Source organism: Bombus pascuorum, chromosome 10 (assembly GCF_905332965.1).
Source record: "Bombus pascuorum chromosome 10, iyBomPasc1.1, whole genome shotgun sequence".
NCBI lineage: Eukaryota > Metazoa > Arthropoda > Insecta > Hymenoptera > Apidae > Bombus > Bombus pascuorum.
Window position 1 is genome coordinate 8317191 of NC_083497.1, and position 144179 is coordinate 8461369.

The 144179-nt window shown below is 37.5% G+C and overlaps 1 protein-coding gene across 1 annotated transcript; it reads right to left on the bottom strand.

Moving 5' to 3' along the window:
- Positions 1–8463: 8463 nt before the first annotated feature.
- LOC132911283 (uncharacterized) lies at positions 8464–95604 on the bottom strand. The gene is made up of 7 exons (XM_060967847.1): positions 95453–95604; positions 49300–49410; positions 45287–45400; positions 27213–27283; positions 14905–15174; positions 9686–12601; positions 8464–9628 (listed from the first exon to the last, which is right to left on the bottom strand). Exons 3-6 carry the CDS (start codon positions 45354–45356, stop codon positions 12485–12487), a joined length of 528 nt encoding a protein of 175 aa, XP_060823830.1. The 5' UTR covers positions 45357–45400; positions 49300–49410; positions 95453–95604; the 3' UTR covers positions 8464–9628; positions 9686–12484.
- Between the last annotated feature and the right edge of the window lie 48575 nt (positions 95605–144179).

Here is a 144179-nt window from a genome sequence, read left to right on the forward strand (position 1 = left end):
GCAAGAACAGGTTGCACGCAGGAAACCTCCGAAAAATGGTACTTCAATTACAACGAGCATACGGAGAATCCTGTTCTGTACATTTTCGGACTTTTCCAGCCAGCTTCGGCTTTTTCGTCCCTTCATAACGCGCCATATAGCAGGATATCATGATGTGTAAGAATTCTTTTCACGCTGCGAACCCCTGAAAAATGGTACTTTCAAAACAACTAGCATACGAAGACTATTGTTCTGTACATTTTCCGCTTTTCCTGGCCAGTTTTGGGCTTTTTCGTTTTTTTTTTTTCAGGCCGGGCCGTATAGCAGGATATTATAATGTGTAAGAACTCGTAGCACGCTGCAAACCCCCGAAAAATGGTACTACCATTATAACGAGAATACGGAGAATCCTGTCCTGTACATTTTCGGCCTTTTTCGGCCAGTTTCGGCTGTCATCGTTCTTTCAGAATGGGCCATATAGCAGGACATCATGATGTGTAAGAACCCCCGAAAAATGGTACTTTCAATACAACTAGCATACGAAGACTCTTGTTCTTTACATTTTCGGCATTTTCCGGCCAGTTTCGGCTTTTTCTTTCTTTCAGAACGGGCCTTATGGCAGGAGATTATGATGTGTAAGAACAGATTTCATGCAGGAACCCTCAGCAAAATGGTACTTGCTGCAGTAAGGGAATACGAATAATCTTGATGTGTACATTTTCCGTCCAATGTAGGCTGTTTCGTCCCTTCTGATCTGGTTTAAGAGTAGGAAATTATGATGTGTAAGAATCTGTTTCAGGCAGGATTCGTCCGAAAAATGGTACCTCCGATACTACGGCATACGAAGAATCTTGGTGTGTACATTTTCCGGCCAGTATCGGCTGTTTCCGTCTTTCGGACCTGTCCGTATAGCAGGATATTTTATACGTAAGAACAGGTTTCTCTCAGAAACGCCCCTAAAAATGGAACCTCTCAAACGACGCGCATGCGAAGAATCTCGTTCTGTACATTTTCCGGCTAGTGTAAGCTCTTTCTTTCTTTCAAAACGGACTGTATAACAGGATATTATGATATGTAAGATCAGTTTTCGTGCAGAAACTGTCCGCAAAATGGTATATCGTATACAACGAGTATACGAAGAGTTTTGTTCTGCACATTATCCGGCAAGTATCGGCTCTAGTGTTCTTTTTGATCCGGTTTAAGGATAGGAAATTATGATATGCAGGAACAGGTTTTTTACTCCGGAACCTTCCGAAAATTGGTACTTGCCATAGAAAGGGCATACGTTGAATCTTGATGTGTACATTTTCCGGCCAGTATCGGCTTTTTCCATCTGACTGAACAGGCCTTCTAGTAGGAAATTATGTTATATATCAACAGTTTTCATGCAGAAACCTTCCTCAAAATGGTACTTGCCATAGAAAGGGCATGAGAAGAATCTTACTTTGTACATTTTCCGTCCAGGGTCGTTCGTTTCGTTCTTTCTGGTCTGGTTTAAGAATAGGAAATTATGATGTGTAAGAACAATGTTACGTCGGCCATCTCTTTGTCTACGACCAGGATACACGTCGCAGGCAGGATTGTAACCAAATGTCCGCACGGTATATCCTCAATAGCCTTAAGGACCCATCATAAATCTTAGGAAACTCTAACTAAGGTCCTTCATACCGAACAAACATCTCTTTAGTAATTCGTTTTCTAACAGTTTATTGTTTAGTATAAGTAAGATTCGGGGAAGTTAGTTTCTCTCACGTTCAGTGTCTTCCGTTAGCGACTTTCTCTCGAGGGCGGCTAAGACCCTTCCTAGTCCACCAGCCGTCTATTATCCAATCAGAAGCAATGTCTATTGCCCTCACTTTTCTAGTCAAAATTGTGACCAACAAGTCCGATGGTTCCGTGCGCTAGACACATCCATCCCTAGCTTTCCTACGCCATAGCATCGTCACCGAACATCACTGTTTTTGCATCTTTCGAACGGTCAACACCTTTTGACCGGGTTTTTACCTTTAGATCAGTCACCTACTTCACTTATACATACGCACCAGTGTAATTATATTCATTACAAAGTTGTTGAAATAAACTGTAACTTATAATTTGTTATATCAGTGTCATATTCAATTTTACTACCTCTATTATCCTAACCGAAATAGGGGATCGATCATTTCGCAGCGTCGATTGTCTAATCGTAACGGGAATTTACGACTCCCGTTAACATGCTTCCTCACGATAGTGTCTCTCCGCGAGTGAACGAAACAAACAGGTTTCACGCAGAAATCCTCCGAAAAATGGTACTTCCGATACGATAGCATACGAAGAATTTTGATGTGTACATTTTCCGGCCAGAATCGGCTTTTTCGTTCTTTCAGAACGGGCCATATGGCTGGAAATTATAATTTGTAAGAACAGGTTTCAGGCTGCGAATCCCCGAAAAATGGTACTTCCAATACGAGCAGCGTACAAAGAATATTGTTCTGTACATTTTCCGGCCAGTATCGGATCTATCGTTTTTTCTATTCTGGTGTAAGTGTAGGAAATTATGATGTGTCAGTACAGGTTTCACGCTGAAACCGCCGAAAAATGGTACTTCCCATACGACACGCATACGAAGAATCCTGTTCTGTACATTTTCCTTCCAGTGTCGGCTTTTTCGTACTTCTGAACAGGCAATAAAGCAGGAAATTATGATATGTAAGAACTGGTTTCACGTTGGGACCCTCCGAAAAACGGTTCCTCGTATACGACACGTTATTTGAAGAATCTCGGTGTAGTTGTTTCTAAGTCGGGCCTTGTATCACTAGAACATATTGTGAAGGAAGATTACAAAAGAGCTTCGTCAGGCGTTGGATTTGGTATGATATTTTTTCGCAATGTACAATTTGATATTAGGAGAATGTGATCTGTAGGAGAATGCTACGCGAATTTATTTACCTTTATTTCATTTCCTTTCCTGTTTTGATCTTCTTATTTTCCTTTCTTTACCTGCTTTGGTCTTATTTGCCTTTCCGTATTATTCGTAGTGATTCTTTATGTTCTGTAAATCTTATGTACATATTTACCTGTGGGATAGAACTTGAAATAGAAACGTGGATTTAATCTCTTTCACATTTTATTTAAATTGATTTCGAGCAGCATCGTTATGGATTAGTTTAGTACACGTACGAATATTTCACATGTAAATAGAATAGTGAAAACAACAGTTGCTTCAACGAAATCCCATTTTTCACGAAATGGACATAATCCTGCTTACGTTCGAGGATTTTCTCGTCAGTCAAGCGGTTGTACTTCGTTGCCAATTAAAAAACGTCAATTCGTAATTATTACGTGTGTTATGTTGTTCGAGCGTACAGTTAATGGAATTTTTGAGGAGGAGATTACACCTCGCGTTTTATCCAATTTGTCCTATTGCATGGCACGCGCTAATTCCACGCTTGCTTTTTCCTGTACGCTCTGACATCCTGTAACTTTCTTCTACCTATACATTCTGGCTTCTATTTTTCCATATTATATCATTACAAATGCAAGTATTTTTTTGTAATTTTATATTTTTATGAATATGATTTAGAAGTTAAATCGATGTATATATTTATTTTGTTCGGTAAATATTATTATCAACTTGTGAATTTTTATTATACAAAATTGTCAATTTGTACTGCTCGTTATAATGTTTGAAATAGATTTATTCTTAGATGCAATTTCTGTACTTATATTCGTAAAAATACGTATTTATATAAAAGATCGAAATTTATTCATATGATTTCTAAAAATGTCCACACACTGTCATAAACCTGTATATTTTTATATATTATTTGCATACTATACATTCTGCATCATTTAATCTTCTATAAAATCCGCAATTTACCTACAAGGAATAAAAGAGTTCCGTTTTGACGAAGTCGAAGCATAGTCACTGCGACAGCCTGTCAGTAGTCCGTTCCATTTGTCAGTATACTTTTCTAATAACGACCAGAACCTCTCTGTTGGTTCGACAGACTTTAAACAAATAGCCCTGCAACAGGGAACGAAGAATAAAATAAATGGTAGTCCGCTTTCGCAAAGGAGAAAGGGGCATGTCGCACGTCTCGACGCGATCCATCAGGCGTCTTCGCTTCGACTGACTCAATAGACTCCAAGATCGATCGAATTCTTACCTGGCTCGGCTTGAATTTAAACATCGAACACTCTTGCCTCTTTTCAACCACCATCCACGTTCCTTGACTCTCGATTAAGACGTGCCAATAAATAATTCTACCCCATATCGAAGCTCCGTTTTATTTGTGAGTGCTATTCTTCATGAAACTGGGAGGATGAAACTAAAAGTATTTTTAAATTCTTATCTTGATTCTGATGATGTTGATGGAATGGTTATGAAATTCTGTTTATAAATCTTGCAGTTTATATGTTTATTGACCAATTGAATGATTCAATGGTAAAGCGCGTTTTATGTAAAGTGGTGATGAATGTGTGAAATGATACATGATAGCACACGGATATTCATCTAAAAAATTTTATTATAAATCTTTTGATGAATTTTATAATGAATTCGTTTAAAGTATTTTAATGTCTAAAAGCGTACAAATTTCTGTGACCTTACTCACCGTTTCCTCAAATTAAAGATTTTCTCACTTGTACTATTTTTCTTTCGAGTCACACAGGTGTAACTGGTCTACAATGTGTAATTTTATCTCAATTTAAAAATAGAAAATCTCAAGGAAATCTCTAAATTAAATCAAAGATAGGCATTTTTATGTATTTGCTTTTAGATATATGCGATATTCTTTATGTGTATAACATATATTATTTCTAATTTTAAAAAATCCAAGAGATTCTCTTTTCCCCCTAGAATCATTAATAATTGGCCTACCTGAAAATATTTAAGTTCTAAAAAATACAATATTTTTTAAATAACTAAAACATACCATTGTTAATAGTTATTATGTTAATAAGGGACGCTTCAACTTGTAATAACATGAACTCGTATCACCTACACAGATACAAGAAAAGATCGCATAAAATGCTTCAGAAATAGCATTTTTAGAAGAAAAATTGTTTCAAAAATCGTTGTCACGTTCGGAGGTCCCCAAGGAATGGCGTGGAACCAGTAAAACAACCGAGGAATAGGTCTACCTATAGATGCCGGAATACGTAGGCGATGACGACATTCCCAAGAGAGCTCGATTCATTACCGATCTTGAATAAATGATCACGCGGTGGTATGGACGATTGGCAACGTACAGGAGGATACTTTTGGAAAAGTGATTATTCGTTCGACGATGTCCTGTTCACCAGGACGAAATCGACCCCTGAGGACGAGCATCGTGACTGCCTGTGTCGCCATGTATCTCCTTTAACTGCATCATTGATGATCGAACTGGTCCATTTGAGAGTCTTCAGGACTCTTTTCTATATTTTCACGTCGATACTATTTAACTTCGTCCTTGTGTGATTAATCCATCTGTACACGCGATTCTAACTGAGCGTTAGAACTGATCATAAATTTTTGGGGATTCATGAAGAATTGCTGTGAAAGCAATTCAGAGGCCCAGTGGGAAAATAATTTTTAATTTGAAGAAACTGTGGTTACATTTCAACATAAAAATCTGTATGTCTCCAAACATTAAGACACACCGCCATGTATACTCGTAATGAGCTGAAAATTCATGATAATATTTTCAACTTTTTTTGAATAAAAATAGACTTGTACCACTTTTTGAATGTTATTAATTTTATGGCCAATTTTGATTAATAAACTGAAGAGATTAAACGGAGGGAAGAGAAAAAATATAGAACGCCACGGAATATCTTTATTGAAAAAATACTTAGGTAATATTTTGAAACCTATTAATAAGGAAAGAGGGTTCAATGAATTTAAAATTATATTTTGTAATATGAAAATTATACTCTGATTAAGTGAGTCTTACAGTAAGGATAAGCAAAGAGATTTGCTGTTCAAATAGCAATAGCTTTGTAAAATCAATAAAAATGGATATTCCTAATCTTAAATCACTAAAAATAAATATTATCTCGAGTTTCTAACATTAAGATAAATCAGTCCCAACAGACGACAAATTTCCGCTAAGACAATAATGTTGCAATTTTAACTTCTTCGTTTTTTTTTTTTTTTTTTTTGTAATTCCAACCCCTAAGCTTAATGTAACATAGCAGTTCAGCAAAAGTAAGAAACCATATACCCAAGATATCCTTTTGCTGCATCAGAGCCATGTTCCCGAATACCGTGTTCCGCGGCAGGGAAAATTCAAATGGAATCAGCCAGCCCTCTCTGTCCCTGTGCATAATTTCGCGGACGTCCTCGCGGACGTATCGACGCCTACCTGGACCACGTAGCAGCCGTAACTCAGTTTCGAAATGGATTGCCTCCGAGGAATACTTTATGCGTGCTACACGTCATTCCAGCCGGCTGCTCGATCCATGGCTGTTCAATGGCACGAGATACGAGGACAAGGATCTTAGGTATTCTACGTATCGTGCAGAACGACTGCATCGAGGTGCTACGCATACTATCGAACCTGTTTCGCGATAGACAAAGATCGAGACGAGGTGAGAGACGAAAGGAAGAAAAGTCCAACCCCTGTTTCACGACCCACCGGAAGAAACTGCGAGCAGCAGGTCTACGGATAATCATATAAGGATGACTAGAGCTGTTGAAGGTGACTGGGTATCAACTTTTGATCCTACAGTATCTTGTACGACCACCCCCTTTCCAACGAAAGCGACTCGGTATTCAAACGGATCTAACTCGATATAAGCGGTGCTCCCTAAGGTACCCTTCTACAACGACGAAGAGGACACCGATCCATCCACCTACACCGTTTCCTCAACCACTCGCACTCGGTACTTCCAAGAAATAAGAGTATCCTCTCGCTCGATCGACGAATTCAATTTGCATCCTGGCTTCTATTTACCGCCTGCCTTTAGTGTCGTTTACTATCGGTGTCTCTCCATTGGATTGAGTGGTCTTCGAGTTGAGCATAAAATGCTTACCGATACGCTTTGAGATAGATAGAATATGATGGGGACGTAGTGGAAGGGAATAAATTGTTATAGTTATAGGAAAACATCTTTTTCCGATAAGAGTTGTAGGATGATTATTAGATATGCATGTAGGTAATTACATTCTTGTAGAATGACAGACATATAATAGAATGTAGGATATTCATGATGAATTTCAGAGTAAAAATTGGTATTATATATACAAGTTAATTTTGTGGTATTATTATGTAGTATGAGAGAAGAGACCATAATACACTTTAAGTTTAAAGATTAAGTGTAATGCGATTCTTATAAGAACACTCTGCCTCATCATTCGAGGATTATCATTCATAAAGGAAGATTCCTTCTTAAACGTCGGTTCAATAGGAAACTATTTTAATTACAGATTCCTACTTTAATAAGAAAGGGTAACATTCTATAATCTGTAAGGTTCTATTAAAAACTATTCATCATTGACCAAGGATAGGATACACACGAATTAAAGACTGGACTTTGTGTTCCAGGTTCTGAAATATCATCCTGCCAAAGAATCAGAGTTTTTCTTATGTCATCTGCGATTTTCTACGACGAACATGGAAATTATAGCAGATAATTCATTGGTGATTATATCACCGATAAGCTGTAGAATGGACGTGACATTTATGATCTACCGACGTCTTGCTGTTTTACCGACATTATTACTAAGAACTTTTATATCTACTGCTTCTCCGTATTTGATATCCGAGATTCAAGTATGTGAACGCGAGTTCTGTTGTCACCTCTGATATCAGCAGCCATCAAAGGTAAAATTGCATCTCTATATAAACCAGCCTCTCCTTTACGGTAATAAATAGGTTATGAAACGGCCTGTATCAATGGGCCTTGCGCCCTCATTTTTTCATTGCGAAATCTCTCGTGCGTTACTATTTCCATTGCGTTATTAATTCTTAGAAATTTTGTATGCTACGAGATATACTAACATAATACGATGATAATGCTAAAAATTGGTTTACAGTAGTTATTTACATCCTTTATTATTGAATATAAGGTATTGAATGTAAGTATCGTTATGCTTATTATAGAGAAAGTAGAATTTCTAGAGACAACCGTTGCCTCAGAATTTTACTCGTCCTTGAATTTTGCATAGACGGTCCGGCATGCGACATAAATCTTAAGTGACGCCAAACGCTATTCTATTTTTGTACCTCCTGCGTTTATCTTATCGGTAGATGGTATCATCATTTGTAAGTTTAAAATATGTTGCTATCTGCTGGCATAGGAAATTGCATCTACAACAACCGATGGTACAACAGCTACTGGTGTCAAAAAATTATTTATCTTTTAAAGACATTTGTTAAAATTAAAATTGCAACTAGTGAGATTCATAGATCTATCCAGTGTGTTATACTAGAATTATGAGTATGTTATAAGCAAATTTTATACTATGTATTAGACTTTAGAAATTACATTATAAATTTAATGAAGGAATGTGGTAAATAAAATGAGCATGATTTATATTTTATCGTATTTTAATAGTAGTCATATCCAAGAGTACGCCGCTGCGTGTTGCAAGAATCATTTTTCTCGTCTTAATTACGGCTTACATTACTATAAAACGATTAGAAGCCACGTATTATTTTCCCCCATCTTTTTATTTTTAAGATCGTTACATCATTTGCAAGGATTTCACGCATTTCTCTCAAATATTCTTGGGAAAAAGATTGCTTAATTGCTCTTTTACTTTCGTCGATGAGAGAAGGCCAATTCGACGATCGCGCAAAACGAACGACCTAGAATGTCGATTGGCTGTTTGAATTCAACTGGAAGAGAGGCGGAAATGCGAGGTTTCTCAAGTAACAAGAACGACTTTGAAAAAAGTGGAACAGATCTCAACAACTTTGAATTACTAACTGCTTTAACAAGTAACGATACTTGTGAATTAAATTTACAACAAATCTGTCATTTCTTCGACGCTCTTCCGTTCGTAACTAGTTGATCAAAAATCGTTTAATTCCCTTCTATCTACACGTAACAACGTCGTGATAATATTTCTGATTATACAAACGTGACTCTACAACTATCTTCTTCGAGTAGACAAAATGAACTCGTATTACGAACGAAAAATTATCTTAAAAGTCTTCTTCTTTTCGTGAACAATACACGAAACAATTCGACGAAAAAATGGCAGCGATAAAAAAGTTGAAAGCTCTCCACAAACGTAGCGGGATCATGGATCAGTAAAATGTGACAGGCTTTCATCTCTACGACAGCTTGTCTCGTTGTAAAAAAGAAAGCAATCGTGGCTGAAACTTTTTCATTTCAGCCCATCCTCGTTTACGGTAACGTAATAAAACACGTAGAAGCTTAGGACTCGTCGCTGGAGCTGTATAAAACTTGATCAAATTGTTTCAAGTTCACTGAGATATTTTTACGATTAATGTATATCAGGTCATTTTATAAGCAATACGTTCTTTTTTAAATTTTCGTGTATGAGCAGCGTCAAAATTAGGATAACATATGAATGTATAATGTTTAACTCAAAAACAATTATACATAGAATATTATTTATGTAATAATATAATTATATCTGAAAGAAAAAGAAGTAAATTTCAAATGCTTCTCCAATGCAATGTTAATATGATTTTGATATATCTTGTGTTAGCTCAGTCGGTAACAAATCAGTCATGTATCTCCCGTCACTTTTGTCATTCTCAGATACTTGCAATCTTTCTTTTAAGTTTTCTATTCCCCTTTTATAAAACTTTCATGGCGAGTTCTATTATATTAAACTCGACTCTTAGGAAGACCACATTACTTATAAAATGGTCGAATATATCATCTTCTTTTTATTGAATCTATTTTTATTTTATCGAAGATTCGACATGCCTCTTCCTTTCCCTCTAAAAGAGGAAGCACGATGCGTTTAACATGTTTAAAGATTTGTAAAGTTTGGTAAAATTTGCGAATATTCAGCCCTATCATGTCGTTTCTTCCCTTAACTCGTAATCTATCGGATAATTTAAGAAGAGATTTCGATAGCGAACCACTAAGCTTACGAGCGTCGCACGATTAAATTTTAATTTGGCACTTGCATTCTTAAACATGATTTTTTCTCTCATTTTGTTTCACTCATCTTTTACGCGGATTTAGATATACGTAAGTAAATACATGTTCTTGTTTCCTTTCTTCTTTCTCTTATAAAGAAGCACTCAAGAAAGTGTCCAGCCCTTTTTACAATATCTCTCCTTTCGTATATTTGTTCTTTTTGATTTCTTTCAGTCCATCTACGATTTTACATAACTCAGGCCTAGCTTCGTTTATCGTTACGTCGCTTATACATAGTCATGATTCTCGTGTGTTACGTCGACTGTCGCAAATAAAACTTTGCCTCTTTTCTTCTTACTTTACAATTGAAATTTCGAACGAAACCTTGGCAGGAAATTGTAAACACTCTTTATATTATTTAATTCGTAATTACACATGCCCGAAAGTTACATGTCACGTTGTAGGAAATAGACGTGAGTTTTTTAATAACGTTCACGATACTACAGGCAGACAGAATAAACCGTAATTTTGTTAGCTGAACGGCGAAGTTTGAAGAAGAAACTTCTGAACGTCATTAAAATTAACGATGCTCTCTCATCGGCGAGAATCGCAAACGGCAGTCGACGTGTTTAAATAACTTAAACGCGGAACACTTAACGAAAAGCATCGGTTTCAGAAAACTTATTCACACAGATATATATGTTCGACGCATACGTATCGATCTTTGCACGTATATAAATTCTAAGTATCAACGCGTTACGCTTCTTCCTTTAGTATTATTTTTCCTTCTATTTCTGGTTTTCATTTTTCTCTTTAATCATCTTTTAGCTTTTCCTTAGTTTGGCTTGTTTGCGAGCTCATAAACGTTCAACAACCCTATATACCCTACTAGACTTAATCGAATAAGTATAATAATAAAACGTGTAGTAAATATAATGTGTATGTATACACGTATATGTGTATAATATATATATATATATTTATATATTATATATTACATATATATATATAATCCTCATATATCGTGTACGTCGACAAACGATTTAAATGTTACCTAATAAACGTCTCAATCACGTTACACCTTCCGACTAGATCGAAATTTATTATTAATATTAGTATTATTATTAGGGTTATCGTTCATTAAATATTAATTATTATTATTTATTTTTAGTATCGTTATCGCTAATTAATATAGAAATTTGGCGCATTTTTTTTATATCATTTGGCATGTGTATCGTTTCGCGACGATAAATAAATTCGTCGAATTTGAGCCAGACGAGCATATTGTATTTTTTCGATATATACCATTTATTATATATTTTATTTCTCTTTCCTCCGTACGCGCGCACAGAAATTTTTGCTCGAAATTTAAGGTCGCGTTAGATATTTTTATTCGGTATCGATGACAATATATATAGAAATATTTAATAATAAAAACGTGAAACGATGAATTTCGATTTTTTAGATTTATCTCTTTTTTTGTATGTTTGTTTGTTATCTCGATATTTGTTTCCATCAATTTTTAGCAGCCAGGAGCGATTACCGGCAAACTGTTGTACATTCAGGGGGCATATTTTGTACATAGATATTCCTAGATACGTAATAACGTAAGCCTGCGTTATTATCTTTTTCTTCGTTTCATATAAAAAGAGGAGAAACAATCGGAGCAGTGACTTATTCCGTTACGATGTATTGTCCACAAATTATATATTTATCATTCGCGATTGTTGTGTCTCGTTTTCTTTTTTTTCTTTTTTTCTTTTTTTTTAATTATCGTTATAATTAATATCGTGTTCCATCGAGAGGAGAACGATGATCGAATGAATCACATGAGATCGCGTTTTCCAAGTCGGAAACCCCTGCTCTTCGCTTGTGTTAAGTACGATCGAAACTTCGTGTCTGTTACTAGCAAGTAAATTCTTAACGATTTTACAATTGAACGCAATTGAAACATACAAAATCTTAGGGTTATTAACACGTCGTTTCATCATATAATATAATATAACGTTAGCGTTTCCTGTACACGTACATACATACAATCGATTACAATCTATTATATCGCCGAAGAACTTAATGAACGCAATATCAGACGTTGGAAGAAGACGCGTGAACATTTTCAGAAGCATATCGATGAGAATCAAGACCTTGGTGCAGATTTTCGGCGCGTTGAAAGTTTTTCGTCTTCCTTTTACAAAATTATTTAACGAAATTATTGAAAAACCAGTATTTAAGATTCAGCTCTTTATATACTCGTTTCTATTTTCTAATTCACGCGATCTTCTCGTTTTGAGAGTTTTCAGAGATCAAAGTACAGGCGTTAAACGTACACGCTGTACACGTTCAAGTACACGCGTTCCCACTTTGCTCTGAATTCAGCGTTCCCGATGGATCCTCGACACCTCGATGATTTCCGTTTCGTCAGATGGCAGAACAGGCGGATGTAAAGTCGTACTCGAAACGCGATATTCAGCTGCTACTGTATGGAACACGTCAATGGATGTGACAAAGCGTGGTCCAGCAGGATGGGCGTGCCTGCAGCCAATTCCGTTCTCGCATCGCCGAAATCTTCGTCGCAGTCGAAATAATTACTCTGAAAAAGAGACGAATAATGTTTCATCGTGATAAAAAAATTGATATTTTTTAGTGGATTATGTTCTTTGAATTTAGTTGGAAAACGTGTGTTTACAAGTGACGGAGTAATTTGTAAAAGAAAAAAAGAAAAAAAAAAGGAAGAACAAAAAATAGAAGAGGAAGAATTTTGGCGATGAGAAATTTTTGGTACAACGAGATCTTCATTATTCGCATTATTTAGTTACAAACAGAATAGCTGAATTTCTTGGACAATGTTATTTAGTAAATCTAAAATATAGATAACCAGATAAAAAATGATTTGAATTGATGAAAATTTATTGGATTGTTAAATATTATCTGAAACATTAAGTATTATCGCTTAGATAAGATATGCTTGGATAATAAGTCTTCTTACTGTATTGAACTTCCGAGGTCAAAGCTTCTTGCCATTAAATTTCCGAGGCTAAAGCTCTTCGACGTTAAATTTCCGAGGTTCGATCTTTGCGACATTCAATTTCCCAGGTCAAAGTTTTTTCAACTTTTAGCCTATAAGTTCAAAGCTTTTCGTTATCGAGTAATTCGAGGTGGCGAGCTTTCCGACATTAAGCTCTCTAACCAAAAGGGCTTTAATTGTGTAGTTAAGCTAACCATTAAAAGGTCGAAGGGTCTACCCTCGGAGGTGCACGCAAAAGAAAATATTTAACCTTGGAAGTTCAATGCCAACCAGCGTCGGCCTTGGAAAGCAAACTCAATGTGAAAATTCTCTGACCGTAAATTCTCGAAAATACACAGTTTTCTTTGTCACGGGCTGAGAAATAGGTGAACTAAAAAAAAGCTAACAGTCTCATTAACGTCTCCGCATATGTATATTCTATCGCGAGTAAAAATAGAGGAAGAGATCTTTCTCGTTAGTTATTCCGAGATTCCATAAACAAGCTCGCACACCGTGCGAAATTTCCGGTGGAAAGAAAATTGTAGTAGGTTAACCGATACGCAATAAAATTTTTAATTAAATTCAGACGCCAAGTTTCTACGTTGCATTTTCTTTCATTGGTTTTCCGAAACGAGAACACCAGCTGATCGCGGTCGCGCAAGCGGAAAACTGGGGCAAAGAAATATTTACGCGTTTGGTCGAGAAAATGGCTAATCAATGGGAACCACCTCGCCTCGGCTATAATTGGCACACCGGGAGCTTTAGGCAATTAGTTCTAAAATCGAGACAATATCCTCTTAATTTCCAAGATTATACTCTCTGACTCGCGCTAATTGCACGCGTCGCGTGAGTGAGTTCGTGAATGGATGCAATTACGTGTTGTAATTTCCGCCATTTCGAAAAAAGAACTAGAAGAAACTGAACTTTTATTTGGAATGTTTTTAACTTGAAGAGATACCATCACATTATACAAGTTTTTATATCAACGAATAAAATGAATAATAACTTGTAACAAATTAAAGGAAATTTCTACGTTTTCATTTTTTCCTTTCACTTTCTTCATTATGTACATAAAAGATATAACTTAGAAAACACGAAGCTGGCACCCCGCTGGGGGTAGCCACCCACATGCTATATTTATTTTATTTTATTTTTTCGTTATTTACCAATGAGATATAACACTTTACCAAATGTCCTTCAGGACAAATTGTAAAAACCAAAATAAAATAAAAAAAAAAACTTTCTTCATTACGTGATATATTGTACTTTAATAAATTGTTACCTAACTAAACAATAAATGTATCTATTTCCAATGAAACCGGTCTCGAATTTTAGTGCATTGTATCTTCTTTACAAAACCCTACAAGAGGATATTTTCCTATTGTTAACTATTAATACAAAAGACATATTTTATGACTATGAAAGAAGTTAATCCTGAAAAGGTTAAAGAAATATAAATTCATGTACAATGGAAAAATATCGTCGAATTTATATAGCAATTTGGAGTATCACTTTTATTACGAAAGAGTGTTATAGTGACCCTAAAACTGACCGCTGTAATGGAGCACGTACGAACATTAGTTCAGAGTTAAAATATTTTACTACCGTCTAAATGTACTTTAGGAGATATATGTAATCTTCACATAAATGCTTTAATCAAATAGTGTAATTTTTATCATTATAACTAGAACGATACCTCGTTATAATTACATTTGTGGAATCTAAAAATTAAGTAAAGTTGGATTCCTTAAAAAAAAAAGTTCTATAAAATTTTCTGACCTCCACATACGAGATAATTGTTATTGTTTGATTTGTAAATTTCATAACTTTGTCACGTTATGGATACACATTTTATTATATTAAATCATGTAGAACATATGTGTATTTACCTGACAATCGATGCATGGGCAGCTATCGGTCAACGAACAGGTAAGACCAAGAATCTCGACAGCTTCTTTGTACAGTTCCGCGCTCGATTTCCGTTGCCTTGGTGGTGTGGTCGGCGCACTGACTGTACCCGATGGTCTTCTGCCTCTCTTCAGCCTCGAAGAGGACTCTCGAGACAAGGAGGAGGTCGACGTCGATCCTCTCCGCCGATTGTCACTGGTGAGCAACGCTCGTCCCGCCGGCGAGGCGAACAGTTGCAGCATGTCCATGTCCTGCAGTCAAATATTATCAATTAGTCCTACAAATGAAATATTCTAATCGTTGAAGATATGAAAGTTGATTTTAAGACGATAGAAGAGTCATGAATTTTCAAAGAATCTTTTTAGGAGTTTTATAACCACAGTTACCACATCAGCATAGGAAATGTGTATATATGAGATCGTGAATAAATTCGTGAAGAATAAAAATTTTCTGCAGAGCAATTTTTCTCCTGAAGCATTATTTTCTCATATAAAGTCGCCCATGTACTCCGGCGCGTTTATTGTCGTAGTTACGAGTAGGGACACAGAAAAGTACTTTTCGATACCAAGATATATCGGAATTTCTATATGCATCTACATATACGTTTCATGTTACCAACATAAATTTCGAATATACTACTATTTTATCTCTTCAAAATTTTATTCACATTATCCTTCTTTATATATATTTCTGCATCGAAGCGCGTATAAAATAAATATCGTTTGTATGAAAGTTTCGTGCTCTATATCGCCATTTTTTCCACAAGAATGTATCTCAATTTTCTTTATTTTGGAATCGTTAAGAACATGTAAGTAATTTTGACAATATTAATATTGTATCTTATCGAAACCGAAATATGGTTTTCGTCAAACTCCTTTGATCCAATATTTTTTAAGTATTGTTACACTATTTTATTTGCAAAATCTTACTCGTAATGTTTTTCTCTGTACATTTGTTTATATTGAACCAAGTATAAAATAAATATCTTTTTACAACTATTTGCTGATTTATTTTACCCGATTTCTTACATTTGAACCGTTTAAGCAAGCAGTTAAACAGGTAAATTGGTCGTTCGCTAAAGCCTTGACAAAATCCTTAATCATTGTTGAGTATTCTTAACTTCAAAGGGTCGCATCAATAAACTCGAAGGGGTTGATTGGCTTTTGTTAAGGGTGGTCGTGCTCCTTTTTGCTCGTCTGCATCGTTGACTCTCGTTAGTCTACCGCGATGGAAGTTGTTCGGTTGCCCCGGAAGGGCATTATTCTCTTAACGAGGTAAGACGTACCCGCAAGTACCTCCTCCTCTTTTCTGCTGTCTCGTTCGTTTCATATTGGCAAGAAACTCTTTGAGACTTTTCCACCCGCGAACACGCCCCACGGGCGAAAGGGATTTTTCTAACGATGCCACGACGAGCGTCGTCACGCCGAAAGTTCCGTGTCCCTTTTCCCCTTTTTTCTACCCGACACTGGGAGAAAGAAGCGCCCGAAAGAAATTCTCTGCCTCTCCGGTGGATTATCAAAGAGGAATGTGACAAGCTCTCCGTGAGTATTCCTGTCCTTTTGAATTCTTTGACGCATTGGATGGTTCGAGGCGATTAGTTTTACGAGAAAATGTACGAAAGATATTTCTTTAAGAAATTAGAATAAATGTGGGAGATATTTTAAGTCTTGGATTTGCGTTGTACATCGAAAAATTTGCAATATTCACTATTTACCTATTTGTTGTAAATTATTTGGTCCCTCTGAGGTAGGTCCGTCAAATAAATCCGTTAAATAAATGTTAGATTTAAAACGAGACACTGAATCGCCAAAAAGATTTAAGGTGTCAGTGAACTTGTTAGCTACATTAGATAATCTAGTGACACCAGTTGCCCAAACAAGGAGGTATATGGTTGATATTATGGACGTTAACATATGTATAATATATTAGTATTAGCAAGAATCGTTAGACATATCCATCAAGTATCCCGTGAAAGTAAATCAAATCAGTGGTAGTCCTCCTATGATCCAAGCTTCATATTTATTGCAGTATTCGTACAGTATTAAAATGTTTATAGTAGGTTTTTTATTATTATTATTTAATTTGAACTTTATAATTTGTCCAGCTGGATATGTTATAGTAAATGGTAGAAATTATTTGACCAAATTTGTAGGCAGTTTGTCCGTTTGCATCGTTGCACTGTTTTAAGCTATCTCTTGGTATTCGGCCCGTGGAAAATCTTACCAGGAAGCCTAAAGCTTTCTTTGCTGATCATATTTCTCGAGTCGTATGATCGGAAAAGGATAATGACGAATCATTTTGTTACCCCATAGGGCGCCCCATACCGTGTCCAAGATGACTGCCAGATATCTAAACACTTTTATTACGGACCCTCAATGACCTTAAAGTCCTATCATGAATCTTCGCATTTTCATCGTTACGGTCCTTCAGACCAAAAAAGTATGTTTTTAGTTGAAGTATTCTTGAGATTTATTGTCCATTCCCAGAAAACACGGGAAAAACGGTTTTCCTATGTACAATACCACCCACGGGCAAGCTTTGATTGGAAGTGACCAGAACCCATCCTTACCCACCAGCCTTTTTCTTATCCAACTAGAAGCAATGACCGTTACCCTCAGTTTCCCAGCCAAAATTACTATCAACGAATCCGATGGTCCCCTGCGTTAGACACACCCATCAATAGCTTTTCTTCGCGACAACATCGTCACCGAACTTCATTGGTTTTTCATTCGCTGACCAGTCAATCTCTTGACTGGTTTTTCGTATTTAGATCAGTCACCATCTCTTGAATGGTTTTCCGTACTATTTACACTTCGCTGAGAGTACATCTACACGTACCACACGTAACTATTTATATCTACAAAGTTGTTGGAATAAAGTGCATATTTTAAATTGTTAACCAAGTGTTATCATCAGTTCAACCACCTCTATTATCCTAACCGAAATAGGGGATCGACCAATTCGTGGCGTCGATTATCAAACCGTAACGGGAATTTACGACTCTCGTTGGCGCGCTTCTTTGCGATCGCGTCTCTCCGCAAACGGTCGAACACATTTAGATCACCAATAGAATTAATAAAAAACGGTGAGTGTCCAGAAGGAAATAGTACAGAGTTGTAAGAGAGAAATGTATGACATTGCATTTTTTAATATTGAGGAAAGATTAATTCTGTTTAAATGTTCTTGACTTTGAATGACTTTAAATGTTTATAAGAATTTTTTTCACAATTTTTAAAATGACAGAATTCTTATCTTTTTTCTGAAATATTCATGAGTGATGTTATACTTTTTTTTTCTATCGTGAAAATTTTTATACATAATCGATTCGATGGTTGCTACTTCGCCCTTAAGGAAAATCAGCTCTGAAATATAAAGCAGCTACGATAAGTCAGCTCAAGAAAGGGTAACGTGAGCCCCGGCTTCTGTTCAATTCGTTAATTAGCGTCGGTCCAGAGGTGCTCGCGTAGTTCTTCCACTAATTTCCACCTCGAGCTTCCATTGAAATTAGGAATTACAGCCACTTTAAACCGTTTTGACGCCAAATGAAAAGAATCTGTGCAATTTTCTGCGCAAAGAACGGCATCGAAAAATTCGACTCGCGGTTTATAACACGCTGAAAACCGTAGTAACACCTTGCAGAGTTTAAGCCTTTGTTCTCGATAAACGTGCAGGCTGGTTGATTGGAATTTTGCGACGAGAGGCAAGCGTGCTTAATTATCGACGGCAGATCATTAAAAATCCACCTCCTGGTTGCCGCAACGCGGCACTGTACAAACGATCGTGAGTCACGGCACTACAACGCGAATGCAGGAGCCGTTTCACTGGAAGAAAATAATTGGAATGATCCTGACCTCATGTGCGAAGGAATTCGTCGAGGAAGACGCGGTGGTACTTCTATGCGTCGCGGTAATTTGAAGGACCCGTTAGGAAAATTCAGTGACTCATGAAAATATTACTCACCTAAACTAAAAGTACTCCTCCTTTTTCGTTTCATGGAAATTTCTTACGATTTTTAGAAAATTTCGAAATAAAAGATAATATAAAATTGATGAAATTTTACATTCTAATAATTAAGAAAAATTTATTAAGTATGATAAAATAGTGCGCCTTTAGGGTGATACGTATGTTTGAGATTTGGAGTGGCCGTCAGTTTATGGCTCGAACAGCACATCTCTCCTTTTTGGGAAAGTCTGAAGTGCCTGACGCGGACATCATTAAGAGACTAAAAAACACCGTAAGTGCCGATGGGTCAAGACATAAGCAAACAACTGGCAATACCAGAGGATATGAACCACCGAGAGTACAGGTAAACCAAAGAAAACCCAGGGACGGAAAGTCAGGATGTACGGACGAGACGGAGTTGTTGGTGGAGGGAACAGCTACAACAGTCTTCATCAAAGCGTCGTACCGTTCGTTTGAGACTCCACCATATTCAGTCTCAACAAGATCGTACAACCGTCGTGATCAGAACGTCAAACACTTCGTGTATACTGAAAGTGCAAATAAAGTATCAAACGATACTAACACTCGATATATTCATTTTATCTCTACCTTGTGTGTTAACTCATTGAAAGTCCGCAATATCAACCGATCGGTTGAACCTGACCTATCGCTATTTAGTTGAGAATTCGCAAGAGCATATAAAATTTTATTTTGGCGCACAATACACAAAATAACGAAATTAAATAAGCTTGCGTTAAATTAGATGAAAGCCATTTTAATTAAATGTACAAAAATTCAGGTATATTCAGTTAACAGCAAAACTCCATTTATCTGAATAGATATATGTATAATGGAATGTACATATAAGAGGACTTCGCCAATTTTCTTCACTACCTATTATTTCTCGTTCACATAATAAGAGCTCACATTCAAATAAGTGGATTCATGCAGCAAAAGCTCAATTGATAGAGGATTAAATAAAATTTCGTTTGAATAAATGGAATTCAGATAAATGGAGTTCTAACATACTTCAAAAATATGTGTATACAACCTTGTATATATGAACGTATATTTTCACGAATAATATAATATTTTGATAACATTGTAATGTGAATAGTATTCAAAATCAGATAATTCGCTCTGCTAACGAGAGATCTTCATTAATGTAAAAAAAAGCAATCAATAACCGACTGCTAATTAATTCAATGTACATCCATCTGAATGTTACATCATTAAACAGCTAGTTACACATAACAATTTCTATACGAATCCATCATATGCAATTATGCGATCGTGTTGGTATGAGGTTTGAGATGCGATCATCTCTCGCGGAATCGCGAAATCTCAACGGAATCATGCAATCGAAGAGGGCATGGAAAATACACGTCGGTTAAAAGGCTTTTCGCCCCGGGGGTACGAGACTTTCCAACTATTACCAACCATAAACGTTCGTGAAAAGGAGGATGCGCTTTTAGAGCTTGGTTTACCAGCGTAGAATCTTCGTTGGAAACGATTCCGCTGCTTCTCCACGAAAGGGTTTTAATGCATTCTCCGCTGTTTGCTTGTGAAAGAATCGAGGAATCGTAAAAGCAATTCAACGGTTAAGAAGTTTTCGGTGATCTCGTGTCGATTTCTCGTAGAATTTTAGCAGATATTTTGCGAAGGAATTAACCCAATTGCGTCGGATATTTACTTTTCTAAGTCTGCCCGTACGTATCCTTTTTACAGCAAAAACTAAGCTTCAACAATATAAATTTTCATCTTTACTTGAAATCGAATGAAGGTTGTAATGTATAGTAATGATGAGAGGGATTTTAGAGAAGACGATAAAATTCTTCTGAGATACGTAACACTCTGATATAATCTGATACATATAGTACTATTAAACATTATTTACGCTTATACCAAAATTCATATTTAATCATTTTCCAAAGCATTTGCCTACGTAAACTAAAAAAGAAAAGGTTTATCAAATTTTGGAATAGAGAAGGAGATACATAGATATAGATATTGGAATTTGAGCAACTTGGATTCTATTAGTCATTCATTCGGTTTGGAAATATTGTTTCAAGCTTTTAGGCTTGCTCTCATTAGACAAGTTATTTGCCTTGAAGTCGTTTAAACTCAAATGACCTAGAAGTTGCTTGAGTTCAGGCGATTTGGAACGACTTGACTGATCTAAAGGAAGCTTAACTCATTATGAAGAGGCATTGAAGTACTAATCGACTTATTACTTTCACTTGCTTTCTAGATCAAAGGACACCGAATGTAAATTTAAGTTCCACGGTCTATTCTGTATCTCTAATTTCACGTAGAATAAATGATTTTAATATTTCACGGCGATAAGCCTTGATTAAAAGATTTTTGCATTGAAAATTTGCGTAAACTTCAACTTATATGTATAAGATTGCTCATGGTATTTGGAATCCTAACAATGACTCCGGCGGAAAGTTTCTCTTCATCAAGATGGAGGAGCGAAATTCTTCTTTAGCCTGCGGTGCAAAGAGTTAATATTTGGCTGGCTGGTCAAAGTTTAAGTCGTCCTGGGGCGAACTCGCCGTACATTTAAGTTTTATAAGCGCGATTCTACGACGTTGGGGAGCAGACTCGATTAGAGTTGAAGCTCTTGAAAATACATCGCGAGGGAAAGACGTGTACGAAAAGTGGCAGTTTGTACGGTGTCAGGGATAACGAAACTTTACGAACTTGCAAAAAATTCTGACACCGAGCTGTCCTTCTATATTCTTGAAAAAGATCTTAGAATATTCGTGAGATTAAATCGTTCGACTATCAGCAAAGACTGTCTATGTCAAGCTTTTAATTAAAAATTCATTTAACGAAGACACATTCCCGGACGAAGACGTATTTCCTTCGTTTAATAATAAAATTCCTTTCAAATTACTTAGTAATATGGAAAAATCAAAAAAATTTAATGAAGCAGCGTAACATTTGAACTTCCCTGAACTGAACTAAACTAATCAACTCCACTTTTCCTAAATTTCTTAATTTTACTATATGGCTACATGATTAGTGTTTAATTCCCCTATATACGATAAAAACTCCCATAAGATTTAATTATTGCTAAAATATGGTACAAAGATGATAAATTTTAAAAAATTTTTAAAATCGTGATATTGCTTTCCTCTGTTTTCCAATTTACGAAATTGCTCGGTTTAGTTTCTAAAGACTTACTGAAAGCTTGTTGAAGACCTTTGATTTCAATCAATAACGGAGCAATTCATCCTAAGTAACTAATATAGGAATCCAGAAAATTTAATCAGACAGAAAAATTAAGGAGGCAACAGTCGTTGAATGAGAGAAACAGCGTAAAATGGCCATGTCAGGGGATTGTATCATCCGATGAAAGGGACCTTTCTCCTCTTCGACCAATTGACCGAATCTTTATTTCTACCGCGACTAAGGAAGCCCCGAAGGAAACGTCGTCTCCAGAATCCAGGGACAAAAGAGTGAGCAGGAAATGGCAAAGAGATCAAATGCCGGGAGATAACAAGTAGAAAGCTGATTCGATGTACCTACACCATGTGCCTGGCCAGACAGAGACTCCAACGATATTCCCCGGGGAGACATATCCAAGCTCCTCGTCTCGTATTTCCTCGAAACGTGCACGCGAACTTTCCTCCAGTCCTTCGACGCTGATAAATAGCTCGCTGGAAAGGACAAGTTAACGCCAACCGGCTCCTTTTTCCACGGAATTCCTGTAGCGTGATCTACGCGGCCGGAATTGCGATCGAACACCTTGAAATTCACTAGAACGTTTGATGGAAGTTTCGTGTTCACGCGGAAAATCAGATATTCCACCAGTAAAACGCTATAACGTTTCGTTTCGATCAGATCGACAGAAAGATCAGATTACGTGACGTTTAAACGCCATCGTGGATCGAGATTTCCGTATGGTTTCCCGCCTTGGAACGTCGAAAAGGGGGTGCACGTTTCTTCCAGGTTGACGATGTCGAACGTTTCTTCGTGTCTTCCTTTTTCTTTCACAGAAATAAGACGATTTAACGGCCTCTTTTACTCAAGGCACGATCGTAAAGTCCGTCGTTGACTCGTTTCTATAACGTTACCTAACTGCGCCAAGATGTTTATCAAGACGCGTATTCCGGAATGAACTTACTTCTGCCAAGTTTCCAGCTGAAGCTCTCCGATGGCAAAAGTTTCTCTATACGCCAGTGAACACTGTCAATAGGGTTTCGTGTTTGTAAAAGTCTTTCTGTAAATATTCCCAACGATCCCAGCTACTGATAACGCGATAAACATTAAGCCGTTCCATTCTCTTCCGTTAATCTTTAACTGGATATAAAAATATTTTCCGTTCGATCTTTTTAACAAGATTAAAACTGTACTGTACGAATGTCTTAAACCATCTGGAAAACGGAAACTAAGAATGAAGAGCACTCATGTTCAGAAATAATAACTGGCACAAAAGATATTGATTAAATAGTTTAAAGTAATTTTTATTTCAAGAGATTCTCTGTTATCTCGACAAGAATAATTCTTCAACAATTTTTCTAATTTTGTTATTCTCCATTCAATCTTTCATAAAAGTAATTTTCATCGATGAATTTCTTCTTAATAATTTCTGTCCTAATTTATTGAAAATGACCTTAATTTTATAACAGTTAGGATGTCGCGCAGAAGTGGATCAAATACTATTTCATTATATCTTAATATTTTCAAATTGTACTTATTTTAACATTTTCAAAACAATTGTGAATTAAGGCAAGCCATAAATGGATAATACTATAAAGTTTGTTTCTATACAATAGCACGTGAAAACGTTTGCTACAAGAATATTCACTTGTCATTATAAAACCACTAAAACAGATGTGTATGTTATTGTGCAAGTACTTGAACAAAGTGTTGACACGAGGAAATTGGCAAGCAACCAGCAATCTGTTTTAAATATCGTAATATACCAAGACACGAAACAACGGAATAAATAACCTTTACAGGCTTCCGGCGTTAATTTCTCGCGACTCGACTGCAGGTAAAATATTTTTCGGACGTCAAACCAGCTAGCGTAATTACCTAGAAATGAATTTATACGAAGCAAGGCGTCGCCGCGCGAAATATAAACGCACCACCCGGATTAAACGACACGATAAACACTTTATGCTACAAGCTAATTAACGTGAATGTGACTGATTGATCGATTCAATACACCACGGCGAGATGCCGGAAATTCAATGTCCTATGTCACCGCGCGGGATCCAGATCCCGCCCCCTGCGAGATTCCTGCAAATTACATTCAGTCTTGTGTACACGGTACACGAAACATCGTGTACACGGATAGCCAATATACACGCAAATAGACGAACACACCAGCTCTCCCAATTTCTGACGGTGTATGTACCTACTTACGCGTGTACCTTTACTCATCGACGAATATATGTGAATACAAATATAATGTATATCAATTATTTCATAAAATTGTGACGAGCTTTAGAAGTATGTAGTTTCCATTAAAACACGTAAGAAAGCATCGATTCATACAAGATCGAATTATAAATCAAAAATAATTTCTCAGGAATTGAAATTCCAAGGTGCCAGTGATGCTGATTGTGGAGTATTCATTTTTCTTGTTCGTTTAGAAGTAATTATTATCATTATTATTTATTATAAACAGAGAAATAAGCTTTCATTAGTGTAGGGAGATAGGAACCTAATAACGGGCAGTTGAAATATATTACATAAAAATTATACGTAATGTTACTGTTACCTCAATTTTATGGTTATTGATTTCTTCGACTCATTTTTCGATACTGACTGATAGAGATAACACGAATTCCTTCATATGATACACACGGTATGTCGTCGGTTAGATTGAAGCACTAGATGCATATTGTAAACTACCCTTGCATAAAGATACCGACAATTATCGTGGCAAAATGAGCGACAAACCACAGACGGTTAATGAAGACAACGATCGAAGCAAGAATAAAGCTTTCTGATCGCTTTTGTCCCATCTTCAGCGACGATAGCTCCAGCAAAAAGAGACAATGCCACGATTACAGACTACCGACCCTTCTAGCTAATTTCGGTCGCACGTGGCTTCTAATAAAGATCTTCTATCAATTTTCTACCCCTAATTGTGTCCCTGGTAACAGTACCCTTTGATGAATTACCTAAATTCCGACAACAAATTCAAATTTTTCTGATAAAAATCACCACCAGACAAATTATTCTACTGCGATTTCTGATGAATTTTCGGAGAATGAATGTCTTAGGACACGTTTCACTTTTAATAAAATTTCAATATTTAACGTAGATTAGAACTTAGAAAAAGAATCATGGTTTTTATAGTATAAATTTTAATACACTAGCTACTTTTAGTATTTAAAGTGAATTAATTAAAAAAAATTTAGTATTTAATTATGAACTTTAAATATTATATGAATTTTATGACAAAAATTTTAATACAATAGCATTTTATACGTTAAATATTTTTTTAACATGTAAAATATTAATTCACGTACTTTACTTTTTAACTGTTTCTAGTTTTAAAGTAAACGTAACAACTGGTTTTTGGCTGGGTATGTATGCACCACTATCCATTAATTCAACTTGTAACCTTACCGTTGCGCCAGAAACCAAAACTGACTACTGTTAACGAGCAGGCTTCATTTGTTCGACAACTAATTAACTTAATTCATATACGAGCCGCGTTTCGTTTCTACGATTTCCCTATTCTTCGTAGCCCGTAACGTTGTGGATAATTGAGTGGAGTGGTTCGTTCGAAGGACAATGATATGCACACACCATACGTGGTTTAACCAATGATTAATTCGAAAGGTAAAATAGATCGCGTTACGCGAACCGAGCTGCGCATGAAACTGACACGTGCCCATTTTTATTGCCAGTACACTTTTTACGAGTCTGCGCTTTCTATAAGCTTCCGCAGCGTTTCGTCATTTTTTGACTACGGATGTGAAATATTTTACGAAGTTTATATTTATAGCTAAATATTATCTATTAAATTTGATTTTATTGTCGATTGATATTAATCATATTAAAAAAGAATTTATGATGCTAATATGATTATTAATAAAAAATCTTTGTATTTTTCGATTTATTGATAAATGCAATAATGTATAATGTGGATGTAAAAATTGACCAAAATAGTGGTCCAGAGACACGACAAATTAATGAGATTATTATTATAACATTAAATGTGTATAGTCTAACTTTTGAAATGAGATCATTTTTGAACATTTTAATAATTGGTTCTTCGAGTTTTCTTAAGTTTTTTTTAGTATCTCCCTAATACATATAAATAAGAGTGTACATGTATGCAGCCAAAATTTTATTTGAGGAAACGATATCTCACATGTCTCCAAACTAATGAAAATTCGTTTTTCTTCCCTCTTGTTTCGTTAGTTAGAACCAGGAAGATAACAGCAATTCATTCAAAAATTGGAATGCATGTGGTGCACGTGGTATATGCTTGTTTCAGTTCCGGTATAGTTCGCACCTTGTTATTGCGACAACACGTATCGATTCAATTTATCCACAAAATTTACGCGTCCCGGGGAATTGTCCCGAGAAATTCCTGGTTACCTCTTTCGTGTACACGTGTTCATTATTAAATTTTACTGTTAATCAAAATACGCAACTGCGAGTTTTAATTGGAAACAAAGTCGAACGATACACCATCGTTGAATTTAATTAAATTCGCATCGAATCGGCCGGAGTCCGATTATTTTCTGATCGTGACGAACGTGAATCGAAGACAAGCTACATTGTTCCTGCTATTGTGTCGTAGAAACTATCTTCTTTTGTATCATTAAACTCAAGGAACAACTTTTATAATCTTCGATAACTCGTTTAAGTCGCATAAAAGATTCGTACTTCGATCTAATAATTTTATAAATTTGCACTTCTCATACTTTCACTGACTTCGATTCGAGGAACATGAAATTATTCCCAATGTGAATTTGTTATGTAATTGACTTGAAGTATAAAAATAATTGTAAAAGTACAGTAAAAAAGCAAATAAGATAAAAATTAAAAAATCAACAGAAATAGATTTATTTACCGTACAGTCCTCATATGAAAAATAAAAAATGTGACTTACCACGTCTCTCTTCTATGATCTTCATATTCAAAGCCATTTTTACTTAATCCATCAATCGGTAATGTTTCCTCTAACTAGTTCTAGTTTCAATTTAAAATGGTGGTCGTCGTATAAGTTTAACAATCATATTAATTTAGTGACCGTGGCATGCAATTATGATCCGTGCAATCGACTTAAACGAGCGAACAGAAGGGTGGAGCAGGGCGGGCAGTAACAGCCGTGACTAACTGGCTTGTTCGGAATTGTACTCACCGGCAGCGATTCAGGAGTGTGGTCCAGCACATATATGTTGTTCGTGTATCCATATAACATCGTGTCCAGATCTGAAATCCAAGGAGCGAGCAGAACATTAAATTGGATCCAACCATTGACGACTGCGACTTGCGGAATACTAACGTTATGCATAGTTAGCCAGCTGCGCTACGCCCAATGTTCCAATTACGCCCGAGAGCTACCTAGAAGCTTCTTATCAAACGCGTCGTATCCCATTCCTATTCGATTCGATACAACCGAGGAAATTGAATGGTGCGATCATAAAATTGCCTGGCACGTAGGTATTGTTCCATGATTTTCCTATTTGAACGCCATAGCGATGTATCGAATGGTGATTGCGCTACGATACCGATCCGTAGAATAAATGAAAATATCATACAGGGCGTTAAAAAGAAGTGGAAGATATTTATAAAATGCGAGTCGAGATATTTGAACGAGATATTTGGAAAGTCATTTGAACCTCATCTTTCCAAATTATGCAGAACTTAATTTTATTTTAGAATACATCAGTAGATATGTAGATCAATGAACTGTAAACTTAACTTCTGAATTCAAATTATGTATATATTACCCACTTTTTTAACATTCTATATATATAGAGACTATATATAAATATAGTATAAATATATATACTAATATATATATTATTTATAATATTATATATAATATTTCTTTTATCGGTGCAGCAGAAGGTAAAAAAGATGTTCGATTGATTTAAAACGCAGGTAAATTGGCAAGCTGTTAAGTTTGGTCGTTGCATAACGAAGATGAAACTAATTTCACGTTTGCCGCGGCGGTTAGTTATGCAGGGTCTTAACTCCAACATTAATACGACTTTTTTAAAGACTTTAACGAACTTTCTTGCCGTAGTCGCTTAGGCAGCAGAAACGTTTATTGATGGGAAAATGATTAGGTGTGGACCTCGGGTTTTGATAAAACTTCGGCGAGATAGATCGAGCTTGAAATGCCATTTTAAAAAATTAGTCTACGAGTCTGGCGATAAAAGCTGAAAAAATATTTAAGAACATTTAATTTAATATGTAATATTTCAGAACAAATATTTAGAATAGCTAATTTATTTATATTCAAGTTATTTGAAATCACTTTATACAATTTTATTTGACTTGAAATATGCTCTACTCTTAAACTCCGAGTAAAACTGCGATCCTTCAACTGTGATTTGAATAAAATAATAATTACCGAATAATGTAGCTTTATTGATATTTCTGTGAATATTGGTATTGATTGTCTGATTCGTATTAATTTTTAGCACATACCATATTGGATATGACGTGGAGTTTTCCACTAGAATCCATTTGTTTTTCATTGTATCTGAAGTTTAATTTCTTAACTTCGAGAGATCGAATGGGTCTTCAAGAATTCAATTAAGATATGAAGTATAGAATCAAAGACACCATAGACTCTAAAGAAATAAAAGAATAAATATATATCTTAAATCATAAGTAACAGAAAAGAGAAAAATTATTCAGTATCAACTAAACTTGAATGAACACAAACATGAAATCCTGTTACTTGAATTTGCTAGAGACGACTTAAACGAGGCTTAAGAAATTCGTTTAAAACACGAAACATAAATCGATGGTACGATAGACATTAAAAAGGAAAGTACATATATATATATTGTAAAGTACGTCAAGCAATCTAGAACGCGAAAGCTATTCTGTATCAATACTTGGAGAATATACGATCCTAATGCCTCTTAGGGAATACTTGCAAACACCGATATATCACATGGAATCCAGAAACGAGGGCGATTTATGCGTTAAAATCTCAGACTGAGCTCAGAGAACGGAACAATTTTTCAGAATTATTACCCAGGCTATGCGGCTGTCTGTCGATGAACGAGAGCCACTTCGGCCTCGATCCCGATTCATTTCCATGCGAAAGATTTTTCGTCCCACTCGTCCCGACCGCGTTATACTCTGTCACGCAGACGTCGGGATAGATATTCGTTGGAGGAATCAATCGGATTCGAAGGCCGCACGGCCATCGCCGGTATATCGGCCGATATTTCGTTCATTGTTCACGCTTAGAAGAGACACGCGGTTTTCATTGTGGCACGCCGGTCATTTGCCACGAGCATCGGGACTTTTCTGAACGAGAAGGTCGTATTTTACAACGTCACGGTTGATGGCTTTTATGGATGTTCGATGGATATGAATTCGATTCAAAATCTATCACGTTTAATAAAAATAGTTACAAAATTCGTTGATATTTCGTTGAAGGGACACGGTGCAGCACTTGTTAAGTATGGTTTTATATATTAGTTTAATAATATTTCTAAATCGTAGTCCTAATAACGTTATTTAAATGGTACTCCAGTTGTCTGATCAGGTATTGCGTTGTTCTACCTGCGCGGTGAATTATAATATACAAACTGTCTTGATAAATAACACGATTTTGATCTGTTTGAAGAGTCGCAGTCCTATTTCACTTCCGCTATCATATGTCATATATATCGTAATGAAACTACAATATTTAATGACAGTTAATTCATGAATCGTTATTAACTTAAATTTCACCAATCTCTCACGAATATTATCAATTAAGATATAATATGAGAACATTAACAAATATTTACGATCATATAATACATTTGCTAAATTACATTATTAACCTGAACTACTATCAATTGGAACAAAAATTGATATACATATATATGTGATTAATAAACATTTACAATTTCTCATTATCTTCACTCGCTAACAAGCATAAGTTCCATCAATTGTTTATAATTGCGACTAATTAACGGAAGAATTAATATGACATCAATAATAAACATTGACGATCTAATTCCTGCATCGTCATACTCTCTCCCATTTGTCCTCGTTTCACAGTATGACGTCAGTAAGATGCGATTAATCAACAATTCACCATCAGAAATTTTCACGCATCGGTGAATCACGATGTTTCTAAATTTCCATTAATCAAATCGCTCAAATAGCGCATGGCACAGCGAGTCGCGTTTTGAGAAAAGGAAAATACAGAGGCCGGGTAATTATTGTTGCTGTTTTCCACGATTAAACGAACGATTCCCGCGGTACAATTGAAATTTTTCGGTGGCACGGTTCACGTTTCGGAGGACCAGTTTCCGGTTAGCTAATTCCGGCTGTAGCTTTTGACCAAATCTGGGACAATCGAGTCGGAAATAACGAATGAATTTATCCTGGCGACTGTTCTGCGCCAATGGCCGCCGCCGAATGCACGCGTACACACTACGTAACGTTATTACTCATCTCCTCTCTTTTTCTCTTTCTCCTTTTATGGTTTGCGTGTGTAGCATCCGTTTCATCTGCATGACGAACGTTAATTATCGTTCGGATCCTGGTGGTTTTCGTTTTAATTTCGTTCTTGAAACGCTGCAACCACTATCCAAACTCGATATGATACATCGCCAAACGAGGTAGTCGAGTGTGGGATTTCTGTGAACGAAATTTTCGACAAAGTCGAAATCTCTGATCGAACGCGTAACCGATAAGAAATTTTGAAGAAAATTGGAGTTGATTTTGAAGATTGTATGATTATCACTGACTGTGAGAGAGTTTGGTTTCTTTGAACTTTTCAAATAAGATTTCAAATAAGACCTTAAATAAAATTACGGTTTCTGATTCATGTGTAGTTTATAAAGAAGATCGAAGAAGATTGACACTATTTTGTAAATTTAATGATAGTCATTGGCAATGAAAAACAAATTTGAAAGTTACTTTAAATTTTGCAAACTTTAAACAAAATTTGAGTATGTGGTCAATAAGAAACTTGGAATAAGACTGAGCATAAATTTTGAAGATGGAATAATAATCATTGACAATGAATAACATAGTCATTGGTCTTGAGAAAATTAAAGCGAAAATGATAGCGAAAATGTGCAAAGCTGGTGAAGTTTGAAACGGGCGAAAATGATCATTGAACTGCAAGAGATAGAAAATTCGAAGAGTAATTTAATATAAATGTGGAGGTATCCAGTGCAAATCATGTGTGATCGTCGTATAAAGAATGTTCCTTTCACTGATCCGACTTAATGAAGAAGATAGCGACAGAAAATATTTTTCAATGATGCGTGATGATACACTGAGTAGTTTCTTTTGATATAGAGCGTACCGTTCGACCAAAAGGATTTGTGGACCCAGAAAACCAACGATGATAGATGTAACATTCGAGTTCAGTCACCGAACGAGCCAGTACGGTATGCGAATGCATCGCAGGAACTTGTAGCGATGCTGAGCCAAGCTTGATATATCTTCCCGTAGTAGAGGACGAATATATTCGGGCAAAGTCTTCCCTCTATTCAGCTGTACGTGTTAGACGTTATTTTATCTAACGCAAACATATATTCCCTGCTAAGAAATCGGCTTTAAACGATATAATACAGCCAATACAAATCCTCTTTTATATTTTCCGTTCGATAACCGAGGCTTTATTTCACGTTATATCTTCCATTTTGATTCGGAATTTTACGGAGATAAAAAATATAAAATGTTCTACTACTATTGGTAAAAAAGCTACCTTTAGTCATTAATTCACGAAATATTATTGAATCTTTTGATTAAGATAAAAGGAATGTGATTAGAAGAGATAATCTGTCTGTGTAAAAATGTAAGTGATAATCGTCAATTAGACATGGCTACTTATTGTTATATTTTTATTGCATCGATATTTTTTAATAATAATTGAAATTTATTTCGGCTAATAAACCTATGCTACCATGAATGCGAAAGCTTACGTTAAATATAAATTAAGAATACACATTAAATCTTTGAATGAAATCTAAAGAAACATCCAGAATTTCAGAAGCAAATCTTCAGTAGAAGAGAATACCATTAGCCATACGTTATTCTACGTATTTATTCAGCATTGTATTTTCGTTACTATAGTTTTTTAATAACATTTTAAGCAGAAAACATACTGATATCTTTCGTCTCGTAAAGATACACACATATCGCGTTGAGATAGTCATAAAAAATTTCACCGCATACCGATGTGTCACGATTTTTCTTCTCACGTGCTCCACGTATTATTTCTTAGTTTTCCTTTTTATTTGTCTCACCTTCTCCGTGAACATTCATCTTCGTCGGTGTGTTTCACGTTCCAACGGAAGCCGTACTATGCGTTATCCAGCGGCGCATAAAGAAAACGTGTACTCACTCTACGAGGATTTATTGCTAATTACTTTTCTATGCTGACCTATTCGCCTCATCCTCCATCTTCCGTTCCGGTGGATTTATGGCCATTATTTTTCCCCCTCTCTGACGACCGTCGCGGCGAAAATGTATGCGGGCGTTCGAACAATCGCGATATGACGCGAAAATGAGATTTATTGTCTGGAATCGTTACACGCTGGGACATTTATGCTTTTGTAAGAGCGTGATAAAAGGTATGAACGATACAGTGAAGCGTGCAAAATGAGTTACCGCAACAAATCTGTCCTATCGGTTTACTATCAATACACATGATCAAATTCAGAATTCTGTCATTTAGTTTCATAATCAAATTCTTATTCATTTTCGTTGATATTATAGGAATTTTTATTTATAGCATTATTACAAGGACGAAAAGATAGAGATATGAATATTCAATACCAATATGAATATTCAAATTTCATTACTGAAATAAAATAAAATTGGTTAGTTATTTATATACTTTCAGCAAAGTTCATTTAATTTATTGCATAAATCATCTTCTAAGGATACGTCGGTATACCACGATTCTTCATCCCCTCCTTTTTCAACTCCAGTCTTCGAGCTTCTTCAAAATTCTTTTTAGTATTGTTACTGACATGAACAATTTCGTTCCCATTTTATGCACTTCTGATGAAAGAGAGACTTCTGATACACGAAGATAGAGTAACGTATAGGTACTGCAATTAGCAAACATAATCATCAGTAAATGGATTTTCGAAGCCACGGTAATTGGCCACGTGGTTACGTCTTGATTGCAAGCCAATTACGATGTATCAAGCCCCGTAAATTGTTCGAAGACGCGATCCAAGAGGAGACGATTTAATATTATAACAACGTCCCCGATGTGAAGTATTCGGCCACGATGATGGAACGTCGTGGAACCCGTTTAATGCCTCGCAAGCATCCGCTCCACTGATCCGCAAATTCGTCCAATTATTCGCGGTTCTAACAGTAACGAACCGCTGGCCATAATTGCAAGCCTTGTCGTCGCACCTTGCTAATAGCAATCACACTGCTCGTTCGTGGATAATTTATCGCCGTTGGTACGTACTGACGACCACTAAAACCCCGTTCGATTTTCCCTGTGTTCGTGCGAAAACTTCGTTCGACAGCGGTCTCAACGAACCTGGAAACGGACCACATTTCGTTCATCGATAGGTTGAAACGTTTACTTGTTCCATTTCATTTTTGGTCCATGAGAAAGTTTGTTTCGATGCTTTGAAATGGCGTTGGTAGATCGTTAGAATCGCGTAAACGGCATATGGAGAATTCATCGAACTGCAGAGACTGCTTACGTCATTCGTGCAAACAATACATGCGTTTACTTTGTGAGCCGGTAGTTTCGGAACCCGCTTGTAATTCCCCGTGTAGATGCAAATTTTATGCATTTGTCAGAGTTCCTTAAGTTTCGCGTCTGCATGTTAATTGGTTTTGCTTCATCCGGCTGCAGAGAACTTCGCGGCGGCATTCGGGAACGTTGAAACTTTTTTCTTGTTTCTGGCCACTGGCTTTCTTTCTTTCTTTTTTTCGAACTAGCCGCCGTCACTCGAACAGGACAAACAAACTTCTTAATGCGATTCATGGACGAAAGATTTTAGGAAGCGTCGGAGATAATTGGCTTTTCTTCACTTTTTTCCGTGTACGCGCGTCAAGTTTAGAACTTCCTGACGTTTCCGCTTACTACGGTCTTTTCCTTACTCGTAGAGGAGACTCGCGACAAAAAGCTCGTAAACTGTTGTTCGCGTTAAAAGAAATTTGTTTCCTCCTTTAGTGGGAGTTTATGCGAGCAGGAAGTTCTTATTACAGTAGGTTTCATCAGTTGTACCTTGATAAAATCTTTTACATCCGCCTCCTGCCTGCTTTATTAGAACGTTAACGCGGTTGGTTAATTAACGTTAACTAACGATAACCTGAACGCTATCAACGAAATTAATCAATCTGGAAATTGGCTGTCGCCTATCTGCCCTTTCTAGTCACTGCGTTTCACGTAGATTACCGCATTTTCCCAGAGTAGGAATATAGACAAACAAAGACCATAAACAAACAAGTTGTGAATGTAAATAAACGAAGAGTATAAATAGAAGATATGAGTTACAACTTCGTTGTAAAATACAAGTTTTCAGTTTTAATTATGAAATACACGAGTATGTGATTCAATGTATACGTGTACGTATACACACGTATGTACATTTTTAACTTATTTACCATTCATCTTTAAAATTTCCCAGATTTGATTGAATATCTTCTATTAATCAATTATCGTTATCAGAACAAAATGTCAAATAATCAGGCCCAACTTTCTTTGGCTCAAACTCATTTTAAATTAATACTTTCCGTTTCGTCGCTTACAATGATAATTGCATCGCTGTCACAGTTATCACCATCAACATCGTCAATTTTGTTTGAAACTCTGTTCCTTTTTTTATATATTATCTTTATATCTCCATCATTACTTGGTACTTCAAATAAATCGCTCGCTAATATTCCTGTAATATCGCTAATCCTCGTATCACGAATTACTCGTATGAAGATCACAAGAGAAAAACATGGTACATTTATTTTTATCGATTTTTGGATTTTAATGTTATTTTACAATTAAGCAGGAGGATTTTAATGTGACATAATTAAAAACGAAAACAATCTGTTAATTCCGAAGATGTACACTTTTTTTTAAATATTTGATAATTGATCATGCTAAATTAGACGAACAGATGAAAAGATGCCATCTTTAAAAACATACGACCCATCTAAATCTGTACCAAATTTATAGAATACAAACGGAATTAAAAAACGTATATCAAGACATTTAGCATTAAATTGCAACTGTTCTCAATTGCCAAGCACAAAATACAAAATATCACGTCAACACCCTCCCCTTTCTCATTATCTCTCTATAAAGCGTTAACGCCCATACATTTTCTCATAAGAGATGCAAGATACGTCGAATATACGGAGTACAATACACGTAAACATCGGATGGTCCACAGTTAGCGTGACTCGCATTCTAACGAAGCGTTGGTCGAGGAAATCAGGCTTGTCATTGATGCGTACGTCGCCTAGTCGACGCAATTTCCATGCAATCAAATGGCAAACAGTGCAACGCCACGACGTCACCGTGGTTCGTACGTTGGCGGGTCGTTTCCGCGAGCCGTGTAGTTCCATATGCAAATTGCACGCTACGACCTAGCACGTCGTGGCAGTGAAATCGAATCAATATTGCATTAGGAAGGTCGGATCTTGCCACGATCCGAGCATGGTCACCCATTGAATAAATTATGTCGAAACACAGGTCACAGGTCCCAGCTCTCGATAAACGCGGCTCGAGCATAATGTCGTCAGACAGGTTAGCCTAAAATTTTTTATGATTTTGCCCCTACCGTTCACCACGAATATTTCATCCGAGCAACTTGGACGACGTGCTACTCTCCTCATCCTGGATTTAAAAGACGTAATCTCTTGCCGCGAAACTTGATATTCATTTAAGAGCACAAGATATTGATTTTCGGTAAATTGGAAGATTAATCTGTGGCACGATGATGGATATTAATCGACGTTTAGATGAATAAGTGATTCTGAAAAGCTTCTTCAGAGTTTCGCGAAACTTGTTACAGCTTAACGTCTGTTAATGCGCTCGATATTGGGAATATTTAATCACTAAATCCTCATGTACATATAAGGATCATTTTATATTTATACTTTCGCATCTATATTTTATGTTAGATAATATGTTATTAATATCTTCGTTGTTCACAGTATTAAGTTCTATCGTAAAATTGATATATATAATTTTTAGTCGATCGCATTTGTTACTTTCAAATTAGTTGATATTCCATTACGTACGACCATTTGGCATTCGAAACGACGAAGATCAGTTTCCTAAAACTAAAAATATTGAAGGACTTGAACATCTTCGTGTTTTATGCAAGGAATATTAATAATAACTTATGTCTAGTAGATTATATTATGTCTACTGCTAGATGACAGAAAATGTTTTGTCGAGTTAATAGGAAGTATCCAAATAGGGACAAACGTCATTTTCCTAAGCAGACATAACTTTCCACAAGTTTGCCCGATTTCCTGTTTACAGACACCTGCTAGTTTGTTGAGTTAAGAACACGCAGAACTTTCGTTCTATCTAAATAATTATCCATTTCTAGCTATAATCCTGGAGTTCCATCCTGATTCAACCGAAGATAGTTCTATTTCAATTTATTCGCCGCAAGGGAAATATCAAAGCCGCTGGCAACCGCGTAGTTATTCGCTCGAGTAAATCATATACGCTTCGTGTTCATGCGATAAACACAATTTCATAGTTGGAGTACTGATTACAAAAAGGTGAATGAAGCATAATGTTCTAGCTACAGTTTACAAAATTTCTTTACATATACCACCACGCAGAACTAGGTAAATATATAGACACCTATTTATGCTTGTAGAATTATGTCCGTAAAATATTATGACATAATACAATTCATTTTTGGAAATTAGTATACAACAGAAACATTGGTATCAGTAAGTGTCGTATATTATAGGCATTTTCGCTATTTAGGAAGTTCATTATCTTCAGCTCATTTGACTGTCAAATTAGTAGGAAGCTAACATTTTAGCGAATTTTATATGACATATCGTTGGTTTCGCAACATTTAGCATAGTAGATATATAGCATACGCGTAGCGCAAACATAGCCATTAATTTTTATATTTTATTAATATTCATGTATTGTTAATACAAACTGATTAAAGTATCAATATATTTACAAGTAGCAATATAAATACTAAGTAATTTGTAACAAGAGAAATTACACTCTAATTCTTGTCAAATATATTAATCTCCATTCGAATATTTATTATCAAAGATTTTGACAGACGAACAAGAAAAATGAAAAATATATGAGGAGTACAAAGACTCGTCTTCATGGTCCATTATACGATCGTAACTCAAAAGTGAGCTTCAGAGTCTGAGATTGATTTTGTCGGGGGCAACAGAGCGTGGCAAGTTGTGGCGTTTGATATCGAGGGAAAGGATAGGTCAAGGGGTGACGTCACCAAAGATTTTTCGATAGTTTGAAACGTAGATGCACATTATACCTGATATTCCCGATATTAAAAGATACAGAATAGTTCCTAGTTTCCCCTTCATACCTCATGCAAACTATGATCCGGATGAGCATTAACGCTTTGGAGATCGTGATCTTTTAATAATGAATGCAATACACATATAACAATACAAATTTTAATGTACTTGAATTTATAATAGCATTCTATGTTCCAATAACGATAACAGAAAAATGATAAAAACTTAGCAGTCGTTCTAAAAAGTTACATATTTCTGCCACATTCGTGCTTAATCTTTGAAAGAAAAAATTCTTCTTGTAAAATTTTTAGAATGACACCTAGATTTCCTTCTATTCAACTACCGATCAAGGTTAAAAATTAAATCTTCCTCATCTATTCTCCATGCTGTCCATCAAAGAATGTTCTGCCTAATTTTCTCTTCAATTTAGATCGACCCTGTCCCTCATCCATCACTCTGACAGCACATTGAGATAAATTATTCCTAACGTTAAAACGATCAAACTAGTCGAATAATAGGCGTTCAAGGATCGAGTAATAACTCGAACTAGCGTTGCAGCTCCCGATCGTTCCGAACTTGGTTGAATGAATGAAGCCAGTTACGCCATTTCACACTGATAGAAGCGATGGATTAGGGTCGGTGAAATCAAGCGAGCTTCTCGAATGGCACGAAGCTCGTTTCGGTTTGAGGGCAAATACACGGAGGGCCACTTGACTAACGCTAAATAATTCATAGAACACTGCTCGAATCGTCTATATATGCCGACACGGTGGCAGTAGCCATTGGACCGTTCATCAGCGACTATTGATTGAGTTTTGAGCTTTCCCTTCCCGATTTCCTTCTCGCGCTTACTCTCGCAACTTCCTCGATGCAATTAGTTCGACGTATGACATTTACCAATCACAAACGGAAGCCTCTAGGATTTCTCTGCTGGCGAAGTACCGCAGGACGCAGACGTGGTTAGCATATCCTGATGAATCATTCATAGTTTACTCGATGTCGTCCTACTCTCCTTCTGTGGATCTTCAGAAACATACCACCAGAATCGTTTCTGGTCTCACTTGAACGTTCCTCCTGGATAAGGCGAATCGGTTTCGTATAAAAGAAGATAAATATCAAGCACTTCTTTCTTCAAACTCCGAGTACACCTATATTTTGGTACTTATTCCGTATTCCTGCGGTATCATGGTTCTTAACATGGCAAGATTTATATCTTTGCCTTGGTACGCATTTATCAAACCGGATAAAATATGTACCACGTGGCAAGTTTACGAAAATTTCCGAGGGAGAAACGAACGATCCCCAGGCTTTTTCCCTAAGAGTACAAGCTACCAAAGTTGTACACACCCCCGTGTATCTGTCAGAAGCTACAAGAAGCGCATTATTCGCTGGGTAGCGCGCCGAGTGAACGTTCTCTCTGGATCAACTCGAACGCTACTCCAGTTATTAGAATGCGTGCTATAAATCTCCGTCCGCAATAAGGCTGGCAGTTGACGTAATAAGCTCTTAAGCGGCGCAATTGTACTTCCCCGTGGTCGATCTTTCATTAATGAGGTCAACATTCCAGTCCTTTCTCCCCGAACGCTGCGCAACCGCGTGTTCTCCTAACTTCTCTCTTTTCATTGGATTCTCCTCGTGGTTTTCATCTTTCGCTGACGTCTGTCAAGCAATAATGGCCAGATAATGACGAAAATTAGGAAAAAGCAGAAAATGTAAGAAACGAGAAATTGTGTCTCTTTGTTATTCCTTTCTTGATGATGGACACGACATTGTTGGTTTCAAACCGCGAAACAAGGCGAAAGTTCAAGAAGTAGTCCTTAGAAAGCTGCCGGCGTGCTCTTAACAAAGCGGCCTCGCTTTCTTGTTGCAAGCTTCATGAGTCATCCAAGTGTCGCCTAATTGGATTCTGTTATCGCGTTCTTTTGCTCCCTGGGAAATGTGGTCTTTTCGCATTAACATGAAAATCAATAACACGTGATAAATCACGTTTTGATAATGTCTCCTTACCTGGCTCTAATTTAAGAGGATTTTATCAGATTTACAGAGATCCTTTCGTTTATACATCTTCTTAATTTTGATGCTAATATTTGGTAGGTCTTGACGTAAGAATAGTCATAGTTTTCTTTAAATTATTATATCGAGAATATTGGAACTATCCGTAAGCAAAGTTAGACTAATTAAGTTGTCCAACCAGCTTCACTTTCGAATCTTTTCGTGCAGAACATCGTTCCGGCCCTTAACTAAATTTATGGATCGATGACCGCCGACATAGTCCAAAATTGGGAAACTTACCCTGCGGCTCTCGAGCTGAAGGGTGTGTGAGTTTAGTCACGTTTCAAGAGATGACACACATCACCAATAGGATTATTTAATTAATTATAAGTTAGATCGGCTTTACTTTTAATATAGGCTTTATAGAAATTTTAATTATTTTTTCATTTTCGTCCAAATATGTAATGCCTAAATTATTTTACTCCTTAATTAAAGCTATCTTTATTGAACACGTTAATGGAGGATTGACTCAATCTCATTTAGTAAATTTCATTCTTATTAGTTTACCTTTATATAACGGCGTAATACTATCCACATGGGGACAATAAATCAATTTTTATAGGATATAATATGAACATACTGTAGAATTGATTATTTTCCATGAAATATTACGAGCAATAAAAGGATTATGTGTAATACTTTTCATGAAATATTTCATATAATAAAAATATTTTTCTCCTTCTCAGGAGAAGAAGCAAGTAAAATTTTGTATCGATCAAAGATGTCACCATATCTTTTTTAACATTCTTCAGCGTTGTCATACATTCTGACAGAGGAAAAAGATCGGATATCCATTCGATGCCGTTTGAACCGCGCCCAAAAACCAGGTTACCCCCATGGGGCCCGACCTGGGTTCTAACGCGAGATTTCCATTTTCCAGCCATAAATCAAAATGTCTTCGATTCGAGCGAACAGTAGCCTACTTTTTCCAACCATTCTCGATCCCTCTATGTTAACCGAACCTCCGTTAGATCGTCTTCCTCGTTCGTGGAAAAGTAAATAACGATCGTTCGGTAAAAGGCTGGCGCGTTCATGGCTGACTTTGCAAATAAAAAACCTTCGATCTTAAAAACTTTCCAGCAGCTTTCGTTCCTTTCTCGCTGTTCCCATTCTTACTTAACGTCGTCTCCGAATCCATGCCCGCAGGCTATGGCAAAAACTTAGGCAATTACACGGAATTAAACTCCTTAAAATTTACAAGGACAGTCTGGTTTGACACAATTTTCTTGAAACTCGGACAGACGACGAGACATTCTTTGTTTGTTGCTCGGTAATGAGCCACCGTAATTGTTAGTTAAGGAATAATTGATTGATATTGCTTAATAAAAGGAGCAAGTGCTGATGGATCGTAACAACTCGCAATATTTCTCATTTTACGTAATCGTATTTTGAAACAAAATAGCCCCTTTATTTCTCGCCACGACTACTTTCGTAACTTGTATTATGTCGACGAACTTTTCTAATATCTTGAGTGGGGACAGCGGCAGTCTCTAAAGAAAATTACGGTGTCAGTTAGCCGAAAGTTGTCGCTTTTATTTGAAGGATACTTCAATTTCCGCTTCGTTGGTACAGCAACATGCATCCACAGTGGAATAATTTACGCGGTCGTTTTTTCAAACCGAGCAGTCTGATGATCGATATCATATCGGAAGGAAGATGAAGATAAATTTCCCGATAGCAGACACAAATCAACGTTAGAGATCGTTTTACGACTGATCCTGCCAATGCATCGATGGTAACGAGGGTATGAAAGTGAACCATCAGTACATGCATAAGCTGCAACGCGTTAATATGTAAACCGACCGGGCAAAATCTTTGAAGCTCATGAAACAGCCAATAGAAACCCCGTGTAATATGTAGCTTCTGATCGTCGAAATTAATAATACAACAGTCACATGGTAGGATCTTTTAAACGAGATAGCCTCCACTGGCTGACTATCGATTATCGATTATCGTGCAAACTTTTTCCTGTGTATCCGGGTAAAATCCCTGGCGAGCGCAATCTAGAGTTTTCTTCTATCAATGGAAAGAATATATGACAGGATAAATAAAATTTACGGATACTTGAATTTGCATACGGTATTTTCGAAAGCTCCGAGCTGGCAGAGAAAATCGATTGCCCACGTCGAGTTAAGGTGTGTAATCGATTGCGATACATATGAAAGCATCGAGGTATAGAAGTTGTCCTTTTAAAAATATTCATTCATCGACGTCAGCTCATCACTGTTAATATGTATCAGCTATGGTTTATCGGTAATAATGGAGAAATCGGATTATCTTGGTAACGTTCGTGCTGCTCCTTTACAGGAATAACCTGTGTATTGATTACAGAAGTGTAATGAACCACTCGTTTCAATTATGCTAACTTGTGTAAACCTACAGAGAGAGAGAGAGAAAAGAATCAATCCTCGCCCCCGGACAAATGTTTGCAAGCAGAGGAAATGGCCACGCTTTGTCATGTGGGAACCATCGCGTTAAGGTAGCCAGGACAAATGATAATTGCTCTCGATAACCACTGCGCAGTTTGGTATTAAGCTATTCGAGGAATATTTCGACGATATATGGCGCGATATTGTTACCACCAACGCTTTGACGTTGCACAATAAAATGATATGAATGGGTATAATTTAACTCTCGGACAACAGCAGTCAACTTTGATTTATACCGATATTTTATGTATACGTATTATTACTTTATCAAACTATATACATATGTATTTTTAAGTAAATCTTATTGTCTTTATACATTTTATAAAACAAGTATTCCATGCCGGTGACAAAAATGATCCAGCCATAAGAGTTAAATTTACATGTTAGCTTCGAGATATCGAAAGGAAACATAATTTATATAACTTTCAAAAATTTCTGACTTCAAATCCTTCGTTTTAACCTGATTTTGATGTTTTGTATTCTTTTGTACAAAAACATGCTAGATCTACAAATGGCAGAGTGTCTAATTGCAAATATTTCTGAATTCAACGACTAAAAATAGCATCGTGCGGAGAAAGATCGAAAGTTGAATCATCAATGACAATGCTTCATGCGTACGCAACGTTGTTACACGCTGATCGAAGTTTCTCCGCCAAGGATTCCAGGAAAGGGAAACGACAAGATCGAAAGGTGTGAGGGGACGATGGTTCAGGCTATTTCAGGAAGCCGTAGTGATTACGCTTCGGTCGCCAATGAGAGCTTATCGCACCGCCTTGTAAAGAAGTGTCTATATATACGTAGCCATTACCAGCAGCTCTGGAAGCAAGCACCCCTCCACAACCAGCTTTCACAGCGTGCCACGCCGCGGCGACTAAACGCCGTCAAGCTTGCTAAGTTATTACGTCGTGAAAATAAGGAGAAAATTGGAAAGCGGTTTAGCCGTGAAAGTGGTGTCAATTACCGTCTCGATACCCTAAGTCTAAGATAGCTATCTTTCAAACAGCTTCGACCAAAGTCGATCAAAAGATTTCACAACATGTTCGGTTTTTTGGCTTCTCGCATACGTCTTTCAATTTATGAACCAGGTTACCACGTGACGAGAGGACCGCAACGTTCGTATAATTAATGGTCGTCGACGCGAGACAGAGAAAGAGTGTCAAGAGAGCGAATGTCGTGGATGGTAGCTTTCACACTCTCTTCGGTACCACGACGAAAATAATCATTTTCAACGCGTTGATAAATCATCAAGGGTTTATCAAACTTTCAGCGACGTGTCGCGAAATTGATGTTTCTTGCTATAAATAACGGCACAACCTCGCGCAAGAACGGGTTCGGCCTGTCTGACTCGCGCCGTCCCTTTCTACTGCGAGACCAAAGTTGGTTACGTGTCGAACGCGTCGCTTCCATCGCGTCCCCTGTAACTTCTAAAATTACTAGGGAAAGGTTGCTTTATTTTTAGATCCTTCGCGAGTGTCCTTGAATCTAATAATATGTCCTTAAAACTGTAGGTGCTTTTCTAGTCCATCCAGACTGTTCCCTTTTATTCCATTCTTCTTTATTTATATCGCGGTATTGTCCCATTCTGTCTGTTTCATTCTATCGATGAATTGTGTTAATCTAAACGAGAAAGTTAACCAGCGACCGCAGGGAACCTAAAACTGGCCGTTCGGTGAGTCGATAAAAAGCATCTGTCTCACAGCTGACACAGCACGAAGTCAGACCGTCAATCATCACGATACACCGACCCTCTATCCAGATAAAAAGAATCGCCCATTGGCTCTCTGTTACGTTGCAGGCCCGCGGCGATAATGATGCTAGCAGGAAGTATGGGAATCATCGATCCAAACCCCTGTTCTTCCTTCATTCAGCTTTATTGTCAGACTTTTATCAAGCAAAGGAAACGGGGCACGGGTAAAGCCGAACAGAAGCGTGAAACTATAATAGAACGATTTCCAGTGATTGGATCACGATGATCGACGCAATTTCTATAGGTAATTCGGCTTCTGGCAGTCGTGAATAGACAGAGAATACAGATGAAAGCGCAGGGAATGATGAAAAGGACAGGTAACAATGCAATCCTAAAAATGTCCGCGTGCAATATCGGCACCTGTTGTCCCATGAAATAACCGAATGCTATTCACGAAGATCCTGTCTCCTTTTCGGACGTCGAACAATCGCGGTTTGAACTCGATTGATTCGTCAATCTTATTCACCGGAAGATTCGAGGTCTCGTTTTCCTACTTTCGTCTCTGCTTTCATTTAGCAAATGGTCGGTTCGTTTCTCATTTCGAGATTGCTCGTTAGGAATTGAAAAGGAAATGTATCATGAATAATTAATTGTTCCACGGTAAGCTAATCCCCTCCTCCTGCTCCAGTAGTTTGATGGCATTTAATTCCCTGGAAATTTTTTGAAAATGAAATCGCCGTCTCATCTTTACGAGTACTCGCCGGTTTTTATTGTTCCAAGAAATAAACGCGTTTCCACGTAAACGCATGACTCTAAAAAGCTACGAGGAGAAGGAGAAAATGCGTGCGATAGAACGTAGGTGGCAGTAAACAACGCTGCAAAAATATTTCGGGGGTAAGAGAGTATTTCCGCTAGGGTATCAGGGGCTGCACATTGTTTTTGCACTCAGATGTACAAGCGGCCTAAACTTTAATTACGGTATGAGAACTAGGTTAATCACTCGCAATTCGGGACGTTTTAGGTGCGGTTAGCCACGCACCGAACATTTTTTCCCCAGTCCTAACCAACATTTCCAACGACAGCTGTACGTTTTAACGATCGGCGAAACGAGTCGAAGTTGAAATTACTATGCACCCTCCTAGTAAAGATTGAAATTTACCGACTCAATGTGAAAACTACGAACTCCGTAATCCACAGAATTGATACGAATGGAAATGTACTCCGGGCAATAACTCCGGGGAACTATGCCAACGGTGTCGTACTATTTTCACCATTTCCATTATCTATCCGTGGAATTTACGGGTTGAGTCAAAACTTCTAGATGCCCGCGCGAGTGTCCATTTAAACTTTATGATAAACACAAGCTTGATATTTCATCCTGGAACGTTCAACCAGTTCGTTTGTGTACTGAAATTGAACGTTTAGATATGATAATTCATCTCCTTTATCTTTCTGAAAATTTTAACTCAGGTTTCTATTCTGACACATACGCGGTACTACCTCGTTATAGTTATTTATTTAGTTGATTTATGAGATGTTCCCGTGGGAATTGTTACGTTTGAGAATGTTGTAAATTTTCATTTAAAGTTCGCGGTAAATCGTGGAATGACTAACCTGTGGGTGTGCATGGTGTTCGTGCTGCCTCCACGAGGTCCTCCCGACTTCCGGGCGGTGCTTCCAGCATCGTGCCGCTGCCGGAGAATTTCTTTACACATAGCAGGCTCAACGCTGAAACAGAATGAAAACATTGTCAGAAATAACAGACATTTGAAATAAAGATTACATTAATATAAATATTCGATGAGGTTTTTGTGCATGTATTCCCGACTCAATTTACATTTGATTATTAAAGAATAAATTTTATGTATTTTTACATGGAGAACAGACCCGTTAATTATGTAGAAGTTAATGTTTAATCGAGTTCAACGTCTGTGTTCTATCGATATTTCTACAATTAATGACGCAATTTTCGGAAATTATGACAACTGAATTTGATTTCAGTTAATAAATTACGTCTTTTCCTGGTTACACCTCGTTACCTCATCTTAAATGAATTACGAGTATATTCCTAAATATGAAACATTTACGTCAATGGTAATCCATTTTTCAAAATAATCCATCAAGAATACAAAGTAATTAATTATTTTATTAATTTAGATGTTTTAATATTTACATATTTTATATTTATAATATTTATATAATATAACAATATAATACTTATATTATTTATATATTTCATTATATAAGCTCGAGTATGATTTATGGGCGATGAATAAATTCTCCTATTATAGGAACTATTATAGAAACGCCTTGAGAAACTCCAACATATAGAAACTATTGACATTTCAGGAGATTAACAATTTCTGATAACATCCAGCTCCTCTTTACTAGACTAACAATAAGTAGAACGCGATGTCTGATCCAATATCGTCATATTCTACTTAACGTTCAATAGCTTCGTATTCTGCGCAGAATATCAAATATCTGAAATGAAATGCGAAGTGTTTGAAGTATTCTTGTGTAAAAATATTCCAACAAACATTTTCAATAAATAGCTTTTGTTAAGCAGTTCCCCGTTGCCAAACTAATTAGTACAACACGCTGTCTGACCCAACATTATCCTATTCTATTCAATATTGAATTACTTCATACTTTGTATATAATATTAAACATTCAAAATGAAATTTATATTGTTTTAGGTATTCTCAAGTAAAAATCTCCTAGCATTCACTTTCTCGGAATAAACAGCTCTTGATAATATCCACTTCCTCTCTACGAAAATAATACGAAGAATAGGGTGACTGACCTAACGCGTACTATTCTACTTAACGTTCAATTCCTTCGTATTCTGCGCACGATATGAAACATTTAAAATAAAATTTTCATTGAAGCATCCTCGTGTATAACTTTTCCAGCAGACGTATACTTTAAATAATTATGCGTCATTTTCTCTAAAAAAATGTTCTCGCTACAGTGAAAATAAAAGAGACATGAGCACAGTCCAGCCAAAACTGTCTTCTCATTCACAAAATGTTCTTCAACATTCGCATAATTCTTTTCCCCGCAATTTACCATTGGGCCAAGGCAAAAGAAGAACACTCATCACCACGAGATCTCGTCGGCAACACACGTTATTCGTGCAAGACTCGCGTGTATGGTCGAGACACGTTTTAATTAAATTTTCATAACCACAGCGCCGCGAGGAATGCTCCGTTGTATGTAATAACATATGTGTCTCGTGGCACACACCCTGACACTACGCTATACTTACGATCGTATGTACAAATAGGATACAAACACTGGTATTGGAAGGGTTATACGAGTCGGATAATAATGTTTAGCCTTTGTGCTTGGTCGTAAGCCAGGAAGAAAGTATTAACAGTGCCGTTGCGTCGGTTCGTGACACTGACGTTCAAGGAACGCTTTGCATGATTAATTTTGAGGTTGCGTCTGAAACATCAGGTGCCTACTAGCCGTGTCAGGATTCGTTCCTTTTCTCATCTTTCGTCCTGTCACTGAGAATCTCTCGTGTAGCTCTAGATGAAAATTATATGGCTGCCCTTGTGAATGTTTTGGTTGGTCGAATTACAATTTATGAAATTGATTATTCTTTCTGAAGAAGGAAGTTACTTAGGATACCCTAAAGTAGTTTTCATTACGCCATTCTCCTATCGGACAACGAAAACCTTCCTCATCACACTTTCGATCATTTCTACTGGCATTCTACCATAAATAGAATCTATCAAAAGTATATCCTGTAATCGTTTAGTTCATTAAGCCGAAACAAAATCTTTACATGATTGAATCATGAACATTCAATGATAAATTAGACAAAATTTCTAGATTGTAAGGTTTAAATTTAATTCAATACCTGTTCCACTGAACTCCTTTTATTTTCCACGGCTTAGGATGTCATTTCAACGTTGACAATTTTTTCGAAGACCAATATCGGATTTTTCATTCCTCCGATTTTCTTCCCTTGCCACGAAAATTCTTCCCTTTCATGGCGGAAAAACTCGACGAACGGGGCGGCCGGAACTTTTCACAATCTCGGTGTACGGTACAGCTTCCTGCGGTTCAATTTTCATCCTTTGACGATAGTCGAAAGGCAAGAAGCTTCAAGCATTGAAAATCGGTGGCGGTGGCGGCAGCTACCGAATCATCCTCTTTGTCTCTTCCTATTTTCCAATAGTCCTTACCATTTTCTTCCTCCTTCCTTCTCGATTCCTTCTTTCCCTTGCCTTTCCCTTTCTCCTTCTTTTCGTCTCTGAATCCTTTTGTGCCGGCCAGATCGAGGAGACCGCTTTTTCCAAGCCACGGCAGCTCTAATCTTGCACGATCGTTCGCTCTGTCGCCTCTCTGTCGACGAGTTTGCGGATACTTTGAAAGCAAATTCACGAGCCACAATTCCAGATAAAATTGCGCCTTTCACCGGCTGACTCACGAAAGAATTCCGAATTGTATTTCAGCCCGCGTGCATTGTCGCGCCGCACGGTTTCCCCCTTTCCTGTGTCTGGAACCCGACAAAATTGAATCACAACGGGGAGAAAAATGCTTTCCTTCCACCGATCATTTCCGAACTTTCTTCCCCTTTCCTCGGCTCTGTCGATCTTCGTTTTCCTCTCTGTTTAGTTGTATCTCTCGTTTCTCTGACAAAGAAGATTTGTTTTATCGTTGCTTAATATTTGTTTCAAATTTCCTATATGTCCTTCAATTCCAGGGAATTCGGTTGAGGAAAAAGAAAGAGGTACCGAATTATTTTGAAAATTTATTGCCTGATAGATTCGAATGTGAGGCAGGACGCATCGGTTAGCCAGGAATCCCACGATACAACTCGCCGTACAAATTATTCACATTCTGCACAACAAACAGATTCCACATACCACGCGACCGTTTCCGTCGTTCCAAACGTAACGAATTTCAGGAATAATCGGGGCAGCTCTATCTTGTTTTCCTTTGTTTTTTTCGTCCTTTTATATGCAGACGGTTGAATATCGGTCCTATTTCTTCTGGTTCTTCCAACAGTTTGATCTTTCGGGAACAATTATTCGTCAAACGTAGTTTTTCGGTTGCTATGGTTTCTATTCTTTATCCAGAATCCACAGGGTTACTTTGTTAAGATACGTGAGCCGAAATTCAACGAAACACGCACGCGGTCAGCTCGAACGAGAAAATTCCAGCCTCGGCGAAACAGCAGGGGGAATTTTATTTATCCGAATACCAGGTCGTTTATCTCCAGTCTCTCGAGCTTCCACAACCGAGCCGCCGGCCAACTTTCGTTTCAGAATCCAATTTTTTTTTCGCGGACAAGCCATGAAGCTGGCTAATGTACTGTCTAAGATGTATGTTGGCAGAATCTGGACATTATACTTTATATTTTTTAAGCTCTCAAAGATTAACCAAGAAGACAGTTATCATGTTTGATTTTCATTTTTCTTCCTCGAAGAGCGATACAATTTTTCTGTCAGATGTTTATTCGTCTAATTATGTAAGCAATCATTATGTGAGTAAATTATGTGGGGAACGAAGGAGAATTGCAATGAAACAGAGTAATCTTTTATTAAAATAAAAGTCAATGAACCACATTTTCAAAAAAATATTTATATAAAATTTATGAAAAAGCTCACCCCGCTTCACGTCCCGCCACGTGTTCGTGATTTCGTCGAATCTTCCTTGCCCGTTTGGTGTTCACCCATATATTCCTCTCACATCGTTCTGATACCTAACGTTCTACGAATCTGAAACATAGCAAAACAATATGGTTAAGGGATTTATCCCATATTTCCGGCCATTGCTTTCCTATTATCTATTACGGTTGTGCAACGTGACTCCAATTATAATACTACTATAATGTAATATTGTTTTTAACAGTGTATGACAATCAATAGCTGCAATGTTGAACCGATATGCAATTTCTGTATTCAAATAAGGATAAAGTAATTGTTTTAAAGCAAGAAGAGAGCTTTTATATTCACTGATATCAAATCTCAGGCGAATACTTTTCGATCTCTTGATCCCAAGAATCCAGGTTTATTCGGTTTCTAGATTGCCCCATTCCCAAACCTCGAATATCCATATCCATCCTATTCCCAGACAACCATTCCCTATGCTTATTCTACTGTTAAGTTTCAAATATCTTCTCTTGGTTTACTTTTTAGCCTGCAGCAAATATCTCATAACTTACTAATATAACCACGTCCATAGTCATTCATGTTTAATTGCAGCGTTAATAAAATTTTCTCTGGTAAGTGCTCGAACACTATCGTGAGTCATTGTATAAATTTATAAATTTTTAACGCTGTCCATCGTGTTTAGTGCTCTTTTTAATTCGATCAGAGATTCTGACGTTATAAAATATTTCTATGACGAGAATTGAAATACTTTCTTAAGTCAGTGTATTAATTTCTGAATTTTTTAACATTGTTTAATCTTTTCTCTCGGTCAATTAAAGATTCTATCATGAGTTTAGAACAGAGCACACATGCGACAAATGCATAATGCTATCCCGGGGCTGCATAATATGAGGCTGGTGGCTGTGTGCACGTGTACCTATTGGTGCGGGCGCATGTGGCGAGATGTATGCACCGCAAACCACGCAAGAGCAAATAGGAGATACGAGTGTGCGCGGCTTATGTAAAATGTCGGCTACAAACTGAAATCGTAAAATTCCTGTGCCCCATAACTTTTATCTTTCCGCCGTGTTCCGTTAAAGCACGTTTTATCGTTTTAATTCGTTTAATACGCAACCGTTTTAATCAATCAAACGATTCGAAATGTTTACTGGGAAACGGAATTGCCATCCAGATATGATATTTATTTCGATAGTTCCCCCTCCTATGGTCCGATTTTCTGTGTTCTTTAAAATTTAATATTCCTCTTTGTCGTTTGACTCGATAAATTGTTGCAAATATCAAATTTCGTAATCCAAATTGTAACCTTTTATTATTCGTTTTTAGCATCCCACTTTTGAGAAATTTTTTCATGCTCGATATATTACATTGTAATATGCGAAATATCGAATTTTTAAACATTCATAAATGGATTTTGAACAGCGTTATTTGTATGTAAATGTTAAAAGAGAAACTCGGTTATGAAAGAGGAAATCCCCAGTTTCGAAATGACATACAATGGTACATTTACGAAAATAAAAGTATTTATGGTAAAAAAGGTTTAGAAAATTCGAACAACGAAAACTATAATCTAACAACATGATATTCCAAAAATCTTTGAAAATCTCCTACGGAAGGTATTAACCTGACTAATATTCCACTGAAACGAGGGAAAACGCGTAGAGTAAGTATCCATAAATACTGTTCCGAAAACGAGATTGCTCGTAAATTCCGTTACTTTTATCTCTTAACGTTCGTTTCCCGGTTCCCGTTAGACGACTGGTTACAGGATAGGGAATGCTCAGCCCTTTCTTAATTTCCGCTCCATCACTTCATTCGACTGAGCTTTTGTCCGTTTCTTTATCCTCTTTACTATTCACCTGAATTCCCTTCGTCCTTCTAAAAACTTTAATCATTAGCAAAAGCATTTAACAAAATTCGAAATCCTCAACGTTACAACAAACGAAGGGGATACACAATAGACTTGCTCGAGGCTCGAAAGCTGACAACGAAATGAATTTAGTCGAAAATCCTCGGGAGAATAATTAATGGAACAATTTCGTTTCGTTATCGTAGGTTCTCCGTTACTTAGCTCTTTGCTCGTCGAGCAGCTCGAAAAGACGGGCTCCAGGTGCTGTTCTCGCCAGATAATGGCGCAGCTATCTGCATACCCGCTAATTCACGATGGAAATTCGCGATGGAAACTCGCGAGAGAACACCGAGAAAATCCTGACAGGAGTTTCGGTTATCGCTCGAGTGGTCACCGGTTGGCCAGTCGTGGTCATACCAGCGGCACCAGGGATCTGATAATTGGTGTCTGGAAGCTGTTTTCAGCCGGAAACCAATCGTCATCTTCTCTTCGGTGAAAGTTTCACAGCTACTAGTAGAGTTTCCTTGCTGTGAACTGTCCAACCCGCGTGCTGGTGTAACCAATCGTTGAAATAGTGTCACCCAGCAAACCAAGAGAAGAAAAATTGCGGTCAGCGAAGCGCGAAAACTGTGCAGGAACACATGGAAAAGTTCGTGTCCGTGTGCGGCTAGCGTGTAACCACACCACTTCACCGATCGCCAATATCACGCGGAGAGGTGGAAAACGAGAGAACCTTTCACCCCGATCGAACTGAAAAGTATTGCGGCTTCGCACAGAAATTCCTTGAAATCAATCGCTCCTAATTAATATCGTTCGACATTTCTGGATTCCATTGTTGATTGTTGTTATAAGTTAAATTTAAATACAGATCTGATTTTCTGTATCTGTATTTCCTGATTAAATAAAGGATTTGATAATTCGTATTGTTAATGAAATCGATGTTTCGAAGAGTATCGAATTCCTTTGGAAATAAATTTAATTAAAAGTGTTTTTGGTATAGATGTTTGAAAATTCGGACGTTCGTTTTCTTTTCCCATATGTATTCCAATTATGGTGATTGGAGAGACTCGTTCCTTGGTTCACTTGATAAGTCCACGTGAATTTTCCATCCATAGAAGAGGAATAGCGAAGGGGATGGTGAAAGAGAGTCGAGTGAAATAGCGCTGAAAAACGCTTCTCCGGGCGCGAACGAGGTTGCCGTTATTTCCGATATCACGCAGGCGATGATACTTTCATGTGCCTACTATATTGAAGTTATTGGTCTGCGGTTTTCGGGTTATCTGTAGTTTCTATGTGAACTTCGAACACTATGCACTCTATTTTTTCTACTCCGACCGACCTTACTTTTTTTCAAAATAACGGTGTTAAATGAAAATTACGTTATTACAATTATAACGATATAAATATATATTACTACAATAAATGGAATATTATTGCAGATGATACACTTAATTTCTAAAGGGTTTCTCGAAACAAGTGACATTGTCAAGATGATCCACGGAAACATAAGAAAATCGTGACGAAGACAAGCGATCCGCACATATGAACCTTTATTCGTGTATTATGTAAGGATCAAGATCCCAGCTTTAGTGCACCGTCCAGCCCAGTTCCCTACATACACCTACATGCTACATTCGCGAGCTAACTCCCAGGAGTCATATAGTTGGTGACTAGTAATTAGCTAGACGAGTGACACTATCTCCGTTATCACTCCCAGGATACAACGAACACGCAATATCCAGACTCATGGTCGTATCATGCATTCGTTTCTGTCCCTCTATAATTCCATGCACGTAATTCTCCGTTATCAGATCAATCGCGGCTCTATTTCGCCGAATAATCAACTTTCAAGATAATCGAATAACTTCCATGGGAAGTATTATATCATCTTCTCATTTACTTGAAAATCATGTGAAATCAGATTCAAAGGGAACCTTTTGTTCGAGTCGAATGAACCTTCCTTATTCATAACCATTTCTCTCATTTTTCATTCTTCATTTCCCCTGTTGAAAGATCTGATTACAAGAGACGTATGCGGAAAGGAGGAACTCGCGGTTGTACGCGAATTGCCTTTCCAATGCAATTCTTTCCTTTACCGTGTTTTCCTATTTTTATCAACCACTATATCTCCAGCCATTCTTCCCTTTATCTTTGCTCATCCCCGTACACTTTGTTATATTTGTATATATATTTTCGACTTCTATCTTTCCGTTTCTCTTCGAGTACTCGATTTGTTCTTCTGGTTCTCAGTCTCCCGCGTGTCTTTTCCCGCTGCCGCTTACCAAGCTACCGTTGCGCGTCTATCTGCATGCTCCTCAGCTACATACACATCTGGAAGACGTTTTCCACGGGAAAAAGAACGACTTCATAACCAGGAATGCAGACGAGAATATAAAGCAGACAGTACAGTGGAACGATCTCATAACCTTTTCCAGGCGTTGCGCCCTTAACATTTTTCTCTGCTCTGTTGCTTTCTCTTTCAACCCTACTCTCGCACATCCGACTCTTTTGCTGTGACCACCGTTCGCTATTTCGGTGTGCCGGACGACCGGGTAATTTTCGTGCCTTGCGTAAGTTTGCGGAACGACCTTCGGATATCCGAATGCAAATGAGATCTCGCGGAAACTAAACAGCGGTTGATGAAAAAGTCCCGTATTAAAGTTTACATAGATTAGCACTCTTAAGGGGAAAATTATATGTCCAGATTAATGGTACACATTCTGATTAAAATCGGTTAATGGTTTGCAATCGCACAAATGTCAGATTACAATATATAAAATATACAATTTCGTTGTATATATATATATATATATATATATATATATATATATATACATATTACTGCATTTACTAATATAAATTAAAGTTATTACTGAAGTACTAAATAACTAATATATATAATATTTTCCCTTTCATTTTTTTTTTAAATTTTTTAAAAGTTACAACTAGGCGCTTCATTATTACAGTTGCTTAATAAGGACAAGTGTGGTAATTTTTTAAGATTACGAATAAGAAAGAATTATAAGTATTTCTCTAAAAACAAGTACCTAATATGACAATGGTCTTTAAATATTAACAGACCATAAGTAACTTGGTAATACTTAATGCAATAAAATAACTGTGTGACTGAATATAGTAGTAAAATAGCTGTAATATGTTAAGAGGGTAAACGATTCTGAGCAGACTTCGATAAACTGAGGAAGATTTCAGAACGCCGCGTCGGAAATCTATTTATGAAGAACTAACTTAAGGAAGTCTACGATAACGACGTTTCACGCCGTCTTTAATCTTCTTTCAGTTGGTGATTCCATAAAGGAACTGGCAAGTATTATAGCCTGGCGCACGTTGCCGAATAATTTATCACAGACAGCGGGAATTTCCTGTTTTCCGAGCTGGATGGCTACGTTTTCTGACTATTAGTACTCTGTTTCATAAATATCAGTTCCCCTCTAACACAACCTAGCATCGAAATACGTTTAGTCTCTCGAATTTCGATCGTATACAATAAATGACTAATCACGTGGAACGTGATTAATTAAACGAACTCTTCGTCAACCAGCGTATATTCATTACGTGGATGAATGTTTTAACGGGTTTGCTTCGATTTAATTAACATCAATCAACGGTAGGTTTAAAAATGAATACTACTTCCAATCCCTTTGAAACTTTCAGCCTAATTAAACTTCGACTCATTCGAACGAAACGTGGAAATGAAAATCATGGATCGTTTGGCAAATTATTGTATCTTTGTCGGTGATTAAACTACGACAAAGGATGATGGAAACAATGAAACCGGTGGATCTGGATTTTATGAACACTGTGTATTGTATTATGTAACAGATCCCTTATGTCAGGACATCATGCTTAGTTCCTACCCTTTAGTGACGTCCTTACGACGAAGGGATGCTGTAAACTTAGTATATCCTTCGCGTAAGACCTCGGTCATAATTTATAGAACAGATTGCTCCATTTTGCTACACTGTTATTGTGATTAACATGGCAAACGTGTTAACTGTGTTTCTGAAACGTCGTCGATCAATTTTCTCCTATCGTGATTCGCAGTTCAAGCGAAGAGAGATTTCTAACTCGAAAATGAAGCAAAGTAAGACAATAAATTATTTCGTAAAGAGCTTATTTAAAAGCTTATTTAAAAGCTTTCCCTAGAGTCCGATTAAAACACGGCACTTCGAAGATTTCGATATAAATCAGTGCTTATGAATATTAACAAGATTAAGTTTCGCTGACTGTCGTTCTTGCGCTTTTAGAGGTTTCAGGTTCTTGTCTAGGACATAAAACTTCGTTTATCGTGGCAGAGTATTTTCTACTTAACACAGAGGAAACTGTTAGAGTACGCGTAAAATGGTCAATTTCATAGACGTGTAAAACAATTTAGGATATAAACGCGCTGTTAAATAACTAATAGAAATTAACAGGCAGCAGATACGAATAGTATTAACTAGTAATTTGTTATAACATATAGAAATATCTTACTAGAGTCTTTTCGACAACAGAGAGGCATATGAACGTTCACACACTTGGATTGATAAATGTTTTTATTAACCTAGAGCTCTCAGTATTTAAGTCTGAGCTTAAATTTTGAAGATTTTATTAGACAATTAATTAATAAAAGCTACAAATTTCATTGTCGTAATTTTCACGAATTATCATGCAATAGAGTAGACTTTCTTTCTTTGAATTATGTATAATTTATTCGTGTGCTTTGAATTTAAATGATTTTGGATAAATCGATCGATTATATCGCATCGAATGCATCAGCGCGAGACCCAATTACCATTTCGTGTTGGGCCACGTAATGGCTCTGTATTATTTATGTGTGGCTGAAACTGCTTCTCAGCGACATTTATACTCTTCCTAGGTCGGGGAACGGAACATTAGATAACGCGCTGTACACGCGAAATGCCCGATGCAATTAAACTGCATTATGAGTCCGCTGACTCCGAGTCTCGCTGGCGAACTTCGCTCACTGACAATAACGGGAAATGGATGTGCATTAACACTGTTTTCACGTGTTCATTCCGCGTCAAGTGGCTTAGCCTCAATAGCCCAATGAGTTCACTATCCTGATGAAAACTCGTTTCCATTTGTTACACTCGATAAAACATAGATACCTTTTTCAATGGATCCAGTTTTTCAAACGCGTGTACACGTTTTCTAGTATGCTATCTCGTTCAAAAAAATTGCGAGTGCTTAGATTTATATGAAGTATGTGAATTTTTTGTATCGTTGCGACACAATTATCCTCCTCTTTGAATTGTTATTCCCAAAATTATCTAATTACCTATTTGATATTCAATTATAAATTTCTATAATCTATCGGATCGTCCATTTATAATATTGGCATAAGAGGGATGAAAATATTGAAGTATTTTCAGAAATATCATTGATTTTCAATTCGCACTGTCATTTTAAACGTGTGATACAACGACAATATTAAATATTTAAAATTTTGCATAACTCATGTCAATACACGAATGAAACTAGGTAACTTTCTATAAGTACATTCCAACGATTCTTCAACTTTTGTATATGTAAACGGATAGTACTTACTGAACGACGCTCGTATAAAGCTGAATTAATTCATTCCATCTACCTGAAAAGTTATATGGAGAAGAAGGAGATACTTGTTTTCAAACGACGAGTTAATGTTCTACCATCTTCGCCGCGAGATATAAAGGCGCAAGGAAACACGGAGGGTATTATTTTTTCAAATAAACACCGCGACTGCTGTAATTCCGCGAGATACGATCTCTTCGTACAATGGAGCAGCGCGGCGGCCAATTCAGCCTGGATAAATCAAAGCGGCGGGTACGATAAAACCTCGGAGACTTTTCTTCCTAGACAGGGATAAACTCGAGCAAGTTTTCCAGGCCGAGGCAATAACCGCGAGACCTCGCGACACCCCCGCAATCATATTCATTCCACTGGTTCTTTTATTTCTTTCTCTCTTTCTTTTTCCTTATCCAACCTTTTCCCTGTTTTCAGTTGACTTAATTAACCACACACCTCGACACCAACTGCAGCACACAGCTAATACGAAAACGTCATGCTCGTTTGTCTTCGACTTTGTTTCCTCGACTGTTTGTCATCCCAAGCAGACTACCGAAAGAGAAACTTTTCTTCGCCCCTTCTTTTCCTCTTATTCGGTTAAAATGAAACAATGACGCTGACGTCGTCACGTAGGGGCTTTACACAATGTCTGTGTGTATCGTTTTATCTTTTTTGTTTCACGTTCCAAGTATTCTCTCCCCGTTTTTCCTTGTCCTTCGAGCGAGCTCTCTCGGCAGGTCCCCTCGTGGCTGCCCTCGAGCGTCTCGAGAGTGGTTTCGTTTTCCCCGAAGTGACGTGCTTCGAGGCTGACTGAAGGGGCTTCTACGAGGCCCAACGCCTAGATGTAATGGGCTTGATGCATCCTGAGGGGTGGATAACCTTCGAGAACAGTGGCTGCTTCGAATCTTTTATCGGAAATTCGCGCTCTCCTATTCGTACCTTCGTCTGGAGAATTCTTTTAATCGTTGTATCGAGACTGCTGTTGAAATCGAGACAGCATTTTACTGTTACATCGTACGTTGCATTCTAATATTTAAATTTTGTAATAAAAATCTATACACTGTGTAAAAATTGTAATAAAGATGTTACGATTTATTTATTATCTGGTTACTTTACGCCATTCAAAATTTAATTAATTTGTTCGGTATTTTAATGATTTATAAAAATTGAAGCAATTAATTAATGCTGACAATTAAGCAGTATAGCAATTAATGTATGTATTAATTATGTCTCTCGAAATTAATAAAACGATACCTCCTATAGATACATTTAGAACGATTGCTGGATTATTATAATCACTCTGACATCGCACCGAAAACTGTTGCAATATATTTTACGTTAGAAATCACATTCAGTTTGTTTTATAGTTCGTGTTATGATACTATTATATTCATTACAGAAAGGCAAATCTATTTCAAAAGGAATTGGAACCGAAATTAATAAATCAAAATCTTTATCCAGCCATAAATCAATTCGTAAAATTCCAAATCTTTGAACACCCATAAAATCCAACTGTCCACTTCAATAATAGCAGTAATCCAGCGTATGATACATGTCAGAGTATAACGTTTCCATCTAGAGATTTATTAAGAACGATTCTCCGTACGAACCACGGCGGAAGCTAGCGATTACTATCGTTCGTACGCGCGGTATGCAGCATATTCTATTCTGAAACATTAGTACGTAGAATCGAGACACGGTCTGGATATTCTGGCGCAGCTTAAATCGCTGGTATTACGAGTTTACGCCGCGAAAGCTCTCGGTGGAAAGCCCACAGTACGCTTAAGTGCACAGATAATTGGTTCTGACAAGAAAGTTTAGTCCGTGTTACGGGCCGAACACTCCGTTCCAGAAAATTTCCCAACACTTCCAGCTTTCCACGTGGTTTGACCACAACAGTATCCCAACAGAAGAGTAACGAATTTACTTCGCGTTGGATCACTCACAGAGTGAGTGTTTCGTATTACATGGAACTAGAAAATCAGGTCAGTCCGCTCTGAAACGAGGCATCGATTTACCGATGAATTCTAATTAGACGAGATGGAGAGGTTGCATTTAAAAAAAAAAAAAAAAAAAGAAGATACCCGGTACTCTCTCAATGGCACCAGTCGACACGTTCTCGCTCAAAGGTTCGCGTTTATTGTTCCTACGCCGGTAAAAAGGTGTATTCACTTCGCGTAGAGCAGCGGATGTACGTGCACGTGAATAAGTAGTAGTGATAATGGATCACGCAGACGAGGAACGTGTATTCTTCGGCCTTCGGTTGTAATCTGAATGAAGAGATTAAATTCCTTCGTAGTATGCTACTTGGAATTTCCTCGGATATAAACGATATTATAATCCTGCAGACGTACAAATATATCGCTCGCATTGGTATAGTCACGAGAATTATTTGTATGGGATAACGCAAGTAATTGGAACCGCATCGATTAGTTGATTTACGTAATAAAAATATACGATTCCATTAAAGGAACAGTTTGACCTTCGTATACAAAGACTAACTTCATAGTATTTCCTCGTAAATCACTTTCTGCTTAAATCATGTTAATATGTATTTTTCTAGAACAACTTACAATTAGTAAAATTGTTTTGTAAGTTAAAGTATATGCTGTGGAGTTTTATCCTCTTAAAATATTGTATCTTGACAACATTGTAGCATGTCCGCTTTGTTCGTAAAGAATCCTCGCATCAGACAAAAATTTTTGATAACCGTTATATTCTTTCACGTTCACTTATAAAGAAAAGTAATCACAGCAGATTATACCTTCTTTGGAACCACTCAACTTTTGTCTGAAGCTCTTTTCACTGAAATCATTACAGAGTAATCGAAGTGATTCCAATTTTATGCTCTACCTTATATAATTTTCCGGATCATGTCAGGAACATTGGCATAATATTATATATCACGTCACGATTCCTAACACAGCTGTCTAGATTTAATATAGCACGACTAAATATCACGTAATATCTGATATAATGTAATGTAAATTGGATTATAATCTAAAACATGCATCCATAATTCATAGACTAAATTATTTCAAGAACCATGTTTCAACCAATCCTTACTTAGAGAACTTCTACGATTTCATAATGATTATAATACAAAGTCATGAGTCAAAGATTGCAATAGCGACGAACAAGATTAGAAAGATTTATCTGAAAAATTCGCCACGTAATTTCTTTGGAACAGCAGTGAATCAGTTTTCACGCTTGCAGCTCGATGTTTTCCTTCAGCTTGTCGTACAGCCAACCAAGCTTAAGCTGCTTAGAACTTCGTAACCCCCTGAATGTGGCCGTTCCCGATGTACACAGCCTCGTTCCTTCACACCTACGCGACAATGGTTGGATACGAATTTGAAGCAATGGCACCATTGGTGCCGGCGTAACTCTGATGTATCGGCGGATTAGGCAACCGACCACGTCGTTCCATTTGGATTTTCCTTCGATCTCGATACAGGAAACCTTCCTATTTAGCAAGTAGAATTCCGTCGAAGATACGCTCGTAAAACACCAACCAATTTGCGGCATAATCTCTATATCGTTCCACGGTTATGCTGTTGACTTATTCATAGCTTCCTCGCCATTACTATAATTAGTATTTCTAGTTCGTATTACTATTCGCTATTAATAATTTTCTTATCCACGATGATGCGGTTTTCTTGTAGCTCAAATAAGAGATTTTTTCAAACTTCTCTTCCAACAGTTCTCAGACTTTTTGATTCTGTTAAGAGATACGATTCTTTAAATTTAATAATAATCGAATTAAAGTGCGACAATTAATCCGATGGAAGCCTGTGTATTATAACATATAAATTGCAAATGTAGAAGAATTTACTATGATTTAAAAAAGTATATAGCTTATTATAGTATACCAGAGACGCTTTAGTTTCTTTAAATTTCATAGAATTACAGGATTTAGACAGAAGACGAAATAGCGGTGAAAGGATATCGAGCAACTCCTCAGAATCCCCTTTCATAATCACAGTATTAGAAAATCTAATTCAATATAAATGTAAATTGACTAAAAAATATTATGAAATGTAGCGTTAACGCAATATCATTAATATTCCATTAATGAACAAATGCAATCGTTGGAGAAAAAGATTTTCATACAGGGGGCTAGAGATATTCTTAAATTCTTTTGTGTCTATTTCGAAAGCAGTCAGGCACAGTGTTCGTCGTTTCTTGTTCGCCCTTAATAAACGTGCCGATCCTACTAGGGAGAAGGGATGCGATATAATGGTGCAGGAGTGGTTGCCCATTGTGGCGAACACAATGAATCTCTCGTTTAAGCATTCCTAAGGAGAATGTCTCTGGCAGTTCGACGTGGTTCAGGTATAAATGCCGCGAAGCATCGTTGTCAAACAGCTTTACCACAGACCTCCATTGTCCATCACGATTCGTGCTAATCTGCCTAAACTGAACTCGTTTGTTCTTAATTTTATCGACAGTATCGCAATTTTGCACGAGTGCATGAAATATTTCGACAGAGAGACTCCATCTATCTCTGTGAACGCAATTTCCACATGACAATAAAATATCAGATTTAAATTCAAATATCGAGACATCGAAAATTGTGCGAAATTTAATATACGCGTGTTATAGCAGACATAAAGGCAAACATGTAATCGCCCCATTTTTCAGGAAAACTCATTGGACGGGCCGAAATAAAATTCTCTCTGGTATTTCGATTAACTCACGTGCCCGACAATATATTCATTTACCATTCTTGTTCCAATGGGACGACGAAATATCACAGATCGATCGGGTTATAGCATTTGGCGCCGAAGGAAATACACCATCGGAACAATGGAGCTCGTTTCAGTTTATATCCCTGAATCGTAAATTCCCTAGTGGCGCGTCACCATCTTACATCCTCGAATATTCATCGTTATTCGCTGCTTTCTTACTTCTGTGTCCATCCATCCGTATTGTTCCGATCTGAAGTACAAAGAGAGTTTCAGATAACACGAGGTCGCGACACGTTGTTTCCGAGATACCCGCTCGTTGCCGGTGTTACGTCGTCCGAGGACATTGTTAGCCCATCGTGCCTGTGCCAGGCGATAAATTGAACGACTTCCGTCTGCGAGAGATCGTACAATCTGCGAGCTGGTTCATGCTAGCCGAAACTTCTCACACACTCCTCCAAGATAGGCTCTAATGGGCAAAGTTTCTTTGACGAAACATAACAACCGGATCTAAGAAAGATTTAATATACATGTGTATGTGCATATATCGATGGTTTCGAAATGCATAATTAGGAACTGGAACGTATTAATCGGAATATTTTGATAGGAGGTAATTTGATAATCCAACTTGAATCAATCATTAGAAAGTTGTCAATAATCAAACCAACCTCCTGTCGCTTATTTAATACTTTTGCAGTGAATTTTGAGGAATAAATGAGATTGAATGATTGACAAAGATTTTGGAGGATTTAGTACAGGGCGATAAGAAACATTTTACTTTGCAATAACTCGAAAATAGTTTCCGATAGCTATTTCTATGACATTAATCTCATTTCTCGATTTGTCACGAAATTTCAACTGGCGCACACTGCCCGAATAAAATATAATTCGTGTTACACCGCGGGCAAATTTACCAGCAAATTTTCCATCAATCTACGAAGTAATATATGTATATGTATAAAGAACACAATACACGCAACCGTTGCCTCCATTGTGTCTCGGTAAATGGTGGTAGCGCTGGAAAGAGAAAGGAAAAATAAAATAAAAAAGGACCACGCAAGCTTCTCATCAACGGACCGGAAATAACTCATATCTCATGTCAATGTTGCTCTATTTTGTCGCATGTTATTAATTCCTTGGTATTCGTAGCCGCATCGACGCTTTCAAATCTTTCCGCCGATCCAACGAATTCGTTTGTGCCAAAGATGAAACTGTGCCGGTCCCATCACCTCCCCCATTTACGATCGCGTTCATCCATCCCCGAAATTGTCACGGTCGAAGGTTAAATTGGAATCGCGGGCATACCATATAGGCTGAATCTCAATTCTTTCTCTCTGCCTCTCTCTCTCTCTCGTGCTGCGTATTATCAAAGTCTGCTAGTGAAACGATTCGATGCTATTCTGGTTCTGTTCTGGTTGCTTTATTTAGCGGTTAAACGGTCGGCGCTCTGCGATACAAAGAAGACTGAATCAAATATATCTTCCAAGCATTAAAAATGTATTTGAGTTTGTAGATACCGAGTTATATCTATGACTTGGATATAAGATCCGAGATGTAATTTGCTGATCCGATTTACAAAGTTTCAGTTTGAAATTGGTACTGTCACTCAAAAGTACGCGGATACGTTTATTTTTGATCGACAAGATGTTATTTAATTACACGATTAACTGAAACGATAAATTGAACGATGTGGCTATTTATAATTGTTTTGGAAACGTATAGCGGAATATTTTTAATTCCTTGTTAGAAGTTAATATGCAATGGTAAGACTGAAATTTGTAATTAGAAATCCTTGTAAATTTATCTTTTGTCCTTTAAATCACGAATCAAATTAAGGACTCTGTGAGATGATGGAAAGGCTTCTAACATTAATAGAAGTAATCATACTTAAGTAGTAAATGTGTCTAGTAAATATTTCTACTGAGGTATTACAAAGTGTTTCAATGGATAATCTCAATTATTCCGCTAAATCCATAAAAAATTGTAAGTACTACTTTCAGCCATTAATTTGCTATTCATTCATGCCATTTGTTAAAATTCACGTCTGCTGTCACCGTGGCCACTCATGTAGAAATTATCGCAACAGTAAGAAAAATTGAATTGCTTTATAAGAGAATAAAACGATTAGAAATTTAATTTAAGACATTCTCTATTTTCGTTAATTACTCGAGCTTTCAACTTCGAACGTGAATAATAATTTCTATAGAGAATTAATAGCATGCGGCAACTTTGTTCGTGTATCGACATTGTCATTTCATTCAGAGATTCGCATCATGCTAAATGAGATGTAAACATGTATACCCATACAGTATGATCCCCTTTATGATGGTAATTTGTGTTTCAGCTAATTCACTGTGCAAATGACCGAGAAAGCTATCAGACTACAGCAATACTAGGTATCTCATAGCATACGAATGTAACTTAGGATGATACTAGCAGGGAATAAATTAAATAAATACGTTAATCGTTCGAATTACACTCTTCTTTCGAGTTAATCGCCTGGGTAACGTTCCCGTTCGTGAATTTACGCGCAAAATTCTCTTTCTCGCTCTCTTGGTGTTTTAACAACTTTTCCCACTCTAACGATATAAAGAGAGCAAGAGCGTGTAAACACGAGTTGTTTTAAAGCCCAGATATCGTCAGCAAGAAACAAAGAACAGCGAGACGTGGAAGAGAAAGGAAATTTCAAGAGGATTCGTGGAATAAAATAAGAGGGAAGGAAACCGGAAGCTCTCGTACGAAAGTAAGGCTCGAGAGTAAAGACAGAGAGGAGAAGCAGGTGGAAAAACCGCGAAGAAATTCGAAACACAAATAAGAGGGGACTCGTAGCAGAGAAATCGGCCTAGTCAAGTTTCGCCGAGTGCATACATCTATATGCAGCGTTGCCCTTAACTCCTAAAGCAAACTTTCACAGAGGAGCACCAAAGCAAAGTACTAGCATTAAGCTTTTGCGTTGAACAGGAACCGCTACAACATCGACTTTTCGGCAAATCAAAATTTCCTCGGCTATTCACGACGCAATGATAACATCAGGTTACGAAGATCAAACGTTTCACCATAACGTTTCCAACGTTTCCTATATTTTTACAAGCGCTTTAAATAAATACGACGATTGATCCACTCGATGTCGCGTCAATCCACGTTGGAGTCTGGTATACCTCGTTATTGTTTGACGCATAATTAATTCCAACTTTCCTCTGATATCGAATTTAATGAACGACATTATGCTTCGTCACACGACTGTTGTACGAGCACTTGGGTTCCCAGCACCATTGTTTGCCGCGGGTATTATTAATTAAACAACGTCTGAATTATATCGTTCGACAAGGATCTCGAATAACGGAAAGAATATTATTATGGATTAAAATTACGAGGAAAATGTTGTGCTGTCAAGCAGAAAATAAGATATTTAATTCTCATTTTGTTAAATTAATTTTTCCCTTGATTTTATATTGACGTAATCGTAAAGAAATGAGCATACGATGATAAGATAAATGGCTAAATCTGTAAATTCTTTTATTGAAAATAAAGTAAATTGAATTTTGTATCACGGCACAGTGCCATGTTTTACATTTATCAGAATAAATCAAATGTCCACGTGTCAATAAGAATGTTTTCTGACTTTTGCTATATTCTTAAAAATCTTACAGTACTTTATTTGCCAAGTATGTAGGTCAAAATAATAGCTGTCAGCAGTTTTCAAGGATTGTTTTTTATAGGTCTTCATTGAAAACTAGCGCAAGAAGTCGTACTTTTTCTTCGGAGAGTAGAGACCTCCACCTAGGAGGAAGAGTTATTTGGACGATAACTGATTTGTAGCCGTGTACCGATTCAATCGCATAAATCTTCTTCCCACCCCTTTCTCTCGGTTCTTTCTCTCGAGCTTGGCTTCGTTTACACTCACGTAGAATGACCCGTGTACGTGTGTTACCCACACCCTTTCCCTAACGGGCAAGTTCGAGTTCGCTCGTGCGCGTTTCCTACGTTTCCACTATCTGACATCCGACTACTGTCACAATAATATCCTTGCTCCTTCGCCACCCCTGTGATTTATCCTTCCAAATGTGCTCTACAATACGAGGGAATTAAGTCACGAAAAGCGTGCAGGTTTGCCTAATTATACAGCCATTTGTTACTCCTTTGTGATCTAGAGAAAGCTAGTTTATAAATAATTATAAATTTGTAAATTTCATATGAGTTCGTATCTCAAAATATATAAAATCGGAAATATAGCGACTGGTTTGAAAGTATCTAATATTCGGTAGATTAAAATTTACCGATAAGAAGTTGTAAATAGTTTGATACTTAATTAACTTACAGGCTAATATTGTGGAAGCTATGTAGATATTTAATTAACAGTAGAAGGGTGTAGACCATTATTAAATAATATTAAATAACTTTTGGGATACTTGTTATTTTACGGATACAATTTGTTGGTCAGAAAGTTAGAAATGATTTTATAACAAATTAAATCATCTAGCAGAATTCATAAAATAATTATTAACTTTATATACTAATGGGTAAAATTGAAACACTCGATATTGCCAGAAATTCTCCCACGTTTTTCTTTCTGAGAGTCTCGGTTTCTCGAAATTCGCAAAAAATATAATTCATAAAATAAAATTCAAAATAAAATAAAATAATGAAACCATGTAAAAAGATACTGAATTCCACTGAATCACCTCTAACAGAAAAAAGGAGACTTTTGGATCAATACATACCCAAAAAATAAGAATACTAAAATGTTAAAAAAATTTCGCGTTGAATCGAGTCTGAAATTTTCATCTGTAATAAAAATCACACGAAACTCAATATAAAAAAGGTATCAGAAAAAATACCACGAAAATACTCCATCTAGTTCCTCATAATTTATGATATAAAAGACATCGTAAGCGAAGAGAAGAACAAATATAAAAGAACATGTATCCTCCGTAATTAGTTATGACGATTTTCGACGTATTTCCACAATCACATTATACTGACAAATCATCCTATTTTCGTTCAGACTCCTGTTTCGCATTTGCCCACAACACCGTCAGTTTCTATCATAACAAACACAGCATAGTGCTCCCTTTCTCACCCTTCAACCTCTATGATTTATACTCACGGGTGTCACATTGTGTACCGCTGCGTGCGTTGTGCTAACAATATCTACGTGTAGATACGATTATGCAGCGGCGTCGTTACGCGTTTCCACACCCTCTCGTGCAGCCGTATGTTCCATGCGCACCCAACTAGTTTTCCACGGTGTATACACTCGTCCTGTATTTGTCGGTTCGTTTGTCTGTTCGCGCTAAGCACGAATCTCGTTCAAAAATCCCACATCCCGGTCACTAAATTCTGCCGCGTTGCAGATAACGTAAAACTTATATCATCACACATGCTGGCTTTGTTTCGCCCACGAAATGCAGCTGTCCTTTCGTAGATAGTCTTTTTTCCATTCTCTTCGTCGCACGGTATAGAGTTCGTGATTAGAGCGACGAAAAAAATATTTCAGTTGCGTAACGTTGGAATATCGATGTAACGTAGATCCCATGATCATTTGCATTTGATATTTTCGAGAAGGGATTGAAATTTTTAAAGCTCATATAAACTATGTGAAGTGTAATGCTTTCTACGATATAATAATTGATAGGTGAAACAATTTTCTACCGAGGTTCTATTTTTTTAACTATATTCTCAAAAATATAAATTTGCATAGGAATTCGCAGTTTATTTATCGCAGAACAATTTCAAGTATATATTATGTGTGTTTTGTAAAAACATTTTGAAATTTTATTACTACATTGAAATGGAATACGATTGTGATGATTAGATTGGTATTTGAAAGCAATTTGGAAACGCGTATAAATTACAAAATTCTTACTGCAATTAACTTAATGTTCAAAAATTTAATTTATAGAGATAATATCAGTCAGTCAGTCAAATGAGGTCCATTACGTTGTTATTTATTCAATCCAAAACGCAGACGAAATGAACGGTACCTATGGCGAGCTTTTATGAGATGAAAGTATCAAATTACTCGGCCTAAAAGCCACTTTTTATGAGCAACATGCATACAGCCCAAAGTGCTCGCTAATAAAACGTACAATTAACTGCAATCAACGGCCCTGAAAGTTCGATAATCGAGTTCCCATATAATTGGCTCTGATTCCGTAACAACGCGGCCTGTATTAACGTGCGTAAGTTCATTTTGCAATTGGAGCTCGTCTCGTCAAGTGGATCATTCAAAATCGACTAGCGAATATCCTCTCATTATCGAAAATTTTATCCCTCCCAGCTTAATTGTCTTCGATAAAATGTAAAAAAGATTACATGCAAGAATTGATGCCCTGTTAGTTTGGTAGAAAATTGGTAGAAAAATTATATTTATTGTTCCGAATGATTGATGTCGTTAGAAAATAATAACAATAAAAAATGAAAAAGAATTAACCATTCCTCATATTTTTCACTTGACTATCTTCTCTTATTCTCTTATTTCCCTTTTTCTTTTCTTCCTTCGCTTTCCTTCGTTCTCTTCGTTTTCTCTCCGTTCTATTCTATCTTATATATCTATATTTCCACTTCTTTCTTTTTCATGCTTCCTGTTCCATGTCCTTCTCCTATATTTCTAAACGTCTCCAGTATTATCTTTTCTTTCTTTTTTTACCCGCATCACTCCTTTCTTATCTTTTTATCCTTTCCATACATCTCCCATTCTCACTACTACTTTTTTATCTCTCATCCTACTCTTCCTTACTACCCTTTTCTTTTTCTTCTTCTTTTATCTTTCCATGTTCTTCGTATCTCATTCTTCTCCTCTCTCCTCCAGTATTCCACTGAAAAATAGCGAAACACATTTTCAAGCAAGTGTTGATATTTATAAAATATAGCTCGTTTGTTTCGAAAATGGAAAGTAGCTTCTAAAATCGTAGCGTAGGGAATAGCATTCAAGGCAAAAAGAGTGTTCGCCAATGAATCATCCTATTAATACTAATCGTCAGGCGCTGCATGACCTAAATTCCAGGCTCGAATTCCACCGCAATTACCAGGCGATTCTCCAAACGAAAGGAATTGCCGTGCGTGTACGCACTTACTGATTAATGTTGCGCGATGCTTATTATCAGGTCACAGTGTGATTATACGCGAATGACACCGTGGCTCATCTGATTGTAATTGGACGTTAATTATAATGTCCGTAACAGTCAATGCGAATAAACAAGCTAATGGAATTACCGAGTGATTGATCGGGATACCGACAATTGAATATCAAGATGGATATTGATAAGCATTTTAACTACAAGAAACTTTGGTAAACAAAAAATTTCACTTATAGCAAACGAGGCGACAAAACGAGTCCTTTTTTGAGAAAAATTCTCGCAGTGCAGTGGATTAAAACGCGAATTGAGCATCGTCGCACGACCGATGCGTTGTATAGAATTCTAACTACGTCAAGCTCGTAGAACACACGTTATAGCCGAGAATACAAAACGTTTCCGTCTCGCATACGTTTTTTCTCTCTCTCTCTCTCTCTCTTTCTCTTATTCCGGTGTATTCTTTTTATTCCCTTTAGTCGCCATCAAGAATATCGCGTTGCTAGTTACCAGTAGTTGGATGTTCCCCTTCGCAAGACCGTCGATAAAGTGCGATTGTCGATAACGGGGCGGAATTTAGAAATGGGTCGGCGTTCAGCCAATCAAGAGAAACAAAGGGAAGTTTCATCAGGCGAGTGAGAGGAAATTTGTTTCTCGAATGTTCTCAAGTTTTTTCATAGGTTATACGTTGCTCGATATTCGCGTTGCAACGATACTACACGCCCGTACTTTTCGCGATAAGGGAGGAACTTCGCAGGCCGGGTAAAATGAGAGTTTTCGTTTGCTGACTAGCTACTGTGTTATATCAACTTCTCATAAATATTCCGCTGAATTTGCCGATATTTTACCAAGTTTTCTTTTTCGGGTCTCGAATAGGATATCTGACAATTGCGAATAAAAAATGACGTTTAACAAAAGTTTTATGGTGGCTGAGATAAATTTGAAATTCTCTTCCTCGTCCCCGAACTTTATCTCTTCATGTATTATGGGATATTATACTATTTTATAAGAAATAAAAAATTAACGTTAAGAAAATTTGTGCTCTGAATATATTCTTTCCTTCCCTTTTTTCGTTAGTCTCTAATTGACCTCGTTGCAGTATTATTTTATTACTTAAGTTTGTATTCTATATTTTATGCGACAAACATCACGGATAATATTTATCGCTCGATAAAAATACAAAGTAAAATAATACAAGCTAATTTGTCTTAAACTGTCGCGGACATGAATGATCCAATAGTAAAAATTAGTCCAATTTTACTAAAAAATTTTCGCACTGGTTTGTTCATAAATTAATTATATTTGCCAATGAATTTCACGAATAATTGTTAAACCGCGCATGAGGAAATAGAGAAAAGAATTTCTATAGATATGGATTCCGATCAGACAGAAGAATCTCCTCAACTTCCAAGCGAACCGCGGTCTGAACCTCTAGCCAATAATTAGATTACCCTCGACACCATTCTGTTATCTCTACACATCGAAATGAAGTGGATCGCGGATGGAACTGCTGTGAAACATCTATGAAACTACTTCAACTACTAATGACCCTAATCACTCGATGTCCTTCGGCTTTACAATGATTGGTCTTCAATTAACGTCCTTGCCTTCATTCTTCAATTAGTCAGATGTAACTAAAAATTTCACAGATCGATTCGAACCACTTGGATCTTTCACAAAATAAAACGAATCGAAAACCAAGTACTTTTTCCTCTTGATCTTTGAAGATTCTTTTAGTCCAAGCTTCAACCTTATTTTACAGTAAAACAAGCGGTTCAAATCGAATTAACTGGCTAATACGTTCCGAGCGCAGGTTCCAACTGATAGGATTACCGGAAACGTTCAATGAACATTGACCTGGTGATTCGAATTTAGTTCAGAGAAACGAGCACGAACGAGGAGCACTAGAGACCGAAAACGAGATTTTTCAACGAAAACGATTACTGCGGCAATTTTCTGGAGAATGCGAAGTCTTTATCTAAACAAAGTATACTGTAGGTTTCAGTTACAATTATGTGTATTGTCTGCATAAAAATTACACCATAAAAATTACACGTATCTATACCGATACATCGCGACAAATTGTACATTTACACATATATCTTTATTTAAGAATAGTATTAGAACATCTACTGATATTCATGTGATAAGTGTGAATCATATAAAATACGATTAATACAGAGCATTATCAAAATGATTAATCAGTTAGAATTTTATATTCATCTAAGATTAAAATCTGAAATATTTAGGAAAAATTTTGTGAAATCTATATGTAACAATTAATTGTATAATAAATGTAAAAGTGAACGTAGAAGCTAACAGGGAAAATAATGACTTTCGTGTGTTGACTTTTGTAACCCCTGATCTAAATGCCAAGGAAAAAGTGCTATATTAAACAGGATACTTTAAATAGTTTTCCCGATCAAATAATAAATATAATGGAAAATCTAATAATACGAATATCAAAATTTATTAAAGCAATGATTAAGAGACAGAGACGCATATATATAAATGAGTTTAATTCTACACAAAATTAATATTAGTTTCATTCCAATATTAAATATATGGATTTCTGAATGCGAATACACCAACAATTTAAAGACTTAAACAATAATTCTTTACTTTCCTAAATAATTCTTCAGATGTATCTCATTTTCCCTTAAGTGTCCCACGGAACGAAGGTGCGCGTTAATAAAAAGGGAAAGAGACAGATCTAGGCAATACTTAACGTCTCTCACAGTAACCAAACCCACGACAGATGGCCTTGAAAAGGCGCGAATTATTCACTAGGATTCCTCGATGATCCTAAAAGCACCGTTTTTTTCCGTTAGCCTGAATACTCCATTTGGCTAGCCGCAGGCGTTAATTACTCTCCTCCAATAGAAAATATTCAATCAGACGAGGAAACGCTGCGTGCATCGATCGATACTCTCCTCCGCGGCATTGTTTCGCATAGTGCATCCATTAAGCATGGAGCACGATAATTATTCGTTTTGAGACGGGAACGCTGAACATTTCAGTTGGTTCCGATGGAACTTGTGCCCTTGGCTACGAATTAGTTGAACTTCTTTTAATTTTCACCGGGCACAATTCGTTGAATATAAAATGGAACTTTTAACGAGCTTAATTTCAATAGAAACTGAAACATAAATCGCGTCAGAAACGATTTTCGAAGGTTCACAGCGAAGGTAGCTATTATCAAAATTACCGCCAACTAATAGGGGGCTTCTTAACCCCAAATGCGTCGACTTTATGGCATGAAGAAAATCGAGGGATACCATTGCTCTTTAAACTCGCCCCTATTCTTTTCGCCCTCCTTAATTTCCTCGTTTAATTTCTATTTCTCTCCCTCGCGAGAACGGAGGTTTTACGAGCGAACAGTAGCCCCTACTGTTGATGCGATGCCTGACCAGCTGTTTTAGACATTTTCAGGACGGATCGTGTAATCTTGATGGAACTTAGAGAGCGTTTAAAATAAATTTTATTGTGTATGTGCGTAAAACTAGTTACTCTTTGATGAGACTATTCAAGTAGGTTAATGTATTGTGTGGCTATCGCATTGATACTGATTGAACAGATAAAAATCATCTTCTAAATGTTGCTAACGTTTCAACAAAGTTTATTCATATCAAGTTTTTCAAAGTATTCGATTGCATCGTTAAAAATTCTATTTGCTCGGGCACGAAGCAATCCAAATTCGATGATGCTTGAGGCAGTGCTATCACGCAGCGTTTAGAGCCGCTCGAGGAATAGCGACGTTTATTTCGACGGTTCGAGCGTTTAAATTTTAACGAGGAACCGTGGCAAAAAGCGGTGCTACCAACTTGTAACAGTGGCATGCAAAAACTTCATAGACTAGTCGCTGTAAAGTCTGCTGTTCCAGAGTGCCTGAAGATCATCTAGCCGTAGCAGCGCACTATTTATTCAGAAGAAAGTCCTGTGAAAAAAAGTCAGCCTGCAAACGACGTAATTCGTGCCGACATACGGCGAGAGAACTCGAGAAGAATTTTTCTCGCGAACAGCTATGTACAAGGTTTCATCCCTGGCGCCTGACGTCAAAAATATTTTCGTCACTTCGACTGATGCGTGAATTTTTCCTCGGCTCTTTTATCTTTTTATCGACGTAATTAAATTTGTCGGAGAATTTCGACGCGTTCCCCAAAGTCCACCGCATGTTATTTTCCTTTTGCCTGCGTTGATTTAGCCGGCAGATATGAATATTTCGCAACGACAGGTCGACCAATTTGAAAAATTTCCAGCTGAGAAAAAGGCAGCACGCGCTTACTAAAAATAAGGTTACTAGAAGAAGAGCTTTTGTACGAAACCGCTACCAAGTTACGACGATATACATAGCAAGGAAAATTTTTGTAACGTTCTCGAATTTTCAGGATCTACATACTAGTATGTACTTGTAACGAGAGAATCTAAAATTATGGTAGACTTTCACGATATTGATCCCAGGATATTTTCGTATCTATATTTTCTTCAAAATAACGAGACTTGGAAGAGAAACGTGCACAAACGGAAATAAAGTCGGAGATATCGAAGAAAAGAGCAACCAACCTGAGAATCACCCACGAGGAGAATCGAAATCTCGAAGATGTGGTTGCGCCAAGAAGAATTTTATGCCAGAAATTCTCAGACAAACAGATTCCTATCTACGCGACAAAATTCAGAATCTTTCGCCTCTTACTAAGATTCTTCGCATCCCTTTTGTGGCTCCAAAACACGATACATCGTCTGCACGAGATAAGATTCTCGAGAAGTTGCGACCAAAAAATTCTTTTCGTTTGATTAAACGATCAATAAATTACCCAAATACGTAAATACGAGTACTTCGTTCGCGAGGAATCATCAACCCAACTAATATTTCATTCGAGGGGAAATATACTTGAGAGAAACGCGTTAAACGAATGAAAACATGCAACGAGAAGAACGAACACACTAGTCTCGATGTAATCGTGGTGAATGCAAGCAAGACAGATGTGGATATTTCTTTTACGAGCCAATTCTTTATCGTGCGATGCGCTCGGGCTGAATGCTCCAGTAAAAAATTAAGGTGCATTAACTATAAAATGGACGAAGATCATCGAGAATGAAGGAGAAAGTGTTGGTTAAAATGAAACGGTGCTCTCCAAGCTTTATACCCGCCATCCTCAAACTAATTTCGACTCCTCCAGGATAGAACCATAGCCGAGTATAAAAGAATGAAAAGATTATTCTAGCAAAATTTAGGGGAGATTCATACGATAATCCAGTTTCGCGCGACTGCCGGTCATTCTTCATTTTCTCTGGATGAATTTTTCATAAAATTCTTGGCGTGCGTGTTGAGAATGGGGAAAGTTTCGTCACGTGGGTTCCTGCTCCATTGTTCGAAAACGAGTTTCAAAATTTTATCGTGAGAATCGATAATATGTTCGCCACTTTGAAATCATTTTATTCCTCGATAATACCCATATCGACTCTCTGGCTCAACTTCTTTATTCCTAATTCTCTGTACGCGACCAATGCCCGTATACCGTGTATCAATTTCCCATAAATCACACGCACATGCCACGAAATCACGTCCAACTACAACCCACGTGCGCGCTTCTACGCGTATGGCATCGAATTAAACCGAAGTTGGCAGGCTAATCAGAACGTACCGGCTTACAATATATCGAGCGCGATTCGCCGTAATTAAAATGATCCCCTGGTCGCGTTTTATCGGCGAGTATGGCGATTCGTATAGCTTAATAGCGGCAGAGCCAATCGCAGCGTCGAATCGAACACGATCACGCCGCGAGGGAGATTAAATCAGCTCGCGTTGCAAATTAAATTCGAATGATGCGCCACCCGTTTATCTTGTTACCGATTGGTACAGCCTAATAATTGAAATTTCGCGAGGGTCAAACCGATCACGAACGACAGTCAAAAGCTTCGTGCATTGTCTTTTGCATGTATGCGGACGAAATATATTGCGAATGGAATATGTAGGTGAGCATGTACAAGTATGCATGTGTGGAATTGTGAACATGAATGGGCCTTATTCGATAATTCCGCTGGAATATGGAGGCAACGATCCACACTTGCGGTTGTCCAAATCGTTAAGTAGCGATTGGACGGTTCTATTGATTCGATGGCGTGCAAGTGACATTGGTGGTTCCCTACGCTGTTGGCGAACCGGGAACTACATCACCAGCTATTTTCTCAGGGAGGAAATCCCATGATTGTCAGAACTTGGTTACGTTTGTGTCCATACACAAAGTGACCGCTTTGTAAATGTTTGAAGCGACAAAGAAACCAATTCTGTGAGGAAATGTAGAATCTTCATTATTTTGATGTTGAATAACGTGCTTACGTAATTTGGTAATTTGATAATTTGGGGAAATGACGTGATTGTTTTGTTTCCCAGAATTTCATGTTATTGTATATTAAATCATGATTCGAAATTGTTTAATAAAATTTTATATGGAATGACGTCTGGTTAACATATCAAGCGATGACAAATTTTGGTAATTTAGTAAATTTGGAGTTTATACGATTTCAATGTCAAGTATAATTATATTAAAAAGTTAACAAAAATTTTGTGAATTGTAATACTTCGTTTCGTATCATCATCACGAATTACTATTTATTAAACCATTACTGGGAATTATATGAGACAATTTTGTCGCTGTTTCCGACGATATAGTTTGGCAGAAACTTAATTTAATAATTTGAGAAATGTACAATATTACTTCCCAAGAGCTTACGCGCTATTACATGTTAATTTATTACTTGCTATTATTTTGCAGAATACCATTTACTGCCACTATGAATATACTATATATATACTACTATAATATATACTATTACTATTAATATATATACTATATATATATTGTATATTCATAGTTGTATTAAATGGTTTATATAGTATATTATATATATACTATATATATTCAAGAAGAAGACAAATCCTGGTGATCAGAAAGATTAAAAATTTGTATAACTTTGGTCTGATATGTGAAGACAATTTAATGAATCGAGAAATTGATAGTTTTTCAGAATCGTGCATTATTATTTATTATATTTTCAAATAGGATCATTTGGTAGAATTTTGCCGTTGTCCCAAAAATATTGTTCGACCGAAACATATACCGAAATTGGCTCCATAGCAAGTCTTGTATTAACAAAACGTACTGTAATTACACAATGCATTCGTTCTGTATGCAACGGGGCAACAATGAAAATTTACTGCACCTCGTTTTGCAAAACACGGTCAGTGTACAGTGCCAACTAAAAGTACCGGATTATTCAACCTACCGGTGCATTTCATAACGGCAGCAGCGTACTTTCGTACTCATCGCCATTTCCCAGCTGTAAACTTTTAAACTATGGGATATATCACCTTTTGTATTCGGCTCACTGTTGCATTTTACAATCCGCGAAGTTTACGCTTAAAGACCTGCAACCTAGTTTAGCTTCAAACCGGCAGATAAAAAGCTGACATAAACACTCGTCATCCCATGTAAATTTATTCAATATGTAAATTGTTTAGCCTTATATCTTAAAAGCTAACTAAAGAACAAATTAACTAGAAATCAAAAGATAATACTTTTCGTTTCATCTTTTATCAACAGTGCATCACGAAATAAGCTATTCGTAAAAACACGCACACTGAAATTTGCATGAGAAAAAATTTGCTTGGCGACAGTGGAAAATTGTAACGCGTAAAATTCCACGTTCGTTTACGCGGACCATGCGTTTTGGTAATCCGGGCGGATGTTGAAACGTCGAGGAAGCGAAAAATTCACTACGATAACGAAAAATCATGGCGAACGTGGCAACGAATAACGAGAATGCGGTCTTTTCCCTGTAAAAATGTCACTAGCAACTGTTGACGGAGCTGTGGTACGTTTCTACGGCGATACAAGCGAGTCAATCGCACGTGCTCCTGATATTTCCCGATGATACAACGTCTGCCTGGCGAATCCAAGAACCAGCCAACTGCGAACAACGAATTCAACGCGTGTACATGGCGAAAGTATCGCCGATTGCGAGGCTGTTCGCGTTGCTCCATCGAATTAAAGGCGATAACAAAGTGAAATCGAATCAGACGAACGAGAAGGAAAGTGGTTCTAGATAGAGTCAAGCGCTTGGCTAATTGAAGAGCCGATAGTTTCTTCATTGCCCTATTTACAATGGGAATATTTGCATTGAAAATACTCTGTCTGTGAATTTGGGAAATTGTGGGATAACAGTCTAGGTTTAAGAAGTCAAGAATGTTATATTCTCAGAATATCTTTGAACGTGAAATAACTCCAGGCGTTTTTTAAATTAAAGGGAATTTGGTTTTTTTCTCAAATCGAATCAAGTTATATGGAATGCTTAAATTGGAAAGATGAAAGTTAACGAGAAGCCATAGAATTAATTCGATTGTTAAAAGTGCGATGACAATGAAGGAGAATAATTACAAAATCCATCGTATAAGAAACGAGAGACGGTTCAAAGGGATAATAATTCTAGATGAAGGCAATAATCTCTTTCAATCGCGAAAGAGTCAGCCTTTATGTTCAACGACTGACATTCTGAATGACCAATTCCGACTGGTCCAATTTGGACAATTTACGCGGTTCGATTTCGCGAAAAACTCGAACGGTTATTGGCTGGCAAAATGTTCATGGTCCACGAATTCCTCAACGCCCAATTTTAATCTCAGCCATTTGGCAACTTTGTTCCCTAATTACAATCCCTGTCGAACTTTTATTTCACAAATAACCAGAAATACAAATATATTATCGACCAGTAAAATCCTCGATAAATTGGATTAGTTAAAAAAATTTTAATATTGGCATTCGTATATATAGTTGATACACATTTCTAATTATTAATATCTGCTTGACGTGTATAAATATTCAGAACGATAAATATATCATAGATTAATCAAATCTTTATACAATTTTTTTAATTTTAGAAATCAATAGCATTAATATTTACAGCGACGAGTACATGTATAAATCGGTACATATTCTTCTGATAATTTCATTCATTTAATTCATGCGATTATTGTTGTTCATACATTTCAAATTTACTTTTGTTTAAAATACTGTTTTCACTTTGAACAAACATCGCAATGTCTCTATGAACAACGTCTCATTCCACAATGTAATGATATTAATTCTGGCACTCACAATACATATTTTATGTTATGAAAACAAAATGTTGCAATTTATATGTTTGTTACTGTACACCATCGGTGCATTTCAAATTAAAACATTTGCCTTATTTTCATATATCACTGACTAATGAAATTCTTATAAAAGTTTATCAACATCGTAATTACATAGCTACATATATTGCTTATAGTATTAAATACTTATGCCTCATTAAAGTAGTTTCTATGCTTTCAAGCAGAAATACAGCCATAAACATATCTGTAAATAATATAGTCAGTAAAATCCTCATAAAATTTCCTTGGCTCCAAAAATCTCACAATTGGAATTTATATGCATTATCAATAATTCTATGTATCCACTCTTAATTACAATATCTTTCCCACTTTTGCAAAAAAATTCGAATTGTACATAATAGATAGCTAGTAAAATTCCCATAAAGATCCCTCGTCCGAAAAGTTGTGGCATTACTATCTAAGTATACCTATATACCATCAATTTCCTTGCACAGCCCGTATAACGTTTATCGAGGCACCATAACCGCGTCCACGTCCCCATAGACGGTCAGAATAAACAGGAAATACCGTGTCCCGGGAGAAATTACATAGAGTGGCCATTCTTATCAGATACAGGACTTTTCCGTGCAAGATAAATCAGTTCAACGTAATTTCTCTTGGCAAACTGGAGCTCGACTAAACGGCGCAAAGGGTAGGTATTATAGCATAATCATGGAAACATATGGGTTTCAAATCAAATTCACGTTACGTAAAGATCCATCGAATTCTTTTCGACAAACGAAAAGCTTTTCGGCTGTAGAAAAATAGTCACTACAACCGAAAAGTTCCATCGTATTGCGTACATCGAACGACAGTTTATTTTCTCGGCTAAATTCAGAGAATTTGTCGCATCGAAACGAGTAATCCCGTTGCATCGCGCATGCCATCGGTGGGGATCAAAGTGCACGCGTTAAATTGCTGCCGTCATGAAAGACGAGAGGACGCAGACTGGCGAATTCCCTGCCAAACCGCGTCGAAACCCAGAACGGGCCCGGGTGCATTCGAACGCGTGAACGCAACATTCCAGAAACCGCTACTCTAACAAGGACAGACACTTTGGCCCATTGACGTCACGCTGCGTCTCTAATCACTGCATCACGTTCTGTGCACATACGTACAGAGCGCACAGGATGCGCGAAATACCACGTAAGGCTCGATGCGTTTAAAGGGTAAATAATGAGAAAATTTCCCTGCAATTTTCACGACGGGTACCAATTTTTCGAAGCGAGTTATCACATCAAAGGTCGCTTTTTCAACATCGCGTAGTGACTGTCATTCTCGTCACGTTGTATGGAAATATATTAAAAATTGAAAAGCGCCTGCGTTTAACAAGCATTGTTAATTAATGTGAGTTTTAGCGCTTTGAATTTTATAAATTCACATAATCTTTTTATATCACGGCGCTGCTTCGAAAACTACGGGATAAAATATTTCCGGAGAAACGAAACTTCTGATTATTCTATTTGCGGTGAGTTTCAGTGAATCGCGCGGGGCTTCGTACGATTAATATTAAAAGGCCACATTTTTCTAACTTAAACACGAAAACAAAGTACATCCTCTCTTCTATCCCGTAAACACGCGTAGCTTTGATTACTCTTGGCGAAAAAACCTGACACGATACAGGGGTTTACCACCTTTGAACTTTTAATTGCGCTCCAAACGCGATTTACATTTTTTAACCATCCGACCGAGAGACTTAAAACACGTCCGGTTTTCTCCCAGCGATTCACCACGCGAAAGTTACCGGCTATTTGTTCCTCTCGCAGACAGGATTAATAGGAGAAAGGATTTTTCTTTCTTCCTCTCTCTCTCTCTTTCTTTCGCTAGATATTTTTTTGGATTGAAAATTTGTTCCTGCATACAGCAGCGATGAAACTATGATACAACACGCACAGTGATACCTGTGCTTTGAAACTTGAATGAATCATCTTTGACACATGAGGCATACAGGCTCCTTGGTTTGACGAAGAGACAAAATGAGAGTATCTTTATGAAAAAGTCAAAGTAGGCTAGCTTGAAGTAGAGTTATTTGGACCAGGAGGGTATTCTAATGAAGGTAAATAATTTGTCTTGCAATTCACTAAATTCGGTTATGAACAATTTCTAACTTCTTTAATTTAACTGTCTTAAAAGAACGTTTGTTCAAATACAGTTAATACTCTTAGTTGTAATTGCCATACTTCAGCAACGCAATTTCGTTAGTTTTTACATACTGCAATATATCGTTGCTGACTCAAATAATATCACCGTAGTATTAGTCGGATTATTTTTTCAAATACACACTTTACCATATCCTAAAATGTGGAGGCGAAATCGCGACGATTTGGAAAGGAACATACGCGCGAAAAAATAAAAGAATCGAAGAAACTTCGTGGGTCACTTCTTAAAAAAATAAAAGACAAGAGGAAAATACTTTAGCAAAGTTTCGGTACTTGTACGACCCGTTGACATTTTCTCAGGCTCCTTAATGATCATTAGAGCGACGCGAGTGTAGCAACACGCTCATGTGCAGGCTCATGTAAGAATCGTCATACGTTTTTGAAGTCTGTCTGAAATTCATCTCCTTGACGAGACTGCTTTCTGGACAATGAAATCATTTTGGGCGCGTTCATCTATATCGTTCTCTTCTGGGTATACGTTTATTGAAATCAAATGTTGTTTTAACGCAACGTTTCATTTCTACTTTATATTATTTCAATTTATTCTTAGATTATAATGCAGCCCCGTAAAGTATTTACTATTCCACTATTTTTCGTACCTTGGCAAAACAAAATGCAACTTATTTTATTTACGTTTCCTAATAATGTTGCACTTATCCAGCTTTCGTTAATTATTCCACCGCTTGATCAAAATTATCCGAAATCTTGGACCAAACTGATTCCAAAAAGGAATTTAAATTTCCTATTTCATATATCAAGCTTTATACAAAATGTTTTTACAACAATGTCACATTATATTTTTTGTTCATTCACGCAGATAGTGAATTTATCGACTTCGTTAATTATTCGCATTAAAATCGAAAGATTCGAGATGAAATGAAAGATATAGAAGAACTTGACACGATTTTACTTTCTCCTTTTCTTCGAGCCCTTGCTGGTGGCCTGAGAGAGGATGTTCCTCACTTCCGGAAATGGTTCGTGAGAAGGCTTCGCTTTGGGCCGTGGGAAACCTAGGCGAACAAATGGATCGTTACTAAAATGGAGCCTTCGCACGTTGGCTCCTACCGCGATAAGGGGCCAAGAGTACCGATAAGAAAACGCAGGATAATCCATCGCACGTCTTTGGGTAGAAGCCGATAGTAAAATTCCTTTACGAGAGATTGACTGATCTCGACCAGACCGAGATTCACCTCGTTACACGGATCCCCCATAAACTTGCTCCGGTTTATTATACACGTATACATAATATGTATATATGTACATATTATACATAATTAAACCAACTTCCACAGACGGATCAAATTTTAATAATTCAGCGTCCGGCAATTTCCTTCGTCCGTAATAGTAGGAAACCATAAACTGGAATTTCGAGAATATTATGGGCTTTTTGTCTTAATATGGTGTAAAATGTTTCATTTGAATTTCCGATTTTCGTAAGAAGAAAGACTGTCAACGGTGTTATTAAATTACAAAGGAAACGAGAAGGATACAGCCGGGGTATTAATTATCTTCTTTCGGTGTTAATATGATAGAACTTTGATTATTAGAACATCGATTAAGTTAATGAGTTATTGGAAACTAATTAGTTGATTAATTTAATAGATTTTTGGAAACTAATAATTTAATAGAATTTTGATTAATGAAAGATGTGTCTCTTGTCTGAGAATGGTCGTTTATAAGAACGATTAGTAAATAAAAAGGGGAACTGGAAGAAATACTTACATCACACAAAATAATTTTCTGTTTTAGACGAAATTGTTTTAATATACAAAAAATTATACAAAAATTTAATTACTCAAACAACATGTGTTGCGATTAATTTGAATAGCCCAGACTCTACTTTATTCTAATAGTCAAGCAAAATATTGGAATGCACAACACGAATTGATTATCACGATTGAGATTCTTTCTCTTTTTATTTCCTTAGACTGTATGATATACTTTTTAATTAACTTTTTCATCTAGTTTAAGAACATGAAAAAGTAATATAGGATGCTATCTAAAAAATATAAGAGAATTTTAGTTTTCTGTTTCAGGTAAGAAAAATACATTCAAAGACACCTGTCAAAACTAATCTAAATACCCTACTATTTCATTAATTCCTTCCACCCCCTATTTACGAGTTACACGACCTCAGAAAGGCTAAGAAATGTACGTCTTGTTCACAGAAACGTGAATATCGCCTGGACCAACGCAACGAAATCAAACGAAAGCAAATACAAGGAACACACGCCGATCTCGAAGAACGGCGCAACGAAAATCTTCAATTCCCTCTACGGCACGAAGGAAAGTAAAGCACTTGGAACGATCTAGGGCTCGAGTTAAGAGCAACAAGAATGCTTTGGTACAACCTTTCGCGAAGTAGAACGCTCAATGAAAGACAAATAATTAACCCGACATCGAGTTCTGGCTCCTGATGATGTCACAATCCACAATTAATCATGTAAGTAAACGCAATTAAACTTCTGTAAACACGAAACTCCAACTGTACATGGCCACTGAACCTAGGTCTCTCAATTTGTGTAACCTCCTCATCGTGCCCTTCTTTTTTTTCTTTATTATCCTTCCCTTCGTCCTCTCATTGATTTTCGCTTTTACTCTTTTCTTCTTCTTTTTTTTATTTTACTTCCCCCCTTTCTCCTTTTTTCTGATGAATGTGCTTTAGTGAGTGCACTAGCGGGATGCATTAGCCGGTAATTGCTACAGCTGGAAAAATGGCACTTGCTGTAAAAACGATTGGCCACTTCTGGCTGATTGCGGAGTCTCAATTGCGTACGTGCACCACAGCCACAATTCGATATGTTCGAATGGATGTTGCTGAATAATGGTAACCAGACACTTTTCGTCTCGAATGTGATAATAAAATTAGGAAATTTTTACCCGAAATTTGAATCTCGCTCACGGTGAACGAGTTTTTATCGAACTTCGTTTCCACGTGAAAATCTAATGAAAATATGAATAGGAGGAATATTTGCTGTTGAAAGCAACGTACGAAAGATAATAGAAATTTAAAAGCAATAATGACAAAGCTGTCCATCTCGGAGTTTATAAAGAAATAACTAAGAAAGCAGTAGACACACAGGTGAGTTTACAATCTCTTTGCTGTTTACGAATCTACCTTATTATATTTTCATTCTTTGATGTCCAAAGTACAACTAGCAAGATGAAATAAATCTTTCATAAAATTAAAAATTTGTCATGGAATTAACCTGTTATAACGTTTGATAAATATCAGATTTTGTATTACAATAGATATTTAATTAGAATTAATAATATCAAACGATGGAGAGTATAATTGAAATGAATAATTATACTAACATTTTGTAATCATCTTCCAACAACTTACCCTTCGCCAAAATCTTCATTTGTCTGTCCGTGTCTTTTAATTCACGTCCATGTAACGGAGGTGTATTCACGAATAAATAACGAAAAGGAACACCAGGATCATCGTCACACTCTTTTAAGATAGATAAAGCGCACTAAAACCCAATAAATTTGATTATTTTTCACGAGTAGCTCCATTACTCTTAACTTGCGATGTTTGATTATTTCATTGTGTATAAAACTCCATATAAACTCTCCAATTTTCTGACATAAGCGTTTTATATACCTGCAGTATCTCAATATCGGACAGCATCAATGTCGACGGTACATCCTCAGTAAAATCAGATTTGACCTCAAATTCTTCGCTACCTCTGCTACTAATTTCCCCGAAATTGCTGCTTTTTCGTATCGAATCTCTACTTCTGTTCGACGGAGTCGACGGAGTGTCGAGAACTGGTTCGTCTACGACCACATAAAGTCTACAGAAAAATATTTCACGTTAATCAAATCATCAACCTTTTACAAGTTATCCTCATTTTATTTGGTATTAGCAGAATTGGTTCAAAGAAAAAATTAGGTTATTCGAAAAGTTCGTAATCAATATGTTTTTTTTTTTACGTATATCGTGAAATTAAACAAATGAAAATTTATTTCGAACTTGTCAAGAATAATGGAAACTAAAAAAAGTTAACAATAAATTAATATCTCACATATGAAAATCACTAGAGAAAATCTTATCGGTTCATTTCTTCCAATTCTTCTATTTTAACTTTTTGTTTAAAAAAACTATTTTAATATGATTAGTAGCTAATAGCAGCTAAAATTTTATACAAAAACAAAAGTATAATTATTAAGAGGCGATATTAAAGTATCATGACAAGCAATATTTTTAAAATTATGAAGAGGATAAGAAAACATGTACTTAGCATTGACACAAAATAGAAAAACAATATTGGTAACTTCAGATTGATTGATGGCTGAACTTTAAACCTATTTTTCCGTAAAAAATGAAAACTGTAACATATCGTATTTCTCCGTTATATTCTTCATATAATATTGTTGTAATTTAGCAAGTAAAAAGGAATACTTCGTACGCTAAAATTGTTATGGGCTTCACATTTCGCTCTTATGCACGGGAATCGCCCAGTAATCGAACAAGAAATAACAAATAATATCACAATACGTAACAATGATTCGCTTGAGGCAACGACAAATGTGGATATTACATCAATTCTATGTCCACTTTAATAAATGTAATTCCAGTATTATTTGTTCCAGTCCCTAATAAATTTTATGGAAAATTCCGATCGTTTTCCAAAGAGTGAAATCATGTGAGTAGAAAAGAAAAGAAAAACGGTGCATATATTGCTCCACAGAATGATTGATCTATCAAAATACATGAAGTTCGAATTTTTGTTACATTTCTCTACGAACTTTCCGAACAGTTTGACAAAATCGCCAAACGTACGGCGATTTTTCGTGGAACGGGGATACTCGAATTCAACAAGTTGATTATAATCGCGAAACATTATGTTTACTTTGGACTGCATATCAGCTCGAAGCCGCCTTTAAAGCTGATAAAGTTGTACACGGGCACGTAGTCCCACTCGGAGATCCGGCAATAAATTCTGAACGGTTGCTCGTCGCAGATTGTCTCGACCTGTGCGAATATCGTGATGCACGTGACCGAATCAAATGAAAATTTATTAACGTTCATACGACTCGTGAACATATTTCTGTCGAATTTTTTGCTGTCAACGACGTTCGATGCAAATTATTATAACGAATTACAGAGACAAGCTATCGTAAATCTTCTATTTAAAAACCAATTCCACGACTGATCAAACTCGCCTTTCCATCAATTCCATTTACCTTTCAATATTGATATTAACGCACAATGCCCCACAAGAGGATTTGAACACATATCATTGAAAATTTTAAGGACGAATATAATATAGCGAATGTTTTTCACGAAACTTTTTGGAATTTCATTAGCACTTTAATCTAGACACGGACGATATGATTATACTGAAAAAATTTGAAACAAATCCGAGAACGTAACATCTAAAAGTTACAAGCATTTACTACAAACATGCACTTAGTAAGAAATTAGACAAACATATAATTAATGCTGAAACTTCTCATGAAATATTGTGGCTTACGAATATAATCTTTGTTGACCTTGGGAAAGTGTATACTTGCAATGAATATCCTGTATACCTATGCTATACAAATCTTCAGATTCGATTCAGATTTTGCCAATATAGTCATGACAATCGTTGAAGTGCTAATGAAATTTCCAAATGTTTTATATAATACGTATGATATATTCAGAAAATATTTCTACAAAATCAAACATTTGTATGAGCTAGTGAGAAGTTCATAAAGTTAGTTTTGAATATAATAAATCGATTATTGCGCAAAGTTTGAAATGGTGAGAAATAAAAGAGGAATCTGTTTTTCACAGTCGAAAAGCTTTTGTATCGTGTACCAAAGAGTTGGAAACCATGTTCCTTCATTTTTCAATATTTTTGTGCGTGCATTCGACTGTAACGTTGAGATAAATCGACACCGATTCCGTTGTAGATGGGAAATTTTCCATTTATGAAACGGTTGAAAGGTATAATGAAAGCGGCGAGAGCTCTATCACGATTAATATTAAGTGGATTAAATATTGAATGCGCATTAAATTAAATTGCCTTCAATCAGCTGTGAACGTGAAACAACCGAGGACGCCGGAATACCTCCGAAAACGATCATGTCGATAACATTCATGGTCAGTTTAAATAATTCAAACACCGAAAATACAGATAGAGCCTTGATCCTTTGAATACGTTCAAGAATATGCCATATTAACAAACAAAACTGACTTACAAAAATATTCGAACACTTGTATATTCTCATTTTATAAATATAAAACACAAATATATAATAAAAAGAGACTTACCAAAATATTTAATAAGATACAACAATAGAATGGTAGATAAATAAAATAAAATTAAAAACGTAATAGATCATATCACATGTCTAAGATTTTTTAAGAATTTTTTACTAGAAATAGATATATATTTGCAATATTTTATAAATATTTTGTAACTTTTACATACATTTTCAGATTGGTTTTAAATCTTGCCAATACAATTACGATAATTATGTCTCATCACGGTGCTAACGATATTTCAAAATATTTTATACAACACATACAATTATATATTTGAAATATTTCTATGATAAGTGTTTAAACTTTCATGAGCCAATGTATAATTTCAACATCGAAACGTGAGTATTATTTTATACCGAATAGAAAACGAGACAGTATTGTGCAATACTATTAAAAAAATATAAAGTATCAAATATACTAAACGGCGAATGGTATCGAAGGTATTCCAACGTTCCACTGGGTATTAGAAGATAGAAAATAGTACGATACATCGATGAAGAGATCGGTAATGTCTGGGAAATGTTCGTTCCTCAAGGTTATTGTCGTTCTCTCGATGGTCATACTGGGATTTCGCACGACGGTCACGTTAACTTCCAGGACCCGACGTAGCAACATAACTGCACACCATAGAAACTTCTACTCTTACAGAAATCTTGAATTTTCTTTCCATTCTGTCTTCTCGCATGCTTCTTAAATTTTGTCAACTTCCAAAGATACCAAAAGACATATAAACATTTCACACATAGATATATATATCTTTAAAACGAAGTGAAATTGTCCCTGAAGTATCGAGCAATTTCATTATTCTCGACAGTCGTTGATACACGGATAAAATCATTCTATCGAAAGGGATTTTTTTGCTTGTTCCCCTTTCCTTAGACAGTCAACGGATTTTCGCAGTTATATTCGGTTATACGTCGTCCATCCTTCCAATTTTATTCGAGTCACAACGAAAATCCCAAGGTGGCGGGGAGGGTGGTCGGGAGGAGAAAAGAAAAGCTTGGCCAACCAAACGAAGGACCATTGATTCGGCGTTACGATTTCAAAAGGGTCACGGCAATCCCACATAACTCATGCGTTTTTCTCCTCCATAACCACGATATTCCATCCTTGATGACCATACAGAAAAGTCCTGAACGGAATTCGAACGTTTTGTAGCACAAGTAACACGTCCCCCTGAGGTAATCCGATCTTTTGATAAATCGTCCTCGGTTTCCTTTGAAAAATCCTTTTTCAAAAATGTTTACGCTTGTCCTCGTAACGCCATGTTTTTATGCCAAACTTTTTCAAAGTGGAATAGGAGAGAAATTCGCCGACGATCGTGGTCGCAAAGATTCCTCTTCAAGTTTTCAGGATGATTCGAAATAATTCGCTGGTTTCAATTCGAACGTAAAAAGGAATTAGAGCGCATCACGTTGGAAAATCCTTTAACTGCGTCTATATATTTTCGAGAGCGTTATTCCGCGCGCTTACGTTTTCGTGTTTAACCAACTGCTTGGAAAACGTTGATTAACGGGAACAGATATTCTGTAATGTATACGCGTGATTGTTATTGGGAAGGAATGAAAATTACGTAAACGTTCGAAGTGGTGCACCGGGAAAATTTAATTTAAAGAATTCTCTAAGTAAGTCCTGAAACACCGCGCCCGTTCATTGCGATGTTGTTCCAATGCCCTACTTATCGAATTGAGCACAATGGTAAGTAGAAAAACAATTCCATGCTATGAGTTCTTTTGACTTTATCCTATTACGCGGAATGGCAGACAACACTGGAATTTCTATCTCGTTTGTACGATTGTTTGCGGAAGTCGTAAGAAACGACATTAAAAAATGAATCGCTATAAGCATTAATGAATTTCAACAATTATCAAGAATTTTTCTGTCGTTTCAATTTCTCCCTATTGGAAATTCAACGTGTAACAATCTTGATAATTTATTACCGATTCCCCAAATATTTTATCTAAATTTCATAGAGTATTATATTCAAGATTACTGTTTAAAAAATGTGAAATCCTCTTCTTTCGTAAAAATCCCAGCCAACAGTGAATAATCAATAATAAGTGAATAAAAATAATTTCACAATTACCAAGAATCCTTTTTCAATTTCACTTCTCAATTTTCCTCTCTTTTGTAAAAATTACATCCAATTGCCATCGTTGCGAACGCCGACGAATTAAAATAATTGCACAATCGCCGGCTCGATAATTGTTCTTCCATTTGATTTCTCGATGTCGAAAGCTCAACAGATTAGACGATTAAAATTTCCCCCTAAATTGTTTGATTTAAATCTTCTAGAATATTAAACTGAAGATTATCGTTCAAGAAATTGCACATCCGCTTCTTTCGCAAAAATCCCAGCGAGCAATCATCTTAATTTTAACTTCCTTCATCTCCATAAACCCCTTCATCTCCACTCGATGAATTGATCCAGCACCTGAACTCGAGGAAACGGAAGTTCTGGACTCCTGATGAATATCCCGAACGAGGGCTGTCGAGTACCGATGGCCCCTTTCGGCCCCATACATATTCGAGTGGCGTCCTCCCGGTTTGATCCACCGAAAGCGGCCGTTTTTGTGATGGAAATGTCTCTCCGGTGTTGCTCCGCTCGTTCTCCCCAACTCGTCACGAATTTCCTACCCTTGGTTCCCGGATAAACACCTCCGGTCCGACCGGAAGGTGGAAAGAAAATCAATGCCGGTTTTTTTCCGATTGACGCGACGTTGGAAATCGAACGACGATCACGATCGACTCGCGTTACTAATATTTAATCGACTTGATCGCGGCAATTCGTTACCGCTTCGAAAATAATTGTCGAGACGAGATGATTCTCTGGAGTAGAAGGTTGGCTATCGAGCCAAGTGGTTGTTGCTTCCTGTTCCCGTGGAAATTGAAAATTAAAACAGGTCAGGCCAAGTCGGCCTGCAAAGATAGCTTGCATCGCGTCAAGATAGATGACGAAAGATTCTTCCTCTGGTTTCACAGAAAATTGCTAGGGCAGATAGGATGAGATACTAATGCAATTTCTTGTTCCGAGATGGATCAATTTGGTTTGAAGAATTATATGGGTAATTTTAACACGGGGAAATAATCGTTGATTTTTAAGTGGAACTGAAAGTTTCGTTCCCTCTAGTATTCAAGCGTAAAATTAACCAAACGATGAAAGAGGATGAACATCGACGATAATGCTTTTCTTTATTTGATTAAATTGCAAATTATTGTAACGTTTTATTTCACTTGTATCGCCACCCGTTTTCTGCCAAAGGAATTCCAATTTTCTCGACAAATGGTCAAACGTTTCGCTTCAGTTCACGTTTCGAACCTTTTTAAACTACGTTCTGCCAGCGCACCGCAAAAAAGCACGCACATGCTTCCCTCAGAAAGAGATCTTGCTTTCATACACGCGTAGATATAATATTTATACCAGCAGATGCAATCGTTCGTAAATAACATTCGATTGCACTGACGAATTCGATACTTTGTAACTACTGAAACAATACTTTTTATCTGCGTCGCACAGAATAAAATACAAAAGAATCCTTTACAACGTAAAACACATATTGCAATGTTACACAATCTATGTGTTATTGTCTTCCATTGACATTTATACCTTCATCGTTCGTGATATAACAATTTTTAATTGCTGCTTTGTAACGATGAATGGAAGATTCTGCGAATAACGTGATTTGCAAAGTATTTAAAAATAACAACGTTTTTAAAATGTTTGATATCTCAAAATCCTACGCTCCCTTTTGTATAATCTACAGAATGTGTCTCGTTAAATTTGCCAGCGATTCAGCAAGTATCAGGGAAAAGTCCCTTTCAATGGACCTTCGGGTATAAAAACCGGTACTTTTTCCAGGCAACCATAACAGCGATCCAATAACGGCATGTACTCGTTATTTCAAACCTCCTCGCAATTTTCCAATCCACGAAAATCGATCTGCACTATGGAAATAGAATTCTGTTACAATATTCTATGTCCTTATTGTCTTATATGTTTTTACTTTTTCGTTGTATGTGTCCGCGGATCCCTTTGCATTTACTTCCTAATAACGATATCGTTCTAAGAATATTAGAACGATATTGTTTTATTTTATTTATAAATATGCGAAAGGCACCAAATATTCACAGGTCCCTCCACTGTATTTTTGAAAGTGTTGATAATACACACGAAGGAATAAAATTCTTCTCTTAAATTTATCTCGTGGATGATTTGCAAAAATTCATAGAGAAACCTTGTAAAGAAATTTCTTATGCGAAGGACAATATTTTTCCCAACAACGGGTGCCGATCCAACAACTGAAACCTACAAGGGCTTTAATTACGCCCGCTGCAAATATTTGCATTTCAAGTGGCTTTTGCTTGCCTGCATAATGTTTGACACAGTTGCAGCAACAGAGATGGGCTTAGCTGCCGGAGCACGCTTCTAAGTGCTACTACGAGAGGCCACTTTGTGAACCATGTAACTCCATGATACTAACAATGAAAATCGTTAAAAAATTTCACATCGAATTTCCGTACATACGCAGTTTTCTACGGCCAATGGAAAAAAATCTAATGACCGATTTCCATTTAGTACTGGACAACTCTGGTCAAGCGACTTCTCGATAATCCGAGTGCACTCCGCTCATCGTTTCGTTATCCATTCGCTCGTGAAATGTTTTCAATTTTCAGGATATGGCTTTTATGGAGGTTACCCGAGCAGCTGAAGCAGCTTGAAATCCCTTCGAATAATTTCCAGCGCTCCTGTAACGGGATCGTTTCCCATTTGATGAGTTTTGACGAAGTACCATCGAAATGGTATTCTGCCTTCTTGGCGATCTTCGTCGTGGCGTATTTCGTATAACAAGAATACCACGTAACATCGCGAAATTGGGACAACGTCCGTCAAACTGCGATTAAACTTACAAACTCTGTCCCTTGGTCGTTGTTATCAGTCGGCCTGGTTGGAAAGAGTCGTTGAAACGGATCTTTGTCTCCTTAGTGAGTCGTGTGTTCAAGTATTTTAGCACTCTGCTGCAGTATATCTTGAGTGAATTAGAGGTTTTGTATGATACGAAGGATAGCACGAAAGTAGAGCAAAGTTATATAGAACTGGAGTCTAAAATCGGAAACACAGGGGCGCAAGTGTTATCAGTTGCTCCATTTGTAATGACTGTATCTGCCTATCGACCTACGTTCCGCGATAAAACACACTTGACGTATATCCAGCTCGACCATTCGCAACGCACAAATCAGTCGACGTTGGATCACATGGTTTGATTTTTCTTGGAATCCTGTTCACGAGCAAGTTTCTTCATGAACAGATTACATTCCCCGGGAAACGCCGAATGAAAGCGGCAGGAAATTTGCTGGAAATCAAGTTAGAAAGTAACGTGTTAGCGTCGAATAATTTCATTGAACTCTGTACGATGAGCTTTCCAATATCAAGCTGGATTGTGTCCCGTTTGAAAATCCGATTGGCTATTCCCGGTTCGTTATCTGATTTGTCCTGTTATTTTGCGAAGGAAATGGAAAGAGAAGCAAGGCAGACAGAACACAGCGTTTTTTGTGTCCGATGGAAAACTCTGTTGCGATCAATCGGCCCGCATCGTTCTACGGGGACATCGAGAGTAAGTATCGCCGCAACAGCTTTTCGAAAAAAAATTTATTCCGCGCCGCTCGCTAGCTGGAAAGGGTTTTATGTACGGCAAGCTTTCACAAGCAATTTCCCGGGGGTGAGCGAATAACTGCGTATATCCCGTAGGTGAGGTCTCTAACGTCGTTTTAACGACGCTGCGCTGTCGAGAGCGCTATGCGAACCAACGACGAGAAACAAGATTTTCGTTCGACCTACCAGCGACAAAAATAAAACTGTATCGGAAAATCCCGATACTCTTCCACGATCCTCGTCGTAACATTGCTACGCATTTAAACAGGATTAGCGCAAACTGTCAGTACTCGTGAATTTTGCAGCAGCATCCTATCTTTGCAAAAATTCGTACGTATCTACCGACTAATACACCCGAAGAACAAATTTCTCCAAAGTTATTGAATTGGCACTGTGAAAAACTACCTCAGATTGTGTGTTTCGAAGTTTTCTAAAACCTCTCATTCGTATCTTCTCTCATTACATCTTTGGCACATTTTTGCCCTGAAAGGGACATCGAGACTCTTTCTTCTGGATAAAGAACTATAAATACGAAAATAATACCAAGAAACTAAAATGCATTGTCCAAATTCGACAAATAACTATTAGGTGATACATCATCCGAGTATTGTCTAGCCAGACAGTAGAAGTGCTAGATTCTATCTTTCAAAGACCACAAAATATTAAAAGTGTCACGAATCATACAGTCGAAGCCTTTAACACAACTATAATTTATTCAGAACCGCTTAATAGCATTCAAATGTAAAGGTAATGATATTTTTTGTGGCAGAATACACCCGGAAAAGCTACGAATTTTCTTACGAATGTACTTTTAAAACGTAATAGGATACACGGCCTTTAAAACGCGGTTTACTTCATGCCGATTTCTCAAATGGTTGCCGAGATACGGGGCCTCAAATTGCAAGCGTACAAGCGCTGAATTCTTGGATGCACCGTGACCTACTTTTTTCCAGCAACAGTAAAAAAAACTGTTGCGTCAGCGTTTGCCTCTGACCAATGCACGCAGTAGGATGCGAGTTTGAGGCAGGTTAGTGACGTCGTGCGTCAGATACGAGAAGTGAGACAAATTAAGCCTCGCTTTGAACGACGATATCTCGGAAACCGGAAGACGCTTCGGGACGAGACACAGAGCATTTTACGGGAGGGTGACACTGCTTTTAACGATATTCATTTGGCCCAGAAAGAGTGGCTATGTTCTGAATTATTGTGGATTAAAGTAAAAGAGGATTTGATAAAATATTGAAGGGATTATGGAGATTTTTTATGAGTTTCTGAAATAATTTTTTAATAAAATCATATGAGGGTAGATATTATGAATGTTGCAAAGATGGAAGTTGCCTTGAAAATAATGTTATAACTACTATGAGAATTCATTGATTTCCTAAGCAGGGCAATTCAAGGTGATTTCCACTTTGACAGGAAAACCAAGCTTATTCTGCGCAATCGGAGGATCGAAACGACAGTTTGATATGACAGATAGGAGGCAAGGAAATTAAATGAAATCCTGAAATTCGAACGAAACAAGACTCACGTCGCGGAGAAATGATTCTTGTATCGACTTGTTGTCGTTTTACACAAAACGCAGCCGTGCTCGTGACAAGGCGGAGAACGAAGTATTTTATTGTCAGAATGAGCGAAGACGCAAACGACAAAAAGCAATTACGTATAGTTATTGAGTTTTCAAAGAAATAATGTGGAAAGGTGAGAATGTTCTCCTCGCTGGTAAAGTGATAAAACAGGTACACGCGGAAACTGGAATAAAGAAGAAAGAAACGGAAATGATCTCATTAACCAGGTCGGAATTCAGCGGACCATATAATATTGACAGAATCGCTTGGAAGAAATTCCAAGCGTTTTTCTCGGTCTGGAAATCCTTTCTCGTGTTTCTGAAACCAATGCATTTCACTGAACAATTTCTAAATTTGCGCTTCAAATTCTCCTTAAAAAATGAGAAACGCTTGTGAAATAAAATACGAACATTTGAGAATTTCTTTTTGAAGAAACGACAGCCTACATATCAGGATTCGAAATGCAGTGTTTTGGGAAACTTCGTAACTTTCATTTTAGGTTTGATGAATATATAACGTAAAAAAAATTACTAAAACGTTAGAAAACATCTCCCAAAGATTAATAAAAATCTATATCGAAATATTCAAATCGATTTTTGCAATTTGTTTGGTCGATCATTATCGAGATACAACTTGAAAGATGAGCAAGGAACCACATACAGCAAAGTCTCATCTGTTGCACGCGAAGGATTAATTTCAGGTGGTGACGAGAAGATCTTGTTTGCAATTTCTTGCCCCACGGGTATTAGTTCAACGAAATCTTCAGGTCTGAAATTTCGCCCCACCTCAATTCGCGTGCATATACCGACATGTTTGTATGACGTACGATCCCTACGATTCTAGGGAACTTTAGCATCTGCTCGTTTCTTGTCTACAAATCCTTCAGAGCTAACAGTTATGATCAATAAGAAAAATAAGAAAAAATCCTCCCAATTGCTAGAACAGATTTCATCACCCTTAATGTTACTTCTTACTCTACTCTCTTACTCGCATTATCGTAACTATTGTTGCAAATATAAATGTTTAGAAACTTTTTTGAGAAAATTGTTATACTTGAAATTTGACAATTTTAATTTAACGACTTTTAATTTGAATATCCAAAAATTGGACGATTCGCAATTTGAAAATTCGTAAATTGGAACATTTGAAATTTGAAACGAAAACTTCCATTTAGAATTTGCTAGCGCCACGGGCAAAACTTCTCTTCGTTCGTACTAAGAAACTTTCGACAGCCGAAATTATTCCGAATGTTTCACAACAGTATTGGTAGTGTAGCGTAGAAAACGACGCAAGTTTGTCAGGAGGGAAAGTCAGGAATCCGGAGTATCAAAATTTAATAACCATCCCCCTGAGATCCCGTGAGCGGAAGCTCGACACCCGTACTTCAACCCTTCGAGGGTTACCTCATGGAACTTTCAGAATTAATCCGAGCTAACTCGGAAACGACTCTGTTTCTGCTTAGACAAAGTTCAAATGCCGTCGCCAGCGTGCTATCTGACCCGGAGGCTTTCTAGGATTTCCACGCTCTCCTAGCCCCAACTATCCTCTTCTACTCTTCCCCTATACACCACTGTTTTCTCTACCTCATTTAAGGTTACGTCCCGTGAGAAGTTGCGCCGGACCTCGTTCAAACTTTCTTGAGAAATCGGCGAGTCGAAATTAATTAGCAACAGAGACAATGATCACCACCAGCCTCCTTGCCCGCTTTCACTCGTAACTGGCAATCAAAATTTATTCGCAAGTTTCTGTTCTTCTCGAGCATCCTTCTCAAGCGAAGTTAGAAGAAATCTTCAACAGAACTTCGACTAATGGCGTAGTCGTAGAAAATGGTACTGCTAATTGTACCAGAAGCATCGTAATTTGTAAGTACTGATGAAGATCTTGCTTCGATTAAGTAAAACTGAACTCTGACAGAATATTTTTTTTTTTTTACTATAAACGATAATATGTTAAAGCGAAGTTGAGTTAAAATTAAGTATGAAATACTGTTAAGAAAGGAATTTCTTTGACAATTAATTTCCACCCTTACACAAATTATAAAGGTACAGTATTATAATAATGAGTTTGCGAGAAGCTAGTACCGTGAGTTCCAGACGGAAGAATAAAATTTCGTTATTCGAGATGGAAAGAAACTCACCTTGACCCAGAATTTCTGTTTAAGTTTCCACGATTATTCAGTCACACTCCCCCGTCGTTCTGGATTTGCCTCACTTTGCCTTCTGTTTCCACCCTGAATCGCGTTGTCCCACGGGTGTTCAACTACTTCCTACAAAAGATCAAAATAATGCTTATCAATCTCCGTGGCGAACAGTAAACGAGAATTTCGTGTTTTAAGGTTAAGTGGAAAGCGGGGTCGCGGCATTGCCAATTGTTTTCTAAACGCAGCCTTATTTTCAATGGTTCTCTAATCGCTCGTGAAATGGCACACACTCGAACATTATCGCTCCCCTATTCTTTACCTAATTAATCCGTTCTTAAGACGAACGCTATGGTCTACATCTTTTAGTAGACCAGGCAATTTTTATTCCATAACGTAGTCACGATATTTTTACGATTTTTACGACATAAAGAGTTTTAACAATTTTTTAGAGAACATAGGAGAACAATTTTCTAAAACATAACAATTTAACATAACATAACAAACATAACATAACAATTTAACTATGACTTTTTTACTATAATTTTTTTCTGATGTGGTTGTTGATCTTCATAAATAGCAAGTGATAATAAAAGCAGAAGACAGGAATTGTTTATGTGGCACGGGTGCGCGATAGAATAACAAATTATTTCATTCGGAGGAGATCTAGAGGACTAAAAAAGGTGCATATGTGGAATGAAGTGATACCCAATTAAAGCTGTCCGTGGTGGTCGTATGAAACTTCTCGGGTAGCGGCGTCGAGCTACGAATAACAAACTAATAAGCCTATTAGTGTGAAAAAAACGTCGGAAACGCGGTGTGGCCGAGTGAAGCTAACTCGCATAATTAAATTTCATCTTGAGACAGAGCAACGCGGAGTCACCGGCGAATATTTTACCAACGAAAATTAATCGAGCAACATTCAATTTGACGTGCCTGACTACGGCTTAATTGCGTGCAAACTTCCTGCCTTAGTGCAAAATTCGCCCGAAAAATCCCATTATTTTCCCTTGCCTTGCTCGTTTTATAGCTGCTCCAAACTCAGTTTCATCAGATTGATATCAAAAAATGTGCTTCAAAATCACTGAATCTGAATTAAATTGTCTCGCAAGTTCTATATATATATTATTATTGTTAATTAAAGTATTATATAGTTATATATATAATTATAATTATAATTATATTTCATTTAATGAGTGTACAGAATTAAAATTCAATAGAAGAAGTTGTTTTACTTAAATTAAAATAGCCAAGCTCCATCGTTCCCCGCTGTTAATTAGAAAAGATCGTGATCGTTGCGTCTTCGATTTGAGTGAAACTTTGCAGGCTTGAAGAAAAGCCAAAAATAGAGGATGCTTTTTCTTTTGCTCTAGTGCAAACCATCACGCAAAACTTTATCCAAACGTTGACCTTAACCTTAACCATAACCATAAACCTAATCTTGGGTGAAGGTTTGGATGTAGGTTTAGTTTAAGGAAACGAATTAGAAAATATTGCGAGAGTACTGAACCGTTCTGACGCTCATTCAATAAACGCGAACCGGTGAAAGAACCTAGAACGGATCAGGCTAGGCAAACTACAATTTTCCAGAACGTCACCCCTACCGAGAAAATAATCTCGAAGGGAGTGATGGAAAAAAAAAGAAGAAGCTCGACAGACTCCGTCCGTACAATCCTCCCTGATCCACATTCATCTGCGTGCTAACACTCTCAGTCCCTTGCCTCTTCTTTTTCACCTGCAGGAGTTCGCAGACTCCCTCGTTGCTGCTCGCGTCACTCGGGCACACGGTATCGCTACGACATAGAGTGTACGAGGTTCGTGTCCGTTGGTAACTTTGTGTAATTCTTTTTTCGGCAAGAATCGGTTTCCAGGAGGGAGGTATCGGGGGTGGAAATGAGATTTCTAGGGGCAATTTGGAGCGAGTTTACTTCTAAAAGGGTCGAGATGAAGGTCTTGGAAACGAAGAAGAAAAAGAAGTAGACAGGGTCGACGGTTGACTAGCACGAAACGCGAGTAAGAGTAGGATGATAGACGAGCAAAGGGGGGAAAGGGAAAAGTGCAGAATGAGCTGCCTTATTATAAACTGCTGAAGAAAATTTATCAAGCACCTCTCGTGAGCTATCTGAACTTAGTTGGAGACGCAGACGGGAAAAGGCACCAGGAAAACTCGAAAGAGATGTGAAGTGAAACTCGATAGATACGATCGATCTACCATGGAAAAGAAATTCGCGACGATTGATTACTTCCCAGCTGGTACCGTGAAGCTGTGTGGAAAAAATCAACGTTGCTATTTTTATTTTATTATAGTGCAAGATGGAATTGTGATTTGATTAAATTCGTTGTTTCTATAGTATTGAATGTTGCGGATCCAATTACAGTTACGAAAGAACACAAATTTCCTCGGGATCAGATGAGTTTACTCATGGAGTTTGTTCCGTTCTCCGGGTAGAGGATTATAGGGAGAAATGTGGCTGGATTATTTTAAGATGTGAAACATAAACTTCCAAGAAGTTTCCCAACCGACTTCAAACACATCTCAGGGTCTTAATACGGTTTAAATCGTTGTAATACCTAGACGATAATTTACTTCTGACTCAAGCAAGTGTATACCTTCTAAATTAGGAGGTTGACTATGAATGGCAAAGAGCAAACATTTTCCTATGTATTAGTTTGTAATTCAATGTATAGGGATGATTTCGATCGTTTTTAATTCGTCTTTTCTTTTTTTTTTTCTTTTTTTTTTTTTTTACTTATTTTCAAGAAAAGTAACTCGTTATTTTCAAGAACACCAAGGCAAAGTATACCCACCGTCAGCGGAAAGTTTTGCGTCTCGCATAAATTCCGTGGAAACGATGAAGGAAAGGAGAAAATCGCAGGAAAGTTGGTGTGGCGAGAATTTCGCATCCGTTACCGTTGAGATACCGTGGCATTATCGGGCGAACCTGAACGTCCAGGAAAAAATCCACCCATATTTTCCCCCGTAACCGGGAAATACATTTCAATTACTGTCAAAAGTATGAAATTCCTTGAGAATATCCCAAGCTGTTTCTTCCCTCTCTTCGTAAGCTTCTAAATTGTTCCTTTCTCGAACGATTTTCGACTTCTTTCACATTCTACCCGCCACATTTATCTCTATTCCTATTAAAATATTTATTCTACATATTAATTTTGAAATGAAAACTTTGGAACCCTAACTCTTCCTCAAATGATAGCCATCCCTGTCCCTTCTTCTGCATCTTAAGCATATTTTCATCTAAATTAATAATAATTAATTAAATCAGTGGGATTAAAAATTCTAAAGTCCGAAACTTAATTAATTTTTGAGAAACGTCGGATCAAAGTCTACCCGGAAAGCAAGCGAAGTTTCTTTTAGACGACCTCATCCTCTCCTCCCATTTTATGTCTTAAACTCATTTTCATCTAAGTTAACAATCTAATTAGAATGAGAAATTAAAATTACAAATTCCAATGTCTGAATTTTAAGATCAAATGGAAAACTTGAAAACTTAACTAGCGACATGTCCAAACGCAAGAGAAATCTTTGAAACGGACTTTGCACCACAGAAACAATCCCGTCGTAACTTTACAGTGTCGATCCGAAATTGTACGTGTACCTCCACTTCGTCTGGCGACTATTTCAACGACTTTTTCATACGGGAGAACAAAAGAGGCTTTGACGCGGTGGTTGTAGTAGCGTCAGCCAGCGTGATTCACCTTTGATTTCCATACAGACAAATTTTCCGACCGTTTCTAAATATAAAGGTTGAGAATTTTCCAAAAGAATCGACGCTGTTTTGTGAATCGCGCATCGCTCTCAAGACTTTCTTTATCTTCTATTCAACATTCCTCAGTGATTTTCTTCGCTCGCCTTAATTATTCTCCTCGTCTTCCATTTTTCGTAATTTGCGCCTTGTCGCGGTACGGAAAGCAAGATTACTTACATTTTTAAACGATCGAACGCAGCAAGTGATGAAGACCGTGTTTAATTAGTTAGAGCAGATGAAGTAAAGCAGGTTTAGACGGAGTCATTTTAATTTATACTTCCTTATACGCGTTTCGAACAGGGAGAAAGAGAATTTCTCCGAAACTATGAACCCCTTTATCGTTAGAGAAACGGTTATTATCTACGTTCGCTTTCGCCCCTAATATTTGCAACAAGTTCGACCACGTTTCTCTCTGGCACAGTTCAGAAATTTCAACTTCAAAGACGGTCCTTTACAAGGAAGTTGCATCTCGAGCTCGAGCATTTCAAGCTCGATGCTTCCTTCCTGATACAAAGCAGAAACAAAACAGAGATCGCAGAGAAACGGTAGCCAACGAGGAATGATTTTTTAATCTTACTCTCGGGAAGGAAAACGAATTCTGATCGGCCGATTCTTAACCGTGTTTTTTCCATAATTGAAAGTTGGAGAACTTTTACGATCTGTCCTTTTCCCTTCAACATTGATGAAACTTCTCTGTTTCAATCTGCAAGTCTCGAGATATTCCAATCAATTTCTCGAACGCGAAATTGCTGAGCGGCGAACTTTCACTGCCTGGAAAGTTTTCACACGAGTAGCTACAGCGACTCGTGCGAAACTTTCATTCGGAGAAATTAAGCTCTTTTGGAATTACTAATTATACCTCTCTTTTGTCATCGTAAAATTGTACTTCGTTTTATAACCACGATTAATCGTCCTTTGCCGTTGTAGTATTTTTTATTTATTTATTTTCCCCATTAAACTCCTGAGAGATGAGTTCATTAAGCCCAGAGAAGGAAACATTATTTTCTTTTGTCTTTCAGAATTATACTTTCTTAAATATATTTATAGAAATGTATTAAGCAAAATAGATCAAATATTTGATCTCTATGTCTTTGGGAATCGTGCTCAAATTTAAATAAAAATTATATATGCAAAAATTATATATACTAGTATCGTTTAAATGGCTGAATTAAAAATAGTATTTGATGACTATTAATACAACATAATAATTTTGAAAAAGGCATATAGAACACCTAATTGAATGAAACTCATGCAGTTCACAATTGCAGATATAATCATGAAGTATATGCTGTATAAATGGCACATTACTAATTGCTCCATTTCTATCATAGCAAAACGGTACTTTCGCTTACAACCACGATTAATCACCTTCTACCGTACATTACTATTTTAATTAAAAGTAATTTGGACATCGAAATTATACAAAACAAAATGATTAGTGAAATAAAGTAATTCCAAGAGAGATTGCAACTCGTTTCCCAAACAAGACATATGTATGATGCACCAAATACAATGAAAGCTGTGTATATCACGGTCCCAGATATAATTATAGGGTGCACTAAGCCGTGTAAATGAAACATTAATATCCACCACTATCCAGCCTCAGCGTATATTCTCTCAACGTTACGGTATTGTGGAATCATTCAACGGGTTCCTCGACGAAGATTAAATCGGGCCGTGCGCTTAATTATGTTTGATCTCGCTAATTTAAACCCAGCAGCGAATCAAGCCGTGCTGGACACATGTACCTGCGTGGTTCAGCTATCTCTTAATTAATAAATCTATACGATAATTTTAAAGTTGGCTCATCGACGACCGATTAATTAATGCGAAAGTAGAGCGAAAAAGATATCTCTGTATCGATTCTGAAATTTAATTCGTCGGCTTAATGAAATTGAAATTTTTTATTAGAAGTTTCATTAACGGTTTCATAATTAATTGTCCTTAAATGTACAATAATTTATTACTGGTTATACATTATTTAGAGATATCATATTAGAAAATAAAAAGGATGTGTGTTTCTGCGATTTTACAAAATATAGGGGATGATTTTGCAAGAATAAATCGAAAAGGTAGAACAAATATTACGGTTAATGGACATCGCTGTAAATTGATATATTTCTATTTATGTTTATGTTTATTGTTCGACTTGTGAAAACATAGAATGAAACTAGAATGCAATAGTAGAAATTTAATTTCATAGAAAAATACGAAAAGCAAAAGTGTATACTCATGGGGATGAGGAATAATTTCAACAATTTTCGAAATGATCAAACGTATCCTGTTTCTCCACTACCCAGTAAAGCAAACATGACTGGGAATATTACACCATAAGCAAGATTCATTACCGTTTATTAAATAAAAATTTAGTATTAATTTTCCCGAAAGCAAAGTCTGGTATGAAACAAATTTAATTTTTCATTTTCGATGTATTTTGTAACGTAATATCACCTACTAATTTATATTAATACGTTATATGGAACACTCTGCGTACGTGTAAATTTTATTCGAAATTTCCTTTTGTATCAGCAATTTAATTTCAGTCGAGGAAGTTGACGAACAAAAATAACAGGAAACTGGTCCAAACAGTTTCCTAAACGTTCGCGATCTACCAGACGAATGAACGTCCGAACGAAAAGGAAGCAGACTCGGGGTGCACAATAAAAGCGGCGCCTGCACGCTGAGTACTAAACCTTTGACGATGTTGAATCGAATGGTCACGGCAAAAGGGACCCAGCCGTAAAACCATCGATAAACTTGTCGACCTATAGTTCCTGGCGCGGTACACCAACGTGCGAGCTTTTGTTACATGCGGTTGGGATAGGCATCCGCCACACTCGAAACGATCCTGAATTTTAAGGGGATTTACATGTGACTTAACTATTTAACGGTGAATATCGTGACGCTATGAAAATTTCGTGGAGCTTAAATTGATAAAGAACGAATAAGGCTATGGAACGAATAAGAACAATTGAAAACTATTTGCGAGGTATACTACAATGGACAAAAGCTAAATTTTATTTTTCTATTACTGCGTTCATTCACTATGAAAAGAAGAACTGGAAGATGATTTTTTATAAAATATACAGAGTATCTATTAAAATATTTTAGAGGTTTCTACTAATCTAATAAAAGAAGAGATAATATAGAGAAACTAACTTAATCTATAATATTACAATGTTACTGATTTTTATTGAAGACAATTTGTAATATTGCATTAGGTTAACGATCGAATAACGACTAATTTTCGTACAAGTTGTGGCAGATTAAGATAATTATTTCATACGAAAGCCGATAGAAACCATTACGTTAAATAAAAAGCATGAGATCTTTGAGAACTCCAATGTATTTGACGTTATGAAATTAATTAACGATAAAATATGAAGTTCGATGGAAAAAGAAACAGAGTTTCTTAGGGCTCTTCCCACTCAAGTTTTTGCCTTCATGAAACAAGGGTACGCGTTAGAATGAATGATCGAGGGCAGAACAAACGAAGAGTAGATTAGAACGAAGTCAGTAAAAGCGATCTAGGTTGCCAGCTGACAAGCTAGCAATGACTGATCGACGCAGGTTGCTACTATCCACGTCGTTTCTCTCCGTCACGGGTATTGTTCGCGGACTAATTAGATTCTCCTTGAGATTAATCGCGAAATTCGCCTAGCTCCGATGGATCCAACCCACCAAGCTCCCGTACACCACCGCCGATTATTATTGTCTATCGGAATAATCAGTCCGAAGTTCCGACAACCGGAATGTAATTAACAAGAACCGCTAAATCACGGTTGGATTCAGATCTGTCTAACAATGAATCTTCGTTAGGCTTTCTGTTATGCTAATGATACGCACCTTTCTGGATACGACCACAGGAAATCTCTGGAATACAATTGAATTCAACCAAACGAGAAATTTCTAGAGATTACTCGCGCAGCTATATACGATTTTTAGAGTCTGTCACTTTAACAAAATACACTTTTCTTTGCATCATTCTGCTAGTCGTATAGATTATTTTTTATCTTCTCTTTAGGGTGAATGAAGCAATACGAATTGTTACAATCATTTGGAATAAGACAAATATATAATAACTTAACAAGTAACGAGAATAATCACATAAAAATTATGCTATATTATCTTGGAAAATCTGAAGTTTCTTAGTCTATAATTATGTAAAAATTGTTTCTTCCACCAGTGTAATAATAACCTAATAATAACGCTTCCAGATGAGAATATTTGCTTAAGTCAATTTTAATTATTTAATATCGCAATACAGGGTGTCAAAAATAAAATATGAACAAATTAACATTGATATTTCTCAGGTTTGAAGAATTTGAATTGATATTATTGAAGTTGAAGCTAAACTATATCGCTAATTCAATGTGCTTATATTAAATCGGTACTATAATACGTACTAAGAGTTTAATTCGATATTTATAGCGCAAGGGATTAATTAAAAAACAACTTGGTGCATTTAATATTACTCTTGATGCAAGTATACAGAGAAGGGAAATGGGAGTAAGTATTCCAGATTAATGTCTGTGATCTAATGCCGAACAATCACAAAGTGAAATGACAGACACACCAAATTCCCGTAGATTGCGTAGTAAACTCGATTTTGTCGTCACGCTGTTCTCCAGAGACATTAATGAATCGCGGGAACAGGCGCTTCCCTTAATCTTGGCAAGGATCTACAACCGACGCACGACTCGACATTAGTAACGCGTCACTCAACGATAAATCGTCTACACGTCCTCGAAATATCGATTGCCCATCGCTCGAACAAAATCGTGACTCTAACAGCAACTCGAAAACTAAAAATCACGGACATGAAACAAAATTTATCGTGGAAATCTTTTCAACCTAGATTCCTGGCCGTTTCGATCCTTCGCTTTCCTAGCCATCGAAAATAACGAAGCAATTCGGTCGGCAAAGCAAAAACCTCCACTTTTTCTCTCTTTGTTCCCGTGTATATTTTTTTCTCTCCGGAATAGTTCCTTGCACGACCGTTCAACAATGGAAAAAAATATAGAAAATAAAAGAGAAAGTCAACTAATCGATAAAAATTAATCGGCCGGAAGAGGCGGGCAGAAGTATCCGCGAGTGAAGACACAATCGACGTCGCTTTTGCTCGGTCGACAAGAAAAAGTTGCCAGCCGACGTTTCGAACGATAAAAGCTTCCGGCTGAACGACGAAGGGACACTTCGCCCGTGTCTTTCAACACTTCCGCCACATATGTCCGACAACTTTGCACTCGGTATCGCACTTTACCCGGCCGCTTGTCCTATTTCGCTTTCACCTCCTAAACTTTTCTCGCAGTACTCCGATCGCTATAATCGGCCGTTATTCCTTTCTCCCCTATCTACTGTCTACCATAAATGCGCTGTGACTCAACGATCGATTCGTAGATGGTCACTGTAAAAATCGTTGAATTTTGTCTGGAAACTCCGGTTGCCCGACACGATCTATTCTCACCGTGAAAACCAATTGAACGCTCAACCGACACGAGGTCAATGCCTCTCGCCAAACAGTTACCATGCTTTATTCCCTGCCCCGATGGAAAATTTTTCCTCGTATTTGCTGTGTAACGGGCAACAATAATAAATTCGCCGACACGTACAGGGTGTTAAGGAAAAATTGAGGAATTTGCTGCAGAGTGCCTTCGAGAAACCGAGTAAACACACCCACCATTATTGGAACGGCATGTTCATAAATTCGTGGTGAATAATTTTTGAGCGTTTGACGCGAAGGACGATTCTGCGGTACGGTAACATAGCAGTAGCAAGAATTTCTTACGCTCCAATGCTCAAGTCGAATATCGAGGAATGTTTCAGAGAATAGACTCTCTGAATCAATTACTTCTATTTTCGTGGAGATCGGTACACGCGACTACATAGTTGAACGAAATAATGAACTGTTACAGAGTCGTAGAACACCCCCAGCTTGAGATTTCTGGAAAATATACGAAGTAGTCATCCTAACAAACGAAGCAATCACCTTCGATTTATTCACATCATCGTTCCCTCCATATCTGGGCTTTTCTACATTTCTCTCATTTCACACCATTTGCAAAACTCAAATTTTCCTTCTAAAAACTTCGTTCGGATATCCAATCGTTTATCTCAATATTTTACTCCTCCTCCTATCTTTTGACCAATCGCCATTTTACGGAGATAGATCTGACCGCAATAATTACATTATACTACACATTTTTTACATTGATGTAATTGATGCACACGAATAATATACGACGAACACGAGGTATTATGCGAATTGGCGATCAAACGTCTCTCGCTTTCAACTCTTTTTAGCTGGACCTGAGAGGATTCCTGGGTTGCAACAGTTGACAATATGGAAACACACATAATATTTCAGGTAATATATTTTAAAATTTGGAAAGATGTGAAATCCTTTAAACGCAACAGGATTTATCGAATCCGTTATCCTAGGGAAAATCATTGATTTTGGAATTCTTACTGATATTTAATCTATCGTTTGTGTAGCCCTAAATTTCAGCGAATGTCGTTGAAGGGTGCGATAATATTTGCTCGATAAATTAATCTCCTTTGTGCTAAATCCTTCTGCATAGCGAAACAGGATAAAGCGACAAATAAAACTGTTTCATGGGCCAACAGTTGAGGAAAATCTCTCGCGTTTAATACGGGAGAAATCGTGCTTGTCCACGAGCGAAGCGGTGTCGTTAATAATTCCTCTGTCTCTCTCTTACTCTTTCGTAGCTGATGGCGTGACGCGCGAAAGCCTGCTCTCTGTAAGGGCCCAATTAACTACGGTGATTAATCATTTTATCTCGCTCTGACTGTTTCTCCGCTCTTTTCTCGCGTTACACCCGACCAGACCAAAATAAACGAACTATTAATTGATTCCTAATGCGTGCTAACCTAGCCTGACCACTAGTGCACACGGTTATTTTGCTCTTTTCTATCGAACTCGTCTTCTTCTTTCAATCGAACTCATCTTCTTCTTTCTATCGAGCTCATCGTAGATTCTTGTGAGATAGTTTCATGAACTCGATGCTTTTGTTCGTTCTATCGAATTTGCTCTGTTGGAGGTTTACTCCGTTCCAATATTAGTTTGTACTAGTTTAATTTCTGGTAAGGGTGTTACGGTTATATTAATTAAAGGACGCGAATTTAACAATGGAAATAAGTGAATTTATTTTCGCTGAGCGCTGAGGTATAATCTGCTATTGTTTTCAAAATAACACAGAAATTTTTCTTTAAAGAATCAAAAGCTCTTGCAAGTAATTGTGTTTGTTAATGAAAATGAACTATATTTATGCGAAATTTTTGCAGTATACCGACCTACAAAATTCCGAGATCTGTATTTTAGAAATAGGTTAAAAAGGTCAAGTAACTTTTGCACTTTATAAGTACGCGCCATTTTATGAGTACCTTGTACTTTTTCACATAATATTTACTAGTAGAAATTGAACGTGAAGAACGAGGAGTTCTACAAATCTCGAGTTCCTTATATCGATACCTAACGTAGAACGAACTTATTCGAAGATTGCATTTGCGCGGCCGCTGTCGATTGAATTTCCCGCGAAAGTGAAGGTCGAATCTTGTACGAACTGGGAAAAAGGAATTGTGAGAAAGTTGAGTGCAAAAGACGAGGTAAAATTTATACCCGCTAAATCGAGGATCGTCCAACGTTAAACGAGAGATCGAGTTCGGGCCCGATCAAGTTACCAACTGGCTACCGTAAAACGCTACGAATTTTTATGAGGTTTAGCGCGGCCAAAAGGAGAGAAAGAGAGAAAAATCAACGCTAGGATTGGGAAAAAATGAGATGAAAAGGATGGAGGATGTAAAACGATACTTCGACAACAAGTAAAGCAAACATGAAGGCGAGTACCTCGTCGCCACAAAATTTCACGCGAAAATTCTCCGTAACCCTTGATTTCGAGTGCTTTACAAGTAAAAAGCATATTTGCAATCTTTACACAATATTTGAAATTCATATTTACACTGTGGATTTTTATGCATTTATGGATTATTTAAAGACACAGAAATGCATAGAATACATATAGTATGCAAATACATGTAAATTAATTATTGTAATATTCACAAGGTATGTCTCTATTTCGTTTCGATTTTTTCGTTATTGTTTACAAAAATATGAAATTATAAAATTAAGCATAAAAACAACCCGTCTATTTATAACGAATTAAATGAAACTTACAATTCATCGAGAAAGAATAGTATTTTCTTCGTCGTACCCGAGACAAACTAAAACTTAAAATTCGAATCGCGTTTGGCGGAAGAAGATTCTTACCAAAGTGCACGTCCAATTCCTTAAACATTAAGTTTAGATTGAATCGGTGGTAAGAAAAGGTATCGAAAGTAGATGTAGAATCGCACCAAGACCAAGGAAAAACTGGGTGAACGAAGAATCGATCCGTACAGCCGGCCAGCGGATGTGTGATCATCGAAATGGCTGGTAATAATTTCGTAATTACTATTTGAGAGTATGTCGTAAAGGGAGCCGAGCTTCAGGATATCCAGGACGGAGGGATGATTTTGCATTTTCACCCATGAATCCTCCAGAGTAACGTATCTATTGAAATAGGTTCGAGAAACACACACAGTAGAATAATACCCCCTCGTGTCAGACTCCCTTGTCAAACAAACGAAACAACCATATTCTCCTTCACCGCGACGTCCTCGTTCCTCTGGCCGACAAGATCTCGTTGCTTCACTTTCCTTTGACTTTTATCATTTCCCTGCGTGCGTTCGCGATTCTATTCCACCGAGAGGGGAGGAAGATTTTTCTGAAATCCAGACACGCTCGCGGTTCTATTTTCCGTGAAGGTAAACTAGGTCTTCTTCAACGTCTTATTGAATTACTGTATTCTAGAATTTATTCGAGAGAGACCCCAGTCAAATGGAATTATATACTGTGCAATAACGATGGTTTCTTTACTTTTAATTTAGAAGAAACGGTCACGATTGATAAATAAGAGGAGGAATTTACATATAAATTAGATAAGTTTGTACGACCTGGAGCTTTATGCGGGTTTTTAGAAAGCTTTCTATAATCGCAAGTGGGAGCAATTACACTGTGAAACGAGGCCTTTTAGTTTAAACAGTCGTTCAATCTCTTAGGCGATTCGCTGAATATTTATCAAGAGATCCGTTCGCGCTGAACATCTCCGAATATCCGTCCTGGGTGGTGCTCGTTTAATTACTTTCTTCGAGACACTTTTGCTACAACAAGAGACCATTGTAAGCGAACAGAAGTTCTCTCTTGGCTTTTATCGCGAGAGGAGTTGCGCGAAAAAGCCAAGAGGCTCGAATAAATTTGCATTGCCATAATTAAAGAGAAGGTATGTTGCCTGGAGAAAGAGAGGGGGGAAGCTGAAGAAAAGAGAAGAAACAAGAGGTTGTCCAAATATGCTCTGTTATTCGTTTCTCTTTCTCTTTCTTCCTTCGTTTTTTGTTACACGTAAGCAGCGATAATTAATTTTGGAATTGAAAGCCGTGCTATCACTGACTCATATTTTTCGAAGTTGAATTATATATTCCTCTCCTTCTTTTCTTCTCTTTCTCCTTCCCCTTCTTACCTTTCATTTCTTCGTACGTGCATATAAATACAGTAGTTTTTATAAACCTAAGCTAGCGAACTACAATCTCTTAATCGTGAAATTTATACAAAAAACATCGTACTTTTTCTATTTGAAAAGATTCGATTGAATCTGACTCCCAAGTGTAGAATTATAATTTGGATGAATTAATTAACGAGAGAAGTTTTGTAGTCAGACGTGAAATATCTCCGGATAAATTAAAAAGGAACGTCGCCATTAACAACGACAAGAACAACGGTATAAAAAGATTTCCAGGTGAACACAAAACGGAACAATTTCCATCCATCCTTTATCTCTTCCGTTCTATTAGTTTTTATTCTCTCTTTCTTCTCGTCTATTCTTTTCTTTCTCTCCCTCGTTTCTTTCTCATCACCGTTCTATCAAGCAACAACAAGAAAAACTCGCCTATCGTATCTCGTCCTTGTCCAACTTCTCCCTTTTATCCTCCATACTCTTTTCCTTTCCTATTTCCCCTGTCCACTTTGGAGGCTATGCCCGTTGCAATTGCAACTTTTACTACACCATAAATATTTCTACCTCGGATGGTAATCGATCAGCTCTGTTGTCCGTAACTTCAACAATCGTCTTCCGTTTCCGGTGATGAAACTACGACCAAGCTACGCTCTATCATCGTGAATATTTTAAACACAAAAAAATTTACACGAACATGCGCGTATATTTCTGCATTTCCTGGATATCTATTCGTTACGATGGTTCAATCAAATTAAACATTTGTAAATTTTAATTTACGAAATATAGAAATTAGGAAGGCTTCGAAAGAAAAGTAACACAATCTTTGACTTTATGAAACTGCGAAAGAAATTTACTTCTAATAGAGAAATCTATGTGCTATTCAATGGGAATATCACAGACCACAATCATTTTTCTGTATATTTTCACTATTAAATATATTCGGAGATTCTAAATAATCACGCTTCAAATTTTGTTGTACACTCTTTGGATGATTAAAGCATTTTAATTGCTTACACAAACGTCATGACGTAGTTATAATTCATCAATAATCATTTATATCGCAATTGATTTCAAATTCCAATAGAAACATTATCGTACATGTTCGCAAATGTTCGCAAATTTTGTAACAAGATTCTCTGAATTGAACGTATAAAAACGTATAAAGACTGAACGTATTTATTTCAGTTTTTGATAATCAATGCATTTATGCTTCTCCATTGATCAATTTCGATTTATTATAATGTTAAAGATTAATCTATTTTGGCAATTCGAAAGATCGAAGGTGTTCAAAGAATTGCAAAATCGACTGAGAGTTAATCCATATTAAACAATTCATTAATAAATGAATATCAAATGATTATTTCCAAAGCATGTAACGATCATTAACGAATGCTTGCATTATTTAGAGACAAATCATCGTACTCCAACATTTCGACTAAAAAAATTCTGCTGAATAATAGCTTTGTCTGGCTGATAAAACGCATTTTACGTAAGTGCATGCATATAAGTCTTCCGGTGCAAATTCGTCGCTAAATTGCACGCTGTTCAAGCTTGATATTTATAGGTAAATTATGCGAATAGTCCAGCTCAATACGCGAAACGAACCGAATTTCTTGCGAAGTCATTCGTACTATCAGTTGAGGCCACTATCGATACACGAGTTCACAGCAAAAAGAAGGCAATACATTTTATCTGATCACAGTTCCACGTTATTTATTAAAGAAAAAAATACATCATATATATTCATGATAAAAATATTTTGGAATTATTAGAATCTAATCTAAATTTGAAATGTCTCATAAAAAAATATAAAGGCTACAGTAAAGAAGCATGCTAAATTATACAACGATAATTATTCGGTTATTCTACTTAAAACTTCTCAAATCACTTGGTTTTAAAATATACCTTATCTTTCCACATAGCAACTACTTATCTTTATAATTACATAATATCTTAGTCAATAAATCTAACAAGTTTAAAGTGGTAATATCTTTCCTGTATGACCTTCATATATTCCGCTTCTTTGACGAATACTTCATCTATTTTTCAATCTTTTTCCAATTTCTCTTTGTGGAAGCAATAGTAAAGAATTCATTTAGGGATAAAATATTCACGAAAATCGTGCGAACTATCAAAGAGTCGGATTGGAAAGCTATTGGACACTGATTAATTCAAAACCACTCAAAGAGATTGGTAAAATTACAAAGTAATTCTATTCGTCTAAAGAATATCCATAACATTGAAAAGGATATATTCGACGCTGAAGAAAAATTTTTAAGTTTCCGTACTCTAAGAATATTTTTCGCCTCTGTACGAGCAATTTGCTATTCGATTCTAGATTCGGAAGAGTCTCTAAAGCCTAAAGTACATCCTGAGTAGGAAAAGTCTGAGAAACGACCGTTGCGAAACTCGCGGAGTCTCTGAAAAGCTAACGTGGAATACATCAAGGAACCGAAAGGCAGAAAATTTCCTGGCGGTTCATTTGTCCATTCGGGGCTTTCGACAAATGGCAAAAACGCAATTCACTGTGGCATGGGCTATAAAAGTTGTAATATCGAGAAAAATGCCGGTGGTGACCGCATTTCCCGCGTATAAAATTCCCGTTGCACGGTCGCGGTGTTAAAGTTATCGCCGACGAGAAAATTCCAAATATCTACAATTTCCACGTGTGTTCTCGATACAGTCTGTGCAAAGTCAATGGCACCGTATTTCCGTTTTCTAAATTCCTGGTCCATTCGATGAACGAATCACGCCGTTCCCGCGAACAAAAAGAATCTCGGTTTCCTTCTTTAGGAAATCCAGTTCTATTGTTCGCTTGAACGTCGTTCCTGGTCTGTGTTGCACAAAAAGGCGGTCCAATCAGACGACAAGTCCACAAGAAAATCGAAAGCTTCGTGGAACACGAGGAAATAGAAGTAGAAACAAATGAACGAGTACCAGAAATCTCGAAACTTTGCAACGATATCAGCTTTCATATTCGACGCATTTGAAGTTAAACTTCCGTCAGATTTTCTTCTCGACGACTCGTGTACGAGTTGAGCAGACACAAAGCCTTTTGGAAGTCCTCCGCGCGTGCTAGTTTTTACGATACATAGGAAAAACGAGTCCTTTTCAAGTTAAAAGAGTTCGAACAGCGAACTCTCCATTGATCAACGCGTTATCGAACATTTCTCGAGGAAATATTATTGTCCATGGATCGCGAATCGCAGTTGGTTGGGGGGAAATTAAATTCACAGGGTTTATCATATACGAACGACTTGATTCTGATTGAATAAAATAATTGATTTCGTGATGAGTGCATTCGCCAGACGCGTATAATTGCCCGAACGATAAATTGAATTCTTTTATGGGTAAACTTATATCGACGGATATTTTTCTGTTTTATAAAATCGTCGATAGATTTATAAATGTAGAATTAACAGCATCTAATTTAGTATTAAACATATAATAAGTATTAGGTATAGTCTCACTAAATATCGAATTTATGAATATAATGAACAATTGTCTGTTCCTGTGATCTCTGCGAAATCTAAAGAATTTTTACTTCCTATATATATATGTTCAGATTTCTTTCATCCAAACATTCTCTATATAATTATAACAATGGAGTTTCATAACAATGCTGATGTAATTTCTAAATGTTTCGTACGATATATAAAATATATTCATAAGAAATGTCTAGGAGTGTTAGAATATCGAACCTGCGCACGTTTGCACAAGTGCGTACGCTTCTCTTTTCTTCGGGCAAGGAATTGCGCCTGCATCGACACAATCAAAGCGAATCGTTGTTTCCGAATGCATTCAATTCTCTCGCGGCCCATTTACGATCCACTTCGGTCCACGAACCTCTCGAGTAACAAGAAACTTTCTTCCGACGTCTTGCCGCCTTCCAGACGCCTCTAATGGCTTTACCTTAGAGTATATCCGCCGCCGAGTCATCGTCGGATGAATTTCAAGAGCCTGGTAATCTGTTACCCTCGAGATGGACACCGATGAAGAAGAGGAATAGAGTGGCAGTAAAGGTGCAAAAAGAAAGTTCTTCAGACTGCAACTTCTTTTCTTTAAACGATATTCTTACGGAAAGGATTCGTTGCTCTGAGCAAGCCGAGCATCGCTGAGGTATTCATTAGCGGTGAGTTGGAAAGAGATAATGCGGTAAATAACGAAGGGTGTATAGGGGTTTATGAGATTCCGTGTGGAAACGTTATGAAGTTATAAAACGAAAGAAGCATCTAATGATATCTCTCTGGGGAGTTATTATAAATTTAGAAGATATTGAATCTTTTAAGTACTGGAATAAAGTCACTACGTCAGAGAATAGCGCTTCGAAATTGCGTTTCCGAGCTGTAAAGGTTTCTAATAAAGTTTTTCTCCGCCAGTCGATGTAAAGTTAAAAGGTTTGAAAATTTGAAAGTTCGAAAATTAAAAAGTTTTAATATTCGAAAGTCGAAAACTTTGGGTATGTATAAAATCAAAGATTTGAAAATGTAAAAATCTGAAAACTAGAATATTTAAAGAATAAAGAACAAGACGTTTGGAAGCTTGAAAATTTGAAATTTTTTTAATTCAATGATACAAAAGGCCTGAAATGTTTTAGTTGCAGAAGATATAAAGATCAAAATTATGAAAGTTCTAGAATTTTACAATCTAATTAAGATAGACATCGATTCATAAAGAAACGGAACGATCGTCGAGGCAGAGAAGTCAATAAAATCAGAAATCAAGAAATCAGAGATAATTTCCTTGGATCCTGGCGGAGAAGCTTGCTCTCTGTATCCATTAAGTGCTACGGATTTGAGATCGTGTGATAAGGACGGGAATGGCTGGCGATCGGCAAAGCGATACCAGAAATGGAGGCTAATCCGAGATACGTCGAACAAACAGGTCTCGGATTAATATCAGTGACGTGGATTTCCCAGCCACCGGGTGGGAATTCACGACACTTCAAGAATCGTTCCGCTACATTGCTCGTTTCAATTACTCGCATAAAGTGTGTTTTGACAAGTTTCTAACTTTGTTTCACCCAGTTCTCACCGACACAATCGCCGACACAATCGCCTCACGGCCGATAGTTCATTGTGTAAGCTCGCATGAAATCACCAATAACGAATGTTCGCGTTCGAACGAGCAGTTTTTCCCACCGTTAATAGCCTGAATATCGTGAAATTCTGTCTGTCGATAGTATGAATCACGGATTCAGTATTTTAGCAGAAATAAAATCCAACTTTCAAATGAATATTCGATCCGTATTAATAACGTAAATAAATGAAGAAGTGGAACATCATCGAGAGTGTTACTTTCATGTAAGAGGTACAATAACATTGATTCAGTGAGAAAAGCTCGATGAAGCGAGTGGTAATTCAGCATTCCCTTCTTGATAGAACGAACACTCGGAATTTCTTAATTAAATGCACGCAGTTAGGTGAAAATCACGAGAAAAACGTCTGAACACTTGTATCCGTAGTTTTAATAAAAGTGGAAACGTTCCACTGAAAGAATTAGCCTTTGCATAAGGCGAACATCGCCATCAGCGTCTTCCGTTACACAGCAGAAAATTACATTCACGAAGACAAACAAAAGCAGAAGGTATAAAAAATTACAGCAGAGTCATTGTAGAAAAATATTACTTTTAGTTCAAACGACACGTGTGTTTGAGTGCATCATCGTAAGAACATTTTCAGTTCTTTCTCACATAGTTTTAAGGGGCATAACAGGAAGAGGGTTGTAAAAGGGAAGAAAAGGGTCGACAGAAACAGAAACCATGAGGAAAACCCATTGTCTCGGCGCGTGGTCAAAATCCTCTGAGACTACTGTTCGAGTTATTACCACGTTGGATCGTTATAATCTTTCATAAATCTTACTGTACGTCAACCCTCATTTGTCGCGTACATTTATAATAAAATATTATACGTAAAAAGAAATATCCTGTAATGATAAATTCATAGAATTCCTCCTCCAATTAAAAATATTTCACAATGGAGGAACAACGAAGTTGTTGAAAAGAATGGGAATAGAGGCAAGAAGAATTGTGCAAAATCGCAAATTCGATTGGCGCCAGTTTCTTTAATGAGGGGAACCGATTCACCAGGAGTATCAGACGACCACAAAAACTACCGCTCGTTACGTCTGAGAGAAGAGAACTTTCTCTTTTCTTTGACATCCTCGCAATCAGGCGACGAAGAAACCCGGTCAAGCCTCAATCTAGCTGATGATCGAGGGTTCCGTGGATTTGCTTCATTATACTCCCTGTGGGATATCAAAGTGATTTGCAGCGCGTAGACATAGCCGAGGAGTTGGAAGAAAGGGGCGAGATAACTGATACTGATCGACATCGTCCGTAGAATCCCGTAGAAACCCAGCTGAGACTCGCTTTGATGGAACAGCAAGCAAATTCCCGGCTACACTCGCATTCGATGCTGTCTTTAATTGTATTAATATACATATAGCGATGTTTGGCCAAGCAATAGTATCGAATAATAACTATCTTGGTTTTAGTGAGTAAAATGTACGACGTAGTTTTCAGGTAAACTTCCTTCGCTGTAACGAAACATAATTTGCAGTAAAATGTTATCGATCGCTATAAATGGGACACAATGTTCAATCATAAAATACGATCTGTAGTGGAATAGATTAAAATATCAAGATTACAGGGACGGAATATGATAAATCTTATTCTTGGTTTTTTACGTGGAAGCAATTTTTCAAATTTAATACGAAACTATCAAGCAACCCCATATTATAATATCATGTTATAATATCATATTATAATATCGTATTATACCAAGCCCATATTATAATAATCAACAAACTCCATATTCATATCATTTGCATTCAAGATTAAATATTTATCTACTCATTTGAACATTTTAAAATATTCATTGTTATAAGATTAACTATGTCATTGACTTTTATACAATTTTTCACCAAGTATCGTCAAAATCATAAAACGTATATAAATCCAGTTCACTCGTAGTTTTAATAGATTATTAACATATTTAGTACCTAATAGAATTAATTGTGGAGGAATTATACATAAAATCTATACATATTTTTCTGTCATGTTATTTCGTATTACTCACCAATGAATTTCAATTGCTTCTGAAAGGCGGATGAGTTATAATCACAGCAGTCAGGATTACGTTCTGACCTATTACCAAAGCGGTACACGTCGAACGATTGCGAATTCAGTCACGATAATGATGAACGTGCCGTACGTCGCGTTATTATTTGTCACGAAGTAATTGCCTGCGGCCGTTCTTGTTTCGAAGCTTACCGCATTCGCGCAGGAAATCAATTTCTGTCCACCGCAATTGGTGGAATGTTTTGAAAGGGGACGAAGTCAAGCGGCACGACAAATTCGACCGCTTTGTGATCGAGTTTCCCGAATTGGTCGTTAATGTTATCACAATCGATGCCACCTTCGTTTAACCGTCCGCTAATCGCCTTCATTTATCACGCAAATAAACGCAGCATACGCATCGCGATCGCCTTCTATAAGAGGATTCAACCACGTCTGACACATCGCTGGTCTATTCTACTTGCTCACAGTGAGGATCGTTCCAAACCTCACCACGGACACGAAAGTAATGCTTTTTCGATATAAAAGCTACAAATACATAGAAGTACTAGTCGATTAATATTTTGGAAAAATTCTAGTAATATTTAAAAGATTTTTGAACAATGAATTCTTAATGAACTTCCATACGAACAGAAATAAAAAAAAAAACGATTCTAAATCCACACGAAGCTTGCGATGTAAATCATACTTTAGAGTATAATCTTTCGTCTTCGGCACCGCCAGGAGATTCCACACTAGAAACGACAGGACTAAAGCATTCTTCGCAAAGGCGAACCGTAGATTTGCAAGTCAGAAGCGCGAAGCAACACCAGGTCGCGAGTAGAGAGCAGGACTTTACATAACTAAGCCCGACCGATGGATTTACTTCGAGCTTATACACCCCCCTTGATCTTCTTGCAAGATGGCCGTATATATTCGTGGCACGTACGTAGAACACTGAAAGGAAAGGAAGAGGACGTTTTCTCGGGCAGAGAAGCCTTGGGTCGTTCTGCTTGATCCGGATCTCTCGAGGAGCCTCAAAGTCGGACAGAATCGAATCTACTCTCGCCACCGTGACATCTTTTTCTCACTTCGTTCTTCTTTATTTCTTGCTCTGTCTTCCTTTGTTCATCGTGCGCTAGGACACACATAATCGATTCTGTCGGTGTCCGATACAAGATGAGCATCCGACTCTTTGGGGAACGAAACATCCGTCGCGGTGTTGTGGATATCGACTTCTTCGTGCCTTCCTTTCAAGAGGACGTCTTATCTCAAGAGTGTAATTGATCCGGGCATTACGAGAAGAGACTACTCACTTGTACAACTGAATTCCAAATGGTCCGTAGAAGGAGGAATAATGGAAAAGGAGCTGCATCGATTTCTTTGCTTCGTGAATGAAGATTAGTAGGAAGAATTCAGATCGAGTGCGACTCCGAGATCTATGCGACTGTCCCTTTGTGTTTAGAGTTAAAGAATGGGTAAAGTAGAGACTCTTGTAACCTGCCTGCAGGTTGAATTAAATTTAAAGAATTGTATGTACGAGTAGAAAATGGTATCTTGCTGATTAAACGTGGCTATGTAGTTTGAGTCAATATATTATTCAAATTGCTTCAATTAGTTTCGAGCGAAGAAATGTATGAAGCGTTGCCATAAGTAAGATATAATTTAGTAACAACGAAGAATTATAATTTTGTTAGAAATAAAACCCAACGTAACAAGAATAACCAATTTTTGTCTGATTACGAAATAGTCATTCTACTGTGGACGGCTGTCGATTCTAAAATTTCTAAAGAATCAGACAGGAAATAGAAAATCTATGCTTTCGTTGTAGTTCACAAAGTGCTGGTTTTATATTGCCGCACAGGCACGTCAGGCTGTATTGAATTCACCAACACGCGATTATGCGATCTCCAAGAACCCTTTCGGCGCGCCTACCCAGCATCCTTAACGATTTTCTGTCGGACCACGTGCGTCGGGCGTGGCTCCAGGATAGTCGGTCGCGAGTATTTGAATTTATCGGCCAATATCAGAAACTACTTTGCCGACTGACAATGCCTTATTGAGGGTTCGTGTTCCAGAGACGAGCTTTCGAGCTGCAGGAGCTTCTCATAGTTGAGCTGATGATGCTAATTTCGCGGAGTTCTAAACCAAGATTCTTCTCTACGTTTTCTCACGCTTTTTCCTTTCTTTACTAAAAAGTTATCTATAAAAGGAAAATGAGAAGATCTTGATGATTCATACAGAATATCGTGATCAGTTTCAGCATCGTCTGATTAATTTGTTTCATGAGTATTTTAAATTAAATTTCAGTTAGCGATTTAGAGATTTGAGTGCTGTTACAACTTCTTTCGTCAAGATGTGATTGAAAATTATATTGGGGAATATGGTACAGTAAAGTTTCATTAATTGCATCGCCATTAATACAGCCTTCCGTCTAATTCCGAATAGTCCTCCCGCCAATTAGTTTGGATTAAGGGAGGCTTTGCCATTTCTTTTACTCCTATTCTCTGGCAATACAATAAAACTCCATTAATCTGGCCTCCTTTAATCCGGATCTCCGTTTAATTCGGTCGGTCTCGCATTTAGCTCGCATCAACGAGCCTTTACCTTACTCATTATAACAATTCCATCTTAAATTTCGTCCTCCTTTTAAAACCATCAGGAAAGAAACCTACTGCTAAGTAAATAACAATAAAATCTCGTCTTTACAAATTGCCATATTGTATATCCTATTAATACCACGGTGTATTATAATAGTATGCCATTCGAAGAATAAAGCTAACTACAGTGCTGACAAGGCGTAAGAAGTCCTATTAAATTTATATTTGAAAATATCAAATTGTGATATCAAGTGTGTAAATGTAATTAAAATTTCAAATAAAAAATATTTTCTAGTTATTATATAAAACTTGAACAGTTGTTACATATTTCATTATATTAGTGATAAATATAAGAAAGAAATTATCACGCTGCAAAATCTTACTTCGCACTACGTGTGCTTTGATTTGGCCATAACCAGCTTCTATTTCTTTTTCCGTTTGCATCACTCTTCGTGTGATATAAAAATTAAAACAGTCGAGTTGAAGTAGTCACATCTTATCCGCAATAAAATCCAGTATCTCGTTGGAAAGTGAACCAAGAGATATAATTCATTTTCATAATTGAGTTTGTATTACGTTCGAGCCATAAATAAAACTTGAATTTTATTTAAAAAAGCACAAAATGAATATACGCGTCTGATGTAAATCTAAATCCTTGAAAGTCAAACATTCCTGAAATATTATAATTATTTCTCATTCCGTTTGATCATCGATGAATCAATGAAATAGTTTAAGCTCACTAGCCTGGTTGCCGATTAATCGAGCAGAAGCGAAGAAGAAAAGAACAACGGAGACCTGAAAACTTCCGGAAAAGCCAATTCGCTGCGTACCATCGAAAACTCCGTTGCAAATATTCCCGTAGAGAAACTTCTCCGCGGCCAAACACTTTTTCCTCGCACGCGAGCCGACGAGAGCTGAATACCGGATGCAGAACTTTCACCACATTTCTTCCTCTAATGCCGCGGCCGGGGAAGGAATAAGGTCAACCAAGGGATAAGGACAGGGATAAAACGAACTTTCGTTGGATTGTCGAAAGCCTTGAGCCAAAAACCTCGTAGCCATCGAATCCATCCGGTTTATCCGGCAGCCATCGTGGTTGAATTAAAATTCTGCCACGAGTACCAGAAGGGAAGAAGGGAGGGGAGAGAGAGCTCGGTTAAAAAATGGCTTTTAGATCTCGTTTCCCCAGTATTCCTCCATTTTTCTCTGTATTTTTGTTGCTTCATGTGCCTCTGTACAATGCACGAAACCACTCAGCTTCAAGATACACCCGACTAAAATTTTTGTACGCCATATAGAACATACGCACATTGGAACTCGGTGGTGTTCCAGTTTATACTACGAAATCATACTTCTACGTTAGTTCGAGCAATAATATCATTGCCTGTGTTAAAACATAAAACGACAATAGAGAAACAAGTACTACAGTTTAGGTGATTATCGAAGTCCACTAAACGCTGACTCATTTCCTTTAGAACTCGAGTATTTACTGCCCGAACGGTTTTACGAGTCTAATTTGAAAGTCTAATTAGAAATTCTAATTAGACGAGCAAGCTCCGACAGCATACTTGAAAACGTACAGATTAGGAGAGCAATAATGAAAAGAAATATGCGTAAGAACCTTTTTATCGCAAATATAATGACATTGCAAAAAATGACGGAACATTTCATGCTATCGCTGCTTGAATTAGTTTGATAATAAAAAGAATAGAAGACGCGTAGGAATTTCGAACAGAAAGTTTTTCCCTCTTTTAAAGCTTAAAATGTGAATTATCCCTTGGTCCAGAAGATTGCACTTTGCATGCGAGAATCTCGCGCTCGGTGCACAATAAACGTGATGCAGCAATATGGAACAACCGCATTTCCTCTCCTTCTTTTTCTTTCCCGCTCTACCGACGCCGCCAGACGGCGCATTGACGAAAGTGTGCCTTGAAACGAAAGCCAAATTCGATAACAGTTGTTGTTCCCGTCTTCTCTCCTTTCTCTCCCCCCTCTCTCTCTCCTTCTCTCTCATTACTCTTTCAACGGCTACCTAACATTTTCTCCAGCGATACGATTTTTCTTCCCGTTCGTCGAATCAACGCCTCGTCGTCTAACGTTATCGAATCTCGAGGATATTGCGTCGCCGACGGCACGGGGATTTGAACTTTAAGCGGCGTCTTTCAAAGCGTCCTCGAGGAAAAAATCCCCGAGACGAGACTCGAGAAGAAGTATCAATATCCTCTTACCGATATGACATACATCTTTAATATCTTCCTTTTTGGCGTCCTCGGAATATTCCCAAAGATCTCTGCAATTCTTATTCGAAAAAGATATATGGTACACCCGTTGCACGGGTCTCGCGAAACGATCAAACGAGTAATACCAAAAGGAGGATCCATCTACCGATACGAGAAAATTACTATTCGAACGTCTGTCATACTTCCTGTTCGTTTTTCACGTATTTCGTAATTCTAAGTGAGCGTAGAACAGAGAATACGCGTGAGAAATTCACGTAAAGTGAAGGTGGATAGATAATGGATAGTAAATACTAAGTTTCCACCCGATAACTTGGCTGCATGTAACAAGAACATGTGTTGTGCGCGTGAATTCTAAGAATGTGCCGTGACCGAGATGCGAGAGAATTCCGAGTGATTCATTGAATTCTGAGAGTTGCTTAAGTCGTTCGAATCGTCAAACTTGTATAACCAGTAGTTTCACCATCACTCGTTATAAACTATTAATTATTTACCACACTCTAATAAGTTTTGCACTCCTTTCATTATAATTTCGTATCCCTATTTTAAGCCTAACGAAGCTTGTCCTCGATAATCGCTGCAATATCAAAGAAATGTTATTTCTCCTCCACAGAATCGTACGTAAGATTAATCTCGAATGATCAGCGATTTTTCTCGATAAACATTCTTTGCGATTTTCCCCGAGAATTTTGGCAGTAATTGGCAAGGGGAACAGTAGAAACGTTCTTCGAGAGATCCAATGAACCTTTGTGACGCGACGATCGTCTAGGGCCGCGAAATTAGGGGAAAAGGTGGAGCAAGCCAAGGATAAAGCGAAGTATAAAGAGAACGTAGAGGAGAAGTAGAAAGGAGAAAGGATCTTGACGAATCGATCCTGGCGACGAAAGAACGGCTGGATGACCGCAGCGTGACGCGTGAGGAGAAAAAGAGGGTGGAAGAAGGAGACTACTAAAGAAAACGAATGACTTTGCACTGATAAAACTGACCTGCAGCTACCACGAACTGGGCAATAAAGATCTGCAATGGAAATGGAGACGTCGCGATTTCTTCATAGCCGCTACATTACACGTTACGATATTTGACCCTCGTAGTGTCGAAATTACCCTCGCAAAATATTAACCTTTATATCCCTCCCTTGCGTTTTTACGTTGCTACCTCGAAGCTACAACGGTATATCGCTGGCTCGAGCAACTGTTCCAGCAATATACGCCATCTGTTTCTTTTTGACCCCCCTTCCGCTTTGTATCTCCATTTTCCTGATCCCCTACTGTCGTAGCCTTGCACTTAGTGCAGAACAAAATATTTCGTATAATAAATGGTAATAGATGTTGATCTCTGGGCAAACGTTTCCTCTTGCGTGCATACATTGAGAATTGCTAAGGTTATTTGATGTATGTGGAATCAAAGAAATGTGTGGGTAAATTGTAAGGTATTGTAAGTATATATATATTGTGAATAGTAAAGTACAAAGTGTGGAATACAATGTAAGCTGGTCCAGATCCGCACGCTAGCAATGTTACCCTGAGACTAAAAGAACCCCGAAGCCAACGTCGCACGTGTACCGCTTATGGTCTGTCATCGACGCATTCTCTTGTCTATGCGCTATCGATGGCCTCAGCGCTTGAGAAAACCGAGGACCAGATGTAGAGTTTTCTTAGAAGTGGCGATCACTTCAACAAGAATACATTTTGTGATGAAGATAAGAGACAGTAAGAGAAGAGAAGAGAAGGTAAGGTACAGGTAAGAGCGCAATGCTATGCTATATTCCTATAGTGTAAGATTTAAATATATGATATGAAATTACTATGAATTGTAATTTGCATTCCACGTTCAAGTCGGCACTATACACGTAAGCTGACAGTACATACCGACTGAGTTCTGTATGATTTGTCTGAGAAGACATTTGGTAAATTATTCTTATTGTTCCGAATGATATTTATCATTAGTTGGGATTGGAACTTGACGAACATGTTAAACCCACACACTAGAATGAGATATTCTTGACAAAATCGCTTTGAGGTCTAATTAAAAAGGGAAGCTTAGAATTTTCGGGATCGGGAAGATGCGTAAGCGATCAAAGAGACGGACAATGAAGGGAAAAATCTACGTAACCCAAATACACGAGTGCACAGACAAAAATACTGGAAGCGCGAGAGAGAAGAAGGGATTGCGTAAGCTCAGCTGGGAAGATGTCTCATTAAGTTTTTGAAAATACTCGAAACACTGGTGAGACCCGCGGCTTGCACCAGCATTTAAATAATCAAGGAACACGGGATTGAGATGACAAAACGGGTCTGCGCCCTTTTTCGAAACAACTGTCTTCCGCGTGTTTGCGTCCACGCGGAAGTTTCCAGTCGCCTTTCCGGAGAGCTTTTCTAAAGGGCTTCTCTCCTTGGAGAGTATTCGCTTTCTTCCGTCTCTTTGTCGGCTCTCTCGACGCGCAGCAAGGGGAGAAAGTGAGCGTGAAAATGTAAAAGAGCGCTCGAGAATGGTAAACGCTCCGAATGTTATAACGGACATAATTTTCAGCACAGCAGAAAAAGAAGGGAGAAAGACGAAGAAAGAAGAACAGGCGGCCGTAAAGTAAGCTGCTATACTTCACTGGAGAAACATTAAAAAAGGAAGAGGTAAAAGGGGAAGGTATCTTCGTTCGTTTCTTTCTTTGTTCTCCTCCCCTTTCTGCAATTTCATTAACATAATGCTATGTATGTATGTAACTTGCGGCGTAAACTGAATAAGCTACAATTTAAAGTTCCGAGGAGCAGAAAAAGCTTCGAACTTCTTCTAGATAGGATTTTCTCTGTAGACAGAATTAATATTAATTAAGATACTACAGCATTTGTGTACGAGATCCAGCACAGGTACACGAACGAAAGCCGTCGTTCGATGCTAGATATCAAAGTAAAGGGAACGAAACAAAGTTAGAGAAGACGCGAGGAAGCTTGGAAAAGAGAGAGGATTTATCGAGAAGCCAGCAAAGTAGTATGTATCTCGTCCTTGTTCAGTCCTAGAGAGTTTATAGTCTTTGTAAAAGCGACAAGCGCCTGGCCAAGAGATTGAACTGCGAACGCCATGACGAGAAAATAGATAATGGAAGATCTTAGACGCGAAGAAGAAAACCCAACAATAATTCCAGACTCTCGAGGTTCAAACTCATTTTTGTTTGTCTACTAGCCGAGCTTCGTCTTATTCTACTTCGTCCCAGCGAGATGACTCTTCCTCGTAAACCTTTACCTACGAGACTTCGTATCTCTAAGACACCCGATTCTTGAATTATTCAAAAGCGTGATGGAGGAATAATAGCACGCTCAGCCTACACGGTCGAAACGTTAAGACTATTAGAATCCATTTTGCATTGGAAACTGTAGTGGTCTTAAAATATCTGCTCCCTCGTCTTTGATCTTATAAGCCTCTTTTTTGTCCCTGATAATATATAAAATAGTGAGAGAAAAATGTACCAGGAAACTTTAGGACTTTAATACCAAGCCTATCCAGTACTATCCAGGCTAGTCAAAATAAGCAATTCAAAATTTTTCATCAAAATTTGACAAGATTTTTCATGGTGCGTTTTTTGGAGAATTTTCTGTGATCTCTAGTTATATAGATAAATTTGCTTGTTCCCTTGCGTTATACATATATTTTTCCATACCTTTCTTTTTGATCTCTCTTTTTATTTCAGTCATCGCTAGTTCTCGCGTCAAAAATTTGTCCCTGTCAAAGAGAAACGAGTATAAAATCTGCACGTTTGGATATTCGTATTAAAATTCCAATGAGCTAAATTCTTTAAGGATCAAAATTTTATTCCCATGCACGTAGGAATATCATCGAAGAAGAAGATTTTTATGTAATGTCCATCAAGCGTCGCTTCGATTTTCCAAGCGGTACGGTACAGCGAAACGAGCCAATGCTGAAACTCTGGTAAATCGTCTGTGACGAGCTTGCATATAGCTTCCTCGTGTTTGCGACATACACAATGAAGCATTTAGATAGGAGACGAAATGGGTTGCACAGGCAGTACGCACGATCTAACGAAGTGACTCATGGGAGCTGCGCGCCGGCCAGTTGCAAATGGACCGAGGAGATGCTGTAACATCCCCCTGAGTAACGATTCTGGCGTCTGCTTTATGCAACGAGAGTTAATTCATGGCCTGACATTCTGTCTGTGTAGCCAGATGCGTCCGTATGTTACCACACATTGAGAATCGATCTGATTCCTACGGAAACGTTCGACTCGTCTGGCTGCATTTTATATTTAAAAGTTTGCGTCATCGGGCAGTGGAAGAACGCTTTTATTTATCGACCTAACGAGATCTAGACTCGAATCGTGTCTTAAATATAAAGAGAAGTAGAAACTTTCGTAAAACTCTCTTACTCTCGTGAAACTGAATATTTGATAAGAAGTTACAGAAAAGTAAAGATTCTTAAAATTTCAAAGTTGCTGTAAGAAATTTAAAGAAGCTTATACAGATAAAAGTTATGAAAATTTTGAGAAGTTTGTACAAATCGTTAAACATTATATTCAAGCGCAAAGAGAATTGGCGCATGTTGCGATCGACGACCATGAAAATTTACGCAAGAAACGTTATTTTATAGTCATGACCACGAGAATTCGTATTAAGGAAAGCGACGATGTTATTTAAAAAGATTCTAGGTCGACCCGCAACGTCGACGAACGATTCTGCATGGGCTGCCGGTGGCGTTCCTGGCTGTTCCTAACCGTAATGACGGTAGCTTGCCACGGTTTGCCTTGCCACTGCATTGCCCGTAGCGTTGCGCTTTGTTCCATCGTGTTGTCCGAAGTCTTATGTATTGTTCCATTACGTGTCCGACGTAATATTCACCTATACTACTTCGCGCGGTTTCAATTTCCCCAAGACGACAATCTTCGTCATTGCCTGACAAATTAATCGTGAACTATCTTATATGTGAGACTGAAAACACCTACCACAAGTCGAATAACATCGAATATAATACGAGGTTATTCAGTGTGAATTTAGAATTTTTTTCTATGACGATCCCCATAGCTGGAAAATAATGCACGTGCACGTGCACGTGCACGAGTGCGTCCAACGCCAATAAACCTCGAATTTCGGTGGTTTTATTTTGAAGCCATCCACTAACTAATTTCCCGAAACAAAGGACAAAACTTTCGAGTCTGTCAAACAGGACTGGAAAATTTATCTCTCATGACAATACCGGTGAAAGGGAATATTCGACGAATAGTAACAGAGAAAACACACGTATATATGAAAAAAATTGTGCACTACCTATCAGAATGTATCTACGTTAACGCGATGTTACTCGATTAAAAATATGGAAATCGAGTTACGTTATATCATCGCGAGCACTCGCTGCATACAATTTGCGCAACATCGAAGAAAGCTGATGATTTCTTGCCAGGCCTAAGAGGAAGAACAAAGAACAGATTGTTACAGGAAACGATACAAAGAAACGGTATTATGAATTTCCCAGGTCGAAGATACGATCGAATTGATTTTTCCCCCTTGGTTCGTACGATGTGATTCAAGACAGAGCGTCGGCTCTCAGAGCAAATAACCCTGAAAAACACGATAGCTGGCGGCCAGGAAAAATAAACGACGTATCGGTGAGAAGAAGGCTGCGACCGTGCAAAATCTATTTATGTATAACCGATACTTCAACAAACGATTATGTGCATACAGATGCAGCAGTGAGCCAAGATGGAGCACGACTATTTCTCCAACGGGAAAGTACGAGACACTTCGGCGCGTTGACGCTTAAAAGTGTTTGCAAAACCGATTTTGAAACGAAATCTCGCTCGTTCGAACGCGCTCGCCAATATCAAAGGTCCGTTTCGAATTGCACGTTGCGAGAGTAAACCCTTTCTCCATTTAGAGGGAGAAAAACATGGGCAGTGATTTTCGGCGGAAACGTTCGAAAACGGTTGAAACGATGCAAATTTGCTGTTTTCGTTCGGTTTAATAATGCATAAAGGAACGACAAACGAGTTTTCGGAATCGGTTTCGCGTAAATCATTTGAATATTTTATCAATGATAAATCGACGATAAGTTAATCATAAAGAATGGTAGGGTTGAAATTATGTTCAGGTATTTCTATTATTTTTCGCTTTGAATCTTTCGATTAGACTAGTGATGAGTTTGCTTTGAAAGTGAAAGAGCACTAAAACCTAGCAATAATCTCTGGGAGCTTATATGTCTCATTTCACTCCGAAACTGGCGAGAATTAAACCTGAGAAAAGAGAATTCCGTGATGTAGAAGATCAAGGGAAGAGGAGCAGTTCTCACAGGACACGCAGAATCAAGCGAAAAAGATGGCTCTTTTGCGACATGTCGCGCTTTTCGCAGTCAACGTACGTTCCCACGACAGTAAAACTTAATTACCCTGTTTCAGTAGGCCAAGCAGTGGTTTCTTACCGAATCGTTTGTGAGCTTTTTCCAAATGCTGGACGAGAAGCATCTGAGAAACGTTTGAGAAGCGAAGGATCAAAACCAAGATTAAATACTCGTTTTTTCTAAAGAACGAGAACAGCCAGGAACAGAAAGTGAATAAGACCACAAACGTAATTGTCCAATTAATGTGCAAATCCTGTGTATTCGATTGACCTCTTCAGCATCGAATTGATTTTTTATCTTGTAAAATAGTTTTGTATTACCACGTTACTTTTTATCTGTAATTTACGTTTGCCATAATGGAAAATAATTCTGATCTGTTCCATAATTGAAAAGGTAAAAAATGATTGATTTTATATTATTTTTTTACGCGGATATTATTCGTTACATCTAGTTAACACTTGTACAGTGACAAATTGAAATATGAGGCAGTATATCACCACGTACGAACACTTGAAGCACGTAACCGAACATCCGTCAAATGTGAATACGTTTTCGTCATGTATTCGTGAGCTTTTCTATGGACACACGTCACTATTCGCAAAATAGCGGCGAGCTTCCGTAAATCACACGCGATTTTCCATCGTACGTTTGCACGAACACTGCAAATCATGCGTGAACTTTCGCCATATTTACACAAGCAGTTGCCAGTCACGTGTGAACCTATACACTGTTTGCATAAGGTTTCATAGGGTCTACGTATGCTGGCGCAGATCACGCATAACTTTAGTTACATTTGCACGAGTTTTCATCATCCGCAAATTATACCCAAGTTTCACATTTCACGTAATTCTTAAACTTTCATCGTATGTTAAATTACAACTCGGTTAAAATAAATGTGAAAACTTTCACTCTGCTTGTAACAAACTTACGATTCATATCTCAACGTCGAATGCGTTTTTCGAATGCGAGATTGAGAGTAATATAATTTCGAATGCCCCGTGTGTCTCTGCCAACGATAAATTGCCAGAATATCGTATTTCTCGATTTCTATAAAATTGCTTAAATGGAAAACATATAAGCACATTTGGTCGATTCCAAAAGTGAATATGTATAGTACATTTTTCGATTAAAAGGAAAAATTGCGTTAATCTATATTTTACCCTAAGACATAATTGATAATTTAAATGCATGCTTGAAGTATGTCTATGAGAATATGTATACCGAATTTCATTATATTTTCTGATTGAAATGCTGACTTTTAAGGATCTATAGATCACAGAATTTCAAATAAAGAAGTGAAATAGAAAATCCAGTTTTCAATGAGTTAAGAAGCTTAGATATGTGTATGACCATTTGAAAAACATAGTAATACGATGTGATATCTAATTGACCTACGGATTAAGAAAATTAACATTATCTTCCGACAAATCTAATAAAATTGTACGAACACTGTGGAATCGAAATCCCGAAACGATCGACCGCAGTACAGAGAAAATTTGTCCAATTTTCTCATAATTAAAATTCGAATAACTATTGAAATTTAACATCTAACTTCCATCAGGAAAGATCCAGTTTATCCCACAGAAGGATCTATATCGTTAATCAGAAGAGAACCGTGTCTTTCCTGAAGAGAAAGGACGCAAGGAACGCGAGAAGTGTTTACGAACAAAGACAGGGAATTGATTGAACAGCGACGCCATCGAGGAAGTCGCTAAACAAACCGGACCGTCAGATAGTGTCAGATCCGAACAAAGACACACGCCGGATGCGGCAAGTTAACCAGGACAACCTGTTCCCGATCCAGACGCAATTCGAAGCTGTTTGTAGGTGGCTTCGTTCAACTTCGCCACAGTAATCTCTCTGCAGCTTCTTCGGTCACGGATATTTTTGCTCGTTCCACAATTCGATTCGGTCTATGTTTGGAAAATTAAACCTTCCAACGTATTTTCGATTCGAAACCCCGAATTGCTGTATCAAAGTTATTATTGGTGTTTATGAAAGGCTGGTTTTGTTAATTATTTCGTATATTGTTCCAATTGTTGCGTATACACGAGCACAGATCAGGAAAGTTTTTCAACAAAATTCAATCGCCGTAAATGAAATACTGAAAAGTTTCTGCATGTTTGATTTAGGAAACACCATGGCTTAATAATTTTCAAGTTTCATAAAGCGAGTCGAGCATTGGCAATCAAATAAATTAAACATGCAACATCTCCCAGGCTGTGAAAATTAACATGGAAATGTTATTCCGCTGTTGCAAATTACCATTCGAATATTATTATTCGTATGAATTTATTCATCTGCACGGTTTCGATACAAAAATTCAACGACCCGCTAAAACGAAAATATGATGATCCCAGAATACAAGAAGCTCGATCGATTTGATAGAACAAACAATATGCTCCGCTGATTGAAACAAGAAAGAAAAAGAGAATTAGAAAAGAATTGTCCCGATACGATTTTTCACTCGGTATCCGTTTTCGGTCGGTTGGAAAATATTTCATCGGCAGGCTTTTCGGTAAACTAACAAAGAATTAGTATCACGGTGAAATCGGCTGACCCAGAAACGAAACGTTAATTCCAAATTTAATGGTATCAGATGCTCTCTGGCCGATGTTTACCGGCCATCTCGGTTATTTATTAGCCGCCATTATCTAGAAATTACTCGGTGTCTACGTCATCCTGAGCCTCCGGGACTAAATTGCAAACGGTTCCAGAAAGTAAACACGATATATGTATAAAGGGGAGTCTAGCGGCGCCAGGACAATTTCCTTCGTGTCCCTTCAATCACCAAGGCGTAGCTTAATAGCTGGCCCTGTTCGTGTACGTTCACCTATACAAGGCTTCGTCTATACGTATTCTATACGCCTTTTACCCTTACACATTCTCGTTATATGGTTCGTGCGTATGTGTATATACCTAGCCACGTGGCACCGATACGAGTATGTAATAGTATATGAATCTATACGTGTGGCCTACGTTAGCGTGGGAGTGTTTGTATGTACGTCACGACGACACTGCGGCGAGACAAAATGAAATTTCAGTCGGACGATGAATGTCCGGCGTGGAGCTGCACAGCCCTGTTCCCGGGGGCCAGGCAAGAGCCAATTTGCATGGAGGATTTAATTGAAAAATGCGACAGCCTGGCCCGAGATTAAGCCCCGGAAAAGCGTGGAAAAATTTCAAACGCCGACTGCCCTGGTCTGGAGTCGCGATTCGGCAAAATTGAGCCGTTTTGCGTCCCGCTGAACTTATTAGCCGAAAAATTTACCTTCGAATCTTCCGTCAAGGCGTCGAAGTTCTTAAATTTAGATTCCTAGATTTCCCAAGAATTTATCGGAATCTCTCGATTGGATATGAGAAAAATCTCTCTGTTTGTTCTTGTTCCTTTTTTCGCGGTTGATTAAAAGTGAATCACCTGCGGGTACGAGAATCTTCAAGATAGAAGCGAAGGCGCGGAAGTCGGGCACAAATACTTGATTCTACGTGGAGAAATAAAGCGTAGAATTTTCGTGGCACGAGCTATAGAATCCGAGCGATCCCTGGAATCCAGACACAGTCGGAAGAATTTAATATCAGTCGGGGTCGCTAAACATCCTACATATCGCAAGGAATATCAACCATCTTCTCCTTAATCGATTAATGACCCCGGTATTCTGATCAACGCCCCGAGGGAACGCTGCGAAGTTTCACAATTTAACGTCACGCTGTATCCACGAAACGTAAGGAAGAAGAAAGAACGAATCAGCTTACGTCTTCCCGAGATAATTAATCATTCTAATAATGAAAGTCAAAATCTCTCATTGTGTTTGCAAAATAAAAGGTAGCGTACTGCCAACTCACCAGGAACCAGTTCTCAAAGTGTTATCAATCCGCCGCAGATTTTTATCTCGATAATAAAACTTTGTCTTTTCCTTTCCCGACTATGGTTACGTGTACACCATCCGATAGAAAAGTTCGGGAACTGTACGTGCTGCAAGGTATTTCGCAATAACGAACAACCAAACTTCTGGCTAGAACTTCTCATCTACGAAATAACGAAAACTCCTCGTTTCCATGGCGCATTTGAAGGATTAAAGTCGTTCCCCCACCATTGTGTCGCGACAACGAAATCAGCCCTATTTGAATATCAGGCAGCTCCCTCTTCGATGAGAATTAATATTCACCCGTGAAGTCAAGCGGATAAAGAGGTAACGGAGATGCAGAGGCAAGAGATCGACTATTCTTTCCTGCTCCTTTTTCTAATTTCCACCAGCACTTCCGCGAATGAATTCGATTCACTGCGCAGATTCACCGATTCGTCTCTGCTCTCTGTGCAAAAGAGCCAAAGCATTTGCAAGTGCGAGATAGTTTGTACCGGTTCGAGGGACGCGGAGAAAAATTGTGCTTTTAAAGTAAACGAAAAATATCGTCCACTTGAGTTAGTGTTATGGAACACTGTCGTCGTCCATCCTGTTCATCTTTGTTTACTTCTTTTTCTACTCAACGTTTCTTTACCTTATTCCCAAGTTAACAGACGTTTCTTCTATCTTGTTTCTCGTTGTAAATACCTTCGCTCTCGTAATCGCGTTATAACTGTACGATCTTTGAATAGGGTATTAATTAGCAATGATATTATAGTTCAGTGGAGTTCGTAAATACTAATTAATTATTTAATTATTAAACTGTCTGGTAATAAAATGGAAGAACACTCGGAGACAGAGAATGAAAACACCTTTCCAAGTGACCTACATTTCCTTTGTATGAACCGACTCTTCTCTATTTATGCACCCCTAAGATGATATCTTAAACGCAAAGGGGAGTACTTTCAAGAGTTCCTTTTTTATCAGCGACAGTCAATTCGTCAAGAGACTATCTTGCACGCGTGAATTCGAACAGCATACACACTTCTTACAAATGAAGTTGATTCTTATCTGTCTGACAGAAAAGAAAATTAACCCTTCACTAATGTGTTAAACACAATATATTTTCTTTTACGCTGTTTCCCGTTCTTTCCTTGATCAGTTCTCAATCTTACTTTACTGTACTACTTAATACTTTATTCATTACTTATTTTATCAGCAATCTGATCCGCACTACTTCAATCAGGGGTTGAAAAATTCTGAAGATCTGGATGAAGGATTTACACGTCGACGAGACTCGTTGGATTTCTAAAAGTCCTCAAAGTTGCCAAAGATAAAAGAGACCAGCTCAAAATCGGGCGACAAGCGTCGAGAAAAAAGTCGAGCTCTTAATGCAAAAGGGAGATGATCTCGCGGCTGCTCGCTCAGTCGTGCCGACTGTGTCTCTCGATATTCAACCCTCGTTTTTCCTTGCAGTTCTCCATCCACCTATATCCCACTCTCGCGCTCCTTTCCTCTTCTTTAACACCGTCACTGTCGTCGCGTCTCTACAATAACAGAGATGAGTTTTTACGCGCTGACACTTTTCGTTCGCTTCCGTTGACAATTAGTTCTCGCTTCGAATGTTTGTTGGGAGTCGGCTGAAGCTCCTCCAATTGCAACATACGAAGAATTTGTTAGGAAAAATGTAGATGAGATACTTGCAGATACACAACCGTTCTTACGTCCATCTTTTTCTGGAATTTCTATTCTGTGATGATAATGCAGCAGATTGAAAAAATATTTTCACTCATTCGAAATTTCTCTCAAAATTCACAAAATATATTGAAAAGAATGTAATTATAGTGAAATATTGAAAAGAAATTGGTTGAGGTGCGATATGATTCTTGATGAACAAAGAGGGCATTACGTGATTTACAGAGATTAGCGATTTGCACTGCCTTCTTTTCCCGACTTATGGTATTTTAGTATTTATATCCTTAAAATCACACGAGTAACATGATTATTGTTGACAAAGTTTTTAGCGTGGAGCAAACAAACGAAAAAGATCTATCGATCTACGTGTGTTTACGAGTTACAATACGCAACGATGGTTGGAAAATACGCGGATGGTTTTGAGCTTATGTTTGACATCTGATGCGACGTAACTAAAGAAATGGAATCTAAACATTTCGTTCCATTTCAAAAATTCTTTTGTCATTAGAATCAACAGAAAATCTAAAAGGAGCTTGAAATTCGATGAATTAAAAAAGAAAACATTTGATTCAGATAAGACTTCTGGAACGTGGAAAATCTTTTGGTTTTGGTAGAAAGCTTTAACAGAGACTCGATCACGAAGAGGGGAGAAAGGGTTAAAAGGATCACAGTGAATCAAGGTGAGCGAAGGTGAACGGCGAAAGAGATTGGCGCGAGGCTTGGCTTTATAAATTCTCGACGTGTTTTAATCCTTCTGTAAGCCGTCCAGTTGTGTCAGAGCTTTCGTTAAATTAAGGGATTTCCGTACAATTTCTAGCGTGCGCCCATGAAACCTTTATACGTATATGTATACTCACGATACTCCGGCGTCTCGACAAGCCTACTTGTGTATATCGTACGATATTCGAATCGATCGTCTATAAACGGATTTTCGGATAATAACGGATGATGCTCCTTAACGGTCCGAAGATGCTTTTAACCTAATTTCGCAAGAAATACTTTAGTTAAATCGTAATACCGAGCTGCAAAATAATAATATTGCGACGAATGAATACTTAGCGTGGTTACTCGAAAATTGGATAACTGAGATTTTAAAGGAGAAATTTTTAAACAATTCGTGATAAAAAAGAAACCCGTAAAAGGTATTGAGGCAACCAATAATTCTGTTAGCAATTTTGAAAAACTGTTAGCCATGGATTTTTTCGCATGACACAGAGAAAGAGGTAGCCCATGCTTTACCATGAAAACGTGGCTTTCATTTCTCGTTTGATGCTCGCCTCTTACGAGCGCCTGTGTTTCATCCAACGCAACGCGGATTTAATCCTCGGATTATTGATAACGAAGTTTGCCCAATTTATAAACGCGACATAGCGCGATTAAACGCGTCTGACAAAATGTTTGTCACGCGTGCCGGACAACAATTGATTTACCGCGAGGAAAAAACAGAAATATACGTCTATACGACGAGATACGAGATACGCCGATACGATGCCACTCAGCTTCCTGTTCTACAATAAAATCAATCGAAAATTCCGGCAACTCGAGCCAAATTCTCTCTCTTTCCCTTTTTCCGTCGATAGGTACACGGAACGAACGGAATAACGTTTTCGCCGGAGAAATATCTGATCTCGTTCCTCGTCGATGCAACTCGTTTTTATCCTTCGAAATTCTAGACATTCTAAAACAGGGAACAACGAAAGGGTGAACCAACTAGAGAGGACCTTTCGTTCGGAAACAAAAATTCTCCTGGAATAGCTCGCGGTGTGCATTCCAAGCACATATCTAATCCTCGTCGGTATCATAGGGACGTCTTAGCCTGGACAGAAAAAGACTAACCGGCGAACTTCAACCAGATGAAAGTTTAAACGAGCGCGACCCAATTCCAGGGGCGTTCTTGCTGGCCGTTTCAACCCCTGTATACGAATAACAACGAGTTTCGCCATTAAGCTCTCGACACCGGCTACAAACGATGATCGCCCGGAGGGTTGTTTCATCGCCAGTAAAAAAAAAAAAACAACGCGAAAGACATGGCAATAAGATGAGAAACGGGAGGTGAGAAAGGGAAAAGTTGAACAAGTTCCAAAGGGCAAAGATGGCACTTTAAAGGCGATTTCCAAAGACTGGCTCTAGTGCGTACCCGATCTTTGGCAACGATCTTAGATAACTAGAACATCGAGCGACTACTCCAAAGAACGAACGAGTAAAATTCGAACGTTACAATGGAAAAAGATGATACAACGAACGTAGATAAATACCACCGAGTGCTCCTCCAATTCTCATTCTTTGTTCTTCTACCTCCAGAAAATTAAATCATTGTATTGGGTGATTGTTCTGTACTGAAGGATGGGAGTGTGTGCCACTGATGAAAGAGATATAGTGATATCATAAATTTAGTTAGGTGAGCTAAAACCGTATACGAAAGGAGATTAATAAAAGGTGCAGTTGATCAGCTTGGCTTCTGACAGGCTAATATATTTCAGCGTATGCTAGAACGAACAGATATTATAACAATGTTGTAAAACCAATTAGTTCGTTCTAAAATAGTACAACGCATCGCTCATCTGGACAGCATATAAGTGAAGTTCAGAAGTTTGACGTCGGACGATTTTATCGTAGAAACGTGAAACAAGCGCGATTATTCATTTACAACCCGCTACTTTACGTCGAGCAACGAGAGCAAAGCTTAGGATAAGACGCCTGGCTAAGGTTTTTCAAAACGTAGGCAGAAAGAAAAAGGGAAGAGGCCGGCTAAACAGCGGAAGCAAAGGAAAAGAAAGAAATGATGGAGGTACTTCGCATTCCCAAGCGTGGCTCTCCAGGGTAAAAGGAGGTAAACACACGCTCTTGTGCTTAGTAGAGCAAAAGCTGCAGTCTGCTGTACGATCCTAATACTTCTACAAGCTGTGCGTAGTGAGGGATAAACGGAAAGCCCGCGTAAACTCTTGCGCTCTTCTCTTTTGTTTTTCTCGGATTTTCTGGTTTCCTTTCGTCCTTCTGGATTTACTCCTGCGAATTTGACCGTTTCCCTCGATATTCATCTTCCTATCTCTTCGAACAGTTTGTCATCCCTTTGATTAGCCTTTTATTTCGTCTCTTCACCACCATCGACTCTCCTCGTCGATCGTCTGGCGTACTAATTCAATCTATCCTTTACAAAATACGCGTTTATCCTCCAATTTAGCGACTATCTTTCTTCATCTCTGGCTTTTCTGTTTCAAATATAAGCAACGAGTTCGAGCAAAATTACATTCTTTTCCTAGCCTCGTAATACCTTTATCGCTCGCCCGTTTTCACTCCCCTTTCCTTTTATCCTTTTTACTCTCGTGAGCAGTTGAAACAGCACCATCGTTGGAATGGATCACGGGCCAAAAAGGATCAAAGGATCACCGACGTACAGACTGGTTTCTCGTATTTTCTAGAGGTTTCGCACGGAATAAGAAAGCCAGGAATTTCGAGAAGTGCGGTACCTACGGGAACGTATGTAGCTACGTGCCACTAAGCTCGAAGAGTAATTTCTTTCGGCCGAATGTTGATTGCACCATTCCACTTCGCCGTTCGCTAACGCTAAATGTACTCGCAAAGCTAGCCTTTTTAGGAGACCCCCTTTTCCTTCTTGTTAGCCACCCTCCTTCGCCCCACTCCTTCGGCCACTGTGGTTTAATTACGACGCTTTAATTACGCCACGACCGTGAACTCGGATCTCCATTTGTGGTCGGACGGTGTAAAATTGGTATCTCTTCCTGATATACCCGGGCGAGGATGCTCAGCCCAATCCACCAAGTGGATGTAAACTAATGCAAAGAAGAAGCTTTCGAGGGAAACGTAACAAGACGACGAGCATCGCGGCAGCTCTGCTAGCGGAACGGTTTGTTTGATGTTCTAATTGCTACGTTGCGAATTTTTCTTAAGTTTGATAATTGGCTGGCGTGATTTTTCTTTGAATATAATAAAGTGAAGAAAATTGTGCACGAGAGAGAGAGAGAGAGAGAGAGAGAGAGCGAGAGGAGAGTGGCTTAAACTTGTCGACGTTCTTATACGCGAACAACCCGAAACGAGGTGAAGCACCATTAAAATGGACTATTTTGTGTCCAAACGACGAGTTCTTCGCTTCGAAGAGAATGAAAGCCTCGTTTAAGTGTAACTCGACTAATATTGCTTTAGAAATAATTACTGCGGAATATAACGATTTTTGAATAGAAACGTAATAATTGCCTTTAGAGAATTCAAAATTACGAATGAAAGAGTCAAAGAAATCCTCGTTACTTTGAAATCGTATAAAATAATAGAGGTAATGCTACGATATTAATTGAGAAAACAGCAGCGAACGATGGAATTTAAAGGAGAAACGAGAGACAAAGGGGATTAAATTGATCGGCCGAAATAGAGATTTTAGACTGTTTGAGAGACGACATACGTATCTTTGAGCGGAATTCATCTATACACGCGCGTCTGGCATTCATCGCATGCCGCTTTTCTTATCCGTAATAACATCGCTGGAGAAAAGGCACTTTGCTTTCCAACATTCAATTTCATCTGGCGCTCACACAGCCAGTGCTTCGTCGCCAATTACCATGAACTTCACCATCCAGAGTTTCATATCATCTTTTCTCCCACCAATTTCACCCTTTTACAACGACACCTTCGCGCTAACCTCCTTTTCCCAACGCGAAATAATATTTTCATAAGGGTGATGCAAAACGAAATACGACTAGTTCGATAAAACGAAGGCAAAAACTCCCTTTCGTTCGAGCGTACGATATTATCATCGATTCTGCTGACTTCTCGATCTCCCGACCATGAAAGGTAAATGAACCGATAACGAATAACCGGTAATTACGTATAGTAATTGAAGCGACCGAAGAGCATCAATTAATTTGACCCCTTGCTTGCTTTCTAGAGCGATGTTAAACGAGGGTGCTCCAACGCTTGCTCGATGCTAATGAGTTATTCGAAACGACCGGTGTGAACGCACGTGGTAACGAGGGTTTGTGTTCTTCCTCTGTTACTGTCTATAAGAATTTTCGAAATTTCCTTGTTGCGGAAGCTCATGATTTTTGTAACTAAAGTCTAATGGAGCTTAATTATTTTGCTTCCCTGATGGTGCGCTCAGATATTATCACTAATATTATCAATATTTCAAGCTTCTCAACACCATTGTATAATATTGACGATATTGTAGTCTTTTAGTTGAGAACCTTGAAAAAATGACAATAAATATTGATAATCTGAGAGCATCTTAAAGATGGGGGAATCGGCTCTGGCCTTCGAATTTGTATATCCTAATAGGAAACACTTTCGGTGTTTTAAGGAAAACTTTATCTCAAATCTTAATTTAAAATTCAAATATAAGAAATTCCTTTAACGATAAGAGAACACGATTGAAAAAAAGATAAAAGCAGTCACGAGGGACGTAGCAGGATTACCGAAAGGAATGAAACATAAAATATGAATGTTCGTAAGATTGAAATTTCATCGAAAGAATTCTATATATTATAAACAAAAAAAACTCGAAAATGAAATATAATGATTATCTACGATTACTCGGTTATTAAAAATTCCTTCAACACCAAATTATTATAAAATGTGATCTAAAAATTCAATCTGTCTCTATCGATGCATCTCGTATCTTGCAACATTTAACAAGGTCCAAAAGTGATCACACGCATCAAGGTAACATCGAAATGCTTTTTAAACCGAGTAATCCAACGACCAGCAATTACGACCGGCAAATTTGTGCACCCACCGCGACAAGTATTAAATCACAATACCGAGAGATTTCCTGTAAGTTGGATTAGCGGCGACTATGGCCAGGCTTACGGAAAAACGTGTACGGAACGGATTATGTCTTGCGGAAATGAAGCTTCGGTCGACGTACCGTCGCGTCGTCTCGTCCCTCTATTCGTATAATGAAACCGCACAAAGATAATCTGCGGCCCGTTTAAACCATTAACGAAAACACGTTGCTTATTCTGACAGGAGATACATTTGGCGGCCAATATGCACATTAAACGTAATAAATTACGTAATGCAATTTCAAACGAAACCAGATAGCCGTGGGGGGCAGACAAAAACATTTCCAGACTCGCGTTCTGTATTATTGTAATCTATGGTTACTCGCTAGCACGTTTCAACTTTTATCTAATAGCGTTCAATTGCCCCCTTTCTCGAATATATACTGAAATTAATTAAACTCGTATCGCATAGAACGAATAACGATACTGGAGTCCCTTCCAATGAATAATTTAAGTTGCGAATTTGTTTTTACGAGCACGAAGAGGGTACTTTCCTTTCTTTGTAGTTCTTCGAAAAGTTCCCGCGGATTCTTCGGTGCACGTGCACTCTCGATGTTTCGTATAGCTGTCTTTTCTAGGCGAGTTCAACACCCAAGAAGAAACTCAACGCTAGATGAGTACGTGATTACGTGAAATTCGTGTTTCTATGAATATAACAAATGCAAGATTATAAATACGCATTGTTGTTTCATTATTATTGAATATTATAACTAATACAGTGGTATTCCGTTTATACGGAATTCTGTATGAGCTTGTCGAAAAGCAAATAGTTTTTATAATTGGAATGCATATAACATAAATCCACTCATTTTTTCTATTTATGATTTTTCGTTAAAAATTCTCATCGGGACAAGTGAATTCAGCCAATGAAATTTCTTCGGACAATAACTAAAATTTTACTCAAATAAACGAAATTCCACTCTACTGTGTTTTGAATATTTATATATTTTTCTAGATTACGTGTATCAACACGTTTTATACTACGTTCTACAACTTTGAATTTCTTCTAAATGCATAAATATCCGCAGTCTCCTCATCACCGTATCTATAGGAAAATCGAAATACGAACAATTCTTTTTCCAGTAAATTACCCAAATTTTCCTAGTCGTAAAGGGGTTTGAAACCTAAGAACAGAATCCAGAACGAGAACAAATTCGTTCAAAGACAATTCGGAAATAGGAGGAAGTTCCTAGGTTCCCGAATTCGTCGTAGGATTACCGAATTTACGATCACGACAGATGAACCCATGCGCGTTTTCCAGGCTCAGAGGGCGGAGAAGGGCCGTGTTGGATTCAAATTGCGCTCGCGTCCGACTTATTTGCAAAACGTTAGCGCGCTGGAAAGCTAGGTAAACGACGTCACCTGGTGCGCGTACGTCGCGGCGTCACTGCGTCCTGATTGCGAGCGCACGCGTCAAATAGGGCGGAAAGAGGCTTCGCTGTTGCTTCACGAGCAATTTCATTTCCACCCGTGGAAAATTTATGCAAATCATCCCTCGCCACGGCAACCCGTAGCGAAAGAGCCAAGGCTCCAAGCATAACGAATTCGCAGGATTATCCGATTTCCCTGGGACAAGAAGCTGCTAACACGCTCGACGCGAGATCTCTCGCGTGGCCTGGAATCGAGAAAAGTGGCCGGCTCGTCTGCGCCTAATGCGAGAGCTAGGATACCGCGCTGATTTAAATAGATGAGATTGAATACGATAGACTGAATGTGATGGATGAAATACTCAATTTTTAACATTTTCGCTGGCGAATATTTGTTAATTCGATGAATTCTGACGCAACGTAAGCTATGAGGATACGTCGAGAGGTGGAGGATCGAACAAAAATATCTGGGAACGAACCTTCTGCCGCCGAGTGAAAGATGAATCTGAACAAGCAGCGCCCTACGGATTGAGATGAATTACGTTCGTATTGAGAAGAAAATAGAGGTTGACTGAATGCTGGGCTTCGACGACCTTATGGAGTGTGACTTCCCTATTTTGTTATCGAAGCATGATTAATCGTAGAAAAACTCACAACATGAAGAATGTTACACTCTCGTGTAATAGAAAATTATGACCTCGTCTTTCAAAGTTTCGGAAAGAAAATAAATATAAAATATTCTTTTTCAATGTGCATGATAAAAGATTTATGAAATAGAACATCAAACAGCCTGAAGAAAATTCGATTTGAAAAGAGCTTCATATTTTTTTAAAGAGAAGTTATCCAATTAGCATCTCGAATTTTTATTGAAAAAGCCCGAGTTATAAAAGTTGTTCGACTTTCCCTCGACTTTCCAACCTTGCGACGAAATAATTCGTCCCTAGAGAGGAAGAGCGATTGAATATTTATAAGTGGCTATTTTTTTTAATTACTTAATCGTCTGTCGCCTCGTCGGCTCATAAATTTTCATATACAGTCCATTCAAATCGCCCATACCTTTTATTTAGGTCGTATTTAAAGCAAACCGTTGAGCGGACTGTGGTCGAAGATCACGATCATATCGTGACGTAAGCAGCATGTTTGCTCCTGACAGGTATGGAAATACAGGCGCTGGCCTGCAAATTGCTTCTTCCACTTTAAACCGGCCGTTTTCCGCTTGATGCTGGTGACGTCCGACCGTCTAGTGCGGTTGCTGAATGCTACCTACCCTTCGACCCTTCGATTTTTAACCACCCTTTAAGGAACGATCATTTAACCGTTCTACGGCTAAATCAACATTAACTATGGATATCTTACTATTTGTAATTGAAAAAGTTTCATTGAATTTCGTTAAAGGATAAAAATACTTGAAAAATTCCTTCAAAAAAAATTCAACGTTAAGGAGCTAGTGTCATTAAACTTCCCAAGGACGTCGATTCAATTTTCTAACTATCGGCTTACAGCGTTTGTAAGAAATAAATTTCAAGCTGAAACGATCATTCGCTGTCCTAAAAAAAAGAAGAAATGTTACATGTATCCAACTCAGAAGTCAGAAAGATGGGAGAAATGCGAGAGATATATACCAGTCGGAATAAATAAATAAATAGATAAATAAATAAGCAAGTAGAAGGAACGTTTATCTTGAAGGATCGTGACATTAAAACGGATATTCCTAGATGGAAACTTTGGGAGGATGAGAGTATAGATGTTCTCTCGCCTTAAGAGCAAATTTCTCCGGAGGAAATGTTACGTTGAAAAATCTCGAAATAAGTCAAACTATCACTCATGAATTTTATTTCCAACGCGCCAAATGGTCACGGCGTCACTCTTTCCCCCACCCCTCACTCTCTCTTTCTCTCTTTCTTACACATACTTATATTCCTTTCCCTGGGCCAAGAGAATCGCATTTGCATAACATAAATGTACGCTTCCGAGGGAAAGAGAGGTAGAGCAAGGAGCATAGAGGGGATCGTCAAGAGGGGTCGGACAAACAGACAAACGGACAGCAAGCGAGGGCTTCTGCACGGTAAATCTTTGGGTACGACTCTCGTCTCGGTGGTACTTTGCATTCGTTTCTTATTCCATGGCTCTTTTTACAACTGTCGTATATTTTCGGCCTCGCGAACATTCGAATCTCATTCGAACTTCAACCGTTTTTATACCATCGCCTCGACAAATTATTTTTCACTCTTTTGGCCGTCCATTGACTTTTGGTGAAGTCGAAAGTATTGGACGCAGCATCCTTTCGCAGCATTCGCCTGTCTCTGTGCACAGCGTCCGCTTCCTGGCACTTTATGGTATCGAAAGTGGAAAATACGATGAAAACAATTTTCTTGCTGTCGGGTAAGCTCTTAATGCTAGTTTGTGACCTACGCGGCATCCCAAACTAGGTGATGCAATTTATGTACCGAAATAAGGGTAGAAAAGTGTTCAATTTTCCAGGACATTGGATATTAAATTTTTTTTTTAATTATAAACGATTAATATAGCGATGATTTTATATTATATAAAATTGTATTTTAATGGAATTGACGTAACGTGGCTGAACAAAGCTGAACAAACTAAACGAAATATTTTTAACGTAATCCAGCACGCAACACACCCGAAATTTTTCAACGAAAATGGCTGCCCAATAAAATATCTTGTTGGTTACCCACTCGTATAAAACACGCTAAATTTGTATCATCTGTTTCGCGCAGTATTATTTCACCGGGAATAAAAATGGTTATAATTTTTGGTAACAAGGCGAAATATTCGCCGCAACGATAGCATCGAGCAAAATCTGCCGCTCGATCTGCCAACATCGATCGTTAACCAACGTCTCTAACACGTTCCCTCTGTGAATTTATCATCATTGATTTTTCGAGTAATGGTTTCCACCGATGATATTAATAACCTACTAGCAGCTACGCGAGAGACTGGCTGCAGAAACAAAGGGAGAAAAAATGATGACAAGTTAAGCGGTCGGAAAATCGTAGTAGTAAGCTTTCTAAATGGTCTTAGAGTTAAAATTATCTATAGGATTCTCTGGCTGTACTTGAAAAATCTACTTTTCAAAAAAAAAAAAAAGAAAGGAAAATAAAGAGAAAGAAAGATAGCAAAAGAGTGCTTAAAATTTTTCTAAAAATTTTTCCTGATCTATATCTTGAATGGAAAAAAGTTTTTGCAATTCTATGCACGTACAAACGTGAATACCTTTATCGTTCATTTCTATTACACAAAACAGGAATGTTAAAAAATTATCCAGGATCATGAACCATCGCGTAGGAAAACGTGACGTAATTTGCAGAAAGAAAAAAGGAACATTAGATGTCGCGTGTTCGTTCCAGTAAGACGTTGTTGGCTGAATTTTAATTCTCGTAATTTGTCATTAATATTCGTATCGTGGTAACTACCGTCTTAATAGGTATTTATTTCATTTATCTTTAATAAGCACGATGGAATGGGAAAAAAGAGCGATATGGTTGGTGACGGTAAAAATAATCCTGACAAGAGAGAACGAGAGAAAAAGAGAGAGAATGAAGTCGTGGCCAGTCACTTTGTAACGTACCGTGCTAGGTATTTAAAAAATTCAATTTTCCGCAATAAGAAGAAGTTATGCGCTGTATCAGGGTGCGTTCGTTATGGAAAGTGTATTCATTTTCCACGCGGGAACTCTCCCTTCCATGTTATAATAAAAGGCTGCACAGAAAGCCATGTGCGTGTGTTCATTAAAATTCAAACGTGTAGTAACAAGGTATCCTAATTAAATAAAACAGAACATCACAAAAGACATTTATTTATTCACGCTTCGATCACGAAGAAACCTCGGCTAATTAAATAGGAAACTTATACGTAAAGTATCGCGTGCAAAAAGGACGCAGAAGAAAGCCTTATGATGGTGATTTAATAAAAGTATCAAGAACTAAATAATATTCTTTACAGTAAATTTACGAGACTGCAGTAACCGAAGGTCTTTTATCGATATACGTTTTTTGATGTCATTTTTCTTCGAATCTTTGACGTACGTTATTGAAAATGTTTAGAATCATTATATGAGCTAAAAGAATTAAAACAAATTAAATAAATTTATAGAAAAGTAAGTTCAGAAATCTACTATTTTGGAGAAGACTTTGGAAAAAAAACTATATCAAAGTAAAAGATACTACTATTGATATTTTTAGTATTAATTTCATCGTGTTACTAATAAAATTAGCGCACGGTTCGATAAAGATACGATTGAGAAAGTAATTCCAAATCTTTTGCCAGCAATGAATTTATCGTGTTCGGCTACACTCCATTTGAGCTCGAAGGCTTCCCACTTACATCATTACATTTACCCAACCTTCTTGAAATCTATCGCTATTTTGGTTCAGACATGTTCATTTACAGCCTCCTTCGTCAAACAGCTCCGACCTTAATGCCGATTGATCACCACTTCTTGTTCACCACG

Bases quoted from the DNA above. Each gene is read 5' to 3' on its own strand.
- LOC132911283 (XM_060967847.1), bottom strand. From the start codon at position 45,356: ATGCTGGAAGCACCGCCCGGAAGTCGGGAGGACCTCGTGGAGGCAGCA. The intron at 15,175-27,212 runs GTGAGTACAATT...ATTTGACTGCAG, and splicing joins ACACTCCTGAATCGCTGCCG to GACATGGACATGCTGCAACT. The intron at 12,602-14,904 runs GTAAATACACAT...TCTCTTTTTCAG, and splicing joins GCCCATGCATCGATTGTCAG to AGTAATTATTTCGACTGCGA.